The sequence below is a fragment of the Ornithorhynchus anatinus genome, chromosome 18 (genome assembly GCF_004115215.2).
Source record: "Ornithorhynchus anatinus isolate Pmale09 chromosome 18, mOrnAna1.pri.v4, whole genome shotgun sequence".
NCBI lineage: Eukaryota > Metazoa > Chordata > Mammalia > Monotremata > Ornithorhynchidae > Ornithorhynchus > Ornithorhynchus anatinus.
Window position 1 is genome coordinate 13,223,479 of NC_041745.1, and position 102,368 is coordinate 13,325,846.

A 102,368-nucleotide genomic window follows, 5' to 3' on the forward strand; every position below is an offset into this window, starting at 1 on the left:
AAGTGCACTCAATAAACTCTCCTCCTATTTAACAAGACTCTTCTCCACCACAGCTCAAACTCTTCATTCTCAAGCCCACCTACTCACTGTGCCTTGATCTCATCTCTCCCTCTGCTAATCCTAGACTGTAAATTTGTTGTGGGCAGGGAACGTGTCTCCCTCCTTTATACTCTCCCAAGGGCTTAGTACAGTGTGCTGCACACAGTAAGCACTCAATAAACACCATGAGCTGATTGATTGACCTCCCACTCAGGGTCTTCCCCAACATGGGAGCGACCTCCCACTTCAAATCCAACAGCTCTCAAATTGACAGCTCTCTACATCATCAAAGCCCTTCTAAAAATTAATCTCGTCCTAGTGACCTTCTCCAGTTAAGTTCTAATCTTCCCAGATTATAGGAAAGGAGTGTGGCCTAATGGATAAAGCACAGACCTTGGAGTCGGAGGACCTGGGTTCTAAGCCTGCCTCTGAGCCCTTGTTTGCCGTGTGACCTTGGGCAAGTGACTTAACTTCTCTGAGCCTCAGTTCCCTCATCTACAAACTGGGGATGCAATACTTGGTCTCCCTCATACTTAGACTGTGAGCCCCATTTAGGACCTGATTATTTTGTATCTACCCTATCATTTAGTGCTGTGCTTGGTACATAGTGAGAACTAACAATGCTGTAGTGATAGATTCCCGATTCCACTTCAGCAGGTTTCTGAACTAATTATTTGTTTGAGAAGCAGCATGGCAAAGTAGAGAAAGCATGGGCCTGGGAGTCAGAAGGACTAGGTTCTAATCCTGGCCCTGCCACAAGTCTGCTGGTGACCTCGGGCAAGTTGCGTCACTTATCTGGACTCCAGTTTCCTCATCTGTAAAATGGGGATTAAGACTGTGAGCCCCATGTGGGATAGGGACTGTGTTAAAAAACTGATTAACCCAGTGCTTAGAACAGTGTTTGACACATAGTAAGTTCTTGACAAGTACTATAATTATTATTTGTGTATATATGACCATTCATGTACATGTCTTACTATTACTTAAACACTACCTCCTAAACCTATCTATCCCCTTTCCCTTCTTCCCCCTAACGACAAATTAATTTAGTGTCTACCTTCCCAGCTAGACTGTAAGAGTCTTGAGGGCACGAATTAGTGTCTATCAATTCTAATGAAAATAATTATGGTATTTGTTAAGCACCGACTATATGCTAAACACTGTTCTAAGCCCTGGGATCAAGACAGGTAATCAGGTTTTCTCACATGGGGCTCACAGTCTTAATCCCCATTTTATAGATGAGGTAATTGAGGCACAGAGACTTTAAGTGGCTTGCCCAAGGTGACATAACAGACAACTGGCGGAGGCGGGATTTAGAACCCACCTCCTCTGACTCCCAAGTCTCTGCTCTTTCCACTAAGCCATGCTGCTTCTCTACTGTACTCTAGTCTCCCAAGCACTTAGTACAGTGCTCTGCACACAGTAAGCACTTAATAATTACCATCTTGTCTACTAATTCTTTGACATTCTTCCGAGCATTTAGTGCAGCTCTCTGCCCACAGTAGGTAGGAGAAGCAGCGTGGCTCAGTGGAAAGAGCACGGGCTTTGGAGTCAGAGGTCATGAGTTCGAATCCCGGCTCGGCCACTTGTCAGCTGTGTGACTGTGGGCAAGTCACTTCACTTCTCTGGGCCTCAGTTACCTCATCTGTAAAATGGGGATTAAGACTGTGAGCCCCACGTGGGGCAACCTGATTCCCCTGTGTCTGCCCCAGCGCTTAGAACAGTGCTCTGCACATAGTAAGCGCTTAACAAATACCAACATTATTAGGTACTCAGTAAATACTCTGGATTGACTGAATAACTTTGCCATTGCCCTGTTGGCTTCACTCCAGGATAATGTGGCCTCTTCTGTCCCAGGCATTTGGGGAAGTCTGCTAGTTAGGAGCAAGGGATTAATAAATAAGTGTTGGAGATAAAAATAAATGTCCAAATCTCCATAATGCTTCTACCTCCAGAGGCTGAATGTACCTTCCTCCACTATTAACCCATTGATTAATGACCATCAGGAGCCTCTGATGGCCACTGTCCAACCACCGGCAAGGCTGCTCAGGTCTGCACGATGCCGAGAGGAATCATTTGGCAGCCTCTTCCAGGCTATTCCTCACAGCAACGCTGTTATTAAATCCTTCGGAATGTAGGTGCTGGACAGAAGGTACAGCAAGACAAGATCCTTCTTTCATTTATATTGATAATTCAGCTCTCATTGATGACCTCTACTCTGGAACACACCTGGACATCATCGCCGACTTTTATACGGGCTCTGATTTCCTCGTTAACTTCGAGATGGCTGTAACCGTCGATCAGTTTCCTTGACGGCGTCACTGCCCCGGGGGGCCCGGAAGTGCCGCTGAGGACACCGATATCTATGAACCACTTCTCGGAGTCAGCCCCGCTGTAGGGAACGCCGCGGGAATGAGAAGAACAGCTATTCCTACTATGAACAAGCTAAGGGCTAGAAGCAAAGGGGTCAATATCCTGGGCTGGAAAATTTACATGAAGTGATGTCTTAGATGAGGTGAGGAAATCAACTGCCCTGTCTCCTCAGATGCAGCTGCTAAGAGTTGAACCTAAATACAAGAAATTTTCCAACTAAAAAGGGAGCCTAGAAACATCTGACAGATGTCAAAATTGATGAGTTGAACTAGGGTGATAATCCATCAGTGGTATTCCTTGAGCGCTTACTGGGTACAGAACCCTGTATTAAGCATCTTGTACAGCACAGAGTAAGCATGTAATAAATTCCATTTAAAAAAAAACTGTCAGCTGATATTCGTACTCACCTGGTGTCATAAATAGCATAGAGTTTTTTGTATCCTTCAACTGCATTCCTGAAAGAAAAACATGAACAGCTTAATATATTTTCTAAGGATTCCAGAGTTTTGGTCCTTGCAGAAAATTAAACTACATCATACGTTTAGAATTGTACCTTATCCTTTTATAAAGTTGGGAGGCCCAGATGACATTGTTTAAATTAAAAAAAACTGAATTTGAAGCAGTGTTTGCTATAATGAATAACGTGCAAATCGACACCGACTCCCTTGGAGAACTCATTCACTCCCATGGCTTCAACTACCACCTCTATGCGGATGATCCCCAAATCTACATCTCCAGCCCTGATCTCTCTCCCTCTCTGCAGTTTCTCATTTCCTCCTACCTTCAAGGCATCTCTACTTGGATGCCCTCCTGTCACTTCATGCTGAATAAACAGAACTCCTTATCTACCCACCCAAACCCTGTTCTCCCCGTGATTTTGCCATCACTGTAGATGACACCACCATCTTTCCTGTCTTACAAGCCTATAACTTTGGCATTCCACTTGACTCTTCTCTCTCCTGAAGCCTACATATTCAATCCATCCTTAAATCCCATCAGTTCCCCCTTCACAACTCTGCTAAAATCGGTCCTTTCTTTTCCATCCAAACTGCTACGACATTAGTACAATCACTCATCCAATCCTGCCTGGATTACTGCATCGGCCTTTTTGCTGGCCTCCCTGCCTCCTGTCTCTCCCCACTCCAGTCCATATTTCACTATGCCAGGTCATTTTTCTACAAAAATATTAAGGACACGATTCCCCACGCCTCAGAAAACTCCAGTCGTTGACCATCCACCTCCCCATCAAACAAAAGCTCCTCACCATTAGTTTTAAAGTACTCAATCACCTTGCCCCCTCCAGCCTTACCTGGCTACTCTCCTATCTCAATCCAGTCCACACACTTCTCTCCTCTAATGCTAATCTGCTCACTCTGCCTTGATCCCAAACCCCCACCTACGACCTGCCTCTGGCCTGGAATGCCCTCCTTCCTCAAATCCAACAGAAAATTACTCTCCCCACGTCTTCAAAGCCTTATTGAAGGTACATCTCCTTCAAGAGGCATTCCCAGATTAAGCACTCCCTTTCCTCTTCTCCCACTCCCTTCTGTGTCACCCTGATCTGTTTGCTCTTCCCTCCTCCCAGTCCCACAGCACTTATGTACATATCTGTAATTTATTCATTTGTATTGATGTTTGTCTTCCACCATCCCCTTCTAGATTGTAAGTTTATTATGGGCAGCAAGTGTGTCCATTTATTGCTGTGTTTTACTCTTCCTAGCACTTAGTACAGTGCTCTACACACCGTAAAAGCTCAATAAATATGATTGAATGAATGAATGACACAGTGCCTGCCCCACATGGGGCTCACAATTAGAATCCCCATTTTATAAATGAGTAACTGAGGCAGAGATAAATTAAGTCACTTTTCTGTGCCTCAGTCACCTCATCTGTAAAATGGATATTAAGACTGTGAGCCCCATTTGGGACAGGGACTGTGTCCAACCTGATTAGATTGTTTCTACCCAATTGCTTAGAGCGGGGATTGACACATAGTAAATGCTGAAGAAATACCATTATTAATATTATTCTTGATGTTTACCATTGTTATTTTTCCTGACCCAGGCAGTGCTTCTAAGAAAGGGGAAGGTAGAGGTTGAAAATTGGGAATTCTTTGCCAGTGGATGGAATGCCATTCAGGACAGTCTTGGGAATCCCTTTCTGGCACTGGTGAGCCTGTAGCTTACTCTGACCATAGAAAGGGTGGCATTAATTGAGACATCTCTATTAGTTGGCATTTTCATTCCTGGTCTGCTGCTGCTGAATTTCTTTTCTTAACAAAAGAACAGATTTGCAAATCCCTGGGGAGAAAGCAGCATGGCTAATCAGAACAGCTTTCCTACTGGGAAGCAATGTCACCACACAGGCACAACGGCCCACACTGGGATTTCACAGGGAAGTTTTCCATCGTTTACCTGTTTTGATTATTCTGTGCTTAGAAATTTCCTTTAAAGGAATTTTGCTCATTTCCCATCTGGCCAAGCTCTGAAATTTTTTTTCAGAACCTGCAGCTATTGTGTTAACACCCAATGATTTGGGGTGAACGACTTCAACTGACAGCTGAGAAACATGCAGAGACATCCTTTTATCTTGCTCTGTTGGCACGGAGGCAGTCACTGAAACATCAGACCATTATGTCTAGGTCTTTGCTCTGGAGCCAGGGAGAACATAAAACAGAATTCTTTGGTTGCTTTTGTGTCATGATGGTGCCATCCCTCTGAAAAAAGACTTGGTACAAGAAAGGAGGACTAGGCAAATTGATGGTAGATTTCAAGGGTAATCTCATCCCCATCCCCACCCTGAGCCCCACAGCTATCCATAATTTCTTTGATATTCATGTTTATGCTATTTGTTAAGTGTTTATTACAAAATTGCAAAATAATAATGATAATGGTATTAGTTAAGCGCTTACTATGTGCCAGGCACTGTACTAAGCACTGGGGTAGATACAAGCAAATCGGGTTGGACACAGTCCCTGTCTCACCAGTAGATCACAGTCTGGAGTCTATCTGGAGTAAATAATAATAATAATAATGTTGGTATTTGTTAAGTGCTTACTATGTGCGGAGCACTTTTCTAAGTGCTGGGGGAGATACAGGGTAATCAGGTCGTCCCACGTGAGGCTCACAGTCAATCCCGATTTTACAGATGAGGGAACTGAGGCACAGAGAAGTTAAGTGACTTGCCCACAGTGACACAACTGACAGGTAGCAGAGCCGGGAGTCGAACCCATGACCTCTGACTCTGAAGCCCAGGCTCTTTCCAGTGAGCCACGCTGCGAGCGCTAACAAGTTCTTAGTTGCTGATGGGTGACTGTTGACATGTTATCTCCTTGGGGAGTCAGTGTCCTTTTCATTCATTCATTTCATCATATTTATTGAGCACTCCCTGTGTGCAGAGCACTCTACTCAGCACTTAGGAAAGTACAAAATAGCAACAAAGAGTGACAATCTCTGCCCACCACGAGCTCACAGTCTAGAGGGGGGAGACAGATATCGTTACAAATAAAAATAAATAAAATCACAGATAAATACATAAGTGTTGTGGGTCAGGGAGAGGGGAGGAAGAAAGGTAGCAAGTCAGGGCGAGGCAGAAAGGAGTGGGAGATGAGGAAAAGTGGGGTGTAGTCTGGGAAGGCCTCTTGGAGGAGATGGGCCTTCAGTAAGGCTTTGAAGTCAAGGAGAGTAATTGGAGGATTTGAGGAGGGAGGCTGTTTTCCTTCCCCGCCGTGATCCAAACTTTGGTCTGTATTGAGCAGGGAGGTGTGTGGGTGTGAGGACGGACAGTCAGGTCGTGTCGTCGCACGTGGGGTCCGAGGTGTCCCCTCAGCGCACAGAGGGAAGGGGCTCCCACCTGCTGACGCCAACCCTCCCCTCCGCTCCCGTTCCATCCCCCGGCTCCTCTCTCCGTTCTCCTCTGTGCTTCACTTTCCTTGTTGGTTAGCTGGGGATTTAGTACCTGCTCTCCTACTGAAACTGTGAAGCCCTTGTGAGTGGGGGGCTGAGTCCAACCTACCTTCTATCTTACCTCAGTGTTTGCACATGGTAAGTGCTTAAGAAAAGTTCATTATTATTGACTCTTCTGTATTGACAGTTCCCTTCTGCATCATCTATGCACTTGGATTTATGACCTTTAGGCTTTTGGTATTTGCCCTATCCTCAACCTGACAGCACGTATGTACATTGAAGCAGCGTTCCTCAGTGGAAAGAGCCCAGGCTTGGGAGCCAGAGGTTGTGGGTTCGAATCCAGGCTCTGCCACTTGTCAGCTGTGTGATTGTGGGCAAGTCACTTAACTTCTCTGTGCCTCAGTTACCTCATCTGGAAAATGGGCATTAACTGTGAGCCTCATGTAGGACAACCTGATTACCTTGTATCTACCCCAGAGCTTAGAACAGTGCTCGGCACATAGTAAGCGCTTAACAAATACGAACATTATTATATCTGCAAATTATATATTAGAAACTATTCATTTATGTTAATATTTGTTTCCCCCACCCTAGATGGTAAGCTTCCCGTGAGCAGGGAACATGCCTACCAACTCTGTCGTACTTTCTCAAACACTTGGAACAGTGCTCTGCACACAGTAAGCACTCAATAAGTACCACTGATTGACTAATCGATTAATTGATCACATTCTTGGGATAACTCCTCGGTGTTGCACCTTTCACTATTACAAACCAGTTTTTAACTTCAGGGGGAAAATGATCTGGGTATCAGTGAATTGCTTACTGTGTATCAAGCATTGTACTAAGCGCTGGGGTATATACAAGATAGGTTGGGCTCAGTCCCTCACCCACATGGGGCTCCTAATCTAAGTAGGGGATAGTACAGGTATTTAATCCCCATTTCACAAATGAGAAAACCGATGCAAAGAGCCATTAAGTGACTTGTCCAAGGTCACACAGTGGGCAAGAGGCAGATCAGGGATTGGAATCCAGCTCTTCGGACTCCCGATCCTGTGTTCTGTCTACTCACTCGTGCTCTCTGTGTTACAAGGTGCCATCGACCTGATTCTGAGCCCGCGCTCTCCTGATCCATTAGCAAAGAGTTAAAGAACAAAACAAATCCTCATCTGATCACGTCCCTTCTTTCGACTCAGGCCGCTGATATGGCTCTGAGCCAGACAAACTCTGAGGAGATTCTTAATGTTTTCATGTCAATACCCGATCTATTTTCTAGCATTGCCTATTTAAAAATTGAACTCCTATGTTCTCCTCAGATATCCGCTAACAGCCCACATTCCTCCAAAAGCTAAAACGATGTTTCTTCTTTCGGGTTCTCAAAATTTGGTGTGATTTCCAACTCACTGGCAAAACTTGGGGCATTTACTCATTTTCACAATTTATTATGAAGAATGGAGCAAAATGAGTCTAAGTGACTTCTGAAATCTACAGATTAGCAAGGAGATGCTCAATCTGCAAAGAAGCTCCAAAATAACATTATTTATATTTTATATGTTTCCATAATACATGAATAAGCATAAATTATTCAGTCAGAGGCATTTAAAGCATTCCCGATACAGTAGCTGCTTCTCATCCTCCCCCATTATTTGTAAAGCCTGATTAGATTCTCCAGGAAAGAAAGTTATAGAGTTTACACAGGGATTCAATTTCTTGGGAAAAGCATGATTTGCTCTAGGTTCTCTAGAAAAAAAATTGCCTACAACAGTTTGGATGCATAATTAGAACAGTATTTTGACGTGATCACCTATTTATTGAAAAGCAGGGCGGCTTAGTAGAAAGAGCACTGGTCTAGAGTTTAGGGGACCCAGGTTCTAATCCTGACTCTGCCACTTGCCTGTTGGGTGACTTTGGGCAAGTTATTTAAGCGGACCTCAGTATCCTCATCTGTAAAATGGGGATTCTATACCCACTCTCCTTCCTTCTTAGATTGTGAGTCTCATGCGGGACAGGGACTATGATCGACCGATCACTTTATATCTACCCCAATGCTGAGAACAGTGCTTGGTACAAAGTAAGAGCTAAATGAATACCAGAATTATCATTATTATTATCTGAGCATGCTCAAAGGGGAAACAGAACGTACACCACCCCAACCACAGAGTGGCCACAAAACCTGGGCCAGACACGTTTATATACCCGCACGGAGAGAGAGAGACCGACAGGGACATACATAATACAAAAGCAGAACCAGACCAAACCTCTGAAATTTATAACTACTGCTCTGCCTACCAAATAGCCGCAATGTAACTTCTGAGACAGCACCGACTGGACGGATTCAACGGACTCACGTTGAAGCGTCTGTACCTGCAAGCTAGTGGTTCTATTTCACCAGATCTCCCCAGCAGCGTGCTCCTTCTGTTACTCTCACAATATGTGCCCCAAATCGGCCCCCTTCTCTCCACCCAGGTGGCCGCACTCTGATTCTAGTGCAAATCCTGCCTCGATGGTTCCCACGCCTCTGGATTTTTCCCTCTTCAGACTGCATGTCATTCTGCTGCCCCAGGGCATCTTCCTAAAGCACTGTTCATTCATTCAATCGTATTTATTAAGCGCTTACTGTGTGCAGAGCACTGGACTAAGCTCTTGGGAAAGTACAATACAGCAATAAGCAGCGGCAGTCCCTACTCACAACGACTTCTCCACTCTTCCCACTTACCCTGCAGAAAATAGAGCCCTGATCTGGATGAACCATCGGTATAACCCCGTCATGGAATTTTTCATGTTCTTTTATGCATGCAGATTGTGGATGGAAGGTGGATGATATGCGTGTGAGGGAAGGCATTGGAGAGAGAAAAAGGAGGCTTGGGTGGGGTGAGACCAGCCCATAAGATTCCATTCTGAGGAAGCTCCCTGGGGTCTCCGGGCATGAATAAAAGGATTGCCAAGATATAAAAGTCACTGTGCACTCTAGAACTCTAATTTTTAGATGCCCATAGGGCCAAGCACTCTTTCATGCTGTACGGTTCCTGTACAATAATAATAGCGGTATTTGTTAAGCACTTAGTGTGGGCCGAGCAGTGGAGCAGATTCAAGATAATCAGGTTGGACACAGTTCCTGTCCTTCATGGGGTTCACAGTCGAAGAAAGAGTGAGAACAAGTACTGAATCCCCATTTTACAGATGAAGATACTCAAGCGCAGGGAAATTAAGTGACTTGCCCAAGATCGCACAGCAGGCAAGTGGCAGAAACAGGATTAGAAGTCAGATCCCTTGACTCCCAGGCTAGTGATCTCTCCTCTAGTTCACCGCTACTTCACTCCAACCTAGCAGTGAGATCGGTTGCCGTTGATTCTGGCTGGTAATTCAGCTATATATGGAATCGCTTGGCTTGGCTTTGGTCACAGCGAGTTGGGCCCTAAGATGTGGCCCTTTCCGAGCACTCTCCTGTCGGATGAGAAGTTTAACGCAGAACACGCGGCTGCCCCGGTGTCTCTTTCAGGTGGAAACCTGGCTCTCCGTGACCCTTCCCTCTGCCTTTTCTCCCTTGGTTTGAAACAAACGCCCAGTTCTTGGGATGATGAAAAATGCCTAGAAGTCCTCTTGCCCTTACTGTTTGACGTTCACAACACCTTTATTCCTGGGCCACATTCACTTAGCCAGAATGTATGCCCCATTTGGAATTTGCAGCATCTGGACTTTGGCAAAGATATATTCAAAAGCCTATTCCAAGTGGAGGCAGAAACCATTTCCTCAGGGAAATATTTTCCCATTTGTCAGTGTCTGCTATAATAATAATAATATTTATTAAAGTGCTTGCTACGGTCCAAGTGCAGTGGGCTATTATCATTAATAATAATTATGATACCTCTAAAGTGCTTACTATTTGTCAAGCACTGTTCTAAGCACTGGGGTAGATACAAGTTAATCAGGTTGGACACAGTCCCTGTCTCGTATGAGACTCACAGTCTAAGTAGGAGAGAGAGCAGGTATTGGATCCCCATTTTACAGTTGAAGAAACTGTAACACAAAGAACACAAACTATATATACCAAAGGATCATATCAGTCACAGTCCCTGACCCACACAGAGCTGACAGTCGAAGGGGGAGGGAGAACAGGTGTTTAGCCCCATGTTTACAGATGAGGAAACTGAGGCACGGGACCTGCCCAGTGTCCCACAGCAGGTAGGTTGCGGAGCCAGGAGTGACTCCGAGCTCGTGATCTTTCCAAGAGGTCACATTGTCTCCCAGCATTAGGTCTCCTAAAGTGGGATCAGAGCCAAAGATCAGGAAAGGAATCCTGCATCTCTAAGTGACGGGTAGAAATCTTCCTTATGGTCACTGACCCCTGGTGGTGTCTGATAGGCGAAAGTGGAATTTGGGAATGAGACTTGTAGCTCCTGGCAGATGCCCTTCGGGGCCTTGAACCCCCAAGGTAAAATTAAGAAATTTTTTCTTCTTTTTTTTTTTTTTGGTATTTGTTAAGCGCTTACTATGTGCACAGCACTGTTCTAAGCGCTGGGGTAAACACAGGGGAATCAGGTTGTCCCACGTGGGGCTCACAGTCTTAATCCCCATTTTACAGACGAGGGAACTGAGGCACCGAGAAGTTAAGTGACTTGCCCACAGTCACACAGCTGACAAGTGGCAGCTTGAGGCTCACAGTTAATCCCCGTTTTACAGATGAGGGAACTGAGGCAGAGAGAAGTTAAGTGACTCGCCCATAGTCACACAGCTGACAAGTGGCAGAGCCGGGATTCGAACCCATGAACTCTGACTCCCAAGCCCGGACTCTTGCCACTGAGCCACGCTGCTTGGAGGGAACTGAGAAGAAAGTCTCATGACGGGGCTTTCAGACTGGCAGAATTTGGCTACGTGCAGGCCTACCGCTCCAACTGCCTAGTGGATAGAGCACGGGCCTGGGAGTCAGAAGGTCCTTAGTTCTAATCCCTTCTCTGCCACTTGTCTGCTGTGTGACTTTGGGCAAGTCACCTCACTTCTCTGTTACCTCATCTGGAAAATGGAGATTGAAACTGTGAGCCCCATGTGGGACAGGGACTGTGTCTATCCTGGTTTGCCTGTATAATAATGTTGGTATTTGTTAAGCGCTTACTACATGCAGAGCGCTGTTCTAAGCACTGGGGTAGATACAGGGGAATGAGGTTGTCCCACGTGAGGCTCACAGTCTTCATCCCCATTTTACAGATGAGGGAACTGAGGCACAGAGAAGTGAAGTGACTTGCCCACAGTCACACAGCTGACAAGTGGCAGTGCAGGGATTGGAACCCATGACCTCTGACTCCCAAGCCCATGCTCTTTCCACTGAGCACGCTGCTTCTTCCTCCCCAGCGCTTAATACAGTCCCTGGCACAGAGTAAGCGCTTTACAAGTACCACAATACGAATAATTAATAATAACCCTGGCATTTGTAAGGTGCTTACATGCACTAAGCACTGTATTCAGCACTGGGGTAGTTCCAACCTGATTATCTTGTAAACAGTCTCTGACCCACAGGGGGCTCAAGGTCTAAGGGGGAAGGAGAGCAGGAATTGAACCCATTTTTACAGATGAGTAAACTGAGGTTCAGAGAAGTTTAAGCGACTTCCTCATGGCCACACAACAGAGAAGTGATAGGGCTGGATATTTTTTTTCTAATAGTATCTGTTAATCAGTTACCGCGTCCTGTCCTGGAACCAAGTCCTACGAATCCCAGGCCTGAACTCTTTCCACTAGGCCATGTCCTGATTAGTTTAAGAGCCCGTCCCCCTGACGACACTGTTCTGGACTCCACCTGCCCTCCCGCTGCTAATAATACTAATATTAATAATGATAAATTACACTTTTTGAGCACTTACCGTGTGCAGAGCACTTACTAAGTAGCAGAGTCGGTAGACGTGTCCCCTGCCCAAAAGGAGCTTCCGGGCTAGGATGATTTGGGTGTTTGTTGAGCTCCTCTTATATACTAAGCACTGTACTGAGCACTGAGCCCCTGCCTTGTTTTACCTATGGCTGGGCACTCAGTACTACCCTGCAACAAGAGTGTTCTGAAACTCCAGGTGGTCCTCTGGCCTTGGCTTGTCCTGAGTGCAGGATGATCTCAGCGGGACCTGCAGCCCAACGCTGGTCACTTCCCCATCCCGGGGAGATTGCGGGGGGAGGAGGCGGGGCCACCGTTCCTCGTCAGGTCAGATCTGCTCAAGGTACTGCAGAGGCCTCCTGATCCCCTTTCTCCAAAAGCACAGCTGAAGGCACTACGGGCTATCCTGGAGAGGATTCATCAAGGTCCCTGGCTAAATCTCCAGGGAGATGGGTTCAAATAGGTGCCAGACCCATTTAACAGTGCCGATCATCTCATATACTGTCAGCTGAAGGGGTTCCAGGAGCTGCTGCTATTCCTGGGACCAACCCTTAATTGCCCTTTAGAGGAGGAGCAGCATGGCGTAGTGGATAGAGCAATGGCCTGGGAGTCAGAAAGACCTGGGTTCTAATCCCAGCTGCTCCGCATGACTGCTGTGTGACCTTGGGCAAGTCACTTAACTTCTCTGGGCCTCCGTTATCTCATCTGTAAAATGGGGATTAAGAATGTGAGCCCCATGGGGGACAGGGACTGTGACCAACCTCATTAACTTGAATCTACTTGGCTGATCCAAGCACTTATCATATCCCACCTTGACAACTTCATCTGTCTCCTCACCGATCACCCGGCCTCCTGTCTCTCCCCACTCCATACTTCATTCTGCTGCCTGGATCATTTTTCTACAAAAATCTTCAGCCTATGTTTCCCCACTCCTCATCTCCTCCAAGAGGACTTCACCAACTAGGCCCTCATTTCCTCTTCTTTCACACCTTCAGGTGTCACCCTTGAAATTAAACTGTAAACCCATCAATGGGCAGGGTTGTCTCTATCTGTTGCTGAATTGTACATTCCAAGAGCTTAGTACAGTACTCTGCACATAGTAAAAGCTCAATAAACACTATTGAATGAATCTACCCCCGTGCTTAGAACAGTGCTTGGCACCTAGTTAAGTGCTTAACAAGTACCACAATTCTTATAATAATAATTATTATTATTACATAAGGGCTGGAACCATCTTCACAGCTGTGCAAAGGATGTCTCCCACATGGAATTTGAGCCCCAGTCCCCTCTATCCCTAATCTATTTCAATGTCATTCTCCCCCTGTAGATTATAAACTCCTTGTGGGCAGGGTTCCTCTGTCAACTCTGCGGTATTGTACTTTCTCAAGTGCTTAGTGCAGTGCTTTGCGCAAAGTGTTCAATATTTTACACGGATCGATCGACCGTTGCATTGTTTCGGCCTTACAACTGGGAGGCTTCTTTTCCCTTTCAGATGCAGACACTTTCTCTCCCTGCATATTTGCTGGGACAAGCTCTTTTTGGGCCGGGAATGTTTCCGTTTAATGTAATGCTGTACCCCCTGAGCGCTTAGTACAGTGCTCTGCACGCAGTAAACATTCAGTAAATACGATTGACTGATCCAAGCTGAGATAATGCTAGATCAACGGAATGATCCACCAGCTTCCAACTCAGCTTTGCCAAATCCTCTCTTCTTTGTATTCTGCTTTTCCTCTGTCTGTGAGAGTCACTGTTTTTCTTTTTTCTTAGCAACCGTGGTGTGGAGGCTTAGAAAATGAAGCTTAGACTGCTTGTCACCCCATTAAAAGAACAGGAAAACAGATCAAATGGATGGAGATTGTTGCCTTAAAATCTTTAGAGAGTTAAAATGCGATCTATCCCTTTTTTCTTGTTCTTCAGCTAGATCTTCATTATTCCATTTAGAGGCAGGCCGAGAGCTATTTCAGGGACTTTAAAGGTACACGTAGCCAGTCGGCTTCCAGTCTCACTTCACGGCTGGTCTTTGAACAACATCTCAGCTATCTGTCCGAGCCGCTGATCTGCTACACTCCAGCTAAACTCTAGCCCCAAATGAAGACTTCACGTGCCCAGCAACAGCAAGGTTGGAATTGAACTGTGTTCCTTTCCAAATCGAAAGGGAAAAAAATCTGACATTTGATTCCCTAGGCTAGCTGTCTCCAGATTAGAAGGACAGTCCTCAGCCAAAGAAGACTGCCCCCGGTAGATTCGGTTCGCGTCTCGGTCTGCGTCTCAGTAGCTTCCGCCGATAGTGCTCAAAAGATAGCTGAGGTGACCGCTGTTTAATCCTGTTCGCTCTTACTGGGCTTGATGATGTTTTTTATCAGATAAGCGAAGATGAGATAATGAAGAGTTAACAGGTTGACACAGAATTCATTTTCTGTTAGAATACCTTTCCTCTAGAAATCGGTACTGCGGTTTTAAACCGTTGAGAAGATGGTCACGACTCTGGATGTTTGAGTTAAATAAAAAAGAAAAATGAGCATATGGTATAGTCTACCTTTCAAAGTGTTCTTCAGGTCTGATATCATGATAAAAAAAAAGGATACTCCTTGGTTAGATGTCCAGAGGTCTGTGTATCCTTAGTAAACCAGGTTTGGTTTTTTTCTTTTTTGAAGGTACTTCTTACTTTGACTAAATTAAGCCATGCCTACCACAGGAAGTGGGAACCTGAGGCTAAAGCCCAAAACATTCCTTTTTCCTCAGGAGAACAGGGACCGGGGTCCTGAATTACTAATTGTCCCAGTGCACAACTTCTCGCCTTCTGTTTCAATGCAGCATAAATATTTCACCTTCAAACTCAGAGAACACACACATGCCAGATATAAGCAAGAAAAACCAGTTTTCTGTTCTCCCTCCCCCTTAGACTGTCAGCCCCATTGTGGAACAGAGGCTGCGTTGGATCTGATTATCTTGTACTACCCCAACGCTTGGCACAATGCGTGGCACAGGGAGTTAAACATTTAACTAATACCAAGTTTTAAAAAATTATTACCATCACTGGTTTTTCCCTATTTCTCGAATGACAACCTGGCAGCGGTAGTGATTGTGTTCTCTTGCCCGAAAGAAATATCTCCTTTCTGTATTACCAGTGGCTTCCAATTCCCCAGGCCACCTACTAGCCCCCAGTGGCTTCTGAGGCCACCTGTCTCTTCAGCTGATAAACTTCCCCGAGGTCCTCTATAATTTTCTGTCCATACAGAGTTAGCAAATTGGGGGTGGGGGGGACGGGCTCAGTGAATTTCTGACACCTATCCAAGCAATCGCTTTTCTGTTATCAAGGAATGAAGGATGTCGAGGCTTGGGGGGGTCCCATTAATGCTCATCAAGGGGTTCAGGCTCTCTTCCCCAATTGGGGGCAGATGGGGAGCTGAGCACTTGCACGGCTGGAACGAATCCTTCAGGTGTAGAATAGTGATTTGGAGGCGAATCCACAAGATCCATCAAGTAGCCAACCTCTCCAGCCCACCAGCTGATCTTCCTCCCTCCCGCTCAACCGCAAGCCAAATGTGGCTGGACCAGGATGGGTGAAAAAGGGAGCCCTGGGCCAGTGAGAGGTCAGCATTGTCCAGGGCACTGAACCCTAGACCAGCTATATGGGCTGTCTCTTTGGTGTCCTGGCCATGAGGCCCTTTGTCTTCCACTTCATCCTGACTCCCCGGTGCTATCAACACCTGCTTTTTTATGATATTTGTTAAACACTTACCTTACTGTACTTACTATAACCTGATCTCTCTCAAAAGCCACCTCTTCCACCTGCACGTCCGACCCCATCCCTTTACACCTTATGAAGTCACTTGCCCTCTCCCTTCTTTCCTCTCTGACCACCATCTTCAACCGTTTGCTCTCCAGTGACTTCTTCCCCACTGCTTTCATGTCTTTGATTGATCCAGTAAGAGCGAACAGGTTTAAACAGCGGTCACCTCAGCTATCTTTTGAGCAGTATCGGCAGAAGCTACTGAGACGCAGACCGAGACGTGAACCGAATCTACTGGGGGCAGTCTTCTTTGGCTGAGGAATGTCCTAATCTGGAGACAGCTAGCCTAGGGAATCAAAGCAGTGAGCATGTTCATGTCTCCGCTGGCCTAAAAAATACCGTCCCTTGACCTCACGGCTCCCTCTAGTTACCTCCCCATCACCCTCCTAGCATTCCTCCCCAAATTCTTCGAGACAGTCGTCTACACCCGCTTTCTCAAGTTCCCCCCCTCCAGTTCTCTTCTTTACTCCCTTCTAGCTGGCTTCTGTCCCCTTACTCCATGGAAACCACCCTTTCAAAAGTCACAGATGATCTCCTTGCCAAATCCAACGGTCTCTACTCCATCCTAATCCCCCCGATCTCTCAGCTGTCTTTGACACTGTTGACCACCTCCTTCTCCTGGAAACATTACCCAACCTCGGCTTCACTGACACTGTCCTCTCCTGGTTTTCCTCCTATGTCTCTGAGAAGGCCACTCCTTCTCAATCTCTTTCTCAGGCTCCTCCTCCGTGTGGTCTCTCAGGGTTTAGTATTGGGTCCCCTTTTATTCTCCATCTCCACCCACTCTCCTGGAGAACTCATTCACTCTCATGATTTCAACTATGTGGATGATTCCCAAACTACATCTCTACCCCTGATCTCTTTCCCTCTCTGCAGTCTCGCATTTCCTCCTGCCTTCAAGTCATCTCCTCTTGGATGTCCCACCGTCACCTCAAACTTAATCTCGTTGTGGGCAGGAAATGCGTCCTTTATACTGTTGCGTTGTTCTCTCCCACGCACTAGTACAGTGACCTGCCGACAGTAAGAGCTCAATAAATACGATCGATCGATTGATTCATTGATATACGGCACACATACGTGCGGAGTAGATACAGATCAATCGAGTGGGACACAGTCCCTGTCCCACGCGGGGTTCACGGCCGAAGGAGGAGGCCGAACAGGTACTGAATCCATATTTTACAGTTGAGGGAACTGAGGCAAAGAGAAGCTATGAGATTTGCCCAAGGTCACGCAGCAGACGTGGGGCGGAGGCGACTTCAGAACCCAGGGCCTCAGGCTCCCAGGCCCGTGCTCTTTCCCGCTAAATCAGAATGCTTCCCAGAAGGGTTATGACCTCCCCGAAGGCATCCACTCCACCCCAGCAGCTCAGTAAGTGTCACCCACCAGCAATTCCCAATTCCGCGCTTCCAACTTCTCCCAATAAATTGTGTGGAACTACGACCCCCTCTAATGGCACCTTCAAATAGTACAGATAATCCCGAAAACTTCCTAAATCATGGAGAAAATGCTGACAGAACAGTGGGAATTCAACGATCTGTCTCAGCCAGCACACCGCTGCAAAATAAAATTGATAACAATTAAATAACCTCTGCCTTCTAAATGCGGTCAGATATTTTTAATACCTGATTTGAAGATTTTTTCTCCCCCTCCCCCGTTTCTCCCTTTCACTGGGCGGAATGAATACTTAGAAGCATTCATTTATTCAAATCATATCTATTGAGTGTTTACTGGGTGCAAAGCACTCTACTAAGCGCTTGGGAGAATGCGGTAGAACAACAGACACAGTCCCTGCCTATAATAAGCACGTAGTCATCGATCGATCGATCGGTTGACGTAGTGGATCGAGCTGGGGCTTGGGAGTCAGAAGGTCATGGATTCTAATCCCGCCTGTCTGCTGTGTGACCTTGGGCAAGTCAATTCACTTCTCTGGGCCTCAGTTACCTCATCTGGAAAATGGGGATCGAGACCGCGAGGCCCACGTGGACCGGGTCCAACCCAATTTGCTTGTATCCACCCCAGCGCTTAGTACAGCGGCTGGCACGTAAGTGCTTAACAGACACCATGATTATTGTATTTATCGAGTGCTTGCTGTGAGCAGAGCTCTGTACTAAGCCCTTGGGAGAGTACGATATAGCACTATATCGGAGTTGGTAGACACAATTCCCTGCCCACAGGAAGCTTACAGTCTAGAGAAGGAGACGGACATCAATATAAATAAATTACAGATATGTACATCGGTACTCACGGGAAGCACTGTGACCTAGTTGGAGAAAACACAGCCCGGGAAGAGGACCCGGGTTCTAACGTCCCTTCTGCGACTTGCCATCCGCGTGACCTTCGGGAAGTCACTTAACTTCACCGTCCCGAGATTTCCTCATCTGTAAAATGAGGTTCGTTGCCTGTTTTTATCTCCCCCTAAGACCACGAGCCCCACGCGGAATAGGGACTCTATCCAACCTGATTATTTCATATCTACCCCAGCCCTTAGCACGGTGTTTGGCATGCAGGGATTGCTGAACAAGTACTACAGTTGTCAAGAATATGTCACTGAGTCAGAACGCCAATAGCAGTTGTTTTTAAATTACTCGATCATTAAAAATAAAACAAGGAGATTCAACATGCATGACTCCTCTTGGGGTAAAGCGAATATTCTATATCAGCATCCTTAATTAGAATTTTAACGAGCATTCCTTAGAATGGGAGGCAGTACCACTTATGGAAAGAGTGCAGAAATCTGTGTCAGAAACCTGAGTTCTAGTCCCAGATCTAAGTCTGATCTCCCGTGTAGCTTCTGGAAAGCCACTTTTATCCTCCCTGTGCCCCCGGTTTCCTCATCTGTAAAATGGGGGCATTAACGTCTGCCTCTCCTTAGCTCACTGGGTTATTGCGAGAAAACAGAGGTGAAATAACTAACAGGAGTACATTTAAGATGAATGCAAGTGCCAGGCGAATTCAAAAAATTCTTCAACTATATAAGAAGATTTAAACACTAAAAATATGTTTCAAACATGAATAATGGTTCACCCAGCCTGAAACTGTTACTCTGACCATGGCAGTGGGAGGTTTTAAGTAACCGCATGATGGTTGCCCTCCTTGACAACCAAATTCACTGTTAGGGATGCACTTGTTTAATGGAGTTTATTTTACTACATTTCCTTTATGTATAATTAAACCCCAGCAAAGATTCCACATTATAAAATCTGATTCCATTTCCCCATAAGACAAACATTCTAATTTTCTTGACATGCACGCTTGCTCCTGCTCTGTTGGAGATGGAGCGATGAAACATTCTTTTCCCTCTCAGGTCAATCACAACCAACTGTAGGCAGGTAGAAGCTTTTTTTTTTTAATGGTATTTGGTAAGTGCTTACTATGTGCCAGACACTCTACTAAGTGCAGGGGTAGATACAAGCTAATCAGGCTGGACACAATCCACGTCCCACATTGGGCTCACAGTCTTGATCTCCATTTCTATAGATGAGATAACTGTATTTTTTTTTAACTACTGGTCTTTCACAACACCCCCCCACCCCCTTATTTGTGCATCTTGACCCTTCCCCCTCAGGAGCCATAGAAGTAGCAGCGATACAAGCTTTCAGAGAGAGAAGACGAGGTTAGAATTCTCCACGTCATGAGGTAGACCAAACTGCAAGTCCCAGAATGTCGTGGGCCTGAAATAATAATAACAGTAACGATTGCATTTGTTAAGTGCTTACTGTGAGCACCGTTCTAAGCGCTGGGATAGATATGAGGTTATCAGTTTGTCCTACTTGGGGCTCACAGTCTTGATCCCCATTTTCCAGATGAGGTCACTGAGGCACAGAGAAGTCAAGTGACTTGTCCAAAGTCACCCAGCTGACAGGCGGCGGAGCCGGGATTAGAACCCACGACCCCTGACTCCCAAGCCCGGGCTCTTTCCACCAAGCCACGATGGGGGCTGAGCATATTCCAGCCCAGACCTGACCGCCCCTACGTGTCCAGTAAGCCAAAGAGCGAGGGGTCGGCGCGAGAAAGATTTGACCAGTTTAGTCCAGACGGTCCGTCCAATCCCTGGAACTGTTTTTAATTTTCTGTCATCGGAAGGGAAACAATCCCGGACTGTCCCAGTGATCTGACTGTGCCCGAGCTTTCTGCCCGAGAGACCGATGGGCTGATTTCTTTTTAAAAAAGATCACATCCAGTTTTTGACCCGAACGACCCTGGTGGTCCACCTGGGGTCCTGAAACTGTGCCTCTAAACTGGGCCACGTCTCAGTTTATCTCATCTGGATGCTTTAATTCGTTTATTCATTCATGGATCAAAATAAGTAAGCTTAAGCGCTTACTAGGTGCCAAGCGCTGTTCTGAGAAGGAAAAGCAAACCAACCCCCCAGAGCCCCCCTTTAAATCCAGGAGGGCCTTCCAACCTAACGAACGTTTGGTTGCGAGCCGGTTTTCTGTCGACTATTCCCTTCGAATTCGCCATCTCCGGGGATCAGCAATCTAGGCGAGCGGGAACGGTGGATCTGGGGGCATTTCACCCGTTTCCGTGGTGAGCCTTCCCCATTTGCCAGGAAGGGGGCCTGGAACCGCAGCGGCACGTCTTGCACTTGGAAATGCGGAATCTTTGGTAAATGATCAAAAAGATCTCGCTGTCGCAAAGGCCCCTCGGGCCCGAAAGGGGGTTGGAGCGTAGTAGGAGCCAGCTCCAGAGGACGTCCAAACCCGGCAGGAGAGGGGCGGGGAGACAGACCTTGGAGATCTGCGGGCTGGCCTTCACTTTTCCTGGCCGGTCCCGGCTGAAGGTAAGCCCCTAGAGTGCGTGGTGTTGGTATCTGTGAAGCGCTTACTACGTGCCAGGCACTGTTCTGAGCGCCCCGAGGACCTTTTCTTAGTTGAGGGGCGGGGTGCTGCCCGGAGAAGGAGGGGGGGGGGGGACGTGAGGGGTCTCTCCCCTCCCCGCCCCGGCAGGACCTCCAAGGTCGACTCCACGGAGAGGGGGCTCCCGGGTTCCCCTCTCCCTCCCTCGGCTCGTCCCTGTTGGGACCCTCGGTCTCCGCGGTGGTGGGAGAGGAGGAGCGAGCCAAGCCCGGGCCCGAGAGCTCCCGGGGGGCAGAGATCCACCCCTTCGGACCCGGGCAGACGGGGACCCCGGCCTCGGCCGCCGGATCCGCGGAGCCGGCCGGCCGGGAACCTTCCTCCTTCCCCGGCTTGGCTGGGATCCTGCCTGCCGCCCTACCTGGGACACCGTCCGAGCCCCTGGCTGGGATCCTTGCTTGCCTGGGATCCCGCCTGGGACACCGTCCGAGCCGCTGGCTGGGATCCTTCCCTGGGATCCCGCCTGGGACCCTCTCCGAGCCCCTGCCTGGGACCCTCTCCGAGATCCCGCCTGGAATCCTGCCCGGACACTCTCCGAGCCACCAGTCGGGGACCCTCCCTAGAATCCCGTCCGGGATCCCTACCTGGGAACCCTCTCTGAGATCCTGCCTGGAATCTTTCCCGGACTCCCGGCCGGGACCCTCTCGGAGCTCCCGCCCGGGAATCCTCGCCGGACTCCCGGCCGGGACCCTCTGAGCCCCCTGTCTGGGCCCCCGCCTGGACCCCCTGCCTGGCCGGAATCCTGGCCGGGCTGGGGTGGGAGGGGGCGGCCGGTGGCCTGGGGGGGCGAGCGGGGGGCCGGGTCGGCGGGGCCCAGCCCGGGACCCCGGAGTCCTCGCCCCCCCGCGCTCCGCAGAGGCTGGGAAGGGCAGGGAGCGGGGGCGAGGGCCGGGGGCTCCGGGGGTCCGGGGGTCCGGGGGTCCGGGGGCGGGCAGAGGTGCGGGGGCGGGTTCGGAGCGGGGGGGCGGGAGGCCGGTTGGGGCCCGGGGGCGGCGCTTTGTGGAGGGCGGAGCCGAGGAGCGGCGGAGCGGGCAGGGGAGCGCGGCGGGCGGCGGGCAGCGGGCAGCGGGCAGCGGGGCGGCCCCGGGGAGGCCACGTGCTGACCACCGGGGGCCGGACCAAAGGGGCCAGCGGGCAGCGGGGCAGCGGGGCAGGGCTCCCATCATCGCCGCACCCACCCCGCCCCCTTCGCCAGCCGGCCGCGGGGGTAAGCGGGGGCGGGGGCCGGGGCACGGGCGGGCCAGGGGCGGGGGCAGGGCAGAGGCAGGGGCGGGGGCCAGGGCAGGGACAGGAGCCGTGGTAGAGACCGGGGCAGGGGCGGGGCCGGGGCAGGATGTGCAGGCTGCCCCTCTGCGCCCCCTTAGAAGGCGCTGCCCCTCGGCCTTGGGGCTGAGGCCGGGGTGAGGGGGCGCCTCCGTCGGACTGCGGACCGCTCCAGCCCCGCACACCCTGCCCCCGTCCGGCCCCGCAGCCCCCGCAGCCCCCGCGCCGGGAGAAGAGAAGTTTCCCGAGTTGCGAGCGGGGAGGGGCGGCCCCTGCGGCGCCCGGGGGACCCGGGGGGGGGGGGGGGACACACCGCCCGGCGAGTGTGTGTGTGTGTGGGGGGGATCCCGCCCGATGCGGGCCAGGGGGCTGGGCTGCGGCTGGACACGGTCCATCGTGGCCACTAGGAAGCCCCCTCCCCTCCTGCCACCTTCCCCCGCGCCCGGGCCTTCGTGCGCCCAAAGGTGCCATGTGTGGGACTGTGTGTGTGTGTGTGTGTGTGTGTGTGTGTGTGTGTGTGTGTGTGTGTGTGTGTGCGGGGGGGCTGGGGGAGGGATCCCGACCGGTGCCGGCCAGGGGACCAGGGGGTTGGACACGGTCCATCGTGGCCACTGGGAAGCCCCCTCCCCTCCTGTCACCTTCCCCCGAGCCCGGGCCTTCGTGTGCCCGAGGGTGCCATGTGTGGGACTGTGTGTGTGTGTGTGTGTGTGTGTGTGTGACTGCATGTGTGACCGTGTATGTATATGTGTGTGTGTGCGTTTAGCGGGGGGCCGGAGCGGGGGTCGGGTCCGCAGTGGTCAGAAGGTCCCGGCCTCCACGGACACGGGGTTGTCTTCCTGTCACCTCTTCTGCAAAGAAGCGGGGCGGGAGAGACGCCTCCCACCTCCCCCCCCCCCTCCAAAACCCAGTGCTCAGGACCCGGACTGCGGCCTTCGGGGAGGAGAGGGTCCACCCAACCTGGACTTTAAAACCCCATCTTGCAGAGATGGCAGGGGATGTCTTCTCCGAGCCGTGGATCCGTGTTCCCTTTACACCCTTAACCCGAGTGTGCGTGCGTGAGCGCGTCTCCGTGGAGGAGCTTCGGTGTGTCTATTTTCGTAACCAGGTGCATACATGGGTATGTCTGTGTGAGGGTGCTTGCGTGGAGGTGTCGGACCGTTTTTGTACTGCGTGTGTCTATCTATGTCAGAGGCGGTGCACGTCTCTGGGGTGGATTTGAGTCCTTGAGTGTACGTGTATGTGTGTGTGAGATGTTGTATGAATATATATAAGGGTGCATCAGAGGGTGTCGTGGTGTCTGTGTGGCCTGGGATCTCCAGTCATGACTTCCTTGACCTGCCCGGACCTGATTTGATGAGCCAGAACCCCAGAGGACTCGAGTGTTTGATAACACCTCCTTGAAGGGTGCGGAATGGAACGGGGAGGCTAGACCCAGCTCCCCCAAGGCAAAATTATCGGGTCATCCAAGGTCCGATGGAGGGATAGCTTAGAGCGGAGCTCGGGGTGGTGACGTCTTACCGCCGACCGACCGGTCCCTGGACAATCTCTTCCCCTTCTCTTCTCCCATCCAAATATCCCACGGCAGAGTCCTAGGCAGCCCGGGGGTGGCCGCTTATGCTTTCCTGTCAGGAGAGAGCAGAGTGGGCCTGGGGAGTGGGCAACAATCTCTCCCAGAGGAAGGGGGGACATGCCATGAGGTTCCTCCCGGCGCCAGGGGGCCGGGGGATGAGAAGAGGAGCAGAGGATGAGACAGATGTGACTTCCCAGCCCTTCCTTGGTCTGAGCTGGGAGGGGGTAGGAGACAGAAGGAGGGCTGATCGGCCTTCGCCTCTTCCCTTTCTCCCCGCAGGTGGAGGGCCCAGGCGGAGCGGGGCGTCTCCCCCGTCGCCCGGCTCCAGCTGCTGCACTCCGACTCTTCTCTGGGCATGGGCCATGGCATGGGCTCTGGCTTTATCATGGTCAAGTCCATCCTGCTCCTCTGTGCCTCCGTGAGCCTGGCCAGCCACTTGGGGTAAGTTGGGGATCACTGGGGTTTCCTGCCACACTCGAGGAACTGATCCTGTCCAAATCCTCACGCCACACTCTGGCCTGCAAGGCAGTGAGGGAGCGAGAGGGCTGGTATCCGGAGATCTGGCTGAGGACGGGGTGGTGGATCCGGTGGCCCCTGGAGCGGGAGAAGGTCTGAGTTCCCGGGATTGACCTCACCTTGCCTGACCTTTGTCTCGAGGGAAGCAGCGTTAACTCTTTCAGACTTTTTCTACTTCAAACTTTTCCCGGGGTTTGAATGCCGGGGGTCGCTCTTGGTGGGTCTAAGCCTATTACCCAGATTCTGTTCCAGGCTCGGCCACTTGTCTTGTGCGTGACTCTGGGCAAATCGTTTAACTTCTCTGTGCCCCAGTTTCCTCATCTATAAGATTGGGGATAAGATTTTTGGTGTCCCTCTCTGAGTGTCCACCCCACGTAATTGGGGCTGATCTGCTTTTACCGTTCTCACTCCAGTGCTTAGTACACGCCTTGGCCCGTAAATAGAAAACCAAATTAAATCATAAAACCAAAATTATTATTAGTAGTAGTTGGTAGTAATACTAATAGAAATAATATTACCGCACAGAATAGCAAACTTGATTAAGGACTAGCTCCATCTTCGCTGATGTTACGGTGTTTCTGAGAATCCCGTGCCAAAGGGAATGAGCACGAGCCTGGTGGTCTAAACCCAGCTCCGCCATTTATCTGCTGTGTGACCCTGGGCAAGTCGCTTAACTGCCTCTGTGCCTGAGTGACCTCATCCGTAAAATGGGGGATTCAATACCCGTTCTCCCTTCTACTACAAGCCCCTCGTGGGACCTGATTATCTTGTATATCTCCCCCAGCACTCAGTATGGTGCTTGGTACCTAGTAAATGCTTAACAAATCCCATTATCGTTATTATTAGCCGGCAGCATTAGGGATGGGGCTTGCGACAGGCTTTGAAACCCAGGGAGTTTGAAAGCCTCGAATGGGAAACTTTCCAATCCCACTCAGAGACACTCCAGGTCTGTGGGACTTGTGGGAGGAGTGCAGGAAGGAGCCCAGTCCAGACAGCTATAGGGGTGAAGATCATAGCTGCACCACCCCCAGCTGGAAATCTGCTGGGACACTGGTTCCCACTGCCTGCCTGGAGTAAGCAAGCAAGCCTCCTTGTTTGTGTGGATGAGCACGGCACCATTCCCATCCCCAGTGCAAGAGACAAGGTCAAAAGATCTTCTGAGTTTCTTGTTGACGAATCATTCTAATCATTATTGTTATTATGATTACCGAGCACTTACTCTGTGAAGAGAACTACGCTAAGCACGTGGAAGAGTAGGTAATGGCCCCTACTCTCCAGGAGTTTATAATCTAGGAGGGGAGACACCCACTAAAATAAACTGCAGGTAGGGGAAGCAGCAGACTATAAAACTCGATACCTAGGTACTGTGGGGGTGGCGGTGGAGTGAGTACCTAGTGCGAGGGGGTGTGGATTCAAGTGGTAACGTAGGGAAGGAAAAGAGGGCGGAGAATCGAGACATTAGTCAGAGAAGGTCTTCTGCAGGTGATACGATTTTAGTTGAGCTTTGAAGACAAGGAGGGTGGGGTTCTGTGCCATATGAAGTGGGAAGGAGTTCCAGGTGGGAGGGAGGGCATGGGCGAGAGGTTGACGGTGAAAAAGACGAGAGCGAGGCCCAGCAAGAAGGTTGGTGCTGGAGGACTGAAGCGTGCAGCCTGGGTGGTGGTGGGAGAGGAGCAAGGATCAGTAGGGAAGAGGGAGCTGACTGAGTGCATTAAAACCAAGACCTAGGACTTTCCGCTTGATGCGGAGAGGAAGAGAAGTGGCATGGCGTAGCAGATCGAGCACGAGCCTGGCTCTGCCACTTGTCCGCTATGTGACCTTGGTCAAGTCGCTTCACTTCTCCGGGCCTCAGTTGCCTCATCTGTCAAATGGGGCTTGAGACCGTGAGCCCCACGTAGGACAGGGACTGTGTCCAACCAGATTTGCGTGTCTCCACCCCAGCGCTTAGTACAGTGACTGGAACATAGTAAGCACTTAACATCGTGGCGCAGTGGAAAGAGCACGGGCTTTGGAGTCAGGGCTCATGAGTTCGAATCCCAGCTCTGCCACTTGTCGGCTGTGTGACTGTGGGCAAGTCACTTAACTTCTCTGTGCCTCAGTTCCCTCATCTGTAAAATGGGGATTAAGACTGTGAGCCCCACGTGGGACAACCTGATTCCCCTATGTCTACCCCAGCGCTTAGAACAGTGCTCGGCACATAGTAAGCGCTTAACAAATACCAACATTATTATTATTATTATTATTAACAAATACCATTATTATTCTTAGGAGCGGGAAACCACTGATTAAGTACTCTACACTTGCATATATTACATTGATTCTATGATGTGGTTTCAGACCGGTGGCCCTCCAATGCAGGCAAGCCATTTTCTTAACCGATCGACGATTCCAATGAATTATTCTCCTTAACTGCATGAACATCTAAGAGGACTTACACGGCAGGCTGATCCCTGGGCAACCGCGCATTTTTCTGATGAGAGATCCATTTTTCTGCCTCAGTCCTTTTCCCTCTGCAGGCTGCTCCTGGAGCAGTTCCCTAAAGCAAGGTTAATCTTTTACCATCTTTTTCACTTTTCTGTGAGATGTTTTATTTAGTTCTCTAGGAGTCAGATAATCTAATCTGTTCGTGATGATATAACAAATCAGAGCCTGAATCAGGCACACAACATAAGCATCTTTGCATATTAGACAGGTCTTTCCAAACCCCCGGAAATCCCACCCTTAAAATTAGGCATCTTCAGAAGGAAGGGAAAGAGCAAGGCAGGGATGTGGAGGCTTGGCATTATTTCAGAGCTAAAGACACCACCCCGTCGCCAATCGACAAGAAATGGTGCAGAAAGCCAAACATGGTTTTGATTTCTTACGGGTCTATACCAGAAATGATGACCATAATAATCATTATAATATAAATAATTCTAGAGTAATAATCTGTTAAGCACTTACTATGTGCCAGACACTGTACTAAGCACTGGGGTGGATAGAAGGAAATCGGGTTGGATATAGCCTTTCCCCACATGGTGCTCGCAGGCTTAATCCCCATTTTCCAAATAAGGGAACTAAAGCCCTGAGAAGTGAAGTGACTTGACTAAGGTCTCACCACAGAGAAGCGGCGGTGCCGGGATCAGAACCCGTGACCTTCTGACTCCCAGGCCCTTGCTCTATCTATTATGACATCCTGCTGCTGCTGCTGCTGATTAAAGCCAATGATGCCACGCTCTGATATTCGGGAGAACGCACAAGCGAGGAGAAGTGGAGTTCAGCCCCCCAGGTCAACAGATGAGCAGTTAAATCTGGCCTGTCAGCCACACATTGTCTTCCTGCAGAAGAGAAGCAGAATCTCTATCTGCCCACCCCATCTGAGACCCAGAGGAGTGATGTATCACGAATTAACCATGACTGAGGAGTTAGGGGATGGGGAGGATTTTTTAGAGGCGTTGGAGAGGGAGGAGAACCTGGGGCTGCTATTGGAAAAATGCTATTAACATTAGATCTATCTCCTAATGGGGAATGTAAATGGTATAAACGGGAGCCTCGGAGGAAAATTCTGATGGCATTCTGTTGGAGTTGCATGTCCCTTGGGATTTAATTTTAGTTGGGCATGAAGAAAGCCGAGGAGCGTGAGAAAATACACTAAAAGCCGAGGCGCTTTTGAGGTGGTAGAAATCTGAACCCCCGTTTCTTGTCACTGCCGGCCCCACTGCCCCCTAATATTCTCTATGAACAGGTACGATTAGCTCCTTAGAGCAGCTTGAGCTGCGGCCATTTAAGCTAATAAATCACCACGTGAAGGCAGCTCACAACAGAATCCTCACCAGTGTATCGCTATGTTTGAGTGAGCCGATTTTAAATTGTCCTATCTAGAAACCGAAAGCAGATCAGAAAATTTAGCCCAATGGAGGGACGATGAGAACCGATTTTTTGATCAGCCAAGATGCTCAGAATAATTGTACTCTAGAGTCAGTCCAGGAAAAGAAAAAGTCAGAATGGGATTGCAGGTGACAGGAATCAGGCACACAAGGGCAGGTAAATGCAAGTTCCGGGTCCAGAAAGAATCGTTTCTCACGTACTGGACACACGTACTGATGGACTGTGGATGCAGAGACTCCTCGCTGCCTGCAAACCCTGGAAGCCCAAGGGTCTGGGGCTGGTGGCTGCCACGCCCCACACACCGGCACCATGCGTACTCAGCCCTGCTCCAACCTGGGAATATTTTCTACTGCCTTTTCAGCAAAAGGTTCTGGTCCTCACCTCTGGGATTAGGCTTGGACCAGCCCAAGAGGCACAGAGAAGTGAAGTGACTTGCTCAAAGTCACACAGCTGACAAGTGGCGGGGCTGGGATTAGAACCCATGACCTCTAACTCCCAAGCCCGTGCTCTTTCCACTAAGCCACGCGGCCTTCTCCTCCCAAGCACTTAGCACAGTGCTTAGTACTTAGTACGATGCTCTGCACACAGTAGGTGCTCAATAAATACCTTTTATTAAGCCCTCACAGACCTCACAAAAATAACCACCGTTGTGATTTATGTTAAGGGCCTATCGTTTCCCAGTAGCTCAAGTAGATATAATCTATTCAGATCTGACACATGCCCTGTCCCACATGGGGATCAAAGTCTAAGTGGGGAGGGAGAACGGATATCATCCCTATTTTCACAGATGAGGAATCTGAGGCTCGGAGAGATTAAGTGACTAGCTCAATGTCACAAAGCAAGCGGGTGGTGGCCGAGGGAATAGAATCCAGAGTTTTGGGCTGCCGGTCCGGGGTTCTTTCCATTAACACACAAGATTGAACATAGAATGAGCACAAATAGCTGAACTCTACCGAAGAGATATGCGGGACAATTCCTCTTCTCCCTTTCTGCCCCTTTTTCTTTCACATCTTATCATCACTGAACCACTCTTACAGTCATTTCCTGCCACTCTCCTCTCACCCTGTAGCCAGGGTAAGAGCGCTTCTAATCTCTGTCCCTCCCTCATTCCCCTCCTCGGTCTCCTTTTCCTCTGTCATTTGATGACTTGATGGTCCCCTCGGTTTCTTTTCCTGTCCCTGCCATCCTTTCTCACTCTTGGGGGTCTCTTTCCCCTTCTGTTCTTTCACCTACCTTGTAGCCAAAAGTAGTGGTAAGTTCCAGAGGGGAGTAGATAGAGGGTTGAGTGGTACAGGTTGGGTTTACTGTTGGGAGAGTCAGGCACGGAGAGGGGAAAATGAGAATTTATCCCTACGGCAACAATAGAGGGCTTAATAGAGGTCTGTGAGGGCTTAATAAAAGGTATTTATTGAGCACCTACTGTGTGCAGAGCATCGTACTAAGTACTAAGCACTGTGCTAAGTGCTTGGGAGGAGAAGGCCACGTGGCTTAGTGGAAAGAGCACGGGCTTGGGAGTTAGAGGTCATGGGTTCTAATCCCAGCCCCGCCACTTGTCAGCTGTGTGACTTCGAGCAAGTCACTTCACTTCTCTGTGCCTCAGTTACCTCATCTGTAAAATGGGGATTAAGAACGTGAGCCCCACCTGGGACCACCCGATAACCTTGTATCTCCCCCAGTACTTAAAACAGTGCTTGGCACATAGTAAGCACTTAACAGATACTATCATTATCATTATGATAATGATCCTGTTCCCCTCTTCCCCGTCATTTTTCTATCTGGCCCACTCAGTCCACTAAGCCCTCTTCCTTAATGTTCACGGGAGCTCCTCTGCCTGGCTGCCCCTAGGCACTTTTCTACCCCTCCCTATGCCCCTGTTTCCCCAGCAGTTTCCCTCCTTGGTGACATTTTAGTGGAAGAATGAAGGGAAGGTGAAATAGAGAAGCAGGGTGGCTCAGTGGAAAGAGCCCAGGCTTGGGAGTCAGAGGTCATGGGTTCGAATTCCGGCCCTGCCACTTGTCAGTTATGTGACTGTGGGCAAGTCACTTAACTTCTCTGTGCCTCAGTTACCTCATCTGCAAAATGGAGATGAAGACTGTGAGCCTCACGTGGGACAACCTGATTACCCTGTATCTACCCCAGCGTTTAGAACAGTGCTCTGCACTGTTAGTGGGGAAGCGCTAATAACAATGTTGGTATTTGTTAAGTAAGCGCTTAACATTGTTATTAGCGCTTCCCCACTCCCCTTACCCAGCCTGGGGTTCCAAATACAGGAAGAGATGGGAGGAGGTGGTTGGAGTAGCCATTAAAGGTATAGGGGCCCTCTTCATAGAAAAATCAAAATGATTCAGGAAGAAAAATCATCCATCTGCATCTTTCTTTATCTCCCTGCTTGCTGGTCATAACACATACCTCCGTCAGTCAAAAGTAAAATAAGGTTAAAGTGCCCCTCGGCCCCTTTAAAACTCTGAATGGCGCTTCCCCTCTTTTCGATGATGATCTAGCATTGCATTTCTTATTGCAATTGTAATGATTTTACAACTTTTGAGAAGTTGATTATCTCTCCAGAGTGTGCGCGGATATGATCAGGCACCCAGCAAAGGCAGGGGAGGCAGATGTAGCTGGTTTGGGGGAGAGAACGGGGAGAGCCGTGAATCACAGTCACAGTCTGCTTCTACCCACCACCTGCGGGATGGAAGTGGGAGCTGAGCGCGGAGATTCTCTCCCACTTTTCCACGGGTAGGAAGTGAACAGTTCGGTGGCCCCTCCGGATCCCCAGTTTTCAGAACAGTCAGTGGAGAGGGGGTATCACTGGAGCTTTGGCCATTTTCAAGACAGCCTGGTGACTGCACGCAGTAAGCACTCAATAAATATGATTGATTGATTGAATGATTGAGAACTTCAAATAATCTAATGATGCAGGAAGCGGCATGACCTAGAGGGAAGAGCGGGGGACTGAGAATCAGGAGATGTGGGAATGTGGGACCGACTTTGCCACTTTTCTGTCGCGAGACCGTGAGCGAGTCACTGAATTTCTACATTCCGGTTTCCTCGTCTGTTAAATGGGGATAACACACCTTTCCTTGTAGACAGCAAACTCCATGTGAGACAGGGCCTATTTCCAGTCTGATTATCTTGAAGACGCCAAAGTGTTTGACTCAGAGTACTTTATAAATGCCATCATTAATTATGATTTCCATTGCCCTCATACGCATGATATCTTGGCCTTTTAGCCCAGGTCCTAGTGACCAGACATACCGGAATGTGGATCTCCTCAGCTGGGAGACAGACAGTTGCACTATCGTTTCTCAGTTTGTGCTGGCGGGAATGGCCTTATCCTTCAATTAATCGATCAATCAGCGTTATTCATTGAGCACTTACCGTTTGCAGAGCACTGTATTAAGGACCAGGGAGAGGACAGTACAATAGTTTTGGTAGATACAAACCCTATCCTCAAGGTGTTTACTGTTTAGTGGGAGAGATAGACTTGAAAACAAATTACAAGTAGGGGAAATGGCTGGATGTAAGCCACATGGTCTAGTGGCAAGAACACGGGCTTGGGAATCAGAGGACAAGGTTTCTAATCCCAGGTCTGCTGTGTGACCTTGAGCAAGTCACTTCACTTCTCTGTGCCTCAGTTACCTCCTCTCGAAATGTGGGTTGTCCCCGCATGGGACAACCTGATTACCTTGTCTCTACCCCAGCCCTTGGAACAGTGCTCGGCAGATAGTAAGAGCTTCACAGCTACCATAATTATTATTATTATATGCACCTAAGTGGTTGTAGGGCTGGGAGTGGGGTGAACATCAAATATTTAAGAGATAGAGGTCCAATTACATAGATGACACAGAAGGGAGAGCAAATAGGGTGAAGGAATGAGAGGTCAGTCTTGGAAGGGATGTGATTTTTGTAAAGCTTGGAAGTTAGGGAGACTGGTGGACTTTTGGATGTCAAGGGAGAGGGAGTTCCACACCAGAGGGAGGATATGGGCAAAGGATTGACAATGAGACAGGTGAGATTGAGGTCAAGTAAGAAGGTTGGCGTTAGAGGAATGAAGCGTATGGGTTGGGTCACGGTAGGAAATCAGGCTGTTCGATTTGGAGGTGGCCCAGGGAAGCTCCAGAATCTGTGACCCTGGGACAGTGTCTAGTGTGCAGATTGGAGACTGCAAACTCGGCCAGGTGGGTGGTCCTGCTTACTTAGCCTTGACACGTGGGCTCAGCAGGTTGGGGAGGGAGGGCCGCTGAATCCCAAACCCAGAATGATCATGGGCTTAAATTGCCCAGTGCCCGGGTGGAGCTATGGCAATCTACTCCCCAACGTAGCCTCAGGAAATTTTTCGGTAGTGCCTCAAAAAGTCAAGTTCCCTGAACTGAGGCCATCTCTTTTTTTCTTTCAACAGCTTCTCCCCGATGCCGATCAGCTCGGCGAAAGAGGAGACCAATGATAACATCACTATCTTCACCAGGATCCTGGACGGGCTCTTGGATGGATATGACAACAGGTTGCGACCTGGGCTCGGAGGTAGACAGTCTCCTGTTGGTGAATCCATTTCCCCCCAGAGTTACGGTTGGGTCGGGGGGTTGGGGTGGAGGGGCAAGTGGCTTGGGCCCTGGCATCTTCCTCCCCAATCCCCCAGAGCCTGAGCTGGTAGCAGCCGGGGTAATCCCTGACAGGATAGCAGTTCTTCTACGGTTCACGAAGTGGTGAAGGGAAGGAAACCATTCCCTCCGCCCTACTGCCGGCTTGACCCTTGTCTTCCCTCTGATCTTGCTCCTTCTCTCCCAGTGTCCCACCCAAAATCTCCGGGGCCTCTGACATCTCTGTGGAGAAAAAAAGGAGGGCCATCTCTCTTCCCAATCAACCTACCCATAGTTTCTTGCCCCTTTCCTGTGGATCAGATATTCTGGGGTGACTTTTACCCTACCACTCCCTACCCTCAGCCCCTGAGGACCAAGTCCAGCAGCTTTATTCATTCAATAGTATTTATTGAGCGCTTACTATGTGCAGAGCACTGGTACTAAGCTTTAGTGCAGGAGCATGAGATTGGGAGGACAGGGCTTCTTTCCTGGGACTTCTTTCTCCCAAGCTAATACTCTCGATGTGGTAAAATCATCAGAGCTAGTGCACAAGGTGAAACCGATGGAACTGGTTAAGGGAACAAGACAATGAATGAAGTGGGGGTTCTTGATTATCTTTCCAGATGTGGCTAAACTTGGGTCCCGATTTCCCTTTTCAGAGAGAATTACTCAGGTGAGAACTGACATCTACGTCACCAGCTTTGGTCCGGTGTCGGACACGGAAATGGTAAGTTGGAGGGCGTGAACCCTAAAAACAGAAATGAGACTAGATGAAGATCTGTTTTACGGTATTTGTTAAGCAGTTGCAACGCGCCAGGCACTGTTCTAGGCGCTGGGGTGGATACCAGCAAATCACGTTGGGCACAGTCCCTGTCCTACCTAGGAGTCACACTCTTAATCCCCATTTTACAGCTGAAGTAACTGAGACCCAGAGAAGTGAGGTGACTTGCTCAAGGCCACACAGCAGACAGGTGGCAGAGCCGGGATTAGAACCCATGACCTTCTGACTCCCAGGCTCGTGCTCTAGCCACTGGTCCATGCTGAGAATTTTTTTCAATTCCTCTTTGACCGCGGATCAGGACACTGCAGGCCACGGAAACAGATGGGTGAGAGACTCTTTTTTTTAATCAAGGAGAGTGTGACCGAGTGGAAAGAGCATGGGACTGGGAGTTAGAAGACCTAAATTCTAATCCCTGCTGTGCCTTAGTCTCCTCATCTGTAAAATGAGACTAAATACCTGTTCTCCCTTTCCCTTAAATGGTGAGGTCTGTGTGGAAAAGGGATGGTGACCAATCTGATTATCATTCTGCCAGTCCATCAATCCACCTGATTTATTGAGTACTTACTGTGTGCAGAGCACTGTACACAACATTTGGGAGAGTACAATACAATAAAGTTGATAAACACGTTCCCTGCCCACAGTGAATTTATAATCTAGCGGGACGAGTTTACGGTCGAGAGAGATTACTTTACTTTGGGTCGAATGCTTAGTACAGTGCTTTGCACATAGTCAGCACTTAACAAAATACCATATTAATAATAATAAAAATAGCAATAATAATACTAGCACGGGGTTGTGTAGAGAAGCAGCATGGCTTAGTGGATAGAGCACAGGCCTGGGAGTCAAAAGGACCAAGATTCTAATCCCAGCTCTGCCACATGTCCGCCCTGTGACCTTTGGCACGTCACTGAACTTCTCTGGGCCTCAGTTACCTCATCTGTAAAATGGGGACTGAGAGCGTGAGCCCCATGTGGGACAGGGACTATGTCGAACCTGATTAACAGGTACCTACCCCAGTGTAAGCCCGTCAATGGGCAGGGACTGTCTCTATCTGTTGCCGATTTGTACATTCCAAGCGCTTAGTACAGTGCTCTGCACATAGTAAGCGCTCAATAAAGACTGTTGAATGAATGCTTAGAACAGTGCTTGCCACATTGTAAGTGCTTAACAAGTAACATAATTCTACTCATTATTATTATCATTAATGCTAACTCCAGTGCCAGGGCGAAACCCAAGCCATACCCTTAACGAGCAGCGTTTCTTTCTGACAGGAATATACCATCGACGTGTTTTTCCGCCAAAGCTGGAAGGATGAGAGGCTTAGGTTTAAGGGCCCTATGCAGCGCCTTCCTCTCAACAATCTCCTCGCCAGCAAGATCTGGACTCCAGACACGTTCTTCCACAATGGGAAGAAGTCCATCGCTCACAATATGACCACTCCCAACAAACTTCTGCGCCTGGAGGATGATGGGACCCTGCTATACACCATGAGGTAAAGACACCCCCTCCCCCCAGCCATCCCATCCCAGGGCCCCGCCCCACATCCGGGTCACGTCTCATCCCTGATGTCCGTTTTCCACCCAACGGCAAATCAACTCCAGTGGGAATCATCTCGAGCCGAGAAATGAAGGTTATTTGATAAACCAACATCTTGGTCTGTGTTATAATCGCAATAGTAGTAAGCACTTCCAGTGTGCCCATATCCGATTCCATCAGGTCTAAGGGAAAAGGAGAACAGGTACTGAATCCCCATTTTACAGATGAGGAAACTGAGGCACAGGGCGGTAAAATGACCTGCCTAAGGTCACACAGCAAGCATGGGGCAGAACTTCTGACCTCCAGTCCCACACTCTTTCCGCTAGGCCACACTGCTTCTTGATCATTATAATAACAGCACGACTGGATCCTTTTTAGAGCCGCCCTAGCAAGCCTGGCACTGACCTAAATGCCAAGGCAAGATGAGGTTAAGGGCAGACCAACAAAAGATACGGAGTCACGTAGTTCTTCCTCAATCTGGCAATTCACGGTCCGGGGGAATGTTGCATTTTCATCGTCTAGTGGAGGACTAATGATCAGGCGGTGGAAAGAGAGGAAGGAACAGAGCAAAGGATTTCTTTGGCAAAGTGAAAGTTGCTTCTTAGAGAGTTTCCTCTGAAACAGCATTTGTGACCCCTTTCCTGCCCCTAGTAATCTTACTGGAATACATATTCCTAGATAATGATAATACCACTTGAGATATTCGTTAAGCAGCTACGACGTGCTGGTCACTGGGGCCAGTACATGATATACTGATCGGACCCAGTCCCTTTCCCGCATGGAGCTCGGACTCTAGACTCCCCCTCTAGACTGTAAGCTCATTGTGAGCAGGGAATGTGTCTGCCCACTCTGCTGTACTGTACTCTCCCAAGCGCTTAATACAGTGCTCTACACATAGACAGCGTTCAATAAATACCACCGATCGACTCGTTGTGGGCAGGGAATGGGTCTGTTATATTGTTATATCGTACTCTTCCAAGGGCTTAGTGCAGTGCTCTGGACCACGTAAGTACTAAATAAACACAATTGATTGACTGAGAATCTAAGGGGGAAGGAGAACGGGTATTTTTATCCCCATTTTAATGATGAGGAAACCGAGGCACAGAGAAGTTAAATGACTTGCCTAAGGACACACCGCAGACAAGTGGCAGAGCTGGGACCAGATCCTGAGTCTCCTAACTCCTAGCCTCATGCTCTTTCTACTAGACCACACTGCCTTCTAGAAGAATCAGTTTTAGGATTACCATTTATCTATATTTACATGTTTATTATGTTGGATTGGCTACAAGGGGTCCAGAAATCTAGGGAGATCAATTTTTCTGGTCTGCTGTGGATCTATTTGGTAAAGAATCAAACTTCTCTGAAATAGTGTCACAGTACAGCAGGGAGTGGACCTCACAGCAACTGCAGTGATTGTGAAGAAATCAGAAAAGCACTCGGGACTATAATTTAGCCCCTGAGAATCTGCACCACATCAGAGCTTTCCAGGCCTAGATCACTAATGATACTCCATTGTTGGGATATTACGTAAGTGAGATTTTACCTGAGCCTTTTTCATTCTTTCTAAATCTAAAATCAGCCTTTGCACCAAGCACTTGGAAGAGTAATATAGAGTAAGTAGGAGCAGCACGGTGTAATGGATAGAACCTGGGCCTGGGAGTCAGAAGGTCATGGCTTCTAATCTCAGCTCTGCCACTTGTCTGCTGTGTGACCTTGGGCGAGTCGCTTAATGTCTCTGTGCCTCAGTTACCTCGTACGTACAATGGGGATCGAGACCGGGAGCATCATGCGGGACAGGGACTGTGTTCAACCTGATTTGCTGGTACTCACGCCAGCGTTTAGTACAGTGCCTGGCACAAAGTAAGTGCTTAGCAAATGCCACAGTTATTATTATTATTATTATTATTAGACATGATCTCTGCCCTCAAGGAGCTTAGCGTTTAAGCTTGTGACTTGCTCAATTTGTCAGCTGAGCAAGAACTCAGGGAGATCTATGTCACCGGTTTTCGTCCAGTGTTGAACACAGAATTATTTCTTTTGTGGTATTTGTTAAGTGCTTACTATGTACCAGGCACTATACAGAGCAGTGGGGTAAATACAAGATAGGTTGTACACAGTCCATGGCCCACATGGGCCTCACAGTTTTCACCCCCATTTTCCAGATGAGGTAACTGAGGCACAGAGAAGTGAAGTGAATTGCCCAAGGTCACACAGCAGACAAGTCGTGGAGGTAGGATTAGAACCCAGGTCCCTCTGACTCCCAAGCCCATGCTCTACCCACTAAGCCACGCTGCTTCTCATGGTAATTTAGAGGACAAGAACCCTAAACCCAGAAATAGGACTAGGGGCAGATTGGTTTTGTCTTAAATGCTATACTTCAGGATAGTGCAGGCCCCAGAAGTCTGCACCTTCTCCGTACACTCGTGGAGGTCTAAATAGCTAAGTTCCCAGACAGCTACTCTCTAGTTAGCTGAATCGGTGTAACCGAGGAAAGGTTGGACAGAAGAAACACATTAAAGACCCAAAGAAGCCAAGTTAGTCAGAATACCAAAGCAGTGGCCTCTTGGGCAAGTGCCAGGGAAGGCAGGTTAGCCTGCCATGGCTGCAATCAAGAACAGGGCAGGAGTCTTGGAATGGACTTGAATCACGGGGAAGATCACGGGAAGCGGTGTGGCCCAGTGGAAACAGCACGGGCCTTGGAGCCGGAGGACCTGGGTTCTAGTCCCCGCTCTGCCACTTGACGGCTCTGTAACTTTGGACGAGACACTTAGCCTCTCTGAGCCTCAGTCTTCCTTATCTGTAAAGCGGTCATTAAATCCTACTCCTACATAGACTCTCAGCCCCATGTGGGCCGGGGGCTGTGTCCAATCAGAATATCTTATATCTCTCCCTATGCTTAGTAGAGTGTTCGACACACGGTACCCGCTCAGCAAACACCATAATTGCTATTTTTGTCACGACACCAGTGCCGGGCTCCGTAGGTAACAAATGCAACAGGTCATCAAGGGGAGGTCTTTACCAGAACATGATGCGGAAGGTATTATACCAGGCAAGTTTTCGTCTTATCACTCACGCACGCGTTGTTAAGACCCGCTGACAACAGAATCACCTTTGAATCCAAAGGGTGCTACAACCTTCAGCCTTCACGATGACTTTATTGACAGGTAGGTCCTAACGACCACATTCAGATACAGTTGAAAACTTCAAATGTAGTTGAAAAGACCGCTCTCGGATGAACGTTCCCTTCTGGCCCGGGTGTCCGTAATGATAAATCTTTGCTGTTCTCGAGCCAGCCCCTGGGTAGAGAAGCAGTATGGCCTAATGGTAAGAGCACTGGCCTGGGAGTCGGAGGTCGAGGGTTCTAAGTGGGGCAAGTCACTTAACTTTTCTGGGCTTCGGTTACGTCATCTGTAAAATGGGGATGAAAACTGGGAGCCCCATGTGGGACACGGACTACGTCCAACCTGATTCCCTTGTGTCCACCCTAGCATTTAGAACAGTGCTTGGCACATAGTAAGCATTTTAAAATACCCCTACCATTATTATTATTACCTCAATCTCTGTATAAACTCTGCTAAAGGAGAGAAAGCCCTTTCCCAAGTCCTGTCCACTAGGCTTGTCTGTCTGCTGCTCCTGCAGATTTAGACGCCAAGCAATTCCCAGTTATGTTGCATGGTTTGAGATTGCGTTTCACTAATGTCTTTAAATTGTTTTTTCGGTCCTCCCTGCTTGGGTATGCCAGTTTTCTGGGCAACACGGGTAGCTGCTGGTTTCCTCCCTGGATCCACTAGGTAAAGCAGGGCTGCTGTCCGCACTGACACCATTCTGCTGAGCCGACAACTTCCCCGGACTTCATTTCTTTGAAGTCTGCCTTCACCGCCCACTCCAATGACCGGTCACAGTCGTCTACCACCCGCCAGGCCCCACCTCCAACTTTCTGAACCACTTGGATCCCTATCTCACATTCGTTTTCTCTTTCTCCAACCCTACACTGATCCTCAGGGTCATCTTGTGACCTATCTTCAGGGTTCATATGTTGAGGAAGAGTTTGCTCTGTCATCTGTGGACTCGTCCCCTCCTTGCTTGTCGATCTTTGGCTTTGACTGTGAAGTCCTTCCTCAAAACTCAGAGTTAAGGCAATGTCGTCGCATTTCGGGTGGTTTTCTAGACTTCCTCCTCAGTTTACAGAAGAAATCATTCAGGAGTTAGGTGTAGTGTTCTTGCCATCTATTTAAGAGTCTTTCTTTGCCAATGCTTCCATCAGCCACTCTTAGTACTTATGTGAACATAGGTTTACTTATTCGTTTCTTCATTCAAGCTTACACTTACGATTTATTCCATATCCAATGATATCTTGGTTTTCTCGTCTTTCCCCTGGATATATGTGCAGTTGTTATCTGCCTTTATCTAACCAGCTGATTAACCAGTATAGATCCAGCTCCTATGAAGTGCATTCATTCACTCATTCAATAGTATTTATTGAGCGCTTACTATGTGCAGAGCACTGTACTAAGCGTTTGGAATGAACAAGTCGGCAACAGATAGAGACGGTCCCTGCCGTTTGACGGGCTTACGGTCTAATCGGGGGAGACGGACAGACGAGAACGATGGCGATAAATAGAGTCGAGGGGAAGCACATCTCGTAAAAACAATGGCAACTAAATAGAATCGAGGCGGTGTACATTTCATTAACAAAATAAATAGGGTGATGTAAATATATACAGTTGAGCGGACGAGTACAGTGCTGAGGGGATGGGAAGGGAGAGGGGGAGGAGCTGAGGGAAAGAGGGAAAAGAGGGTTTAGCTGCAGAGAGGTGAAGAAGGGGTGGTAGAGGGAGTAGAGGGAGAAGAGGAGCTCAGTCTGGGAAGGCCTCTTGGAGTAAACATTCCCTGCTCACGAGGAATTTACAATTGGATCCGTTCACAGATTGATGTATGAATGCCTGGGCTCATGTGTCCAGCATTTAGAAAGGATTAAGAAAAGTAAAGAAGAGAAAGTGTTTCCCTCTAAAAGGATTACATCGGATTAAGTCTGCTTAATCCCTCTCTCCAGTGCATAATTCCTCAGCAAAGAACAGAACCAGTTAGGATGGTGAATGATTTAGGGTCAGATGCTTTATGATGAAAGGATTACCGACAACAATACGGACCACCAGACTACCAGCTAGGGATATCTTGGCCCCTGCTCAACTCCTCCCAGCCCTGGCTTCAGACTCTCCGCCTGCCTCCCGTGCACTAAGGCTGTTACATCAGTCAAAGCTTGGCAAAGCCTGCAGTGCAGGAGGGAAGCCAAAAAAAAAAAAAACCCAGAAAGAGATAAATGCTAAGGCCAACCGCAGTGAAAAGTACACTCACCCTGAAGCCAAGCCAAGAACATTCTGCTGTGTGTCAGAAGAGCAAGGATAAGCCTCCATATTTCTCATAAAAACAAGCCTATATGCCAAGCCCAGAGGTACAGGGTGATCAGATCGGACACAGTCCCCATCCCACAGCGTCCCGATCTAGGAGATACGGAAAGCGGGTAACATCCACAATTTACATTGAGGAAATTGAAGCACAAAGAGATTAAGTGGTGTACCCGGGGTCACGCAGCAGGGAAGCGGTAGAGCCAGGGCACAAACCTGAGTCTTCTGATTCCAGGTTAATTAATCAATGGTATTTATTAAGCGCTTAAAAGAAGTGGGAGTACTGATTAAGCACTTACTGTGTGCAAAGCACTGGGAGAGAACACAGGGCTGGGAATTAGACACGGTTTCTGTCCCTCAGGGGACTGACAAGCCAAGATGGGCTCACACTGTGTGCCGAGCACTGTGACTAAGCATTTGGGAAAGTACAATACACCAAGATTGGTAGACGTGATTCCTGCCAACAGGCAGCTTTGACTCTACTGTCCCGGGTTCCACCCACTAGGCTACACCCATTGATATTTAAGTAGCCCAGATAATGCCTGAATTTCAATGCTAGACAAGAGTTCAAGTTCAGGCTTTCTGTGATGTCCAGGTGATCATATTCTATCCATTTTCAAATCCAACAGAGTCCAGCAATCCAAAAATGACAGGGAGCTGGGTTTGGGTGGAGATAAAATTACCCAGATGGTTGTGCCCTCCTCCCGTCATTAGCGTTTCTCGGATGAAGGATTTGAAAAGTCTTTCTCGTGCGTGCAAAAAGGTCTCGAACAATCTGCCTTCCCAAACTCCCGATCTGTTTGCCTTTGAGCAGAGCCTGTCCCTCTGTGGTTCAGGGGGAGAAGCCGACATCTGGGGATATTGAGGCACAGAGAAGTTAAGCTGTGGGCTCAGAGCAAATCAGAGATGGAACCAGAGGGAGAAAGCTCAGACCCAAACCCGTCCAATTTGGAAGGAAATCCCTCCGCTTTGCGGCCAGGACTTGCAGAAGTTTCTAAAATACTGCAAGCAAAGCTCGCTAAGTTCAGGGAAGGTTAGGGGGAGTTGGACTGTAAGTTTAGACTGTAAGCTCGTTGTAGGCAGGGAACGTCTCCCAACTCTGTTGCATTTATTCTCCCAAGTACATAGTATAGTGCTCTACACAGAGAAAGCACTTAATAAATTCCATTGGTTGATTATTTGATTCAGGGTCCTGGCGGATAGTCACCATTCCCATAATATCAAGCATCATCTCTGGTTCATCCCGGGCATCCCCCTGGTTTTTAGTCAAAATGTCCCTTACAGGCAGGAAGACCATGCTATGCCTTGAAAGCCATTGGTGCCAACAGCTGCTTTTCTAAGATTACTTGTAGAAAGGAATAAAACAAAAATATCTTCATCCCCATCTCCGTATCCTCTTTAAGAGCCAAATCTCAAAAGGAGGGCTGGGTCCTCTAAGACATCCCGGTTGCCCAAGACTTTTACATACGCTAGTGTTTAGAGTCAAGAAAAAAGAATGAACAAGGTGAATCAAACATTGCATTAAAAGTGTTAGTGTGGGTAGTGTATAAATCGGGTTCTATCTCAAGATCAATGATTAGAATGGCTGAACTTGGATGACAGAATTGGATAAAATGGCAGAGATATGTTGGGGCCACCTTCTCTCATTATTATTATTGATAAGGTATTTGTTACGTGCTTATCACAGTATTGTAGCACCTTAGGGGTGCAGTGCGGCCCAGAGAACAGAGCACGGGCCTGGGAGTCTGAAGGACCTGGGTTCTAATCCGGACTCTGCCACTTATCTGCTGTGTGACCTTGGACAAGTCACTCAACTTCTCTGTGCTTCAGTTACCTCATCTGAAAAATGGAGATTAAGACTGTGAGCCCCATAGAGGACAGGGACTGTGTCCAACCTAACTTGTATCTACTCCAGCGCTCAGAACAGTGCTTGGCACGTAATAAGTGTTTAACAAATACCATAAAAAAATCAATGAATAGTATTTTTTGAGTACTTACTGTGTTCGAAGCACTACATTAAGCCAGTCAATCACGTGTATTGAGAGCTTACTGCGTGCAGAGGACTGTTCTAAGCATTGGGGAGAGTACAGTATAATAATTTAACATACACATTCCCTGCACACAATGATTTTACATTCTAGAGGGGGAAACAGACATTAATATAAATAAATAAATTGCATATATGTACATAAGTGCTGTGGGGCTGCTGTGGGGTGAACGAAGGGTTCAAATCAGGGTAGCACCGAAGGGAGTGGGAGAAAGGGAAACGAGGGTTTAGTCTGGGAAGGCCTCTCGGAGGAGATGTGCCTTCAGTAAGACTTTGAAGGTGGGGAGAGTAACTGTCTGTAGGATATGAGGAGGGAGGACATGCCAGGCCAAAAGCAGGATAATGATAATGTTGGGATTTGTTAAGCGCTTACTATGTGCAGAGCACTGTCCTAAGCACTGGGGGAGATACAGGGTCATCAGGTTGTCCCACGGGAGGTTTGCAGTTAATCCCCATTTTACAGATGAGGTCACTGAGGCACAGAGAAGTGAAGCGACTCGCCCACAGTCACAGAGCTGACAAGTGGCAGAGCCGGGAGTCGGACCCAGGACCTCTGACTCCGAAGCCCAGGCTCTTTCCACTGAGTCACGCTGCTTCCCCAGAGATCGGCAGTGAGATAGATGAGATGGAGGTGCAGTGAATAAGTTGGCATTAGAGGAGAGAACTGTTCCCATTCATTCATTCAATAGTATTTATTGAGCGCTTACTATGTGCAGAGCACTGTACTAAGCGCTTGGAATGAACAAGTCGGCAACAGATAGAGACGGTCCCTGCCGTTTGACGGGCTTACGATCTAATCGGGGGAGACGGACAGACGAGAACGATGGCAATAAATAGAGTCGAGGAGAAGAACATCTCGTAAAAACAATGGCAACTGTACGGGCTGGGCTGTAGTAAGAGAGAAGTGAGGTGAGGTAGGAAGGGGGAAGGTGATTGAGGTGAAGCAGCGTGGCTCGGTGGAAAGAGCACGGGCTTTGGAGTCAGGGGTCATGGGTTCGAATCCCGGATTTGCCACTTGTCAGTGGCAAGTGTCTACCCCAGCGCTTAGAACAGTGCTCTGCACATAGTAAGCACTTAACCAATACCAACATTATTATTATTATTACTGAGTGTTTTAAAGCTGATGATAAGGAAACATGGACTAAACATTTTTGCAGAAAAATGATCTGGGCAGCGAAATGAAGTAGGGACTGCAGTGGGGAGAGAGACAGGAGTCAGGAAAGTCAGCAAGGAGGCCGATAGAGTAATCAAAGCGGGACAGGATAAGTGCTTGGATTAACGTGGCAGCAGTTTGGATGGTGAGCAAAGGGAGGATTTTATGCTTACTACGTGTCAAACGCTGATTTACGTGCTGGAGCGGATACAACTTATTCAGGTCAGACACAGTTCCCGTCCTACATGGGGCTCACGATCTAAGGAGGAGAGAGAACGGGAATTTGCCAAGTGCATGACCCATTTAAGGCCAAAGTGACTGCACTCTAGAGCCGATGCTGGTCTGGAGCCCCATAACCTAGCACCGGCCTTGGGAATCACCCTGTCTTTGCCTGCCACGTTACCCAGATTCGTGTGTGTGGGTGTGACGAGGAGGGGATTTCTACCAGATCTCTTCACCTTGCGGAAAATCTCAGGTCATTCTGCGGAAACCACAGTCTGCGAGCCCCTCATTAGGCAGGGATCGTCTCTATCTGTGGCCGAATTGTCCATTCCAAGCGCTTAGTCCAGTGCTCTGCACATAAGTGAGCGCTCAATAAATACGATTGAATGAATGAACGAATCACCGGGGACGAAATAATCCCAGCAGGCCGACCTAAGAAAACGGGAACTGGAATCGTAGGATGGACAGAAGAACGCAGTTGGGCCAAATACGGACACTATGCAGAGGGCACAGAATCCAAGTGTGAACCATAGCACGCATGTCCGTTTAATGTTGTACTGTACTCGCCCAAGCGTTTAGTACAGTGCTCCACACACAGTAAGCACTCAATAAATACGACTGAACGAATAAATGAATTTATATAGTAGATAGAAATATTCACCCCACCCTCACTTTATGTACATACCCTAACTTTATTTGATTTATTACTTTATTTTATTCACTTTATTTGAGAAGCAGCATAGCCTAGTGGCACGACCACAAGCTTGGGAGTCAGAGGTCGTGCGATCTAATCCTGGCTCCGCCCCTTGTCTGCTGTGTGACCTTGGACAAGCCACTTCACTTCTCTGTGCCTCGGTTACCTCATCTGTAAAATGGGGATTAAGGCTGTGAGCCGCAAGTGGGACAGGGTCTCTTTCCAACCCGATTTGCTTGTATGCACCCCAGTGCTTAGTAGAGTTCCCGGAACGTAGTAAGTGCTTAACAAATATTATAGCTATCATTATTATTATTATTGTTAGTGTATTTGGGTATGGGCATGAAGTTATGTTTGTAATTCTGCCTCAATTAATTGGGATGAAGAAAATGATCAGTGAACAAGTTTATTACCAAAAGGAATAAGGGCCCTTAAGACCAAATGAAACATAAACTCGTATCTTTTTATCAAAGCGGACGCTCAGACTCAAAATGAGAAACTATTAATGAGAAGCAGTATTGATTCAATAGTGTTTATTGAGCGCTTACTCTGTGCAGAGCACTGTACTAAGCACTTGGAATGTACTATTCGGCGACAGATATGGTCTAGATATGGATAGACAAGCAGTATTGTCTAGTGGGAAAAGCATGGGCCTGGGAGTCGAGGACCTGAGTTCTAATCTTGGCTCTGCCACTTACCTGCTGCATGGCCTTGGGCAAGTCACTTATATTCTCTGTAGTTCAGTTCCTTCATCTGCAAACTGGGGATTCAATACCTATTCTCCCTTCTACTGAGACTGTGAGTCCCGTGTCGTACCTGATTATCTTGTATCTACCCCGGCACTTAATAAAGCGTTTGGCACATACTAAGGAATTTATCAAATACCCCAATTATTATATCTTTGAATGTGGCAATCACTGGTGCCTATAGAGCTGTCCTTCTGGTTGAAGCAAGATGATACCAATCTCTCTCCCCACTCCAATCCTTACTTCATGCTACTACCCAAATCATTTTTCTAAAAAACCATTCGGTCCAAGTCTCCCTACTCCTCAAGTACAGCGCTCTGCACACAGTAAGCGCTTGATAAATACATGATTGATTGATTGATTGATTGTTTGCTTCATCAGGCAAAGGCTTCTTAGCATGGGATTTGTTTTATAGTACTGTTAAGTGTTTACTATGTGCCAGACAGTGTGGCTCAGTGGAAAGAGCCCGGGGTTGGGAGTCAGAGGTCATGAGTTCAATAGTATTTATTGAGCGCTTACTATGTGCAGAGCATTGTACTAAGCGCTTGGGATGTACAAGTCGGCAACAGATAGAGACAGTCCCTGCCGTTTGACGGGCTTACAGTCTAATCGGGGGAGACGGACAGACAAGAACACCCTACTCTGCCGCTTGTCAGCTGTGTGACTTTGGGCAAGTCACTTCACTTCCTCTGTGACTCAGTTACCTCATCTGTAAAATGGGGATGAAGACTGTGAGCCTCACGTGGGACAACCTGATTACCCTGTATCTACCCCAGCGCTTAGAACAGTGCTCTGCACATAGTAAGCGCTTAACAAATACCAACATTATTATTATTATCATTACTAAGTACTAGAGTAGATACAAGTTAATCAAGTTAGAAGGTCATGGGTTCTAATCCCAGCTCCGCCATTTGTCTGCTGAGTGACTTTGGGCAAATCACTTCACTTCTCTGGGCCTCAGTTACCTCATCTGTCAAATGGGGATTAAGGCTGTGAGTCCAATGTGGGACAGGGGTTGTCCCAAATGGGGCTCACAGTCTTAATCCCTATTTTATAGATGAGGTAACTGAGTCACAGAAAAGTGAAGTCACTTGCCCAGAGTCACACAGCAGACGAGTGGTGGAGTCGGAATTAGAACCCAGGTCCTTCTGACTCTCAGGTCCATGCTCTTATCTACCAGGCCATGCTGTTTCTCTTTCAAGCGCTCAACCAGCTCGTACCCTCCTATCTTACCTTGCCGATTTCCTACTCTAACCCAGCCTGATTACTTCACTCCTCTAAAAGCCAAACTACCCACTGTGCCTCAATCTCATCTAACTTGCCGCCAAGCCCTTAACCGTATCCTCCTTTTAGCCTGTATCTCCCCCTTCAGATAGGACGGATCGTGGTTCCACCCACCTTCAGAGCTTTATTGAAATCACTTCTCCTTCAAGAAGTCTTCCCCAACTACAACTTCTCACCCCGAAACCCCTGTTCCAAGACAGTCACCCCATTTATCCTACTCCCTCTCCCTTCTGTGTCATCTAGGCACTTAGATCTGTCCCCTTTATCCAACCTACCCTCAACCCCACAGCACTTATGTTCATATCCGTGATTTATTTATAATATCTGTCTCCCCCTCTAGTCCACAAGCTGTTTGCGGGCAGGGACTACGTCTACCTACTCTGTTATATTGCACTCTCCCAAGTGCTTAAAGCAGTGTTCTGCACATGATAAGTATTCAATAGACATCATTGATTGGCTGATTGATTTACATCAGGCTGACTGATAAAATAGATATGTGGCTGACCTCCCTTCTCACACTTTGTGCCTGTAAGAATTCCCTCTTGCTGTACTGTTTCACTGGATACCTACAGTTCTCGGTGCTGTTTTTGTTTCTCACCCTGAAACCCCTGTTCCAAGCCAGTCACCCCATTTCTACTAGTAATAAGCCAACTTGTCCCAGCTCACGCTGACATATCCCATCTGCGCACTACCCTGCCACGTTATTTAAGGGGTTGCTCTATTATCTTCTTAAAGCATCTGTTGTGCCCACACTGTTTTCAGTTTCCTCATTGCGGTGCAGCTTGGACCTGTTTTTTGGACATCCTGTTGCCATCTATTCTCCTCCCCGTCCAATCCTGCCAAGGTGTGACGTGAGGAGCTCACGATTCTTTACAGAGCGTAATCTTCAGTTGGGAAAGATGAGCTTAAGAAGTCACCGATGTGATGTTGTCATCACTTTAAATTCTAGCGATAGGTCGTGCCGTCAACTCTCCCCACTTTCTTCTAGAAGATGGTGTTGACGATGGTGCCTGTGAAATTCTACGTCACTGCCTTGGTGTTCCATATGTTGAGGAAGGGTCCGTGTGGGTGACTAAGCAGCCTTTCCCCTCCCTGCTTATTAATCTTATCTGGTTTACCATCATATCTGGGAGCTTTGCCATTCTTCATGGTTCACACTGCAGTAGTGACATCATTAATTGTGGGAGTAGAAGCCATGTCTTCCCATGTTGGCAGGGAAACTATTCTCATTGCTCTCCATTGCTGGCAGGAGTCTAGCAAGAGTCCTGGAATTTCTCCTGAAAAACATGCTTAGGCATGTGCCAGCCCAATCTTTTTTTATGATATTTGTTAAGTGCTTACTCTGTGCCAGCTACTGTTCTGTGGTAGATACAAATTAATCAAGTTGGACACAACCTCTGTCCCACATGGGACTCATAGCCTTAATCCCCATTTGACAGATGAGGTAACTGAGGCTCAGAGAAGTGAAGCGATTTGCCCAAAGTCACTCAGCAGACAAATGGCGGAGCTGGGATTAGAACCCACGACCTTCTGACTCCCAGACTCATGCTCTCTCTCCATTAGACCATTCTGCAATCGCAGTGTGGCTTCCTCTCCCGGTGGAGCACCGAGGAAGTGGACTTTTCTGTCGGGTAAGGGAATTGCAGGGAAAAACAGCAAGATTTCTCTACGGGAAAGCAATTTGGCCTAATAGAAAGAGCCCGGGCCTGCGAGTCAGTACCTGTCTTCTAATCATGACTCTGCCACTTGCCTGCGGTGCGACTTTGGGCAAATTTCTTCAGTTTTCTCTGCCTCAGTTTCCTCATCTGCAAAGTGAGAATTACATCCTACTCCCTCTCCTTAGACTGTGGGTTCCATGGGGGACAGGGGACTGCGTCCAATCTGAATATCGTATACCTGCCTCGGCACTTCATAAAGTGCTTGGCTCATAGTAAGAGTTTAACAAATATCATAATATTATTAGATTTTCCAAAGCATTTGACATGATCAATAAATCTCCAACTACCAAAAAATACCTGTTGTCCAATCAATGGTATTTACTGAATGCTTACTGTGTGCAGAGAACTGTAGTAAGCATATAGGAGAGTACCTTAAATTAAGTGTACAAGATCCCAGTGCTTAAGCATGGCTCAGTGGAAAGAGTCCAGGCTTGGGAGGCAGAGGTCGTGAGTTCTAATCCTGGCTCCGCTCCTTGGTCAAGTCACTTAACTTCTCTGTGCCTCAGCTACCTCATCTGTAAAATGGGGATTAAGACTGTAAGATGGATGGTACAACCTGATCACTTTGTATCTACCCCCGTGCTAAGAACAGTGCTTCACACATAGTAAGAGCTTAACAAATACCACCAATATTATTATTATCATTATTATTATTAAGAAGTTTATAGTCTAGTGGGGACGTTTGTCAAGATCCTGTCTTGGGAAGTTTATCAAGGTTCTAGACCGTGAGCCCATCGTGGGCAGGGATTGTCTCTCTCTGTTGCTGAACTGTACTTCCCAAGCGCTTAACACTGCACACAGTAAGTGTTCGATAAATACGATTGAATGAATTAATTCTAAGATTACTCCACGAGAGCTGCAGATCACAAATGATGTCTTTCTTGCCAAATCCAATGGCTTCTACTCAATCCTAACCCTCCTCGAACTCTCAGCTGCCTTCTGGCACACAGTAAGCTCTTAACAAATACCGTCATTATTGTTCAACACTGTCGACCACCCCCTTCTCTTGGAAACATAATCCAGTTGTGGTTTCACTGACACTGCTCTCTCCTGGTTCTCTCCCTGTCTCTCTGGAAGCCCATTCTTGATCTCTTTCGCAAGCTCCTCCTCTGTTTCCAACCACTTAACTGTGGTTGTCCCTCAAGGTTCAGTTCTGGGTTCCGTTTTATTCTCCATCTTCCCCCACTCCCTTGGAGAAATCATTTACTCCGGTGGCTTCGGCCACAACCTCCCTGCAGGTGATTCTCAAATACACATCTCCAACCCTAATCTCTTTCCCTCACTGCAGTTTTGCATTTCCTCCTGCCTTAAAGACATGTCTATTTGGATGTCCTGCTTTCACCTCAAGTTTTCCTTGTGCACAACAGAACTCCTTATCTCCCCACCCAAACCTGTCCTCCCTGTAACTTTCCCTTCACTGTAGACGGTAACACCAGTCCTCCTGCCTTAAAGACATGTCTATTTGGATGTCCTGCTTTCACCTCAAGCTTACCTTGTGCAAAACAGAACTCCTTATCTCCCCACCCAAACCTGTCCTCCCTGTAACTTTCCCATCACTGTAGACGGTAACACCATTCTTCCTGCTTCAAAAGCCTGTGACTTTTACTTCATGCTCAACTCTCAGCTCTCATTCAACCTACATATTCTATCTGTCACCTAATCGTGCTGGTTCAGCATTCACAACGTCACTAAAATCTATCCTTTCCTCTCCATCCAAATGGCTACCACATTAATCCAAGCACTTACCCTATCCTGCTTTGATTATCATATCAGCCTCCCTGCAGACCTCCCTGCCTCCTGTCTCTCCCCATTCCAGTCCACACTTCACTCTGTTGTCTGGATCATTTTTCTACGAAATAATTCAATCCCTGTTTCCCCACTCTGCAAGAACCTCCAGTGGTTGCCCACCCACCTCTGCATCAAACAGAAATTCCTCACCATCCACTTTAAAGCACTAAATCATATCGCCCCCTCCTACCTCACCTCACTACCCTCCTACCAAACCCAGCCCACACACTTTGCTCCTCTAATGCCAACCTATTCACTGTACTTCCATCTCATCTATCGTGCCACCGACCTCTCACCCATGGCATGTCTCTGGCCTGAAATGCCCTCCCTTTTCATACCTGAGAAACAATTACCCTACCAACCATCTAAACCTTATTGAAACACATCTCCTCCAAGAGGCCTTCCATGCTCTCATTTCTCCTTTTCCCATCCACTTCTGAGTGGCTCTGACTTGCAATTTTTACTCACCCCCCGCATCCAGTCCCCCAGCACCTCTATGTCCATATCTGTAATTTATTTATATTAATATCTGTCTCTCAAGATCGTAGACTCATTGTGGACAGGGGAATGTGTCTGTTATATTGCTGTGGGGTACTCTCCTTAGCGCTTAGTACAGTGCTCTGCACACAGTACGAACTCAACAAATAGGGTTGATTGATTCAGTTGAACAGAGTATTCATTCATTCATTCATTCATTCATTCATTCAATAGTATTTATTGAGCACTTACTATGTGCAGAGCACTGTACTAAGCGCTTGGAATGTACAAATCGGCAACAGATAGAGACAGTCCCTGCCATTTGATGGGCTTACAGTCTAATCGGGGGAGACAGGCAGACAAGAACAATGGCAGTAAATAGAGTCAAGGGGAAGAACATCTCATAAAAACAATGGCAAATAAATAGAATCAGGGTGATGTACATCTCATTAAACAAAATAAACAAAATAAGTAGGGTGATGAAGATATATACAGTTGAGCGGATGAGTAGAGTGCTGAGGGGGTGGGATGGGAGAGGGGGAGAAGAGTGAAAGGGGAGAGAAGAGGGTTTAGCTGCGGAGAGGTGAAGAGGGAGGGTAGAGGGAGCAGAGGGAAAAAGGGGGGAGCTCAGTCTGGGAAGGCCTCTTGGAGGAGGTGAGCTTTAAGTAGGGATTTGAAGAGGGGAAGAGAATTAGATTGACGGAGGTGAGGAGGGAGGGCATTCCAGGACCGCGGGAGGATGCGGACCAGGGATCGACGGCGGGATAGGCGAGACCGAGGGACGATGAGGAGGTGCGCGGCAGAGGAGCGCAGCGTGTGGGGTGGGCGGTAGAAAGAGAGAAGGGAGGAGAGGTAGGAAGGGGCAAGGTGATGGACAGCCTTGAAGCCTAGCAAGGGATAGTTACGGAGTTTAAGTGGGAAGAGCAATGAGTAAGAGCGGCCTCAGAGCAAAAGAAAAGGGACAAAAACAAGATGGTGCCAGTGGACTGGAGAGTGCTGAAGCTAGAAATCAGGGGTTTTTAAATGAAATTCAGTACTGGGGGGATTCTTTGGAGATGTTTGAGGAGAGGAGGGATGTATTCTGATGGAAAGTGGTAATAAGGGTCCATCACCTATACTTAAGGCAACTTGAAGAGCGAGAGGCCGGCAGAGGGAATTTTTTTTTTTATATACTGTATCTGTTTAGTGTCTACGTGCCAGACACCGCTCAAAGTGCTGGGGTAGACACGAGCTAATTAAACTGAATACAGTCCATGTCCCACCTGGGGCTAAAAGTCTTATCCTCATTTTACAGATGAGGTAACTGAAGCACAGAGAAGTTAAGTGACTTGGCCAAGGTCACACAGCAGACAAGTGGCAGAGCTGGGGATCTTCTGACTACCAGGCCCGTGTTCTAACCACTAGGCCACGCTGCTTCTCTATTACTGCCAAAGAAAGCGGTCGAACTACACGTTGGCAAACAAAGCCTCAGTCAAGGGGCCAAAGGGGCCATCAGAAACCACAGGAATGTGGCAGAACATTTCCCAAGCCACCAGATTTAAAGAAACGCTAAAAGAAAGAGATCAGAATTGACACCAGGAAGTTGGCACACACTCAGAGGAACAGACCTTCATATCCTCCCACTCACTATGAACCCTGTGATCAAGTCGCATCACACACCTCTTTTCCAATTACGCTGGATGCCCTTCCTTGGGAACCAAGTGACTGGACTCCTTGAGAGTAGGGATTACGTCTTCCGACTCTCTTGTTCTCGCCCAAGCATTTGATTCAGTGTTGTACCTACAATAGGTGCTCAGTAAATAATAATGTTGGTATTTGTTAAGCTCTTGCTATGTGCAGAGCACTGTTCTAAGCGCTAGGGTAGATACAGTCTAATCAGGTCGTCCCACGTGAGGCTCACAGTCTTAATCCCCATTTTACAGATGAGGTAACTGAGGCACAGAGAAGTTAAGTGACTTGCCCACAGTCACACAGCTGAAATAACACTGATTAATGGATTGATGTCCTGTAATTGCAGCAAAACATTCTGTTGCACTGAAAGTAAAACTATGAACATTCCTTCTTTTAGCAATGTGGATTGGGGAGTTTTTTGCCCTAAAATATGTGTTAGTTTTGTCCCATGCAGACACTTAACCTGCATTTTTAACTTCTCTGTGTCTCAGTTACCTCATCTGTAAAATGGGGATTAAGACTGTGAGGCCCCTATGGGACAACCTGATCACCTTGCATTCCCCCCCAGTGCTTAGACCAGTGCTTTGCACATAGTAAGCGCTTAACAAATGCCATCATTATTATTATTACTATTATATTATCTAGGTAAAGTCATCACACTAAATGGTAGATCCCTCCTTAATTGACTACTTTTAATTTGGTCAGTGCTCCTCATGCTTACGCAACGCAAACTGTTGGAAATCGATCTTTAAGTTCTCTTCTTTCCCCTAGAGCAGAGTATCATCTATTTAATTGCTGCATTTTTGGAAGAGCTTGCAGAGAATCTGATCACTCAATCAATCAATCATTCAGTGATATTAATTGAGCATTTACTGTGTGCCAGCACTGTGTTATTGAGAAGCAGCGTGGCTTAGTGGAAAGAGCCCGGGCTTGGGAGTCGGGGGTCATGGGTTCTAATCCTGGCTCTGCCGCTTGCCAGCTGTGTGACTGTGGGCAAGTGATGTAACTTCTCTGTGCCTCAGTTGCCTCATCTATAAAATGGGGATTTAACTGTGAGCCTCACGTGGGACAACCTGATTACAGTGTATCTACTATGTGCTCTGCACCTAGTAAGCGCTTAACAAATACCAACATTATTATTATTAATATTATTATTATTGTTCTCTGTGCCTCACGTACCTCATCTGGAAAATGGGGATTAAGACTGTAAGCCCCACGTGGGACCACCTGATCACCTTGTGTCTGCCTCAGCGCTTAGAACAGTGCTTAGGACATAGTAAGCGCGTAACCAATACCACTATCATCATTATTATTACTAAATGCTTGGCATATACTGAGCTTTTAAGGGCAAATAAACAAATAAAAGGGGATGAATTGAGTAGGAGTTCCTTTACACCAGACCTGGAGCAGTATATTTCAAGGAGGGAGGAGGGGACAAGGTGATCATTTCTGAGGAAAAAAGTCAAAAAAGCAAAACCTCTTCAGTTGTTAAGAAATGGTGTTCTACTGCAGACTGTACCCTACACACTCTCTGAGCAGGCAGCAACACCATTTTCTGGGAACAAAGAGGCAGGATTCCTTGTACACCTGCAGCGGCTTAGATGAGGTGTGGTTGTGTAGGCAACCGAAGCCAATCTATTCCTTTTGTCTGAAACTTGGAGAATGCAATAATATAGTGCCTATGGCAATGAAAATCCACCCTTGCAAATAAGTCCTCTTTTTATTTCACGGGGGCAAAAAATCATTTTCATTTTTCCTCTAGTAGGATTAGTTGGGGTTTTATGAATGGAAGAAATTATGTAAATGCCATTTTCCCTTAAATCTTTGGAAGAAGCAATGCTCTTTCTTTCCTGTTTTATGGGAAATCCAAGGACCGAGGCGAATAACTCTCCCTGTGAAATGTGGCTGGCATCTTAGAGAGTGTTTTACAGTTTTTACAGACTGTAAATTCCTAGTGAGCAGGGATTGCACGTACCAGTTCTGCTGTACTGTGCTCTCCCAAGTGCTTAGTACAATGCTTTGCAAAATAGGAAGCTGGCAGTAAGTTCATTTTTTTGTGTGCTTTAAATGGTATTTGTTAAGCACTTATCACGTGCCAGACGATGTGCCAATCTGTCACCAAAACCTGCCAGTCTCACGACATCGCCAAGATCCACCTTTTCTTCTCGATCCAGACCGCTACCTTGTTAGTACAGTCATCCATCTTATCCCAACTGGATTACTGCATCAGCATCCTTTCTCATCTCCCAACCTCCTGTCTCTCCCCACTTCAGTCTGTACTTCACTCTATACTTCACTCTCCTGCCTGGATTATATTTCTACAGAAACACTCCGGGCATGTCACTCCCCTCCTCCAAAATCTCCAGTGGTTGCCTATCAACCTTCGCATCCAGCAAAAACTCCTCACTATTGGTTTCAAAGCTCTCCTTCATGTTGCCTCCTTCTACCTCACCTCCCTTCTCTCCTTTTATAGTCCAGCCCGCACACTCTGTTCTTCTGGTGCTAACCTTCTCACTGTGCCTCCTTCTCTCTTGTCCCACTCTCAAACCCTGGCCCATGTCCTACCTCTTGCCTGGAATGCCTTTCCTCCTCACATCCACCAAACTAGCACACTTGCCCCCTTCAAAGCCCTACTGAGAGCTCATCTCCTTCAGAAGGCCTTCCCACATTAAGGCCCCTATTCCCCTGCTCCGCCTCCCCTCCCCGTCGCCCCTACTCGCTCCCTCTTCTGTACCCACCTCCCCGCCTCACAGCACCTGTGTATATATTTATTATTCCATTCATTTCATTAATGAGGTGTATATATCTATTTTTATATTTATTTTTATTGATATCTGTTTACCTGTTTTGATGTCTCTCTCCTCCCTTCTAGACTGTGAGCCCATTGTTGGGTAGGGATTGTGTCTATTTGTTGCTGAATTGTACTTTCCAAACTCTTAGTAGAGTGCTCTGCACACAATAAGTGCTCAATAAATTCGATTAAATGAATGGCTGAACTGTACTAAGCGCTAGGGTAGAGACAAGCTAATCAGGTTGGACACAGTCCATGTCACCATGGGGCTCACAATTTTCATTCCCATTTTCCTTATAGGGGAAATGAGGCACAGAGAAATTAAGTGACTTACCCAAGCTCACACAGCAGACAGGTGACAGAGCTGAAATTAGAACCCAGGTCCTTCTGATTTCCAGGCCTATGATCTATCCATTAGGCCATGTTGCTTCTTTATAACAGAGTTAGTAGACTCATTCCCCTCTTGTTGCGGGCAGGGAGCGTCCTACCAACTCTGTTATTTTGTACTCTCCCAAGCATTTAATATAGTGTTCTTGCACACAGTAAACACTCACTAAATACTACTGACTGATTGATAAATACCACTGATTGATTGGCAGCCAAATCCCGCTTCACTGAAAGACGTTATAGCTCTTCCTGGGGGAAGGTAAGCAGACACTGCAGAGGGAGAGATTGCCTTCTTGACTGGTCCTGAGTCAGAAGCGGGCAAGATCGGGGGGCAGGGAGATGGGGGCTTCCTCTGACAGCAAAAGACACCCAGCTGCACAGACCTCCTTTGGAGGATGCGATCTGTCTCCTACTACTCTCTTGAAGCAACGTGGCTTAGTGAAAAGAGCACAGGCTTGGGAGTCACAGGTCGTGGGCTCTAATCTCGGCTCCGCCACTTGTCAGCTGCGTGACTGGGCAAGTCATTTAACTTCTCTGTGCCTCAGTTACCTCGTCTGTAAAATGGGGACTAAGACCGTGAGCCCCACCTGGGACAACCTGACTACCTTTTCATTTATAATGATGTCTATTAGCATTGATGTTTGTCTCCCCTCCTCTAGACTGTGAGCTCTTTGTGGGCAGGGATCGTCACTGCTTATTGTTGTATTGTACTCTCCCAGGTGCTATCTCCCTCAGGGGTTAGAACAGTGCTTGGCACATAGTAAGGGCTTAAGAAATATTATTATTACTCTCGCTACAGGATGGAAATCAAGGCAGAGCACACTTCTTGCTTTAAAAACCACGAGATGGCAGCATCACCAAGCCGTCGCACTGCTCTCTCTCAGCAGGGAGAACTTTTCTGCCTCCAAAATGTGTTCTCTTGTAGCCATGCTCTCACCTATCTGCTCTGAGACCTTTAATGGAAAACTAAACGCTCGGTAATCATTTTATGCCGCACCTCACCTCGGGCCTGGGCAGATGAGTAGATGGATAATTCCCCTGGAAGAGAATCACAGTGTTTGAGTCCTTAGCGAGAGCTCAACTGTCACTAAGCTAATTAGCAAAGAGCTTCCATCGGTGAGATCCTAATGTGATCGGGAACTTTCCCTCCTCCTGTAGATCTTCGCGGGGCTTCCAGAGGGACTGGACTCGGCTGCCTATGCATTCTGCCCTGCTGGGCAGCTCTGCCTCTTAGATAGATATCCTGCATTTCCCTGTCCCAAGAGTGGACAGAAGAAATCTTTGGCTGCAATGCCTAGTAAATCCTTTCAGAAGGATAGTGATTAAGTTAATTGGGGGATTCAGCCCACTTCAAGATTTCTGGCATTAGGGGCCCTGGTTCTTTCGGTCCGGAGAAAAACGGAAGCATTGAAACCTCTAGCATAACCAACCTAAAAGCCAGGAGGGATTTGGTGTCTGAAAAGGAGGCGGGAGGATGGGGGATTTGATCCTCTTGAAAGCGCAGCACCAGATCTCCCCTGCTTCCTGAGGCAGGGGGCCGGGACAGGAGTCTCCTGGTGAGATTAAATTGGGGTTTACCATTCCATAAGCATCTAAGAGTGTTTGGTGCTTGGGCAAGTGTCAGTCATACTTCCAGGCCCAGATCGGAAGGTCCCCGGAAATTTGATACTTTAGAATCCAGCAGTCCCCGGGAACCTAGTCTATAAGACAATGAGGACGTGTCCCCAGAGGCAGCCCAAATAAGACTGTGAGCGCTTTGTGGGCAGGAAATGTCTGTTTATTGTTTTATCGTACTCTCTGAAGTGCTTAGTACTGTGCTCTGCACATCGTAAGTGCTCAGTAAGTACGGATGAATGAATGAATGCATGAATGTGGGAGCAGAGGCCTGCTTTAACAGGATTTCTCAAAGACCTGTAAGACAAGAAGTGCTGTGAAACATTCCCTGGTTGGATTGCTTTTATCCACTGTATGGCTCTCAAGCTGGGGACGGGGTCGAGGAGGATGAGGCGATTAAAGACACTTGTCAGGGTCTTAGATTAAGGGAGCTCCCCGAGACTGGGCACCCCAAAATGTAAGGTGCCGCTTCGGCACAGAGAACTGAGAGCCCAGTCAAGCTAAACCATGGCCCATGGCACAGGGCCCCTGGATGTGGCTCGTTCAAACTACTCTAGGAGGGTTATAGGAGGGTTTCAAAGATGGAGAGAGTTATACTTTGGCACCCGTTTGAGGGGGAGAAGAGGGGGTGTCAAGCAGGGATCAGAGATCACTCAGTGGTATTTCATGAGAGCTTATGGGAGATTTAAGGGAAAGGTACACTAAGAAACTTAGTGTACACTAAGATTTAAGGGAAAGGTACACTAGGAAACAACTGGAGGGTGTGAAAAGCACAGATATGTCAGAATGAGGTACCTGGTGGAGAGTCTAAAAGACAATCATCAGATGCTGCTGCTTAATGTGGAGGGAGATGAGTAGCCATTGGAGGTTTTTCGGATAAGTAGAGGGTTGTGTGCAAAGAAAAGTTTGTTGAAATAGGATCTAGGCAGTAGACTATAAAATAGACTGAGAAATGGAGAGATTGCAGGGGGGAGGGAGATCACTGAAGGGTGTTTTCCAGGTAAGAGATAAGGAAAGTTTGAACCACAGTGTTTGCCGTATAGGTGGAGGGGAAAGGCGGATTGGAGACTTCTGTGGATTTAGCAAGGGATTGAATGTGACAGATAAAAGACAGAGAGAAGTTAAAGGTGGAATTGTTCCCCAAATACCACACATGACAGTGTGAAGGTGGTAGGCTCCAGACAAACTAAAAGAAACACCTCTTCCCCAAAGTGGGGGATAAGTATATGAAATTTGTTCCTACAAGAAAAAGCACAGGCAGAAAAAAATTAGGAGTTCAAAGAGGAATTTGCTTTCCTCTTCATGGATGAACATTCCATAAAAGGTCATAGAAGAGAAATTAGGAATGTGGTGGAAACCTTAGGGATTTTGTAACTATCCTAGAGAAGCGGCGTGGCTCAGTGGAAAGAGCACGGGCTTTGGAGTCAGAGGTCACGGGTTCAAATCCCAGCTCGGCCATTTGTCAGCTGTGTGACTATGGGCAAGTCACTTAACTTCTCGGTGCCTCAGTTACCTCATCTGTAAAATGGGGATTAAGACTGTGAGCCCCACGTGGGACAACCTGATTCCCCTGTGTCTACCCCAGCGCTTAGAACAGTGCTCGGCACATAGTAAGCTCTTAACAAATACCAACATTATCTTTGGGTGTCATTGTTAAGCGCAGAATCCTGGCTTCGATGAGCCACTGGCATGGGCCATTATGAAATCGCTGTGGTCTTAGGTCACTCAAAGGATTTGGTCACTTTCCCAGCTCTTTTCATCCTGGCTCCCAAAATAAAAAGTACTGACAAAAGCAATACCATAGAGTCGAGGAAAGATAACTACAAAACAGCACATATTGCCATAACAAGTAATGATTGGATTGGGGTTAGACAGAAACCAAGCTGTGAACGTGGATGTGGATTTGGGATCTTGTGAAAATCTTCTCCTGCGGACTTCTTGATTAGCTACTGAGACTGCCTGACTGACATTTATCATCTCAACCTACCAGACCCCTTTTCTCCTTATAGACCAAGAAATAGAGCATCACCTGAAAGATGATTTTATATTTTCATCGTTCACAGAGTTACTATTCGACCACACTCTGTATACAAAGACAAAGGGAAGCAGCACAGCCTAGTGGAAAGATCACAGGCCTGGGAATCAGAGGATCTGGGTTCTAATTCCACTTTTGCCACTTGTATGCTGTATGACCTTGGGCAAGTCACTTAACTTCTCTGTGCTTCAGTTTCCTCATCTGTAAAATGGGGATTCAATCCCTGTTAATAATGACGGCATTTGTTAGGCACTTACTATGTGCCGAGTACTGTTCTAAGCGCCGGGGTAGATACAAGGTAATCAGTTTGTCCTACAAGGGGCTCACAGTCTTAATCCCCATTTTACAGATGGGGTAACTGAGGCACAGAGAAGTTAAGTGACTTGCCCAAAGTCACACAGCTGATAAGTGGCAGAGATGGGATTAGAACCCACAGTCTCTGACTCCCAAAGCCTGTGCTCTTCCCACTAAGCTCCTGTGAGTCCCATGTGGGACATGTGGGACAGTGACAGTGTGTCTGACCTGATGAAGTTCTTTCTACTCCAGGGCTTAGAGGAGTGCTTGACAAATACCAGTAAAAAAAAAAAAGGTTTCTGAAAACCAAAAGTGTAAGGCTGCTTTAGCCCAAGAATGCAAACAACAGTCAAGGAAGATTCTATATTTTGATCTATTAACTCTAAAACAAGTGTTAACTATGAGTAGCTACTGAGTCTGCCTCACCTAAAGAAGTGGAAATCTTTCTCGGGCTAATGCTTATGTTCACTCTTTCTTATTCTGGAAACTGTCGCAGTCAATCCACCCTCCCCTTTTCCCGTCTTTTAGGTGGAGAGAAATTGACCATCAATCAATCAGTTGCATTTATTGAGCACTGTCTGTGTGCTCAGCACAGTAGAGAAGCAGCGTGGCACAGTGGAAAGAGCACGGGCTTTGGAGTCAGGGCTCATGAGTTCGAATCCCAGCTCTGCCACTTGTCAGCTGTGTGACTGTGGGCAAGTCACTTAACTTCTCTGTGCCTCAGTTACCTCATCTGTAAAATGGGGATTAAGACTGTGAGCCCCACGTGGGACAACCTGATTCCCCTGTGTCTACCCCAGCGCTTAGAACAGTGCTCTGCACATAGTAAGTGCTTAACAAATGCCAACATTTTATTAAGAGAAAAAGAATTGAGGACTTAATCGGGGAAGACCTCTTGGAGGAGATACGATTTTCATAAGGCTTTGAAGGTGGGGAGGGGGATCTTCAGATATGAAGAGGGAAGGCCTTCCGAAGCCAGAGGCGGGATGTGGGCAAGGAGTCGACCTCGAGAGAAGAAATCAAGGTACCGTGAGTAGGTCGGCATTAGAGGAGCAAAGTGTGAAGGCTGGGTTGTAATAGGAAAGCAGCGAGGTGAGGTAGGAGGAGACAATGTGATTGAGTGCTTTAAAGTAGTTTCTGTTTGATGCAGAGGTGGACGGGCCAACACTGGAGGTTCTTGAGGAGAGGGGAAAGATGGACTTGGAAGTTTTGTAGAAAAATGATCAGGACAACAGAAGGATGAACTGGAGTAGGAGGAGCCAGGAGGAAGAGAGGTCAGCAAGGAGGCTGTTGCACAGAAGCAGGATAGGATAAGTGCTTGGATTAATGTGATAGTCCAGTTGGGATGGAGAGGAAAGGATGGATTTTAGCAACGTTGTAAATGTTGAACCAACAGGATCTGGCGATAGATTGAAAATGGGAGTGGAGTGAGAGAGATGAGCTGAGGATAAAGTCAGGGTTATAGACTTTTGAGACAGGGAGGATGGTGTTACTGTCTGTAGTGAAGGGAAAGTCATGGGGAGGACAGGGTTTTGTGGGAAGACAAGGAGTTCTGTTTTGGATGTGTTAAGTTTGAGGTGTGAGGGTCAGGTGACAGAGGTAGAGATTCCTGCTCCCATTCTTTTCTTAACTCCCAGAATGTGTCATATGTATTTGTTGCAATAATAATATTAATAATGATATTTGTTAAAAATTTCCTCTCCACCAACTGTCTTCTTAACCGATTACAAGTCAGGCTTTTGAGGGCTTCGCTCCACCAAAACCACACTTTCCAAGACCACCAAAGACATCTTTAGAGGTGCATCCAAAGGGCTAAAGAAAGGAACTAGCCCTCCTGGCTCGGGAGCCTAAAATTCTCCTTTTGTCGGAGATCCTTCCTGAGTGAACCGCACATCAGGATGTACAGAGCCTCCATCAGACCACCAGAGGGAAATATAAGACAAGCTCCTTCAAACAGCCTGTGTTTCTCTTTCTAACAAGGGATTATTTGCTTGTCAGCCTTTAGTCGCTGTTCATTCAGTCTGTCCTATTTATTGGGCTCTTACTGTGTGCAAAGCACTGTACATGGCGCTTGGGAGAGTAGAATATAACAAACGATAGACACATTCCTTGTACGGCAAGAATAGTTTGAAATTCCACCTGAGACATCGCGTCCTCCTACCTAGATTGTGAGCCCTAAGTGGGTTAGGGACTGTATCCAACCTGATCATCTTGTCTACCCCAGTGCTTAATCAACATAATAAGTGCTTAACAAGTACCATAATAATTATAGTTATTATTATTCTATAATAACTATTATTATAACCCTATTCTATAGACCTGAGGTTATAACTGAGAAATCAAGTTGCCTGTGTTATTGGGAAGCGCGTGGCCTATTAGAAAACGCACAGGCCTGCTGTGTGATCTTGGGCAAGTCATTTAACTTCTCTGTGCCTCAGTTCCCTCATCTGTAAAAATGGGTTTTCAATACTGCTCCCCTCCTACTTAGGCTGTGAGCCCCATGTGAGACCTGTTTATCTCATATCTACTCCAGTGCTTCGAACAGTGCTTCAACATTTGGAGACAAATTTGAATTTATATAATTATGATCAAAGGCAAACCATGCCCGGAGCTTACAGGCCTCACTAATTTGGGGCCACTGAATGTGCTGCTGAAAAGGTCAGCTCAATTGACTGGTCAGGAGACAGGAGACTTGAAGATCAGATCCCAAATAGAAACTGCCACTTGCCTACCGTGTGACCTTAGGCAAATCACTTAACTTCTCTGTTCCTCAGTTTTCTCATACACAAAATGTGGGTTACTTGTTTTGTTTTTTAAAGTTATCTGTTAAACACTTATTATGTGCCAGGAACTGTTCTAAGCTCTGGAGAGATACAAGATAATGATAATAAAAATTGTCCTTGTTTAGCACGTACTATGTGCTAAGCACCGTTCTAAGCACTGGAGTAGATATAAATTAATAAGTTGGACACGGTCCCCATCCCACATGAGGCTCACGTGAGGATTAGATGAGGTAATCGAGAACCAGAGAGGTGAAGTGACTTGCCAAAGGTCACAGGTTCTTCTGACTCCCAGGACTGTGCTCTATCCACTAAGCCACACTGCTTTCACCAGGTTGGCCATAGTCCATGTTGCACAAAGGGTTCCCAGTCCTAATCCCAATTTTACAGATGAGGTAACTGAGGGACAGAGAAGTTACGTGACTTACCCAAGATCACACAGCAGACAAGTGGTGGAGCAGGGATTAGAACCCAAGTCCCCCGACTCCCAGGCCCATGCTCTTTCCATTAAGCCATGCTCTCTCTCTCCTTTAAACTGTGAGTCTCATGTAGAACAGGAACTGTGTCCCTCCTAATTTTCTTGCATCTACTGTCATGCTTAGAACAGTGTTTGGCGCTTAGTAGTCGCCTAACGAATACCGCAATTATTAAAAAAATGTGCAAAGGACTGTGCATATTGTGAATAGGATTTTCAGCTGCAGCCCCTCTTTACCCCAGAAGGGCAAGCGCTGTGCACTTTGAGGACATTTACATGAATATGCAGTGCCAGCCACTTGCTTACATCCATCAATCAAGCAATCATATTTATTGAGCATTTACTTTGTGCAGAGCACTGTGCTAAGCACTTGGGAGTATACAATAATAATAATAATGTTGGTATTTGTTAAACGCTTACTATGCGCAGAGCACTGTTCTAAGTGCTGGGGTAGATACAGGGTAATCGGGTTGTCCCACATTGGGCTCACAGTTAATTCTCATTTTACAGATGAGGTAACTGAGGCCCAGAGAAGTTAAGTGACTTGCCCAAGGGCACACAGCTGACATGTGGCAGAGCCGGGATTCGAACCCCTGACCTCTGACTCCCAAGCCCGGGCTCTTTCCACTGAGCTACGCTAACAGAGTTGGTAAACATAGGAAAAGTATTGTTTTAAAAAAGATGTGAGTACAGCTATATATTGTGCTCTCCCAAGTGCCTAGTAATAATAATAATGTTGGTATTGGTTAAGCGCTTACTATGTGCGGAACACTGGTCTAAGCGCTGGGGTAGATACAGGGTAATCAGGTTGTCCCACGTGAGGCTCACGGTCTTAATCCCCATTTTACAGTTGAGTTAACTGAGGCCCAGAGAAGTTAAGGTTGTGCATTCCAAGTGCTTAGTACAGTGCTCTGCACATAGTAAGCGCTCAATAAATACTATTGAATGAAAGGTACTTGCCCACAGTCACACAGCTGCCAAGTGGCCGGGCGGGCATTCGAACCCATGACCTCTGATTCCCAAGCCCGGGCTCTTCCCCCTGAACCACGCACAGAGCTTTGCACATAGTAAGCACGGAATAAATACGATTGAATGAATGAGTGAATGAATATGTAGACGAAATTGCCCTTCTAATCCTGTTCCTTCAGTCAGTCACTCAGTTGCATTTATTAAGCCCCTGCACGGTGCAGAGCACTGTGCTAAGTGCTTGGGAGAGTACAGTAGAACATTATAGCAGAGACATTCCCTGCCCACAGCAAACCTGTGCCAAGTCAAAACTCCACTGGAGAAGGTCGGATAAGGGGAAGATACCAGAACTTGCTGGGTTGCAGTGAATAAAATAAATGAAAGGCAAAACAAAACGCTGAAGGAATCCCTCCACCTACTACATCGGCGGAAAGTTCTTTCGGAACTGCTGCGAAATAAATCGAATCCTGGATCTGCTAACGGAACCTGGCTCCTGGGAGTGAATTTCAGTAGCCAGCCTGTCCCACCCCTACCCTCTATTCCAAAGGGGGACCCCCCACTTAACTGAGGTTAGGAATGGGAAACTGCCAAGAATCCAGAGTTTAAGTAGTAATAGTATTTACTGAGCACTTACTGCGTGCAGAGCACTGCACGGAGTCCTGGGAAAAACTACCCAGGTGAGAGTTAGAAACGGTCCCTGGCCTTCCCGACCAAGAGAAGCGGCGTGGTGCAGTGGAAAGAGCAGGGGCTTGGGAATCAGCGGTCATGGGTTCGAATCCCAGCTCGGCCACTTGGCAGCTGGGTGACTGTGGGCAAGTCACTTCACTTCTCGGTGCCTCAGTTACCTCATCTGTAAAATGGGGATGAAGACTGTGAGCCTCACGTAGGACAAGCTGATCTACCCCAGCGCTCAAAACAGTGCTCTGTACACAGTAAGCGCTTAAATACCAACATTATTCCAGACACTCCCAGTCTTAAAATGAGCTGAGGGAGAGTTTGGTCACAGGCTTAGTAGAAAAGATGAAATATTATCAATCAATCAGTAGTATTGAGCACTTACTGCGTGCAGAGCACTGTACGGAGTGCTTGGGGGAGTACCTTGGGCGAGTCACTTCATTTATCTGGCCCTCGGTTACCACATCTGCGAAATGGGGGGTTAAAAGTGTGAGCCCCATGCAGGACAGGGACTGTGTCCAAACTGATTATCTTGTATCCACCCCAGAGCTTAGAAGGGTGCTTGACACATAGTAAGCACTTAACAAATACCAATTGTACAACAATAATACAATTATTATTACAAGAGAATTGGTAGACGTTCCCTGCCCACATTAATACGAAACACCATAATCATTCAATGGTATTTACTGAGCGCTTTCCGTGGGCACTGGACTGGACTGAACACTTTGGAGAGTGAGATTCGGCAGAGATCGTAGACCTATCCCCAAGTCCACGAGGAACTCACAGTCCGGAGGGCCTAATAAGAGCCTGAACAGCCTGTCTATAGATTTCCTTCCCAGTCTTCAAAGTACAAGCCCAAACACTCAGAGTAGTGTTTTCTGCCGCTTCGTTTTTCAAATTCTTATTTTATAACAAAATAGTCTGCGAGGGAACACCAAAGCTACATTGCTCTGACAACTGAACTGCCTCCGGGTTTTGAACAGCGGGTTTTGGGACAATCTCTATGTCTCTTTGGGATTTCTAGTTTCATTTTATCCCCCATTGATTTTATCTACTCTATTCCTTGTCTGAGCAGCTAGGTACATGAGTATGATCATATGCATCCGTAAACAAACCTTCCCACCCAGAAGTATTAGTGCTTAAAAAATAGGTCGGAACGTAACAAATAGCAAATCAGACATTTGCCATTTGAAAAAAAAAGAAAAATCCTGTTTCTTTCTCCATTTTTACACTGGTGGAGGTTGAGGGGCAGAGATAGACACTGCTGCCAAGGTGATTTCTCACTTCCATGTTCATTCATTCATTCAGTTCATTCAATCATATTTATTAAGCACTTATTGCATGCAAAACACTGTACTAAGTGCTTGGGAAAGTACAATACAACAATATACAGTGACATTCCCTGCCCACATTCTAGACTGGGGGGAGGGCCGGGGGTGCGAGGGGCGGAGGGAGGCAGACATCAATACAAATAAATAAAATTACAAATATATACATAAGTGCTGTGGGGCTGGGAGGGGGTGAAGAGCAAAGAGAGCAAGTCAGGGTGATGCAGAAGGGAGTGGGAGATGAGGAAAAGAGAGACTTAGTCTGGGAAGGCCTCTTGGAGGAGATGGGCCTTCAATAAGGCTTTGTTACGGGGCAAAGTGATTGTCGGGTTTGAGGAGGGAGGGCATTCCAGGCCAGAGGCAGGATGTGAGCTAAGGGTTGGGGGTGAGACAGGCAAAATGGGGCACAGTAAGGTTAGCACTAGAGGAGCCAAGTATGTGGGCTGGGTTGTAGAAGGAGAGAACTGAGGTGAGTCGGTGGGGTCAAGGTGATGGACTGCCTTAAAGCCAACGGTGAGGAGTTTTTGTTTGTTACAGAGGTGGATGGGCGACCACTGGAGATTTTTGAGGAGCCGGGTGACATGTCCTTAATGGTTTTGTAACGGTTAATGTTTTGTGCCACCAGGATCCTTTCTTAGGACAGAAGGCAGGTAAAAATGGATCAATTATGGGCACATTATCAATGGAGATACAGCCTGAGCTTTAAATGGGTCATAGGAGTGAGCTTTCTTTGTCCAGAAACTAAAAATCCTGAGGTTTCAACTCCAAAACCCATTTTCTCAGCATGAACCTGGGCAATTATTAAAGCAGTAAAGCTTTAGGGCCGGTCCTTTTTGTATGTCTGCAAGTTTCAAGTGATCTATTATCACCTTAGCAGAAAGAAAAGGCGCCCAGGGGCCAGATGTCGTAAAGCTGCACTGAGGTACACTTTCACAGCGGTATTTCTCATCCAGAGGACTCAGATTGACTTGCAAGATTAGTGATGAAGAAAACACATTCTTGGGCCAGGCTGGTCTCCCACAGAACCTCTGATCACTTGATCCCTTCCAATTATTCTGAGTCATCATACCTCACTTGGACTCCCTTTCTGACTAACCTCCCCTCTCTTGCTAAACAAATCCACACCTTCAACACTGCCCTCTCCACCAAATTCCAGTCCTTCATCCCTCTTTCCCTCCTTTGATCCATTCTAGACCATTCCCAAAGCATGCTTCATATGCTTGGGTTGCAGAGCAAGTTCAGACGGTGGAAAGTCTACAGCACGTGAAAAACAATGTTGCCTAATAGAAAATGCAGGAGACAGAGTCAGAGGTCTTGGGTTTTAGTCATGACTCTGTCCTCTGTCTGCTCTGTGAACTTGGGGGACTCACTGAACTTCTCTGGGTCTCAGTTACCTCATTTGTAAAATGGGGATTAAGACTGTGAGCCCCATGTGCTCTAGACATAGACTATGTCCAACCTGATTATAATAACAATTGTGGATTTATTAAGCATTTAGTACACGTCAATTACTGTTTAAATCTCTGAGGTAGATACAAAGTAATCACATTAGACACAGCCCCTGTTCCATATGAGGTTCACAGTCTCAATCCTCGTTTTACAGATGAGGTAACTGAGGCACAGAGAAGTTAAATGTTAAATGACTTGCACAAGGTCACACAGCAGACAAGTGATGGAGCTGGGATTAGACCTCAGGTCTTCTGACTCCCAGGCCAATGCTCTAACCACTAGACCACTGCTTTTCATAATTCCCAAGATTATCTTGCATCTACCCCAGCACTTTGGGTTGGACACGGTCCTTGCCCCATATTTATTCACTCGTATTTATTGAACATTTACCATGTTCAGAAAACTGTACTGAGAATTTGGGAAAGCACAATGCAACAATAAACAGGCACATTCCCTGCCGACAATGAGTTTACAAATCTAGAGGACGGTACTTACGGTCTAGAGCACGTGGGGCTCACAATCTTAATCCCCATTTTACAGATGAGGTAACTGAGACACAGAGAGGTTAAGTGACTTCCCTAAGGTCACATAGCAGACAAGTGACAGAGCCGGAATTGGAATCCAAGTCCTTCTGACTCCCAGCCTCATGCTCTATCCACTAGGCCATGCTGCTTCTCTGAGAAGATAAGGAGTTCTGTTTCAGATATGTTAAACATAAGGTGTGGGTGGGACAAGCAAGTAGAGATGTCCTGAAGACAAGAGGAGACGATAGACTACAGAGAAGAAGAGGGATCCAGACTGGAGACGTAGATTGGGAAATTATCCACAAAGACGTGGTAGTTGAAGGCATGGGAGTTCTCCAAGGGAGTGGGTGGAAATGGAGAATAGAAGAGGGTCCAGAACTGAATTTTGAGGAACTCCCAATATTAGGGTGTGGGAGGCATAGGAGGAGCCCGTGAAAGACACGACTGAGAATGAGCAGCCAGAAAGATGGGAGGAGAACCAGGAGAGGACAGTGTCAGTGAAGCCGAGGTTGGATAATATTTCCAAAAGGGGGAAGTCGACGGTGTTGAAAGCAGCTGAGAGGTCAAAGAGGATTAGGATGGAGTAGAGGCCACTGGATTTAGCAAGTAAGAGGTCATTTGTGACTTTTGAGAGAACAGTTTCTGTGGAGTCAAGAGGGTGGAAGCCAGATTGGGAGAAGTGGAGGAAAGGAACTGGACACAGCAGATGTAGACAACTCGCTCAAGGAGTTTGGAGAGGAACGGTAGAAGGGAGATGGGGCGATAACTGGAGAGAGCCGTGGGGTCAAGGGAGGGGTTTTTTTTTAAGATGGAGGAAACATGAGCATGTTTGAATGAATCGGGAAGAAGCCACTGGAGAGTGAACAGGTGAAGATGGGAGTCAGGGAAGGAAGAAGAGGGGGCCAGTGCTTTGATAAGGTGTGAAGGGATGGGATAGGATAAGCAGATGGAGGGGGTAGATTTTGAGAGGAGGAAGAAGGGACAGGAGCAGGGAGAGATTGTGGAGGGGTAAGGGAGATTTGGGGGAGAACACAACTGATAGACTAGATTTTCTCAGTAAAATACATAGCTAGGTCGCTAGGGGCAAGGGATGAGGAAGGCAGGGGGACAGGGTGTTTGAGGAGGGAGGTAAACATCAGGAACTACTGCTGAGGGCAATGGGTGTCAGTAAGGATTCAGAAATAATTTTGCCCGACAGAGGAGGGGGCAGAGTTGAAGCACACAAAGATGAACTAGAGGTGGACGAGGTTGTATGTACTTATTTAAATACCCCCTTTTCCTTCTATCTGAAAATGATTTTAGCAATAGATTGTAATCTCTGCTAGATCGTAGACTCCTTGGGGGCAAGGTCCAGGCCCTGGCTTGTGCCGTCATTTCCTACCCATAGCGACACCGTGGACACATCTCTCCCGGAACGCCCCACTCTCCACCTGCAATCGTTCTGGTAGTGGATCCACGGAGTTTTCTTGGTAAAAATATGGAAATGGCTTACCACTGCCTTCTTCCAAGCAATAAATCTGAGTCTGTGCCCTCGACTCTTTCCCTTGCCGCTGCTGCCCGGCATAGGTGAGTTTTGACTTGTAGCAGATTCCCTTCCTTTCGCAACCAGTGGCCAAGCTAGGAATGGAATGGACAGGCCTCTGCTTGACTGTCCCTCCCTTAGCCGAAACTGGTAGAGGACTATAAACTCTTCAAGTGCAATCCTGAGAGGGGTGAGAGCAAGAGCCATGTCTAATAACTCTATTGTACTTTCCCCAGTGCTTAGTTCAACGTTCTTCACATGAGTGCTCAATAAATACTGTTGATCTGTGAACCACATGTGGGTCCTGAGTATTTTTTCTCTCTCCCAGGATTTAGTAGAGTGCTTGGCACATAGTAGCCACGTGGCTTAGTGGAAAGATCCCGGGCTTGGGAGTCAGAGGTCATGGGTTCGAATCCCGGCTCCGCCACTTGTCTGTGTGTGACCTTGGGCAAGTCACTTAACTTCTCTGTGCCTCAGTTCCCTCATCTGTAAAACGGGGATTAAGACTGCGAGCCCCAGGTGGGACAACCTGATAACCTTGTACCTACCCCAGCACTTAGAACAGTGCATGGCACAAAGTAAGCACTCGACAAATACTACCATTATTATTATAGTAAGTGCTTAATGAATAGCACATTTATTATTGATTGGTTGAATGCTGATTTGGCTTCAAGCTACTGATGCGTGAGAGCTGCCAAAAATGGTCTGTGGGAAGGGAAGGAGATTGTGGACCAGTAAACCTTTAGTGAGAGAGGAGGGATTCCTGTGGTGCGTAAAGAATACTGTTCTAGTGTACTCGTAGGAGGATTTCGAGTGACAGGGTGAGAGAGTGCTCAGTGTACTGTGACAGTGTAGTACTTTGTCTAACCTCATTAACTTGAATCTACCCCAGGGCATAGAAGAGTGCTTGACCCACATAGTGAGCACTTAACAAATGCCGTAATTATTAATTAATTATTATTTCGGCAGGCATCTCCAAGTAGGTCTGGACAGAGGAGGACTAGAGCAGAGCTGAGAGCAGCTGGGTCCAGCCCAGTGTGGCGGGACACCAGGTTGCCTGGATCCTCCCCGGGCAACAAGGAGCACAGGGGCTTGGGAGAGAGCGGCCCGAATCAGACAGGGAGAAAGAAAACCTGCAGATCCGCAAGCATCGTGTCTGCCCAAGAAACACCATTCAGGCGTGAAGTCGAATGAAAAGAACACAGGACTGGGAGTTGGAGACCTGAATTCTAATTTGGGCTTTATCACTTTCCTAGGGTGTGATTCTATGCCTTAGTTTCCTCATCTGTAAATGTCGATTAAATATATGCTCTCCCTCCTTTACCTTAGACTGTGAGCTCCCTACGGGACATGGACTGAGTCTCATCTTCCCTAGTCCTTGGCACATTGTAAGCACTTAAAAACCACACTTGTAATTCTAGGAAATGTTTCATCAGCAGGGAGAATTTCAAACTCTCCAAACTAGATTTCATTCACTGAGGAGTCCTCTCGATAGTCACTAAAGGGTAGCCAGCAGGGAGACCGAGGCTCGGAGGATTTCTGCTGTCAGAACGGGCTAAACAAAATCAGTGTACTTAGGGCCAATTTGTTGACCGATCGATCAACTGAATTTCTTGAGTGCTTACTATGTGCAGAACACCATAGAAGCAGCGTGGCTCAGTGGAAAGAGCACGGGCTTTGGAGTCAGAGGTCATGAGTTCGAATCCCGGCTCTGCCACTTGTCAGCTGTGTGACTGTGGGCAAGTCACTTACTTCTCTGTGCCTCAGTTACTTCATCTGTAAAATGGGGATTAAGACTGTGAGCCCCACGTGGGACAACCTGATTCCCCTGTGTCTACCCCAGAGCTTAGAACAATGCTCTGCACATAGAAAGCGCTTAACAAATACCAACATTATTATCATTATTTAGCGTTTGGAAAAGGACAGTATAACAGAATTGGTAGATATATTCAGGGCCCACAAGGAACTTACAGTCTAGTTGGGGAGACAGATTTTAACATAAATCAGTAAGTTATGATATGTACATATGTTATGGATATGGGGGGCTGAAGGTGGGGTGAATAAAGGGTAGAAATCCAAATGCACAGGAGGAAAAGTAGAATGGGAGAAGAGGAAACGAGGGTTAAGTTGGGGAAGGCTCTTTGAAATAATGGTTAACTCTTAGTCTAGTTTATTCACTGCAAGGATTCCATTCTTAAGTAGACTATCTTTTCACCTTAACTTTTAAGCTCCCTGTCCAATCTTTAATTCAGTGGGACTGAAATTGCTAGAAAAAAATGGCAGGTTCTGCAGTCTTAGCAGCTTCTCGGGGTCATCCCCCACCTCTAAGAATCCATTTGTAGTGTTTGAGGGAGTTTTATTATGGGGAGTGGAGCTTGCATCTGTTTGGCTTGTTTTTTGTTGAGGTTTTTGTTTTTGTAATCAAAGCAAAAATAGGAAAAAGCCAGCTCTATAAACATTTACCTCTGCCCCAAATCCTGTGTAAAACTGTATCTCAAGGAGATTTCCCTGGAAGATGGGAGCGAATGACCGGTAAAAATGTTCATAACTTTATCTAGAGGAATCACTGGAATATGCGCCAGGGAAAAGCTATCTTGTGTCATGAGTCAATTACAGTTGTTCCTTGTGTTTCCCTTTTCAGGTTGACCATCTCTGCTGAATGTCCCATGCAACTGGAAGACTTTCCCATGGATGCACACGCTTGTCCTCTGAAATTCGGAAGTTGTAAGTTTCTTCCACAGTCAGGACTGTGGCTAAACCTTTAGAGGTTTCCAATTCCAGCAAGAGCAACTGATTCTGTGCCTGACGTGCAATACCGGGTGGGTGAGAAGGTCCGGGCCGGTACTCTATCCGTGATGAGCTGCTGTTCTAATATTGGTATCTTTTCACGTGTCACGGTTGCGCGACTGACCCACTACTCCTTCTCTGTTGTGAACTCTTCGGCTCTAGGTTGAACCCCCGGGGTCCAGGAACTATGTCAATCAGTGCCAATCCACGTTTCCCCGGCGCTCAGTACGGCATTCACGCAGGACCAGCACCAGCCATTCGTAGGGACGTCCCTAGGCTTCCAGTTCTCTTGGGTATGGGTTAAATGTTCAGTGCAGACCAGCTCCCTGGGACCCCCAGAGTCTTGATAAAAGTAGACATGGGTCTCTGGGTCAGTCGTGCAGTCAGCAGACCTGGACTGGAACCACGCCAGCCTCGGAAGGAAAGGAGGGGAGAGAGCAGCACGAGAATCAGTGGGGCCTGGTGGACGGGGCGCAGGGCTGGGAGTCATCCCGGCTCTGCCACTTGCCTGCTGCCTGACTTTGGACTATCGCTTCAGTTATCCATACCTCACGTTCTTCTGTAATAATAACGACGATGGTATTTTTTTAAGCACTTACTCTGTGCCAGGCACTGTCCTAAGCAGTGAGGTAGGTACAAGCAGATCAGGTTGGACACAGTCCCTGTCCCATGTGGGGCTCACAGCCTCAATCCCCATTTGACAGATGAGGTAACTGAGGCACAGAGAAGAATAATAATAATAATAATGGTGGTATTTGTTAAGAGCTTACTATGTGCAAAGCACTGTTCTAAGCGCTGGGGGGATACAGGGTGATCAGATTGTCCCACGTGGGGCTCACAGTTTTAATCCCCATTTTACAGATGAGGTATCTGAGGCACAGAGAAGTTAAGTGACTTGCCCACAGTCACACAGCTAGCAAGCGGCGGAGCCGGGGAGTCGAACCCATGACCTCTGACTCCGAAGCCCAGGCTCTTTCCACTGAGCCACGCTGCTTCCCCAGCAGAAGTAAAGTGACTTGCCCATGGACACACAGAAGACAGGTGGGGGAGCCAGGATTAGAATCCATGACTTTCTGACTCCCAGGCCCGGGGTCTATCCACTACGCCATGCTGCTGGAGTTAAGATACCTGTTGTCTCTGCTCCTTTGACTGTAAGCGTGGGACTGGTAGGCGAGGAATGTGTGTGATGCAATAGCATTATATCTACTACAGTGCTTGGGCATCTTAAACACTTAACAAACACTATCATTATTTATAAAGAGGGAGGAGCCATGCACCCCTATTCTTAATCTTCCGCTCCTGGGCTGCCTCTCCTGGAGGCATTTGGTGGAGTGAAAGAGGGGGACTGACTCTGTGTGTGTGTGTTTATCAATTACTCTGTATGAAAATAGGAATGTGTTTGTATGTGTATGTGTGTGTTTATCTCATTGGGTAAATAACCCCCAACCCCCACTTTTCTTCTTTTCAACACAGTCCTCTGGCTGTACCCCCGGGTATTCTATGTCTGCCCCATCCTCTATGAGTCCCCAAGCCCCAGCTTGGGTCTAGCACCATTCCATGTGCCCAGCGTCTTCTTTCTTGCACTCATTTTTCCTCCTAGAATGATAGAGCAGGCGTAGGGAAGGATTCTTTAGCTCTTACTGCCCAGTTCCCCCTGGAACTGGGAATCTGGCACCAAAAGAAAAAATAATCAGGAATAGTCTCTCTGGACAGTGCTTCCCTTGTCCAGAAAGATGCCAAAGCGCTCAGATACATCCATTCCTTGGATTGCCCAGTGGAACTAACACCCGGCTGGGAATAAGGAGACCTGGGTTCTGATCCCCAAACCATCACGTGCCAGCTGTGTCACCTTGGGCAAGTCAGTTAATTTCTTTGTGCCTTTGTTTTCTGATCTGTAAAATGGGTATTAAATACCATGAACCCCATGTGGTTCTCTCAATTTAAGTAAGGACCAGATTGGATGAAGCAGAGATTTCTTGATATGGCCGAGGCTCCTGGACAGCTCAGTCGTGTGCAGAGTCTCTGGAGGACAGTACTTCGTATACTGAAATCAATCAATCGATCAATAGCTTTATCTAATGCTTACTCCGAGGAGAGCACTGAACTGACAGATTGGGAGAGCGCAGTCGAGTACAGTGTATCTAAAGAACAATTTCCCTCTTGGCGTTCACTGATTCCATTTATAATAACAGTTTATAATTATAGTATTAGTTAAGCGCTTACTACTTGCTAAACACCCTACTAAGAGATGGGGTAGATACAAAATAATCTGGTTTAATCAGTTATAGATTAACCAGTTTTATCCTAAGTAGTGAATTCACCGATATTCATGGACTCTCCCCTATACCTGCTTATCTGCACTAGCTATTTTCCAAGAAAAGTGCTCGTAAGGGTATTTAATGAGCTCCTCCTGAGCACAGTGAACTGTACTAAGCACTTGGAGAACTAACAGAAACACTAATTACATTACCTACCCACAGGGAGTTTATAATCTTATGCGGTAGACAACCACAAGGGCTGAGGATTTTAAAATCCTTAGTTGCGTGCTTCCTTAGTAAAGGCTTAAAAAATATTACAATTATTATCCTTTTGAAAGGCCCCAAATGAAGTGTTGACTTCTCTTTTGAAAATTACAAGCTAAATGCCTTTCCTGAGGGCAGTTTCGGCCTAAGGAGACATGAACCTCAGAATCAAACAGTCAGTGTTATTTACCATATAATAATAAAAATGATGATATTTGTTAAGCGCTTACTGCGGGCCAAGCACTGTTCTAAGCTCTGAGGTAGATACAAGGTAATCAGGCTGTCCCTCATGTGGCTCCCAGACTTCTTCCCCATTTTACAGATGAGGTAAACAAGGCACAGACAAGTCAGTCTGTCAGTGGTATTTAATGAGCGCTTACTCTGTGCAGAGCACTGTACTAAGCATGACTTGCCCAGAGTCACACAGCTGATAAGTGGCAGAGCAGGGATTAGAACCCACATCCTCTGACTCCTAAACCCGGGCTCCTTCCACTAAGCCACACTGCCTACTCTGTGCAGAGCACTGTATTAAGCACTCGGGAGAGTAAGGTTTAACAGACTCGGTAAGCATGTCTAAAAGCAAATGAGATGTTTCATTTTTCCAAAATGGTGTCCAACCGGGGCATCGGGGACAGGCTTATGCCCTCATGTCATCAGTGAAATCTGGCATCCAAACTACCAGAAAAATCAGATTGTTTTAGTGTATGAAGCTAGCTAATAGCCATGGCTCAGGGGACTGTGCAGTCCATTAAAGCTTCTCATTACCCTCTTTGATGCTAGCTGGACATAACAGTAAATCACTCATGCCCAATTAATCAAATTACAGTCTTCTTATCTTAGTGCAAAATGGTCCAAAATGGAAGCCGTGGGCAGCTTTGTCATCACGAGATAATGCGGCTGAACTTACTAGAAGTTATTCACTGTTTCAAAACATCATGACTTTCAACTAGCAAACGGTGTTATCCTTAAAATAAACCTCATGGAACTTCAGAAAACCAGTGTTACCAGAACCTCTGAGTGGAAAAATATGATTTCTGATCCTGTTCATAGCTTCGTTTGTAATCCAATTATTGAATTACACAGAGCCACCAGACCTTCAAGAATTGAGCCCATTTAGGGGAATGTCTCTAATCTGTTGGCCGAATTGTACATTCCAATCGCTTAGTACAGTGCTCCGCACAGAGTAAGCGCTCAATAAATACGATTGAATCAATGTATATTATCTCTTTGTAGCGGTCTGTTTGTATAAACAAATCCTATAATAGAAAAAGTTAAAGATTTCAAGGATACAATTTACTGTGCTCCAAATGAATTTATTACCTTGCTATTGTGTTACTCACTTGGCATAACAATTTCAGTTGGGGTTAGAAATCAGGAGTTTTGAATGCTGTCATATTCCTCCTTTTGAGTGTAGCCTTGACCAAAAGAAATCACTTATTTGTAAAAATTCAGCAAGATGTCAGGTTTTTGTTTAAAAACATGCTTTTAATGACCCGACGGTGCTGGCCCGGTGACTTTTTGACTTGAGCTTTTGTGGGCTCTCATCCAAAGTATACTGTTAAAACTCAAACGGTGACTTCACAGGCATTTCCAGCCTGGTTGGCTTAAGGTGTTAAATTCTGTGGAGGCTGGAAATTACTGACTGGGAAGTGTAGCCTGGGAAATCCAGAGAAAACACCATTCAGCAACTCAACAAGAGGCCCTCCTGCTGCTAAACAGTGACTCCCTGATTCTGGGGTCCACGGGGAAGGTCGTCTCTCTGGGACCTGGTTATAGTCGCCATGGTGACGGGAGTCAACTCACTTCACTCTCCCCTCTCCCAGCTCCACCGCCTCCCCCAGTCCACCCGATTCGGCTTGCAGTACGACGAAAGGCAGCACTCGCAGGAGAACCACAAATAATAGCAACTGTTGTGTTTATTAAGCACTTATTAGGTGCACAGCGCTGGGAGAGCTACAGTATATTCAGATCGTATATTCAGACCCTGACCCACATAGGGCTCATAGTCCAAGGGGAGAGAAAAGAGATATTTGATTCACATTTTACAGACGATGATACTGAGGCACGGAGAAGAGAAGCAACTTGCCCAAGGTCACAGAGCAGGCAAGTGGAAGAGTCCTTGCCTCCCAGGCCCATGCTCAAGGCCAAGCTTCAGAATGAGCGGATTTTTCTGTGAACAGCACTGGGGATGGAGGTGGAGGAAAGAGATGGGGCAGAGAAGAAGAGCATATACTATCTTAGTTGTTCTATATCTGCCTTCCCCTTTGGCTTAAAACTTGAGTCGGGGAGTGGGGCCGGCAGGCAACGATGTTGCTAGCATTGCTATTTAGATTGCAAACCCCCTGAGGGACGGGGCAATGTCCAATTCCCATCACTTATGACAGTGCTCAGCACACAGTAAGGACTTAATACTGTGATTTGCCAGAGGGCTTCTGCTCCTGGAAAGAGGAGGGCAGGAAACAGTCAAGCCTTGACTCTCTTGATTCCTGGAAGTGCAACAGCTAGATGGAACCGTGACAGTCTCTGGCTTCGGCTCAGTTTTCTTTCAGGACTAGGTCACGTTAGCCAATATCCACCTCTGCCTCACAAGCCTTTTTTCAGTATACAGATGACTACCATGAAAGCTAAAGTCTCCATTAAAGTGATATTCCCTTTGATGATATAACTAGAAGTGGGTTGACTCATAAATATTATGTTTTCCTATGGGTCTTAATGATAATTTTGGCAACAGAAACAGTTTCTGTCCCACATGGGCCACAGTAAAAGGGGAATGGAGAACATTTAATCCCCACTGTGGAGATGGGGAAATTGGGATACAGAAAACTAAGTAATTTTGCCAACGTCACACCCTAGGCAAGTGTCAGAGTAGGGGCAGGGAGGCTGTGTGACCGTAAGCAAGTCACTAAATTTAATTTTGCCTCAGTTTCCTCATCTGTAAGTAGAATCCAGGTCTGATACTTACTTCTGAGATCTTTCCACTAGACCATGCCGCTTCTTAAAGGGTTAAGGAACGAACAAAGGGATTTCAGCACATATCAATTCCTTTGCAATGGGCTGGGGCTCACTCGGCTGTCCGTGAGGCTGTCTAGTAGAAGCAGAATTCTTATTTAAAAATCAGAAATGAGGTCCTGGGACCTAAGAGACTGGCCAGGCATTGATCGATTGATTGAATGGTCTGGAATCACACCAAGGCAGCAGCTGAGAGAGGGACAGAAGTCTTCAGGCTTTGTATGAAGAGCTTTAATCATGGGATCAAATGATCTCTCTCAAGGATAATCAAAGCCCAGTAGTTTCACAAGATCAAACTCAGAAGGAAATCTTTTCTACTCTTTAGGGACCAAACAAATCCAAATCAAAATTGCTGCAAATGCTAAGGACTCAACAGTTCTTCCTCAGACAAATCCCTGTGGGGCCTCCTGGAAAGGGTCAGTCAGTCATACTTATTGAGGACTTACTAGGTGCAGAGCACTGTACTCAACTGTACACTTGGGAGAGAATAATATATCAATAAACAGACACATTTCCTGCACACAGTGAGCTTGACCAGGGTCGCTACTTGTCTGTCATGTGACCTTGGGCAAGTCACTTCACTGCTCTGTTACGCCATGTGTAAAATGGGGATTAAGACGGTGATCCCCAGTGTGGGAAATGGGCTGTGTCCAACCTGATTATTTTGTATCTACTTTAGCACAGTGTCTGGCACACAGTAAATGTTTAACAAATACGTTTTTTTAAAAATACTCCCTTCAATGGTTATATCACTGGATTTTAACTTGTTCCTTTTCAGAACCTGATATGTTGCTTCCTATCATCTGTTTATTAAAAAAATATTAAAAATCCTGGGTCCTGTCATGTTGGCAGTGAAATACCTTTCCATTTCTCTTTCTGTTCTCCTTAACAGATGCTTACCCCAATTCAGAAGTCATCTACATCTGGACCAACGGCACTGCTAAATCAGTGGTGGTAGCAGAAGATGGCTCCCGTCTAAACCAGTATCATCTCATGGGACAAACTGTGGGAACTGAAAATATCAGCACCAGTACAGGTGGGAGAAATCACCTCTCTGGACACATTTCTATATTCCCCCAGTCATTCATTCAATAGTATTTACTGAGCGCTTACTATGTGCAGAGCACTGTACTAAGCGCATGGAATGTACAATTCGGCAACAGATAGAGACAATCCCTCTAGGCTTCAAGGCTCTCCATCACCTTGCCCCTTCCTACCTCTCCTCCCTTCACTCTTTCCACTGCCCACCCCGCACGCTCCGCTCCTCTGCCGCCCACCTCCTCACCATCCCCCATTCTCGGCTATCCCGCCATCGACCCCCGGGCCACGTCCTCCCGCCGTCCCGGAACGCCCTCCCTCCTCACCTCCGCCAAACTCATTCTCTTCCCCTCTTCAAAGCGCTACTTAGAGCTCACCTCCTCCAAGAGGCCTTCCCAGACTGAGCTTCCCCTTTTCCCTCTGCTCCCTCTGCTCTCCCTCTACACCCCCTTCACCTCCCCTCAACTAAGCCCTCTTTTCTCCCCTTTCCCTCTGCTCCTCCCCCTCTCCCTTCCCCTTCCCTCAGCACCGTACTCGTTCACTCAACTGTATATATTTTCATTACCTTATTTATTTTGTTAATGAGATGTACATCACCTTGATTCTATTTATTGCTATTATTTTAATGAGATGTTCATCCCCTTGATTCTATTTATTGCTATTGTTCTTGTCTTTCCGTCTCCCCCGATTAGACCGTAAGCCCGTCAAAGGGCAGGGAACTGTCTCTATCTGTTGCCGATTTGTACATTCCAAGCGCTTAGTCCAGTGCTCTGCACATAGTAAGCGCTCAATAAATACTATTGAATGAATGAATCCCTGCCCAATGACGGGCTCACGGTCTAAACGGAGTCTATTGGCTCACAGGCAATAACAATCAGTGGCATTTACTGAGCACTTAATATGTGCTGATTAGCACTGTACTAATGTTTTGGGAGAGCACAATATAACAGAATTAGTAGACACGTTTCCTGCCTTTATACCTGATGTCTTCCCCAAAGAGTATCCTGGATGCTACCTGGGAAAGACAACCAAACAAGATACCCACTAAAGGTCCTGCCTTGAGCATGGCTCTTTTGGTGTTGTCCATTCTGACGTCTTACTTCCTTTTTGGGATTGAGAGCCCCCGAGAGCCAGGGATCAGATCTAAATCCTCTGTGAATTTTTTCTCATTGTTTAGAACAGTGCTCTGCCCACAGTAAACCTTTAATAAATACTATCACTAATACTTTGTTGGAGAGCTGGTTCCAAGAGCAACAGAGCATGACTGTTTTTGGATTGATTCCATCCCAGTGGCCGGTTGGATGAAAGTAGGGTTGTGGAGGGCCGGGGTAGTATGTGTTATTTAGCTTGGTGGCATGTGGGGAGGGAAAGTTAGCCCACCCAAAGGATCCCGATTCTCCCTCCAGCTGACAACGGTGTCAGATGTAGCGGCATTAAGAGAGACAAAGAAGCTTTAATTCCAGTTGCAGCTGTCCACATATGATTGACGTGGGCAGCTAGGAATGGGGAGAGGATTTAAGGACAGCCTCCAGGGTCAACCGGGGCTGTTTATATAACACGATAGACTGAGATCCGAGGCCCCGAGGAAGAGCCGAGAGCCCTCGGTTGAAACTTCCGGCTGTTCGGCCCCCAGGATTTAGGGGCAGGCAACGTTTATCCCAAAGGACTGCTAGGGGAGGGGGTCTTTTCCTCCCCCGCTACATCTATCAGCACTGCACGATGGCAGCAGGGGACAGGAAGAGGATGGTCCCAAATGGTATACCTGCATGCAGGCTCCCCCTGGGACCATACAGGAAGCAGGAGTCACAGTGGGTGAAATTGATTCTTTCTCTAGAGGCTGGAGGTGTGTGGGAGACCATGCCATCCTGGCCCAAAGGTCTTTCTTGGATGGTTCTAGGATCTTGACAAGAGGAGAGGAAGGCACAATGGCCAGGACAGAATAGTAAGTGGAGACAGGCATGAGTCCCATAGGGCAGAGGAGGAAGAGGAAAAGGAAAAGGAGGAAGTGGAGAAGGAGAAGGAGGACAAAGAGGTAGAGAAGGAGGAGGATGAGAAAGTGGAGAAGGATGGGGAATAGAAGGAGAGGAGGCGGGGGGGGGGAGAAGGAGGAGGAGGAAGAGGAAAAGGAGCAGGATGAGAAGGAGCAGGAGGGGAAGGGGGAGAGGAGGAGGAAAAGAAAGAGGATCACGAGGAGGAAGAGAAGGAGGAGGATGTGGAAGAGAAAGGAGAAGGAAGAGGAATAGAGGATCAGAAGAAGGAGGAGGAGGACAAAGAGGAAAAGAGTAGGACAAAGGAGAGGAGAAGGAAGAGGAGGATGAGGAGAAAGAGATGTGGGGAGAGAATAACATCACTTCAGGATTACTTTCCAGTACCTCCAGCTCTTCAGCCACTTCTCCCATAAATCAAATGTCACCACTCACAGAAACTGGGGTTCTGTGGGACCAGGGGCAGGGCAGATAGAGGGGAATAATAATAATAATACTGGCACTTGGGAGGACTGATAATGTAACCTGAACTTTCAGGTCAGGCCTGGAGAAGGGTCATTCGCTCAATCATTTATTTAGCCCTTACTGTGCAAAGAGCACAGTACGAAGCACTTGGGAAAGTACAATATTTTATAAGCAATAAAGAGTGACAATCCCATTGCTCATTGTTCCTAGGACTTTTGTGGATTGATGTAACATATAAATCTACTCTGGCCACTGCTTCAAACCCTAGGTCCAAGTCCAGAACCCAGGAAATTCTAGTTTGCTCCTTACCAGTTCACCGTCAATGCAGCGTTGTTCTCAGTCATGAAGGGTAGACCCGCTCTTGCCTCCCTCACAAAGAAGCAGATCCAGAGAAGAAGCCCAGCCATAACCTGGGAAACTTGCTCAGAGCCAAGGAGCTGAAGAAACCAATCTTCCGCCAGGCAACGAGTCCAATTTCTTGGCTCTCCCAGTCAGAAAGCTCTGGCCCAGTGAGAGACCCCCTGTGTCTTCTTTCCTTATCCTGTATCAGGGCAGCACTGAGATTCTGGTAGGCGCCCCAAAATAAGCTTTTCCGCACCAGGTCACCCAACCCACCTGTCTCTTCACCTCCCTTCCCCTGACTCAGCCTGAAGCCAATGAAGCGGAAATGCTTCCTACGTCACGGAAGTAATGTCCCAGGTTACATCTGGGTTGGCTGTGTTCTGATTGCAGGAATCAGGACACAGATTGTAGCCAGGGATTAATGAAATGCAGAAATCCGATTCTGTTTGAGGAAGCATCACTCTGCAATGGATTTTTTTTTTTGCGGGGGGGGCGTGGTCTGTATCAAACTTTGGGGACAGGTAATCAGGGTTTCTTGTTAAATGCTTAAGACATTTCACCCTCTTCCTCCTTTCTCTTCTTTCTTTTTCTTGTTCTCTTCCACATTTTCCCTGTTTTTCTTATTCTTACTTTTCTTCTTCAATCAATGGTATTTACTGAGTGCTTACTCTGTGCAGAGCACTGTGTTCAGCACTTGGGAAAGTATAGTATAATAGAGTTGGTAGACCTGTTCCCTGCCCGCCACGAGCGTACAGTTCTTCTCTTCCTTCTCCTCCTCTTCCTAACCTTACTTTTCTTATCCTTCTGTCGTAAAAATCACTGCTGATTATGAAATGGAAAAGGTATAATGGGAAATTGGATTTGTTCACTTAAATATTTCTTCCAACTCAAATAGGTGTCGATCTGCATTTTATCTTATCAATATTAAATACGGAGGGCCTTGGGGCAGAGCAGTCTACTATAAGTTTGAAAGACTACGATAGAATTAGTAGGTGCGATTTATGTCCTCAAGGAGCTTGTGGTACTGCATTTTTTCCACCCTAAACTGAAAGCTCCACTGTGGTTCCCCTTCCAGTCGCCATTTACGCTCATCTGTTCCTTTGGTTTCCCTGGGGAGGACTCCCAAATCTAGCTCTTCAACTCTGACCTCTCTCTCCTCTGAAATCTCTAATTCCCTCCTACTTTCAGAACATCTCGACTGGGTTTCCTGCCACCACTTCAAACTTCACATGACCAAAACAGAACTCCTCATCTCCCGACCCAAACTCTGTCCTCCCTCTGACTTCCCCATCACCTTAGACAAACCGGCCTCCCTGTGTCTCAAACACATAAACTTGGCATTATACGTGACTCTTCACTTTCCTTTAATTCATTTATTCGTTCAATCATATTTATTGAACACTTACAGTGTGCAGAGAATGGTACTAAGCACTTGAGGGCACATGTTCAGTCAGTCACCAAATCCTGCCAATTCCATCTTCACAAATCTCCAGAATCTGCCCCTTTTCCTTTCAATTCAATCCGTCACCGAATCCTGTCGGTCCCACCTTCACGACGTCACTAAGAACCACCCTTCCTCCCCATTCATACTGCTACCGTGTTAATATAATCACTCATCCTATCTCACCTGGATTACTGCAAGAGCCTCCTTGCTGCCCTCCCAGCCTCCTGTCTTTCCCCAGTCGGGTCAGTACTTCACTCTGCTGTCCAGATCATTTTTCTACAGAAGTGTTCTGGACATGTTAAATGGCTCCTCAAAAACCTCCAGTGGTTGCCCATCTACCTCCTTGTCAATCAAAAACTCCTCTACTCTGGAGTTAAAGCACTCTATCACCTTGCCCCCCTCCTATCTCACCTCACTTCTCTCCTTCTACAACCCAACTCTCACACTTCACTCCTCTAGTGCTCACCTTCTCACTATGCCTCCATCCCATCTGCCTCGCCCCCGACCCTTAGCCCACATCCTGCTTCTGGCCTGGAACATCCTCCCTCCTCCGATCCAACCGGCAACCACTCTCCCCTGCTTTAAAGCCTTACTGAAGGCACATCTCCTCCAAGAGGCCTTCCTAGGTTAAGTCCCACTTTTCCTCATCTCCCACTCCCTTCTGCCTCACCCTAACTTGCTCCCTTTGCTCTTCCCCCACTACCAGCCCCAAAGCACTTTTGCACATATCTGTAATCGTATTCATCCCTGTGCTCTTCCCCCTTCCCAGCCCCCAAACACTTACGTACATATCTGTAATTTTATTTATTTGTATTGATGTCTGTCTTCCCCACTCTAGACTGAGAGCTCATTGTGGGCAGGGAATGTCACTGTTAATTGTTGCATTGTACTTTCCCAAGCAGTTAGTACAGTCCTCTGCACACAGAAAGTGCTCAATAAATAAGACTGAATGAATGAAGGAATGGTCCAAGCGCTGGTCATATCTGGTCTTGACTACTCTATCAACCTCCTTGCTGACCTCCCTGCTTCCCGTCTCAACCCTTCCCGGTCCATACTTCACTCTGTTGTGCCGATCATTTTTCTAAAAATAGTTCTGTGCACATCTCTCCACTTCTTAAAAACCTCCAGTGGTCACCTATCCATATTCGCATCAGATGGAAAGAATACCAGCCTACTCACTCCCTGCTCTTGCCACACTTACTCTTGATCATGTCTTCCTTTCTGCCTAGAATTCCCTTCCCCTTCACATCTGACTCAACTGCCCTCACCCCATCTTTCAGGCCTTACAGAATTAACATCTCCTCCAGGAAGCTTTCCCTGACTAATCCCTCATCACCTCACCCTATTTTCCCTCTCTTCTGCCTCACCCATACACTTAGTTCCATCCCCTTAGTCACACATAGGTGAAAAGCCTTAGAAAATAATGTATTTGGTATTTGTTAAGCGCTTACTATGTGCAGAGCATTGTTCTAAGCGCTGGAGTAGATATAGGGTCATCAGGTTGTCCACGTGAGGCTCACTGTCTTCATCCCCATTTTACAGATGAGGGAACTGAGGCACAGAGAAGTAAAGTGAGTTGCCCACAGTCACACAGGTGACAGGTGGCAGAGATTTGAACCCACGACCTCTGGCTCCCAAGCCCAGGCTCTTTCCGCTGAGCCACGCTGCTTCTCTGATATGGTTCCTTCTTAGATATGGTTCCTTCCCAGATGTGTGATATACTGGGTCCTCAGTGGGGGTGCAATTTGGTTGGCTTACATACATGTCTGGTCATCCAGTTAATTCCACCAATTCCAAGGCAAGGGGGCCAAACTCTGATCCACTGTGACTCCCACTGCCCCTGCCATTTATATGGCACAATCTGACACTGGCCCAGTTCCCGCCCCCTACGCACAGCCCTCCTGGGCTGGGCAATGGCCACAGTGTTCTCCGATCTGGGGGTTGCCCCTTCCTCAGACTGCTGCTGGCAACGGGGTATTTCATTTTTGTCATGTTTTTAAATAGAAAGAAAACAAATACAAGGCTATTCATTATGTCACTTCGGTGAGTCCTGTAGCCGGATGCATCTCAGGCAGCACAAACCCTCCTCAGGAGTTGGGATTGAACCACTTCAGTTTGGGCCACTTTCCCATTTTGTGGGGAGGGAGAAGAGCCTCCGTAGTCCAGAGACCAGACTGATGATGAGCCCAGACTTCTCTTTTAGTTGGTATTTGTTAAGCGCTTACTATGTGCCGAGCACTGTTCTAAGCGCTGGGGTAGACATAGGGGAATCAGGTTGTCCCACGTGGGGCTCACAGTCTTAATCCCCATTTTACAGATGAGGGAACTGAGGCACAGAGAAGTGAAGTGGCTTGCCCACAGTCATACAACCGACAAGTGGCAGAGCTGGGATTCGAACTCATGAGCCCTCATGAGCCCTGACTCCAAAGCCCGTGCTCTTTCCAATAATAATAATAATGTTGGTATTTGTTAAGCGCTTACTATGTGCTGAGCACTGTTCTAAGCGCTGGAGTAGACACAGGGGAATCAGGTTGTCCCACGTGGGGCTCACAGTCTTAATCCCCATTTTACAGATGAGGTAACTGAGGCACCGAGAAGTTAAGTGACTCGCCCAAAGTCACACAGCTGACAAGTGGTAGAGCCGGGGTTCGAACCCATGACCTCTGACTCCAAAGCCCGTGCTCTTTCCAGTGAGCCACGCTGCTTCACGCTGCTGCTTGGACTCCTCCAAGAGGCCTTCCATGACTAAGCCCTCCCTTTCTTTTTCCCACTCCCTTCTGCATCACCCTGACTTGCTCCCTTTATTCATTCCCCTCCCATCCCCACAGAACTGATGTACGTAGCTGTAGTTTCTTTATTCACATTAATATCTGTCTCCCCCTCTAAACTCTAAGTTTACTGTAGGATATATGTCTGTGATATTGTTATATTGTACTCTCCCAAACACTTAATATAGTGCTTGCACACAGTAAGTGCTCAATAAATACGATGGATGGATTGACTGACTCTCCCAGCCCTGGAGTGGCATCTCTGTCCCCTGGTCCGGGAGGGACATTCGCAAGCACATGGTCAAGGCAGTCCGTTGGCAGCGGTGGAATGGCATCAACTCTCCACATCCGGACCATAAGTCCCAAATGTGTCAGCCCATACTGGGGTCCCACCCGCCGCCCCTCCCATGGGGATCTACCCGGGAAACTGAGCCAGGGAATCAGAGGAAAATGCATGTGTGGTTGACCTGGTATCCAGACTCCTGAGCCTCGCAAAAAGTCCTGCCTCCCTTTTCCCCAGCTCCGCCCCCTGCTCGGAAGATCAGGTGACCTTGGAATTTCAGCTATGAGAGGGATCGATGAGTAGCCAGTAAAAAACAGCCGTTTGTCCTATCATCTTGAAAGACTTCCGCTGAGAAATGTTTCATAGAGCAAAATGCCTTCTCACCACCATGGAACCAATCCATTTTAATGTATGTTTCTCCCACTTAGATTGTAAGCTCCCTGAGAGCAAGGATGGCTCCATTATACTTTCTCAAATGCTTAGTACAGTGCTCTGCACAAAGTAAGCACTCGATAAATACCACTGATTGATTGATCAGGCAGAAACTCCTCTCCACGGGCTTTAAGGCAATCAATCAGCTCTCTCCCCTCTACCTAATTTTTAAAGGTATTTGTTGAGCACTTACCAGGTCAAGCACTCTTCTAAATGCTGGAGTAGGTATGAGGCATTCGGCGTGGACCTAGTTCCTGTCCCACATGGGGCTCACAGTCTAAACCAGAGGCAGTAGGATTTGGGAACGTGCCTGTTGCTATATTGTACTCTCCCAAGTGCTTAGTACCGTGCCTTGCCCACAGTAAGCGCTCAGTAAATACAACTGAATGAATTAATTTAATTCCCATTTTACAGATGAGGTTACTAAGGCACAGAGAAGTTAAGAGACTTGTCCAAGGTAACACAGTAAGCAATTGGTAGAGCTGGGATTAGAACCCAGGACCTCTGATTACCAGGCCCATGCTCCTTCCACTAAGCCATTCTGCTTCCCTCTAGTCTCGCCCTTCTTTCGCTACAATCCAGCCTGCACACTTTATTCCTCTAAAGCCAACTTACCCTGCCTCTCTCTCTTGTCTCTCCCACCATTCATCCCTTGCTCATGCCCTCCCTTCTTCCTGGACCTCCCTCCCTCTTCACATCCAACAAACCACCCCTCTCCCCATCATCAAAGCCCTATTAAAATCTCATCTCCTCCAGGACGCCTTCCCTGACTAATCTTCTACTCAGTTCCCTCCCTTGTGCATCACCGATGGATTTGAATCTGCTCCCCCTAAGCACATAAGCATTTACCATTTCCCTCGGCCCAAAACCTATGTTCGTATCCTCACACTCAGTCTATTCTGTACGTAATTTACTTAAATGTCTGTCTCTCCTGCTAGACTATAAGCTACCTCTGGGCAGATACTATTTGACATATTGTATCATCCTATCACCCATTTCAGCTCTCTGCATACACTAAGTGGTCAGTGAAACCCCTGATTGACTGATTGAGAAAGTTTGATAGCTCCTGCTTCAGTAACATGGACTTATTTCTCTTTCACAGGTGAATACACGATAATGACAGCACACTTCCACCTAAAGAGAAAAATTGGTTACTTTGTAATTCAGACCTACCTTCCCTGCATAATGACCGTGATCTTATCACAAGTGTCATTTTGGCTAAACAGAGAATCTGTTCCTGCTAGAACTGTATTTGGTGAGTACAGAGTACTTAAAAACACCCTTCCCTCTCTCTCCTGCCAACTGGGCAGGGCGAAATAACGAGGGAGAGGATCACCCTGGGAGAAAGGTCATTCTCTTTTCCCAAAATTTAGGACAGTGCACACAGTAAGCACTCAGTAAATCCCACCGATTGATTGATACAAGGGTCCAGACATCCCTCTGAGGAACACCAGGATAATCTCAGTCTACAGTTGCACTGAACTGGTTTAAACCTGGCACCCTAGGTGGAGGGGACTAGAAGAAAAGGGGTTTGATCCAGGATTTTTATGGTTTTCCATGAAAGTAATCTAGGCTTTCTTTGAAAATTAATCCCTGGCTTGTGCTAAAAGGCACCTGTGTACCACTTCACTTCAAAGTTGATTGTTTTTCAGTAATTGCTTGCTTTATTTCTCACTGGACTATATTTTGGAAATTTGCATATCAATAATTAGCACCCATTCCTCACTTGAGCCAATAAGAAGTGGAATGTGTTTTTCCTCATGTCACAGGTGGTAAACACCAAACTCAGGGGCTTCAGGACTGAGATGTAGGACACCAGGCTATCGGGAAAGATTCTTACACAGTCTATTTTCATCAGCAGCATTTATTAATGGTCTGTTTTCTCCTTGATACATTATTTAACCTTGGCTTCAATGCCTCTGTCCTCTCCTGGTTCTCCTCCTGGCTCTCTGACCACTCTTTCTCAATCTCTTTCACAGTCTTCTCCTCCGCCTTCCCACCTCCTAACTGTGGGAATCTCAGAGCTCAGTTCTGGGTCCTCTTCTATTCTCCAACTACACCCACTCCCTTGGAGAACTCATTCACTCCCATCTGCAGATGAATCCCAAATCTAAATCTCCAGCCCTGACCTCACTCCTTTTCTTCTCTATCAAATTTCCTTGTGTCTTGAATGTCACAATGACGCCTCAAACCTATGTCCCAAACTGAACTCTCCATCTCCCCACCAAACCCCGTCTTTCCCATCACTGTAGAAAACACCACTCTCCCTCCTGTCTTTCAAGTCTGTTACCTTGGTATTACCCTGACTCATGTCCCTCATTCAACCCCATATTGGGCCTGTCACCAAATCCTATGGGTTTCTCCGTCACAACATGGCTAAAATCCGCCCCTTGGTCGCCATCCATATTGCTACCATGTTGAACTTAATTGTGACATTTGTTAAGTACTGATTTAACAAGGAAAACATAGGGCTAGAGAAGGAATGTGAGAAAGGTGTGGAAAATTAGAGGTGGGGCCTGGGGTGGGTGCTGGAGTTTAATGGTGCGGGCTTCAAAAAGGAAGTAAAAAAGAGATGCGGGATTGTATGCAAGTAGCTCTGGGCTGGGGAGGAGGAGGCCAACTTCTCTCGCTTTTTGAGGGAATCTTGGGGAGTGAGAGAAGACGAGACCACCCCCTTGGGAGAGAGCAGCTGGGGAGACATCTAGGGAGAGCCAGATTTCAGTAATGGCAAGGAGAAAAGCTGAGTGGGTCAGAAACAGGTCAGCTATGAAGTTTCATGCCAAGCACTGGGCAAGTCGGACCCAGTTCCTGTCCCACATGGAGTGCCTTAGTGGGTAGAGCCCGGACCTGCGAGTCGGAACAACCTGGGCTCTAATCCCAGCTCTGCTACTTGTCTGCTGTGTGACCTTGTGCGAGTCACTTCACATCTCTGGTCCTCAGTCACCTCATCTGTAAAACGGGAATTTAGAATGTGAGCCCCACGTGGGACAGGGACTTGGTCCGACCTGATTAACCAGAGCTTAGAAAAGTGCTTGGCATAGAGTAAGCGCTTAACAAGCATCATAATAATCATTATTTTTATTATTATTGCTATTGGGCTCACAATCTGAAGGTGAGAAAGAACAATTATTTGAACCCATTTCACTAGCTGCTTGGGAACCCCAAATCACTATTCTCAAGGGGCTGGCTAATATTCTAATGGAGGAGTTTACGATCCTTAAGAAAAACTTCCAGTGCATATTTGGCAATTTTTAATCTGAATTTTTACCCTAAATCTTTGTAATCCAAAGGCAGGCCTTTGATTTGGGGGGATGTTTGCTCAGGCTTCTCAATCGGTCTCTCTCAATCTGACAAAATGTGCTCGTTATGCGAATCCTTCATTTTAAATAAAATTTTCTGTAACAACCCCAGGCCTCATCTGGCTAGCCATCATCCAATAAACCATCCTCTGCCTTTGCATCACTGAGACGCAAAGGGGAAAATAATGTCTCATCCCCTCCAGATTGTGAAAGAATCATAGCCCTGGGGCTGTTTTTATTCACATTTCAATGACCCAGAACATAACTAAATCTATTTTAACATGTTCCATTTGTGAGGACATTTTGTAAGAAAGTTTTAATTAGGCCCAATGAGATGAGGACTGATTAAACGCTGAGTTTTGTTCAGAAAAAATCATAATCCCCCCCCTTCATGAAATGTCCAAAATATAGGAATTGTAAAATTGTAAAAACATACATTGGAAGCAGTGTGGCTCGGTGGAAAAGAGCCTGGGCTTCGGAGTCAGAGGTCATGAGTTCGACTCCCGGCTCTGCCACTTGTCAGCTGTGTGACTGTGGGCGAGTCACTTCACTTCTCCGGGCCTCAGTTCCCTCATCTGTAAAATGGGGATTAACTGTGAGCCTCACGTGGGACAACCTGATTACCCTGTATCTACCCCAGCGCTTAGAACAGTGCTCTGCACATAGTAAGCGCTTAACAAATGCCAACATTATTATTATATGAATGCCAGGGGTTCTGGCACAACTCCAAATTCATGCATACTACTTTTTTTTTTTACTAGAAATATATCTGAACCTTGAGAAGCAGTGTAGTCCAAGTGGAAAGAGCTTAGGCCTGGGAGTTGGGTTCTAATCCTGATTTCACCACCCCATTCATTCAATCTTATTTATTTAGCATTTACTCCGTGCAGAACACTGTAATGAGCACTTGGGAGAGTACAGTATAACAATAAAGAAGCACATCTCTGGCCACAGTGAGTTTACAGTCTGTCTGCTTTGTGACCTTGAGCAAGTCACTTCACTTCTCTGTGCCTCAGTTACCTCAGCTGTAAAATGGGGATTAAATCCTACTCCCTCCTACGGTTACCCCCATGGGGGACAGGGACAGTGGCCAACCTGATTATCTCATATCTACTCCAGCCCTTAAAAAAGTACTTGGCCTATAGTAGTGCTCAACAAGTACCATAAGAAAGTCCTATTAAAAGCGGGAACAGAATACTTTATTTGTTGTTAACGTTCATTGAGACCTCCTTGGTGCCTAACACTTGAGAACATGCATTCATATGGATGATATCAACTGAAGACGGTTCCAGTTCTCAAGGAATTTACAATCTAGAAGGGCAAGTCAAATACATAACAACTATCAAGACAAGGATATTATGTGGAAGGATAACTTGAACTCCTCTGCCCTTTCTCCCTCCTCCAGTGTGCTGTTAGTCAATCAGTCAATAGACTTACTGAGCATTTATTGTATTAATAATCATTATGGCATTTGTTAAGTGCTTACTATGTTCCAAGGACTGTACTAAGTACCATCACATACCATAAGAGAAATACCATACCAAATACCATAAGAGAAGCAGCGCGGCTCATTGGAAAGAACCTGGGCTTGGGAGTCAGAGGACATGGGTTCTAATCCCTGCCTCCCCACCTGTCAGCTGTGTGACTCTGGGTAAGTCACTTCACTTCTCTGTGCCCCAGTTACCTCACCGGTAAAATGGGGATTAAGACTGTGAGCCCCCACGTGGGACAACCTGATAACCCTGTATGGCTCAGTGGAAAGAGCCCGGGCTTGGGAGTCTGAGGTCATGGGTTCGAATCCAAGCTGTGCCACTTGTCAGCTGTGTGACCGTGCGCAAGTCACTTCACTTCTCTGTGCCTCAGTTACCTCATCTGTAAAATGGGGATTAACTGTGAGCCCCACGTGGAACAACCTGATTACCCTGTATCTCCCCCAGCGCTTAGAACAGTGCTCTGCACATAGTAAGCGCTTAACAAATACCAACATTATTATCTACCCCAGAGCCTAGAACGGTGCGTGGCACATAGTAGGCACTTAAATACCATCACTATTATCACATCCCCTCTGGACTACCTCCCTTTGTTAATAAATGTTCAGAGCTGCCGAGTGGAAAGAATTCAGAACTAGCAGCCGGGAGAATTATGTTCCATTTCTATGACATTTTGCTGCTGTGTGTGACCTTGAGTAAGAGTAATAATAATCTCTTTGGGCAAGGAGAGTAATAATTGTGGGTTTTTAAAAACGCTTATTCTATGCCAAGCACTTGGGTAGATACAAGATAATCAGGTCCCATAGAGAATTCACAGTCTAAATAGGAGGGAGAACAGATATTAAATCCCCATTCTGCTGATTTGGGAACTGAAGCACAGAAAACAGTATGGTATAGTTAACTGAAGAATTCCCCGATTCTGGAACACACTAGAAAAAAGAGCCCCGAACTGGGAGGCAGGTCTGGATTCTGAGTGGGGAAGTGTACTAGACCAAACACTTGGAAGATCACAATAGTTAGTATATTATTTAGTGATAATATGATCCCTGCCCTCTAAAATCTCCCGACAAATAAGAATAGTAGGAATATCAAAAACTAAGATTTAAGACATCAGCTGGCATAAAGGGACAAGTTAAAAAATGCAAGTCTCAAAGTGAAATATTTGTGCTTGAGTACATTTGAACATAATGATAATAGTAATGATAGAGTTTCTGTGATATCAGCTTTAAAGCACTTAATCAACTCTCTCCCTCCAACCTAACCTCGCTGATCTACACAAGCCAACCCGTTCACTTCACCGACCTACTCCCTTCACCTCCAACTCATCTCTCTCTCACCGCAAACCCCACGCTCACATCCTCCCTCTGGCCCGGAACTCCCTCCCCACTTCATAACTGATAGACCACCACTTTCCCCATCTTCACCGCCCTCCTAAATCACACCTCCTCCAAGAGGCCTTCCCTGATTAAGTCCATGACTAGGCCCTCGTTTTTTAAATCCTCCCTCCCTTCTGAATCACCTATGCGTTCGGATCTGTGCCCCTTAAACACTTAATATTCACCCAATCCCCTACCCACAGCACTTATATGCATATCAGTTTTTATTGCTCTATTATACTTTCCCCAAGTGCTTACTAGTGCTCTGCACATAGTAGGCGATGAGTAAATATGATTGAATATCTTTTCCCCTTTCTGTAATTTAGTTTAATGTGTGCCTCCCCTTCTAGACTGCAAGCACCCCTTGGGTTGGGATTGAGTCTATCAATTCTATTGTAATGTACTCTCCCAAATGCTTAGTACAGTGCTCTGCACACAGTAAGCACTCACTAAATATCTCTTGATTTATTTATGAATCGACTGATAATTCTTAAGTGCTCGGTATGTGCTGAGCACTGTGCTAAGTGCTGGGATAGATACAACCTCGTCAGATTAGTCACAGTCCCTGTTCCATCTGGAGTGGGAGAATGGATATTCATTCATTCCACTCGATCATATTTACTGAGCACTTACTGCGTGAAGAGCCCTTACTAAGCATCTGGGAGAGTACAGTACAATAAACAGACACGTTCCCTGCCGGCAACGATTCCATTTTCCAGATGGAGAAATGAAGATCCAGAGAAGTTGAGTTAGTTGCCTGAGGTCACACAGCAGGCAAATGTCAGACCCAGGAACGGAACCCAATTCTCCTGCCTCTTAGTTCTGCCCCCTGTCCACTCGATTCGTTCATGGAGGGAGGTGCTACAGAGGGGATGTGACGGTATTTGAATGCTAATACTTGATCGAATCTAGGCAAAGCAATCAAGGGGATAGGCAGTGGAATGTTATCTCCGGCTGAATTTAGTCAGCAAGCGTAAATATGGAATGAAAATTGGATTTTTATTTCTAGAAAACAGAAGATTTTTGGAGCAAAAGCTGCGTCTGTGCCACCAGCGCAAACTTTGGGGGGGGGTTCTTGAATCGCTGGTATTCCTCATGAATAAAAATAATTTTCCACAGCCCCTTAAATTCCTAACTTGCCTAGCTATGAATTGTTCAATGCCATTTATTGGATGATCACACATATTAGTACAGTGCTCTGCACATAGTAAGCACTCAATAAATACGATTGAATGAATATTTCCAATGAAAAGCGGTTTTTCCTATGAGTCAGAAGAAATTTCTACACGTTGGATTCCGGAATATTGGCCATTCAGGGCTGCAAGCACTAGATGGTGCCATCAATTGTGCTTTTTCGGTGATTTCTCTTATAGAACATGGAACCATTTACTTTGTTTCCTTTAGGTTTTCAAACACTGGCGTTCCTTGGAGATTAAATCGGCGAATTTAAACTTTTTCAGTAATAAAGCACTTTATCCATAGATGGGTTGTAGTCTGTATCTTGGAAAGCAGCATCAGTAGATTGGTTCATTCATCTGATCGTATTTATTGAGGGCTTGATGTGTGCAGCGCACTGTACTAAGCGTTTGGAAAGTACAATTCAGCAACGGAAAGGGACAATCTGTGCCACAACGGGCTCACAGTTAGAAAGGAAGAGGCAAACATCAAAAGAAGTAAACAGGCATGAATAGCATCGATATTAATAGAATTAGTGATACAAAAAATCGTTAATAAAATAAAAAGAATAACAAATGTGTATATATTTGAAGCAACGTGGCTCAGTGTAAAGAGCACGGGCTTTGGAATCAGAGGTCATGAGTTTGAATCCCAGCTCTGCCACTTGGCAGCTGTGTGACTATGGGCAAGTCACTTAACTTCTCTGTGCCTCAGTTACCTCATATGTAAAGTGGGGATTAAGACTGTGAGCCCCACGTGGGACAACCTGATTCCCCTGTGTCTACCCCAGCGCTTAGAACAGTGCTCTGCACATAGTAAGCACTTAACAAATACCAACATTATTTTATATATATGTAATACATATACATATAATATATAATATATGTATCTACATATACAAGTGCTATGGGGCGGGGAGGGGGAAGAGCAGAGGGAGAGGAGGAGGAGCAGAGTAAAAGAGGGGCTCAGTCTGGGAAGGCTTCCTGGAGGAGGTGAGCTCTCAGTAGGCCTTTGAAGAGGGGAAGTGTGCAAGTTTGGCGGATGTGAAGCAGGAGGGCATTGCAGGCCAGAGGTAGAACGTGGGCTGGGGGTCGACGGCAGGACTACCGTCGGGATTGTTTAGATTCTAAATAATAATAATCGTAATGATGGTGGTATTATTATTACAAATATCATTATTATTATCATTCTGAACCTATTCCAGTAAATAATAATAATCATAATAATTATTATGGTTCTTGTTAAGGACTTACTATGTGCCAAGCACTGTTCTAAGCACTGGGGTAGATACCAGTTAATCAGGTTGGACACAATCCCTGTCCCATATGGGGCTCACAGTCTTAACCCCCATTTTTCAGAGGAGGTTACTGAGGCCCAGAGACATTAAGTGACTTGCCCAAGATCACACAGCGGACATGTGGTGGAGCCGGGATTAGAACTCGGGTCCTTCTGACTCCCAGGCCCTCGCTCCATCTACTAAGCCAAGCTACCCTGTAGTTTATTAAGTGTTTATTATGTACCAAACACTGTACTAAGCAGCTGGGACAGGACGATATAACAGAATTGTTCAACATGTTTTCTGCCCACCGTGTACTTAGAGTATAGAGGAGGAACTTAGGGTCTTCAAGGGACAGAGGTCCAAGGGAGACTGGGTCTGCCCATTAATCGATTGTGTTTATCGAGCACCTACCATGTTTAGAAGAACTAAGCGGTTGGGAGAGTACGATAGTTTGTAGCCTTGACCCCTTGCCTCGATAACTTCTTCTCTGAGTGAGGGACTGAGGGGAGTGGGGGGCGTGAATTTAGGTTTGCCCTCATGCCTGTAACATGGACGGGTCTGGGGCAACAGGGGAGGATAGGGTGGAGGAGTTATAAGCCACAGCGAGGACTCTGGCATTGGAGTTGAAGAAAAAAAGCATGACAAGAAGATCATAGAGATGGGTATGCGTGAATCAAGGAGATGGGAGGTGAATTCAGGGCACTGAAAGCAAAGTCGTAGAACTGGTGGGATGGGAGTGGGAAGGGCTGAGGTTTTAGCTGTATCTAGGAAGATGCAGGACTCTGAAGCAACATGAGAAGCAGCGGGGACTAGTGGATAGAGCAGGGGCCTGGGAGTCTGGAGGACCTGGGTTTTAATCCCGGCTCTGCTTTTAATCCCAAAGCCTGCTGTGGGACTTGGGGAATGTCACTTCACTGCTCTGGTCCTCCGTTCCCTCATCTGTAAAATGAGGATTAAGTCTGAGTCTTATGTGGGACAGGGACTGCGTCCAACCTGATTACCTTGAATCTACCCCAGGGCTTAGTACAGTGCCTGGCACATAGTAAACACTTACCAAATACCACTATTATTATTATTACCTCCATGTAGCTCAGCGGGAGTCACTCAAGCACAATTTGGCTTCTCTGATGTGTAACTCAGAAGGGATCATCCGGAACAGTCGACAGTCCATGGATACGCCAATCCAACCTTACCATCTTTTGGGGTTCTTCAGGGTTGTGTTACTCTCCCTTCCATGAGATGGTACTTGTTAAGTGCTTCTTATGTGCTTGGCACTGTTCTAAGCACTGGGGTAGATACAAGGTAATCAGGTTGTCCCACGTGGGGCTCACAGTCTTACTCCCTATTTTACAGATGAGGTAACTGAGGCACAGAGAAGTTAAGTGGCTCGCCCAAGGGCATACAGCAAACAAGTGGTGGAGCTGGGATTAGAACCCACGTCCTCTGACTCCTGAGCCCGGGCTCTTTCCACTAAGCCAGGATGTACTGCTGGACAGCACTGTGAATCGAGTGGTCCCACTTCCTCTCCCACTTTCTTGTTTTGCTTGTGTTTACATTCAAAGTACTTCATTATGGTATTTGTTATTTCTTAAGCAACTACTATGTTCTAAGCCCCGGGGTAAGTACAAGATAATCAGGTTGGACACAGTGCCTCATGGGGCTCACAGTCTGTGTAGGAAAGGGAGTAGGATTTGATCTCCATTTTATAGATGAGAAAACTGAGGGACAGAGAAGTGAAGTGACTTGTCCAAGGTCACCCAGCAGTCAGGTACCTAACCCAGCTGGGATTATGGATTCCCAGGCCCATATTCTTTCCACTTAGAGATAGGTCCCCATCTTCAGATATATGCCACTTTCTTTCTGAGATTAAGACACTGATACGCATCTTTTCTTTCCCTTTCTCTCCATCTCCCTCCTGTCTCTGCCCCCTGCTTTCACTCTGTTCTTTTGCCCTCAGGAGTGACGACAGTGCTGACTATGACAACCTTGAGCATCAGTGCTCGCAACTCTCTGCCCAAAGTAGCCTACGCCACGGCCATGGACTGGTTCATAGCTGTATGCTATGCCTTTGTATTCTCCGCTCTCATTGAATTTGCGACGGTGAATTATTTCACAAAGAGAAGTTGGGCCTGGGATGGTAAGAAAGCTCTGGAAGCCGCTAAAATAAAGGTACCGATTTTAATCGATGTTTTCAGCAGTAGGGACGAGCAATTTATAGACTCGTGCTTCAGTTAGGTCGAGCCTGATTATTCAGTGCGGGGACTCTACTGGATGGAAGAGCTGATATACAGGGTAGCCACTTCCCTGAAATCTCCTCCTCGGTCCAGCGGCCATTTCGCTGATGAACTGCAGGCTCTATCGATGGCTTGTTGGTGCAGGGAGGGGCTCGTGAGTGGGTTTTGGTTTTTGCCAGCGCAGTGGGAGGAGGTCTGATGGGTAGGAGGCTTTGGATTATCTGTGGATTTCAAGTATCCAGGCTATCTCTCTCATGGATAATGCAGTGTCAGTTGAGACACCCTCAAGGATTCAAATAACTGAACTGTTTTTTGGGTCGCTTCTTATCTAAGAACCTAAAGGCAAACAACTTCTCCTTCTGGATCGAAACAGGGTTTCATCTAGCCTAGGATTCTGGGCACAAGATTCTCGGTGGATTGATCTGAAAGACAGCTTGCCAAGACAGCTAGCCTAATGTGTAAGGATGGCTAGCCTGACATCTGTCATTTTCCTCCATGTATCCTTACCTTTCCTTACCTTTCCCTCTAGTGACTCATTATGGACCACTCATCCATGAATTTATTCACAGCATTTATGAGCATAGAGATATGTTAGGTCTGCACAGCTCCTTGTAATTGATTTCAGAGGCTCGCCACCTGTTGTGGAAAGATATTTCCAGGTGCTTTCACATCCCGGGTTGTGAGATTTGGTGATAAACAATATTGTGTTTGCCCCGTCTTCACCTTTGATCTCTATTTCAGCTCTCTACCATTCTCCTTTAGAGACAGAAAAGGCCTCATCTTCTCAATCATAAGCTTCTCCCAGACCAAATTTGTTGTGCTTCAATAAAACATTTCATACGTGATTATGTCCTTTCTCACGTCCAGCACCTCAGTTGAGTGTAGTGCTCTGCAGACAGGAAGAACTCAGTAAATTTCACTGATTGATTAATATTACAATTGCCATAATTCTGTTTTTTTTAATAGAGGCAAATATTTACCTTTTCATTGTTTTCTTTCCTTTCCTCATGAAGCCCAGCATTTGGTTGGTCTTTCCCTACAAACGCATATATTTATAATTTCATTCAATAATAACTGCGGCATTTGCTATGTGCTTACTAAATGCCAAGCCCCGTACTAAGCGTTCGGGTAGGTGCAAGATAATCAGGTCTCACATGGGGCGGTAGCTAAATATGCTTTGTACAAGTCCGTCATTCGTATATACTGAGCGCTTACTATGTGCAGAACTTCGTATTAAGCACTTGAGAGAGTACAATAAAAGTAAAAAATATCGTCCCTGATTCGGACGTGTTTAAGAGTTGTGAGAGCCAATCACCGTATAATTATAACTCGTATCCCGCTTCCCCAAGTGCAGGACTGGCTCTTCTGTATTCATTTTTGTAGATGACAGCATGGTTAGTGACGATCTGTTCACACACCTGTTCTCGCTATATGACTGATAGGACTCGTGTGGCTACCACACTCTCCCATATATTTGTTCAGAAAGGCAGCTCGTTAGAAACTCCGGACCCAAGGTGACACGTGACCCGAGGAGCTGCAGACGGGCTTCCTGCAGCCAGCCCCAGGGAGAAGGGCATAGTAAGCCAGCCTCCAGTGGCCTCTCTGCCTTTGGGGAAGATGCCTGAGCTTCAGCAGTAAAATAGTTGCAGCAAGAGGATGCAGGGACTTAGGCGAACGTGAGAAGGAAGCTCCAAAACTTGTGGTAAAACAACAAACTCTGGAGGGCTTCACGGTCCGGGTACTCTTCAAGTGACTCTGGGCCCTCTTTTTTTGGCTCTTTTTCATCTCCATCCATGTGCTAGCCATGCTTTCCCCATACAAGAGTGATTCTGTTCTCAGGCCTGCCTTTTAGGGAGCCTGGTCTTCGTCAAGTCTTTGGTCACGTAGAGCAATCCCTCTCCCGGTGGCTGTCTGTTGGTCGGCCTGCTGCCACGGTCTCCAAATAGTCCCCCGTTGCACTGCGGTGTTTGAGAACGTGTTGAATTACATTACAGTGGCCCTCTGGGATGGTAAGAAAGCCCCTTTTCAGTTCATCGTTCAGAGGTTGCTTGGGTATCCTGCTGTCCTCCATTACCCCCACTGGCCCTACACAACCAAAATCCATTGCCGTGAACAGTGTGTCTGACTGTATCCCAGGACCACACCGTTGGTTGTCTTGTCCCGCCATTTGATGTAGAGCGAGTTCCTTTCGGCAACCCTGAGTAATCTGCTCAAGGTACTGATTGTGTCATCTGTAGTAATCATTTAATCAATCAACAGCATTCTGTGCAGAGTATTGCATTAAACACTGGAGGGGGTAGAATAGAGTTAGTGAACATGATCCCTAACCGCAAAGAGCTGGCACTGAAATGTGGGAGATAGACTCTGAGAAGAGTATTCTGACTCCAGGTTCCAGGTTTCACGTGACCTCCTCAAGTATGTCAGTCTGAGCCTACTACACCGAAAAAAATCAAGTCTCATATATCGTAAGTGCTGAGATGCCGAGGCTGAAGAGATACAAAGATAGAGAGACCAAGAATTGCCTCATATTCCTGCTGAGGGTGGATGGACTGGCTTACATCACCAGGCTGCCATTCTTTCCTCTTCGAGGCCGGGAAGGAATCTTTCACTGGGCGATGCTCTATGACAAAAGGTTCATCTGGTTCCAGAAAAAGAAATAGGGTGGAATTCTCCAGAACAGGAAACTTGTAAAAGAATGTGTGAGCGTGCCTGTTCTGACTTCAACTGTTGCAAAGCAGATGCCATTTAGGGGTTTTGTTTTCTGGTGCCGAGCCAAGCTGTTCGGACCAGGGACCCCATGGTATTGCGGGGGTTGGTCCTCCCCTCATCGGCGTGTGGGCCGAAGGGAGGACCTGGCCCCGACATGGCCGCGGCCCCCGGCGGAGGCCGCGGTCGGGGGCCGGAATGCGGGGGCGCCCGTCGGCTCCCAGCGGTGCTACCGGCTCCAGCAGGGAGTGACCTCTAGGTAGGGCTTAAGGTCCCGTCCATGCTGGGAGGAAGCTATCCCATGCTTTCCCTGCTCCAGCCAAGTCAGAGCATCCACTCCTTTAAATCCCTTGGCCTCGTCCCAGGTTCCAGGATGAGTCGGTTTTGACCACCCCCTACTCAAATAGTCCATTCCTTCTAAAGTCATTCACATTTTCACTACACCTCACTCTTGATACTCTTTTCTCTGACTGCTGGTTCACACCCTTCCTTTGCCTGGAACTCCCTCACCTTTTAAACTCGCCAGACCGCAGCGTAGATACTACTAGCATCAGCAATAGTATTTATTAAGCACTTCCTGGATGCAGAGCACTGTCCTAAATGCTCAGTAATCACCATGTTCTCAGACCTTATGATATTGCTCCTCCTCAGGAGACTTTCCTTCCTTTCCTTTTTCCCAAATCACATCCTTCCAACCTTCATCTCAATAATTTCACCCCACTTCAACACTTATGTAGTCGCTTCCCCCCTCAGCACCACTTGCTTATCTATTTACAAACTTTACTATTTAAAAACATCTTCCTCCTAGCTGAAGATGACGCTGTGCCTGTTTTCTCCAGTGGTTTGTAAGCTTACATGAAGGAATCTTATCTTTCCCTCTGTATTACTCTCTTTGGCCCTCAGTTCAGAGTACTGCACATGGTAGGTACTCAGTAAATACTACTGATCGACTGACTGACCAGAAAGTGATTGCACTATTACATGAGAATCTAATTAGTTTTTGTTGAATGGTACATGTAATAAATGGCTTCGAGAGCATTCATACTGAATAGGTAGTGTTCTGGGTGGCTTGTAGGGGTGGGAATTGCAAAAATTCAGCATTTAAAAATGTAAGATGAGGTATACAACTTTGGTCATAGGAAACTGTTGCTTGAAGAGTATGTGAGGAAAATAAATCTGTTAACTCTTTCAGCTGTGGATAGAGCCCATTTCCCCAAACCTCACACGGAGGCAAATGGGTTTCAGAAAATGCTTCATTTTTGCCTTTTTATGTTGCAGAAAAAAGAGCGGGATTTATTAGGAAACAAATCGGTCAATGCATTCAGTGCTGGAAAGCTGACCCACCCCCCCAACATCCCCAAAGACGTGACCCCCTCAGGCCCAGGGAACCCCGCTGCGGCCGCCCCAGCGAAACCTTCCGAGGAGAGGCCTCCTGAGACCAAAAAGACTTACAACAGCATCAGCAAGATTGACAAAATGTCCCGAATCGTCTTCCCGGTTCTATTTGGAACTTTCAACTTGGTCTACTGGGCGACCTATTTGAATAGGGAACCGGTCATTAAGGGAGCTAGCTCCCCGAAATAAACTGAAGGAGTCCCAGACCCTCAGCGAGCCATATTTCAAGCAAAATGACACCAAGGAGAATCTGAGCCCTACAGGACTTTCTCTATCTGGGCAATACCTTTCAGGAATTTTTGCATGTTTAATGAGATGTCTCAATATATTGCCTTGATTGTTTCTATATGTAACCTCAAATGTTTCCAAGAAGTTACATTAATAATTAGAGCAAGAAAACTTTGTAGAAGAACAGAAAGCACTGTCTCCAGCACTATGCTACTCAGTCTCTCACAACGATACTTTACAAACGAAATAAGGTATATTTTTTAACTACTCAAAAGAACCGATGCTTTTATACTTCGATGTCGATTCCTACTAATTTTCCCAGCCAGAGAACAATTTTAAGAAAATCTTCCATTATCGTCACCTGAGAAAATATTGCAAGTAACCAAGACTGTAAAGTAACGTAACTGTCATTTAGAGAAGACCATGGGCTTTCACTTATAAAATACATTGCCTTGGATAATTCTCACGGTTTGTTCTAAAATTAGGAAAGGACTGCATGGTATTATGTTAAGACATAGGCTAGAAACTATTTATGCAGACAAACGTCTAAACCAGCAATATACATTACGTTCAAGTAAGGAAATACTCCCCCAAGGATAAAACATAATAATGGGTTCCATCCTCCTGAAAGAAGCCTAAACTTTAAGATAACATTACGCTGACATTGTTATTCCAGCCCAGGCTGTATAGATTTCCAAAGTGTTTGCCATCTCTTTGCTGCAGCCCATGTCTTTTGCTTCAGGGGTGAGAAATATTTGTAATATAGTTATTTTCCCTTTTTTCCCTTGTAAGCTCTGATTGATTCATTGCTTGGGTCGCTTTTGTAAATGAATCTTAAATGTTTCAATAAAAAAATGTTCAAACTCTTAGGTGTAAAATGTCATCTTTTCTACTTAAAGACTGAGATTTCGACTAACCTTTCTTTTCAAGGAAAATTTTGGGCTAAAAACCGGTAGATCGGGAGGAGTGGTGTAGAGCTCCTTATTTGCTGCCTAACTTTTCTTTTTTATTCTTTTTCGATTTTGCTAAACCCCAGAATAACATAGAAAAACTAAAACTTTTTAAGGGATGTCAAAAGATGTTAACGAATGACAGAAACGTGTTCGTATTAGTAACTGGCTTGCAGCCTGGGTTG

General features: G+C 46.9%; 1 protein-coding gene across 2 annotated transcripts; it reads left to right on the plus strand.

The window, feature by feature from the left end:
- The first annotated feature begins 20,147 nt into the window (after nt 1-20,147).
- On the plus strand, nt 20,148-102,102 carry GABRA5 (gamma-aminobutyric acid type A receptor subunit alpha5). 2 transcript variants are annotated; one of them, XM_029046742.2, is made up of 10 exons: nt 20,148-20,744; nt 23,930-24,091; nt 32,433-32,554; nt 33,270-33,337; nt 34,663-34,883; nt 71,617-71,699; nt 78,186-78,329; nt 87,153-87,305; nt 96,628-96,839; nt 100,889-102,102. In XM_029046742.2, exons 2-10 carry the CDS (start codon nt 24,006-24,008, stop codon nt 101,192-101,194), a joined length of 1,395 nt encoding a protein of 464 aa, XP_028902575.1. In that variant the 5' UTR covers nt 20,148-20,744; nt 23,930-24,005; the 3' UTR covers nt 101,195-102,102. The 2 variants fall into 2 exon arrangements, with proteins under 2 accessions (XP_028902575.1, XP_028902576.1); XM_029046743.2 differs by lacking the exon at nt 20,148-20,744 and adding an exon at nt 21,913-22,024.
- Nucleotides 102,103-102,368: the final 266 nt, after the last annotated feature.

Excerpts from the sequence above, each read along its gene's own strand:
- GABRA5 (XM_029046742.2), top strand. The coding sequence starts at position 24,006 with ATGGGCCATGGCATGGGCTCTGGCTTTATCATGGTCAAGTCCATCCTG. Across the intron at positions 32,555-33,269 it reads GTTGCGACCTGGGCTCGGAG|AGAGAATTACTCAGGTGAGA; the intron begins GTAGACAGTCTC and ends TTCCCTTTTCAG. Across the intron at positions 34,884-71,616 it reads ACCCTGCTATACACCATGAG|GTTGACCATCTCTGCTGAAT; the intron begins GTAAAGACACCC and ends TTCCCTTTTCAG.